The sequence below is a fragment of the Oncorhynchus keta genome, chromosome 29, assembly GCF_023373465.1.
Source record: "Oncorhynchus keta strain PuntledgeMale-10-30-2019 chromosome 29, Oket_V2, whole genome shotgun sequence".
Taxonomy (NCBI): Eukaryota; Metazoa; Chordata; class Actinopteri; order Salmoniformes; family Salmonidae; genus Oncorhynchus; species Oncorhynchus keta.
The window spans coordinates 24,961,896-25,083,806 of NC_068449.1; the positions used below are offsets into that span (position 1 = coordinate 24,961,896).

At 42.4% G+C, this 121,911-nt stretch overlaps 4 protein-coding genes and 1 long non-coding RNA gene across 12 annotated transcripts in view; all 5 read left to right on the plus strand.

The window, feature by feature from the left end:
* Positions 1-33,787, plus strand: part of LOC118362577 (uncharacterized) — a 38,294-nt gene extending 4,507 nt beyond the window's left edge. The window contains exons 2-6 of one of the 5 annotated variants that reach the window (XR_004821239.2): positions 1-92; positions 364-430; positions 14,424-14,490; positions 28,772-28,997; positions 29,084-33,787. The exon at positions 1-92 is cut by the window's left edge and continues 24 nt beyond it. This is a non-coding gene — a long non-coding RNA (uncharacterized LOC118362577). The remainder of the gene's footprint in view (positions 93-363; positions 431-14,423; positions 14,491-28,771; positions 28,998-29,083) is intronic. The other 4 variants (XR_004821241.2, XR_008086241.1, XR_004821238.2 and 1 more) reach the window with 4 other exon arrangements.
* A 14,211-nt stretch (positions 33,788-47,998) lies between these two features.
* Positions 47,999-85,667, plus strand: LOC118362578 (protein kinase C eta type-like). The gene is made up of 14 exons (XM_035743010.2): positions 47,999-48,911; positions 59,526-59,589; positions 66,106-66,259; positions 66,489-66,523; positions 66,931-67,013; positions 67,706-67,835; positions 67,952-68,085; positions 69,475-69,609; positions 69,710-69,883; positions 71,037-71,191; positions 74,459-74,597; positions 75,271-75,459; positions 82,380-82,526; positions 82,851-85,667. The coding sequence occupies exons 1-14, from the start codon at positions 48,561-48,563 to the stop codon at positions 82,995-82,997; spliced, it is 2,037 nt and encodes a 678-aa protein (XP_035598903.1). The 5' UTR covers positions 47,999-48,560; the 3' UTR covers positions 82,998-85,667.
* Positions 85,668-90,225: 4,558 nt separating this feature from the next.
* On the plus strand, positions 90,226-112,422 carry LOC118362580 (hypoxia-inducible factor 1-alpha). 3 transcript variants are annotated; one of them, XM_035743012.2, is made up of 14 exons: positions 90,226-90,606; positions 104,197-104,387; positions 104,700-104,851; positions 104,985-105,069; positions 105,383-105,698; positions 105,972-106,078; positions 106,250-106,397; positions 106,568-106,854; positions 106,948-107,144; positions 107,272-107,412; positions 110,452-110,714; positions 110,825-110,906; positions 111,052-111,157; positions 111,274-112,422. In XM_035743012.2, the coding sequence occupies exons 1-14, from the start codon at positions 90,575-90,577 to the stop codon at positions 111,435-111,437; spliced, it is 2,271 nt and encodes a 756-aa protein (XP_035598905.1). In that variant the 5' UTR covers positions 90,226-90,574; the 3' UTR covers positions 111,438-112,422. The 3 variants fall into 3 exon arrangements, with proteins under 3 accessions (XP_035598905.1, XP_035598904.1, XP_035598906.1); XM_035743011.2 differs by having other exon boundaries at positions 90,227-90,606; positions 104,194-104,387; XM_035743013.2 differs by having other exon boundaries at positions 90,228-90,606; positions 104,194-104,387; positions 107,272-107,394.
* Positions 107,419-110,444, plus strand: LOC118362581 (uncharacterized). Its single transcript, XM_035743014.2, has 2 exons — positions 107,419-109,521; positions 109,625-110,444. Exons 1-2 carry the CDS (start codon positions 109,233-109,235, stop codon positions 109,972-109,974), a joined length of 639 nt encoding a protein of 212 aa, XP_035598907.1. The 5' UTR covers positions 107,419-109,232; the 3' UTR covers positions 109,975-110,444.
* Positions 112,423-114,240: 1,818 nt separating the features above from the next.
* On the plus strand, positions 114,241-121,535 carry snapc1b (small nuclear RNA activating complex, polypeptide 1b). Of its 2 annotated transcripts, none has more exons than XM_035743016.2 (10): positions 114,241-114,521; positions 114,701-114,860; positions 115,079-115,219; positions 115,458-115,565; positions 115,768-115,923; positions 116,035-116,091; positions 116,285-116,347; positions 116,749-116,866; positions 116,978-117,043; positions 120,756-121,535. In XM_035743016.2, the coding sequence occupies exons 1-10, from the start codon at positions 114,391-114,393 to the stop codon at positions 120,794-120,796; spliced, it is 1,041 nt and encodes a 346-aa protein (XP_035598909.1). In that variant the 5' UTR covers positions 114,241-114,390; the 3' UTR covers positions 120,797-121,535. The 2 variants fall into 2 exon arrangements, with proteins under 2 accessions (XP_035598909.1, XP_035598910.1); XM_035743017.2 differs by having other exon boundaries at positions 114,259-114,462.
* Positions 121,536-121,911: the final 376 nt, after the last annotated feature.

The window sequence follows — 121,911 nt, forward strand, 5'->3', positions numbered from 1 at the left end:
CCATCTGTCTTCAATCTGATGAAGGTCATCATGGGCAGTGCCATCCCGGACCTGGCCTAAGCAATGGCCAACACCGGTATAGTGAGCTTCGGGTGAGTAGAACAGATATAAGCATATTTTAAAGTTAAAATATAGAGCTGCCCCCTAACTCCTTCGTTTTGTGCTCACTACTCAGCTCTTTCTCTAGAAGCTCCACGCCTCTACACCTATCTCCTTTAGTAGCGAAATGATAACTGTAGGTTGTTCTAGATGTAGTAATTTGAGCTGCAGGGACCGAGTGGACAGGAGTCAGTATTTTACATCAGTGTGTCACTTTGATGTGAATGTGGTGAATATTGACTCCTGTCCACTCGGTCCCTGCAGTTGCTGCTAGTGTCCAGTCTGGCAGCTTACTCTATACACCTCCTACTGATGCTGTGTGATCTAACAGGTGAGTTGGCATTCAGATCTCCACTCAAACATCAGTTGAATTTCATTAGGCTGCCACTGTGTAATGTCCATTTAGCTCTTTAAAAAATAAAAAAGTTTTATTTTGTATTTTTTTATTTGTATTTCTTATTCACTCTATATACGAACAACAACTTAGATGCACACAAACAATGACTACATCTCATCTGCCCAGTCCTGCATGCTCACCCCCCCATCCCTAGTGCCTACATTGTTTGCCACTTGGCCTTAAATTGTAACCATTTGTATTCCTCGGTCGCCCATGCAATTTCATTATTTCAATACAAAATCATTAGATGTTTTCATTGTGTTAATAATGGAGCTTTGATTTTCAAGTTTAGTACATGTTTTTTCAAGATGAGTGACGAGAAGCGAATCGTCCAGACTATTGGGTATCTCATGACACCCCCATGTGCCATGTCTTGAAATATGCAGACAGATGGAGATTTGTTCTTTACATTGTAAAACTTCTGTCACCCAACTTTCTAGCTCCGCCCACAACTTCCGGAATTTGTAGCATCCCTAGAAAGCATGGATTATTGAGTCATTAGTTTTACACTTAGGACATGACTCTGCCGTTGTGCTGTAGAATTTGTGAGTTTTGTCTCTTGTATAATACATTCTATACTTCAGTTTATACTGTATTTTTGTTAGTTATGCTCCAATCAGTTATTTTTACGTCTGGGTTCCAATAGTTTATTTTTTTTCTTAGAGATTGTCAGTTGGATATGCTCTCTGCAAGGTTGTGTATCTTCCCTATCATATGAACATACTATTCGGACTCAAATAAGATTCCCTCAAGGTTGTTTTGATGTCCAAAAGATTTCAAATCTACATTTCGTGATAAGTTGCATGTATTTGAAACTGTCTACATTGGTCAGTTCAAAATTACTTTTTAATTTTATCAACCAGATAAATGTATTTCCTGTTACCAAGTAATTTACAGTTTCTATGCCTTTAGTTTTCCTTGTGGACCAATTTATTGTTGAGTTCTGAAAAGCTATCCAGCTATCCAATGATTGTTCCATAGGGTTGTGTTTTTAGGGAGTGATATTGGTTCTCGTAGAATACGTTTCATTTTCTTCCATATTGTTATAGTGTTCCTAACTATGAAGTTAATGTTTTTGTCTTTATCCTCTGAAAATAAACACGTAAAAAGATTCTGGAGATGAGCTTCTTCAGTATGTTCCCATTTGGTGCATTTAACTATATATAAAAGCCTTTGTTAGCGAGTTGATACAATTCCAAGTCTGGAAGGTTTAAACCCTCAGAATTAGGAAGATGTGAGAGATGTGTTTTATTTGCCCATTTAAAGTCATATGACCGAGTGTACTTTTTTAAAAGAATGTCTTCGGTGGGGTAATTGGTAATACTGAAAATAAATGCAAAAACCTTGTCAGCCATGCCGTTCTACAGAGGTTTATTCTACCTGTAAGATTCATGGGAAGATTTGAATTGAATTATATCTGCTTTCATATTGTTGAGAAATGGAATATTTATTTATGTTTGTTACTTAAGCATCCTAAGGATTCAATATTTTTGTGGTCAACTTAAAGGATTGCTGGGGATCGTCAGTTATTATTTTTCCTATTGCCATTATTTAGTTTTTTTCCACCTTTTTATTTGATATCCTGAGATGTTTTAAATTATTATGAAAATATTTTCATAAAATGTATTTCAGCTGGAAAGGTGAAAGCTTCCAAAGTTTTGAATAGAAAAGTCCATTCAAGATGGTTGAAAGTCTTTTCAGCATGAACAGCCATTTATTGATAAATCTGTCTTGTTTGTTTGCGTATTGTATTAAACTGTGCATTCGGAAAGTATTCAGACCACTTGACTTCTTACACATTTTGTTACGTTACAGCCTTATTCTAAAATTGGGTCCTCAGATCCTCAAAACGTTCTACAGCTGAAACATCGAGAGCATCCTGACTGGTTGCATCACTGCCTGGTACGGCAATTGCTCGACCTCCGACCGCAAGGCACTACAGAAGGTAGTGCGTACGGCCCAGTTCATCACTGGGGCTAAGCTGCCTGCCATCCAAGACCTCTACACCAGGCGGTGTCAGAGGAAGGCCCTAAAAATTGTCAGACCTCAGCCATCCCAGTCATAGGCTGTTCTCTCTACTACTGCATGGAAAGCGGTACCGGAGTGCCAAGTCTAGGATAAAAAGTATTCTCAACAATTTTTACCCCCAAGCCATAAGACTCGTGAACAGGTAATCAAATGGCTACCTGGATTATTTGCATTGTGTGCCCCCGCCCCCCTAAATAGTGTTTCAATCGGTGACGTCACTTGCTCTGAGACCTTGAAGTAGTGGTTCCCCTTTGCTCTGCAAGGGCCGTGGCTTTTGTGGAGCGATGGGTAACGATGCTTTGTGGGTGACTGTTGTTGATGTGTGCAGAGGGTCCCTGGTTCGCGCCCGGGTATGGGCGAGGGGACGGTCTAAAGTTATACTGTTACATAGTCACTTTAACTATACATTCATGTACATGCTACCTCAATTGACCCGACCAACCAGTACCCCCGCACATTGGCTATCTGCATTGTGTCCCGCCACCGACCACCCGCCAACCCCTCTTTAACCCTACTGCTGCTCTCTGTTTATCATATATGCATAGTCACTTTAACCATTTCTACATGTAGTACATACTACCTCAATCAGCCCAACTAACCGGTGGCTGTAATAGCCTCACTACTGTTTATAGCCTCTACTGTTATTTTTCACTGTCTTTTTACTGTTGTTTTATTTCTTTACTTACCTGTTGTTCACCTAATACCTCTTTTTGCACTGTTGGTTAGAGCCTGTAAGTAAGCATTTCACTGTAAGGTCTGTCTACACCTGTTGTATTCAGCATTTCACTGTAAGGTCTGTCTACACCTGTTGTATTCAGCATTTCACTGTAAGGTCTGTCTACACCTGTTGTATTCAGCATTTCACTGTAAGGTCTGTCTACACCTGTTGTATTTGCTGCACGTTACAAAAACTTTGATTTGAAATTTTTAAAAAGAATAAAATATATATATATAATTACATAAGTGTTCAGACCCTTTGCTGAGACTTGAAATTGTGCTGAGGTACATGGTGTTTCCATTTATCATCCTTGATCTTTCTTCAACTTGATTGGAGTCCACCTGTGGTAAATTCAATTGATTGGACATGATTTGGAAAGGCACACACCTGACAATATAAAAAGGTCCCACAGTTGACAGTGCATGCCAGAGCAAAAATCAAGCCATGCGGTCAAAGTAATTGTCTGTAGAGCTCTGAGACAGGATTGTGTCGAGACACAGATCTGGGGATGGGTACCAAAACATTTCTGCAGCATTGAAAGTCCCCAAGAACACAGTGGCCTAGATTCTTAAATGGAAGAAGTTTGGAACCACCTAGACTCTTCCTAGAGCTGGCCGCCTGGCCAAACTGAGCAATCGGGGGAGAAGGCCCTTGGTCAGGGAGGTGACCAAGCACCTGGTGGTTACTCTGATAGTGTTCCTCTGTGGAGATGAGAGAACCTTCCAGAATGACAACCATCTCTGCAGCACACCACCAATAACGCTTGGAGTTTGCCAAAAGGCACTGTGGCAAAAAAGGGGCTGAGTGATAAATGGCAGATATATGTGAGGGCAGAACTAATGAACGGGCTCTGCCATCGCACTAAAATGGCCACCCTGACCAGAACTACAGATCACAAAATGGTCAACCGCCAAAACTACAATTCCCCAAAGCAAGGGGAACACTCGGATAAAGGGTCAAGACAAACCTGGAAGATAGAGGAAGGGGCTGGGGGATATGTGAATCAAAGAGAAAGTGACTATATATGTATATGTGTGTTGGATTTGCCATGTGTGACCTGGACTGTTTTGGACTTACCCGTTGGCGTTTGGACCTACCGAGAACCCGATTCGTGTACCGAACCCTGCTATCCTTGACCCATTCTTGCGGCCTGGGTGGACCAGGATGGAGAAACCAACACCGGTACTGTCCTGTTTGAAAGAACTCTCATTCTGGTGTGATTTTGGTGACAGTCTCCCTCTTAATTTGTGACAAACTCTCCTAACCTTGAAGAGGTTTGTCACACGTGGTGGAGAATGCAGGCAAAGTGTGGTCTGAAGTGGATAAAAGGACTAACCGTACCACTGGTTAGGTAGGGGTAATTTTTTTTAGTTAAGTTATTACTCCAAAGCGGGGTCAGGTTTTTCTGTGGCTTTGTTTGGTTCGTACATTTTTCTCAGGGAATATGAGTATGGATGGAGCCATACAGGCCCTATTACAGGCAGCGGCAGCCCAACGAGGCAACTGGAGCTCAACAAATAGGTCATCGGGATGCAATGCAAATGTATCAGGACACATGTTACAGGTCCAGCACCGCACCAACCAGCTGCTCAGAGAAGAGCAAGAGCGAAACACCCGGGAGTTAAGAGAAGATCTAAAGAGGCTAGCGGCCAAAATTGGGGCTCAGTTACCAGCTGTAAATACCCAGAGGCTGGCCAATCATTTTCTTCAAAAAATGACAAAGCAGGACGATGTGGAAGCGTACCTCACCATTGAAAGGACAGCAGAGAGGGAGAAGTGGCCAAAACAAGAATGGGCAGGCACAGGCGTATTTCGACCTGGAGTTGAAAGATGCACAGGATTACGATAAAAGGAGAGATTCTAGGAGTGACCGATACCCTGAGGGCACATTGCTTCCACCAGTGGGCCAATAGACCTGACCCCCCGAACAAAGCTGTTCAAGTTGATCCACCTGGCACGGAAATGGTTGCGACCAGAGACCCATCGTAGTCGACTAGTTTTTAGGGAAGTCTACCCCGAGAATTTCCACGATGGGTTGGCCAGAACGAGGTACTTTCCGCCAACCATGGTTGAACAGTATTGTATGGCAGGCACAGGAAGAAAGATCCCCATTCTCCTAACCTGGGCGAACCAGAGGACGGGGTAAGACTGTTCCAGCATTGGGAGGGGGGAGAAAGCAGCGTGGGGCCGTGAGGAAAGAATCAGACTGGGGGCGACACTACGGGGAAAAATCCGGAAACTGGGACTTGGGACCCTGTTTTCTGTTTCAATTGTAATTGATTGGGACATATTGTAGCATACTGCCCTATTAAAGAGCCAATGCAATGTAACCTCGGTGGAAAAAGAAGAAACTGATATATTGTATGCGTGTCCTGTGGTAACCACTGTACTTGAAAGACCAAGAAACTAACATATGTGCATGGTGAAGGTTGAAGGGAAAGAGGTTGCAGCCCTGTTTGATTCCGGCAGTATTTTAACTGGTCGTTGCAAATCTAGTGCCGACTCATAAACTGGATACAAGTCACGATGTCAGTGTTACGTGCATTCATGGGAATAACTGCCCGTACCCCACAGCCTTAATGAGCATACAAACCTAGGACGGGCTGCTGGATTATGAGGTCTGCGTGGGCCCAAAGATGCCATATGATGTAATACTGGGTAGACCTAGCTCATGGGCATATTCTGGGTAGACACCTCAGTGTAGATAAAACCCAAGACCGGATTGTAAGGAAGTTTTACTGGCCAGGAATTCAGGCTGAGGTGGCTCGACATTGTGGAGAGTGCACTGAGTGCCAGTTAACAGCTCCCCGACCAGCTTTTAGAAGCCTGTTTGTGCCACTCCCCATAATCAAAACGCCATTTGAGAGGATATCGATGGACATAGTGGGCCCACTTCCCAAATCCGTCCTTGAGTGGCCCGGACTTGAACTCGATTGAACATCTTTGGAGAGACCTGGAAATATTTGGCAAGCGACACTCCCCATCCAAACTGACAGAGCTTGAGAGGATCTGCAGGAAATAATGGGAGAAATTCCCCAAATACAGGTGTGCCAAGCTTGTAGCGTCATACCCAAGAAGACTCGAGGCTATAATTACTGCCAAAGGTGCTTCAACAAAGCACCGAGTAAAGGGTCTGAATACTTATGTAAATGTAATATTTTTTTTTATTACAAACATCTCTAAAAAAAACTGTTTTGCTTTGTCATTATGGGGTATTGTATGTGGATTGATGAGGAAAAAAATAACAATTTAATAAATTTTAGAACATGGCTGTAATGTAACAATGTTGGAAAAAGTCAATGGGTCTGAATACTTTCTGAATGCACTGTATGTATCAAGTTTGGTAGGACTTTTGCTTATAAGCTTCGTGGTTTAATTTAAACTTGAATAACTGTTTTAAAAGGAAGTTTCTAAATTTGATTTAACTTTTGCGGAGTATGAGATTATCATTCCCCTAATGTACGCCTTAAAGGCATCCCTAATTATATTGGGGGTCTGCTTTATTCTGTCATCTGTCTACATTTGTCATTTATTATTTTGTCCATGTATTTGAATACATTTCGGGTCCAGAAGATGCACTCTGTTCATTCTCCAAATTCTGTAACTAAGAGTATTTTCTATTGGTGTAATTAAGCATGACACCAGAGAATGATCCGATATCACTATATCATGAATGTTTTAAACTAGTAAATTGATGAGTGCATTTTTGGAAATAGAAATGTAGTTGATTCTTGAATAGCTTTTCTTACTTGGAAAGGTGAGGCAGATTTACATAAATACTCATTAGATTTTATTTGCCGTGCTCACTTCCTTAGCCAATATTGGTGTTGAAAGTGATCATTAACATAACACTGTTTAGCATAAACTCATAAAACAGCCAACAGAGTGAATAATGCTTCTGATGAGTTTTGGGTTCCCATCATCTCGCTCCACTTCATAGTTTTTCTTACTTGGAGAAGAAAGGAGTAGACTTTTGTAGTTGGGAATAGTGATCTTTAGGTGTCCTGTAAATTATTTGTAGGGATTACATTTTTCAGCCTCTTTAGAGGCGTCTGTCAATCATTTGTGTGAATTAGGTCACCTGCTAAAATAATAGTTCCTATCTGGATTTTTTTTTTTCAGCTTTACTTAACTAGGCAAGTCAGTTAAGAACAAATTCTTATTTTCAATGATGGCCTAGGAACAGTGGGTTTACTGCCGTTTTCAGGGGCAGAACGACAGATTTTTACCTTGTCAGCTTGGGGATTCGAACTTGCAACCTTTCGGTTACTAGCCCAATGCTCTAACCACTAGTCTTACCCTGCCACCCCATTTGATCTAATATAGCTTGAATTTCGTCTAAAATTGTGGGATATACAATGAAATCAGTGTAAGGTATAATTCAACATCAGAAAAGTAACTTTTACATTATAATCTACAGGATTCTGCTTAATCAGGTAAGAAATAGCCCTAAAACTTGCTATGATTTATTGATTCTGATATTAGTGAAAATCTGTTTATATGCCTAGTACAGTACTACACAGAACACTGTTATGGAATCTATTTAGAATCTACGTTGGAAATAATCTATCATACAAGTAACCCCCTTTCAATTATGTTTATTCTTGTTGGAGTTAATTCACATCCAAAACTTGAGGGAAGGTCAGCTTTGCTTTGCTCGTACATTTTGTTCTCAATGTTGCACCCTTGGATGTAGTTCCACTGTCACATTTTGAAATGAAGTAGCACCATTAAAATGTAACACGTCTCAGATCACTGTGAGGTGGATGTGGGTGGCTCCGTTTACAGTCTCAGTGATGTCACAGCCTCTGAGTATCAGATGGGTCTCGGGTGGGGAGTGGGAGGGGCTAAGCCTGGGCACATTTCCTGTAACTGCTAGTTTGACTAGTGTTTACTGCAGTCAAACTGGGACTCCTGCTGGAAAACAAAGCGCCCTTCACCACTACCACTTCCCTGTGTGGCCATTGGCCTGAGTCCCTGATAACCTTTAACGCCAAGCCACTGTCCCCTCTGGCTCTTTCCATATGGAGCTGGAACACACTAATTGGTCTGATGGTGACCCTCCCAGTCCCACCTTTCATGATAAGAGACCTAATGGCAGCCCCCCTCCTACCTACCTACCTCCCTTCCTCCCTCAGCCCTACTTCTCACACAGATGGGAGCCGAGATGATCTCTCTTGCTCACTCATTAGCAGGAGGGCTGAGTGGGTTATTATTGCCATGCCCTGTGGAATGTTTGTGGTTGTCCCAGCATGGAGCAGTGTGTGAGGGCCTATGCACTGCCATGCCCCCCTGCGTCTGTCCACACGCTTGGCCCCCTTTTTATAAGGGGTGCATTTAGCCCCACTCTGGGTAAACACTTATCTACCCTGCCAAAGGCTGATGGGCCAATTTACCTTAATTACTGCATGGCTTAGGGCTCTCACAGACCCCCGCCCCCTCTCTTGATGAGATGAAAGTGCCTCTGGGCTGTGTTAAATACACCCTCCCACTGTGTCCACAGGGTACACGCATACACAATATACAGTACACAAATTCTCCTTTTTTGTTGATAATGTCCTTATTGCAACCAACTTTTGATTTGATTGATTTTTTAAATCTTATTTTTATGCACAAGGCCTTATGTTTTGATTTGTATATTCTCCACTACGTGTCTGCATTGTGGTGCTTGTGAAATATGTTGTACACTTACAGTAAAAGACTGCATGGCAGCCCAATTCTGATCTTTGTCCACTAATTGATCTTTTGCCCAGTCAGATCAGCACTTTTGCCCATAATTTGGCAAAATATCATAATTGGGCTGCCTGTGTAAAAGTCATTCCATCATGTTTCATCATATGGCCATTGGCAAAGTATGTATGGACATGTGAATCTATTTTTGGCATGATCTAAAAGTAGGCTCACGTCAGGGCCTGTAATCCACAAAGCGTCTGAGTAGAAAATTGGTTTTGCGTGCTGAGAATATTTTACTTCTACTCTTATGGGTACAAATAAAAGCTATGCATGGAGCCTCTTTAGTCAGAGTCCCACCTAGTCGACAAATATTTAGGAGACCTCAAGCTGTTCTAACTAGTTAAGGGATACCAGCAGATGTCTTGATAATAGAAAAGGGCAGCGAGTCAGTGGTTCCTGTGCCAAAGTCTTGCGCAATTTCTTTTTAAAAGAATGTATTGATATTTCTATATGATCAATCCATAAATAATCTAGACCTGCAACCGTATCTCTCGCGCGTTTGACAATGATTTTACATGTGGCCTATTTCACATGATATCTAAAATGAATACAACCACAAGGCTAATAAATAATCACATTTTTCTTTCAATTATTTAATGAACCTATATCACATTGTTTAAAAAAGCCTACATTGGGAATGCATATAAGAATTGGGCAATTAAGGCATTTGATTGTGTTCAATGAACATTATTGAAAGGTCTAAAGTTTTATGCAACATTATGGGCAAGTGACTACCGTGCCAAAGTGATAGTCATTAAACGGTAGTGACGAGTGTGTTGATATAACTGTAATATTATCAAAATTCAGATTTTTAACGACCCTCGGGATTGGTAAAACAAATAAACACTGCTCAAAAAAATAAAAGGGAACACTAAAAGAACACATCCTAGATCTGAATGAATGAAATATTCTTATTAAATACTTTTTTCTTTACATAGTTGAATGTGCTGAGGTCTGGATTTGGAGTCACACTCAAAATTAAAGTGGAAAACCACACTACAGGCGGATCCAACTTTGTAATGTCCTTAAAACAAGTCAAAATGAGGCTCCGTAGTGTGTGTGGCCTCCACGTGCCTGTATGACCTCCATACAACGCATGGGCATGCTCCTGATGAGGTGGCGGATGGTCTCCTGAGGGATCTCCTCCCAGACCTGGACTAAAGCATCCGCCAACTCCTGGACAGTCTGGTGCAATGTGGCGTTGGTGGATGGAGCGAGACATGATGTCCCTCCCAGATGTGCTCAATTGGATTCAGGTCTGGGGAACGGGCGGGCCAGTCCATAGCATCAATGCCTTCCTCTTGCAGGAACTGCTGACACACTCCAGCCACATGAGGTCTAGCATTGTCTGGCATTAGGAGGAACCCAGGGCCAACCGCACCAGCATATGGTCTCAAGGGGTCTGAGGATATCATCTTAGTACCTAATGGCAGTCAGGCTACCTCTGGCGAGCACATGGAGGGCTGTGCGGCCCCCCAAAGAAATGCCACCCCACACCATGACTGACCCACCGCCAAACCGGTCATGCTGGAGGATGTTGCAGGCAGCAGAATGTTCTCCACGGCGTCTCCAGACTGTCACGTCTGTCACATGTGCTCAGTGTGAACCTGGGCGCCAGTGGCGAATTTGCCAATCTTGGTGTTCTCTGGCAAATGCCAAATGTCCTGCATGGGGCTGTAAGCACAACCCCCACCTGTGGATGTCAGGCCCTCATACCACCCTCATGGAGTCTGTTTCTGACCGTTTGAGCAAACACATGCACATTTGTGGCCTGCTGGAGGTCATTTTGCAGGGCTCTGGCAGTGCTCCTCCTGCTCCTCCTTGCACAAAGGCGGAGGTAGCGGTCCTGCTGCTGGGTCGTTGCCCTCCTACGGCCTGATCCACGTCTCCTGATGTACTGGCCTGTCTCCTGGTAGCGCCTCCATGCTCTGGACACTACGCTGACAGACACAGCAAACCTTCTTGCCACAGCTCGCATTGATGTGCCATCCTGGATGAGCTGCACTACCTGAGCCACTTGTGTGGGTTATAGACTCCACTCCGTCTCATGCTACCACTAGAGTGAAAGCACCGCCAGCATTCAAAAGTGACCAAAACATCAGCCAGGAAGCATAGGAACTGAGAAGTGGTCTGTGGTCCCCACCTGCAGAACCACTCCTTTATTGGGGGTGTCTTGCTAATTGCCTATAATTTCCACCTGTTGTCTATTCCATTTGCACAACAGCATGTGAAATTTGTCAATCAGTGTTGCTTCCTAAGTGGACAGTTTGATTTCACAGAAGTGTGATTGACTTGGAGTTACATCGTGTTGTTTAAGTGTTCCCTTAATTTTTTTGAGCAGTGTATATACCTCCTAAGACATTCTAAACTCTCACCATTACAATAACAGGGGAGGTTAGCATTTTGTCTCCAACTTTCTCACTCAACATCATTTACGATTAATTTAGGATTATCCGTAATCATGGTAGCATCCAACTTAATTTAGAAACATTATATTCTTATTTACAATAAAAGTGACTCAAAAATGACACTACATTATTTACCATTTATTTATATTGGGTGCAAAATAATCTGAAACAACCAAAAAACAGCAAATGCATCCAACAGGTTTGTAGAGTCACAAGTTTGATGCAGTCATTGTGTGCTAGGAATATGGAACCAAATACTTAACTGTTGGCTACTTTAATACACTTAAGTGAATTTGTTCCATTAATTTTGGTTCCCTAAAATGGGGGGACTATGTACAGAAAGTGCAGTAGTTTCTAAACGGTTCACCCGATATGGATTAAAATACCCCCTTGTATCATTTCAAATGCTGGATTACAGAGCCAAAGTAGCAACAAAATTGTCGCAAAAATTTAAGAGTAGGCAAAGCGGTAGCGTAGCCTAGTGGTTAGAGCGTTGGACTAGTAACCGGAAGGTTGCGAGTTCAAACCCCCGAGCTGACAATCTGTCGTTCTGCCCCTGAACAGGCAGTTAACCCACTGTTCCCAGGCCGTCATTGAAAATAAGAATATGTTCTTAACTGACTTGCCTGGTTAAATAAAGGTTAAAAAAAATAAAATAAAAGGGACCCTGTCAGGACAAAAAAATCTGTTTTACCATTGCAACATTTAATGTATAGACACATTCACCATTGTCTGAAGCGTGCGATTGAGTTTACAGCTGGCGATGCCTCATCTTGATTGGTTATACCCATAATTTGCAACAATGTCAATGAGCTTCATGTCAATCTTTCCATTGCAGTACCTCAAACCGTCTGTCGTGATTACCAGCGAAGAAACTTTTATGAATTTAATTTATTGCTGGCTCAAGTTTGTCTGGGCATCCAAAAGCCTACTCAGTGCTGGGAGCTTTTTTTTTTAGTCTTAAAACAGGTTTTAACAGGATTCCTAAAACCTTTTCTGAGACGCTTTGTCAATATGGTCTTTGTGTTCCACATGACATACTTCAGATTAAACTCCAGGCTAAGTGTTGTCATGTTCTGTATTTATCATAATGTCTGTGAGCTCTGAGAGAATGTGTGAGCCAGGAATATCACACTGTAGCTATACCACTGGGCAATTATGTCTCAGGAAGGGAGATTACTGGCACCCCATAGTAACTGCTCTAAATAAAGCGGGCCAAAACTGTAACTCCAGTTAATCCAGGCCCAGGGCAGAGACAACAGCTGTAGTCGTTCCACTTCAAAAGAGCACAGCAAAGAGGACAAAAAACATTATTTTGTTGAAATATAATTTGATCAGTGAGAAATTAAGCTAATTGATCGCACACAAATGAGTTATTTATGTTTGACCAAGTAAATATTAGTGCTCCCGAGTAGACCATCACTGTAAATAAGAATTTGTTCTTAACTGACAAAAATATGAAACTGCGGCTTGGAGTATTGTCTAACATTGTCGAAAGACCCATGGGGCGGCACACAATTGGCGCAGCGTGGTCCGGGTTAAGGGAGGGTTTCGCAGGGATGTTCTTGTCCCATCGTGCTCTAGCGACTCCTGTGGCGGGCTGGGTGCAATGCACGCTGACACGGTCGCCATGTGTTCGGTGTTTCCTCCGAAAGGGTTTGTGTGGCTGGCTTCCGGGTTAAGCGGGCGTTGTGTCAAGAAAAAGTTGCGGCTTGGCTGGGTTGTATTTCGGAGGATGCACGGCTCTCGACCTTCGCGCCTCCGGAGTCCGTACGGGAGTTGCAGCGATGAGACAAGATTGTAACTACCAATTGGATACCATGAAAAAGGGGTAAAAAGTAAAGAATGAAATGTAAAAAACTGATACTGTATTCTGTTTGTGTGGGATTTGGGTGGTCCATGAGGGACTTTTGACTATTTATTTGGATTTCTTACATCTTAATCATTGTTAGGTTTGATCCCAATCAGATGTTGTGTACTATATTTATTGAATATTATATGAATCCTATTAATTAAAATGGGCAATTTGGGTGCAATCAATTATCTTAATTTCTCAAAAAGAAATTATATTTAAAAAAAATAATGTTTCAGGAATGCTTATCTTATCTGTTTCTAACTACAGAAGCAATTTCAGAACAATCTGAGATGCTAGGTGTCATAGCTTGCTGAAATGACATTGAACAACTTGTTGGCATGTGATGCTGGGGTTCCCTCACACATCCTGTGAGAAAAACGACACTGTTAAAGGCACAGTCTTTCATCTTTCAACTTCATGTGTATCTGTGTGAGTCCATGATAGGGGCCTAGTAGGTGTGTCAGTCTGTGGGAAGTAGTGTTATTGGAAGAATTTTCTAATGAAAACAATTAGTGGATCAGTTGGGATTAGGGTCTAGGTTAGTTTAAAGGAGATGGGAAGACCAGCCCCAGGACAGTCTGGTTCTGGTCCCAGGCAGCTAGCCCAGGCCCTCCCTCTTTCCCCAACCTAAACCCTAACACTGTTTCCCTTTACCATTGCCACTGACTAACTCTCTCTCTCACTTACCCTGATCCAAACACTTCTCCCCTCACTTCATTTGCTCCATCTGTCCCTTTGCCCCTCTCTCTCCTGCTCTGTCATATTCGGGGTGGCAGTCTGACCCACAGGAAGTGACCTAAAGTCCGGCCTCTGATTGGCTGTCAGAAGAGTTTGGGGGGAGTGAGGGGGCGAAACACCTGGATTAGCGTCAGGGATCATTATGGTTAGCATTCCTTCCCTTTCCATTCTGGCCGCCCTGACGGGGCTTCTGCAGTGGGAACATCTGCATAGTGTCTAACTCAGCACAGCAGGCTTAGCTGGGGGGGGATCCCCAGAGTCTGCTGCCCCACCTCTGTCAGCTTGCTAGAGACGAGGACTAATATTCTAAACCTGTGTCTGACTGTCTGTCTGACCTGTGGTTGGAACAGCATATTTGACTGTATTTGCTTTTGTGTGTGAATAATGTGTTTGCACTCCAATAACTCACTCTTTTTAATGACCGTCTCTGTTGATATTCCTCCCCAGCCATGTCGTCATACATGTTCATCTTGAAAACCGAGCTTCCTGCAGCCATCGCCAGCTTCCTAAGCCGGTACGCATAAGCTTCCAGCATTATCAATTCAAACAAACATCAAATCCTAGTAATCATGCCATTCTTTCCCTATGGTGCATTAATCATATGACCTGACTGACAGGCAAAATGCCATTAGAGCAGATTTGGATCAAACAACAGACATAAGATCAAGAGAATACTAACCACATGGCTACAAAACCTGGAATCAACTACCCATACCTAGCCAGGCATCAGAGATTCCTCTAAGATCACATGAAGAATGTGGAGGAAATATGTCACCAAACCAAAATACACGGCTACACTGTTTAGCAGGGCTTGGAGAAAAGCCTGTGTGGTGTTGTATAACGTGGAGGAAATGTACCTCTGACTGAGAGAGAACCATTCATCAGACCCCATCAGCACCCAGTGTCCTGTCCTTCATTTGGGCCTAGCTGCCTGCGTAAATGTACCTTCCACTCTCCCTACCCCCTGAAAACAGCCCACAGAGAAGTCCAAGGCCAAACTTTTTACTTCTATCATTTTATTATCAGCCACACTGAGCTGAGCAGAGAGCTGTGGCTGGCCCAATCCGCCAACATCTGACTCTTCTCCTTACAGCTGCTTTGTATTAGAGGCTCTCCCTCGCCCCCAAATCTCTCGCACATGTTCCCCGGAATCAGAGCGATACAACGGGATATCAGTTCTGCCATTCTAATTATGGCCCACGCTGAGGGAAACAAAACAGTGCTGATAATGAGTGGCTTTGGGATGTTAACACACTCTTATTGAAGCACATTAAACGCTAAATAATACATTTGATTTATATTAAAAAGCATTCTCTTTGCAGCCTCATTTATCTTTATCCCAGAGTAAAAGAGTTTTGTGGTCTATTTTGGAGCCTTTGGATTATGTCTGTAGTGATTTATGTACTGCCTACAATAAGTCAATGGGTCCTTGTTAAAGCCTACTGACACAGCCAGGTTTCTACAGTGCTACCATTTTACAGTAGTCTCCTAAATATTTTGCTGTGCTGCCTGGAATTTTAATTTGAGAGCCCCAGTGCCCCTACAAGAAAACAAACACCCCGATAATTGTTGTAATGGTTACTTTGCTGTACCGCTGCCTCTGGGTGCCATAGAGAATACACTGAGCATATATTCGGGACCGCCATGCCTGCATCATTACTACAGGAAAATGGCTGGTTTGTAGCCCAAACTGTTGAAATGTTATGACCCATATTACCGGCGGAAACGCATTTTACATTCAGAAACCATGTTGCGGGCCGTTAACCTTGTTCAGTCATGTTACAGCATTAGCTAGCTAGCTAATTACCTGCTAACCACAGATGAACATTATCATATTCTTTGTGGTAACTCCACCAGTAGTGTGCAGACATTTGGTGGCACAGAAATGGAGAGCCTCTTCAGGAGATGAGCTTCAAAAGTAGCTAGGATTCATATAGGCTCAATGAAGGCTACATCTTAATCAATTTTCTGGTGCTCCTTAACCCTGTATTTTGTGATTGCTGGCAATTTTTATCATTAAAGGACCCCCACCAGAGGCAGTTGCCGCCACTATTTTGGCGTAATTTCCTGTCCTGGAGAGAAAATGCACACAGGTTCCACCTCCGAAGAATGACGAAAGCTAACATTACTTGTTTTTTCACGAATTTGGTATGGAAACTTCCACATGGAGTTGGTTAACATAAACAAATAGGGCACTGACAGCTGTTAGTGTAGCTAGCTAGCATGCTAATCTTATCTAGCTAGCTAATGTTATCTGTTATTGGTGTTTTGTTGTATTTTTTTTTTCACTGCAACATATTCAGAAAATTAGCCCGCTGGCTCTATGGCTGGTTCTGGAGCTAGATTTGTCATACGCATTGATGTAGGGAAAACTTTGCCAAAGATGGAAACCACATGCCTATCTTGTACTTCTATTGTTATATCAAAGGTTTTGGCATCTTCCATGAATTGTAGCTGCAAATCCACCATAGATATAGTTACACAAACTCCTGAGTTGTCTCGTTTTCCTGTTTTGAAGGTGAACCTTCGCCCCGTTCTGAGTGCTCTGGAGCAGGTTTTCATCAAGGATCTCTCTACTTTGCTCCCAATCCAACCTGGCAGAGCTTGAGAGGATCTGCAGAGAACAATGGGAGAAACTCTCCAAATACAGGCATGCCAAGCTTGTAGTGTCATACCCAAGAATAAATTCTGTAATCGCTGCCAAAGGTGCTTCAACAAAGTACTGAGTAAAGGGTTTGAATACTTATGTAAATTAAATATTTCATTTTTAAAAATAAATAAATTAGCAAACATTTCTAAAACTGTTTTCCTTTGTCATTATGGTGTATTGTGTGTAGATTGAGGTGGGGGGGGGGCTCAGGCAGCCAAGTGGACACAACTCATCTCAGTTACAATGAGGAATAACTTGGCATTGTTAATGAATCAGAAACAGCTGCAATGCTGGTGGGTGGTAACATTCAAATAAAACCCAGCCCTGAAAATAATTTGTATTATATCCTATCATAGGAAAAGACACCGCATTCACAGTTCGGATGTCACTTCAATCCAAAATACTGTATATAATACTTTGACTAAAACGATGATTTGACTTAACTCGTTGTGCAACATCATGGGTAAGCTCTGGTCTTTCTGCTCAAAGAAGTGGATTTCTACTGGTGTGGGCATTTAATACCTCGTGTGTTTCATTTTGCTCCTACATCTCTGTGCTCCTACTTTTTTCAATTTAGGAGCACATGTAGAACCCTGAGAGCCAGGCAGGGTCATGGACAGCTGGGATATATTTGCGCTGCATTGACCAGATTTATTCTAATCCAACACTTGGAGTCCCGTCCTGCAGCTTGTTATACCATGAAATGTGGCACATTTCATGGGTATTTCAAGTATCCTTTTCCCTCTCCATTGAGTATTCTAACCAGGGTGGATCCATATCCTTGAGATGGCCAGTGGCGATTTGGATATCCCTTTGTCAGTCAGCAGTAGTGTGGGTAGAACCAGCGAAAAGGTTCGGCTCTGAACTGAACAGAAGTATAAAAAAAAACAGAAAGCTACGTTTTAAGTGAGAAGTAGGCATTGGTCTGAAGCTGAAAAAGTAAATTCACATGGTTTTCCAGCATACAGCTTTGACCTACTAGGGAAAGGGGGACCTAGTCAGTTGTACAACTGAATGCATTCAACTGAAATGTCTTCCACATTTAACCAAACTCCTCTGAATCAGAGCGGTGCGGGCTGCCTTAATCTACATCGTCGGTGCCCAGGGAACAGTGGGTTAAATGCCTTGCTCAGGGGCAGAAGGACAGATTTTTACTTTGTCAGCTCAGGGATTCAGCAACATTTCGGTTACTGGCCCAACGTTCCTACCCGCCATGCTACCTGCCGCCCCATAGCTATTTTGGTATTGTTTTTCAAACTATGTTAAGGCAGATTGCTTAGGGTTCAAACCTTCTCAAACAGGAAAAGCTTGGGAGAGCATGGGTGGAATAGGCATTGTGGTGCTCATTGTTACGAATCCCTTTTGGTCCGACAGTCTAGGGGGGATGGTAATGAGACCCGTAGCATAACTCATGCAATTTATAATAGTGACAAAGTGAGAACGAAATAACCACGACAACTGAAATCTACCGTCAAACTCAAGGTTTATTGTAAAACACACGGTAATGGGGGGAGCAGGAAAAGGGGCTGAGCTGGACCCAAGGAAAGAAATAATAAGTATTCAAAACACACCCCTCAGCTAGACTAGCCTACTTTAACAACAACTAACTAACCAAAAATACAGTGGGTGGTCCGCCCAGTTCTAACTAGTGTATTTAAGTCTACCTACGGGTAGTGTATGCCCATGGGCGACTTGTCTTGGTTTCCCCTTTTCCCACCAGCAAACAAACACCATAACCCAAAACAATACTCACAGGTGAGGACAAAGTGCTATGGAGGTGCTCAAACAAAAGAGAGGTTAATACACAAAGAGAGAGTGAAACACAGAGACTTACAGACAAGACATTTACAGAGAGATTCAGCTCTAGAGCAAACAACTGACAGGGTTTTTAAACCAAGGGAAAGGAACTGTGATAGGGTAGGAAACAGGAGGAGGTGTGTCTTCTGATTGATGATTGGATTGGTGACTGATTGGGGAGTGATGATTTTCACCTGTGAGGGGAGAAGGAGAGAAAAGAACACAGGATACACACACACACAGGATACACACACAGGATACTGGTATCCGTAACACTCATGAAATTCCTTTTTTGGCTTCAGACCAATACCTACTTCTCACTTAGTTTTTTTTGTTTTTAATTTCCATGGTTTTTGCAAGGTGATTATGCACATTATACAACAGATGGGTCTAACACTGATTGGTTAAAACCGCATTCTCGCCGGTGTCTATTTCACAAGTTACCATTGGCTAAATACAGTGGGGCAAAAAAGTATTTAGTCAGCCACCAATTGTGCAAGTTCTCCCACTTAAAAAGATGAGAGAGGCCTGTAATTTTCATCATAGGTACACTTCAACTATGACAGACAAAATGAGAATTTTTTTTTTCTCCAGAAAATCACATTGTAGGATTTTTGCATTTATTTGCAAATTATGGTGGAAAATAAGCATTTGGTCACCTACAAACAAGCAAGATTTCTGGCTCTCACAGACCTGTAACTTCTTCTTTAAGAGGATCCTCTGTCCTCCACTCGTTACCTGTATTAATGGCACCTGTTTGAACTTGTTATCAGTGTAAAAGACACCTGTCCACAACCTCAAACAGTCACACTCAACTCCACTATGGCCAAGACCAAAGAGCTGTCAAAGTACACCAGAAACAAAATTGTAGACCTGCACATGGCTGGCAAGACTGAATCTGCAATAGGTAAGCAGCTTGGTTTGAAGAAATCAACTGTGGGAGCAATTATTAGGAAATGGAAGACATACAAGACAACTGATAATCTCCCTCGATCTGGGGCTCCACGCAAGATCTCACCCCGTGGGGTCAAAATGATCACAAGAACGTTGAGCAAAAATCCCAGAACAACACGGGGGGACCTAGTCAATGACCTGCAGAGAGCTGGGACCAAAGTAACAAAGCCTACCATCAGTAACACACTACGCCGCCAGGGACTCAAATCCTGCAGTGCCAGACGTGTCCCCCTGCTTAAGCCAGTACATGTCCAGGCCCGTCTGAAGTTTGCTAGAGAGCATTTGGATGATCCAGAAGAAGATTGGGAGAATGTCATATGGTCAGATGAAACAAAAATAGAACTTTTTGGTAAAAACTCAACTCGTCGTGTTTGGAGGACAAAGAATGCTGAGTTGCATCCAAAGAACACCATACCTACTGTGAAGCATGGGGGTGGAAACATCATGCTTCGGGCTGTTTTTCTGCAAAGGGACCAGGACGACTGATTCGTGTAAAGGAAAGAATGAATGGGGCCATGTATCGTGAGATTTTGAGTAAAAACCTCCTTCCATCAGCAAGGGCATTGAAGATGAAACGTGGCTGGGTCTTTCAGCATGACAATGATCCCAAACACACCACCCGGGCAACGAAGGAGTGGCTTCGTAAGAAGCATTTCAAGGTCCTGGAGTGGCCTAGCCAGTCTCCAGATCTCAACCCCATAGAAAATCTTTGGAGGGAGTTGAAAGTCCGTGTTGCCCAGCAACAGCCCCAAAATATCACTGCTCTTGAGGAGATCTGCATGGAGGAATGGGCCAAAATACCAGCAACAGTGTGTGAAGACTTACAGAAAACGTTTGACCTCTGTCATTGCCAACAAAGAGGCCAGCTGGCCTCATATATAACAAAGTATTGAGAAGCTTTTGTTATTGACCAAATACTTATTTTCCACCATAATTTGCAAATAAATTCATTAAAAGTCCTACAATGTGATTTTCTGGATTTTTTTTCTCTCATTTTGTCTGTCATAGTTGAAGTGTACTTATGATGAAAATTACAGGCCTCTCATCCTTTTAAGTGTGAGAACTTGCACAATTGGTGGCTGACTAAATACTTTTTTGCCCCACTGTATATGATGCTAAAATGCCTATTTACTGTTCCATCTGACTGCACAGTCCACAGTCTCATCAACACAGCCAGGCAATTTATAAACTTGATCTCCACATAAAAATAATCTAAACATTCTCACATTTCTTTTAGACTAACATTTAGTTTTCAACAGCGGAGATTTGTATAAACCTTGCGGTCTGTCTCTCCGACATTTGCAACATTGTTTCAATATTCAAATTCGATCTCCAGCAGTCCCATAGTAATGAACGTGTCGGGAGTCGGGATGAGACAGTCATGCAGGCAGTGTTTCTCAGCCAGTCGAAATCATGAATCAGCTGGCCTAATTTTATTGGTATATACAAAGAAACGTAATTTGAAAAAAGGTCAAATGAAACAAAGTGCAGCTAGTTTGCAGTCTTTCCAGCTTCACTTTGAAGTGGTTGTGTAAGCTGTGTTGTTGGCTAGCTTCTCTGAACAACGGTGTCCTGACGAGACAGCACATTTTCTATGATATAGCCTCATTAGCTATTTTTTTATGGATATATCCAAAGAAATGTCACTAGAAAACAGCCTAAGCAAATGCAGTTACTGTTGTTATTCTGGATGCACTGTTTGACGTGATTTAAGTTAGCCATAGTTGGTTAGCTAGCAAGCGAGGGGTAAGAACGTCGCCAGCCTGTATGGCATTAAAATTAACGACTGGCAATCGATACAGAACAAAAAGACTGAATGACTGGGTCGCATTTCTGGCAACCGAACCGATAAAACGAATGACCAGCTGGCTTGGGTAGCAACCCTAGATTTGTGGTGAGACTATATGTTGTGAAAGGATGAAATAGTATGAATAAATCCATTAAAAAAGTGTTTTTTGTGAAAATATGTAAATCATTATTTGAATAAGTTGTTAAGCCATTGTGTAAAAGTGATAATGCCTCTCGAAGCCGGTGTTTGGAGGATATATTGGCATGGTTTGCCGGCTCTCCACTTCTTGTGCCTAACGACACCCGTGCCAATATATCCTCCAAACACCGGCTTCGAGGGCATTAATCACTTAATTATTATACAACATAATGCAGCATAACACCGGAGTCAAAGTTAAATAAAAGTAAACAATCACAAATAGCAACAGAAATAATGTAGTTAGTATTTATTTAATAATAACAGCTGATTTTCCAGAGGGAAGCAAAATAACAAAAACCTGTTTTAGCCAGTATGGACTAAACTGGAAGAAACACAAATAATCAACATGTACCCATGAACTATTTACATGAAAAATGTACCTTTTTAAAATTGATTTTTAAATTTGACCCCTTTTTCTCCCCAATTTCGTGGTATCTAATTGTTTTTTTTAGTAGCTACTATCTTGTCTCATCGCTACAACTCCCGTAAGGGCTCGGGAGAGACGAAGGTTGAAGGTCATGCATCCTCGGATACCCAACCAAGCCGCACTGCTTCTTAACACAGTGCGCATCCAACCCGGAAGCCAGCCGCACCAATGTGTCGGAGGAAACACCGTACACCTGGCAACCTTGGTTAGCGTGCACTGCACCCAGCCCACCACAGGAGTCGCTGGTGCGCGATGAGACAAGTACATCCCTACCGGCCAAACCCTCCCTAACCCGGACAACGCTAGGCCAATTGTGCGTCGCCCCACGGACCTCCCGGTTGCGGCCGGTTACGATGGCACAGCCGGTTACGATGGCACAGCTGGCGCTGCAGTACAGCGCCCTTAACCACTACGCCAAGGTAAAAATGTACCTTTTTAAAGTTTACTGAAGAAAGGCCTAGTACTATATTACCTGTAAACAAAAGTGAGTTATCACTTAATATAAAATGTACAACTGAATGTACATTCATTCACACAGCTTGACTGCACACAGGATGACGCATAATTTAAGCAAACAGGGAGGTGGTTTGCCGAATCTGGCCCAGGGTACCCCGGGCTAATGCCCACCACGTTATCGGTCGAGAGCGGGGAGGGAAGGCACATAATGCGGTTTTATCAAAAGCAATCACTTTTTCCATGTGAAAACAGGGAATCTTATTCATTACCACACGCTCAATTACATAACTTTTTTGTTGTTGTTTTGAGACAAATTCGCTGTCGGACAGAACGGGGCACCTGGCTCACACCCGGGAATGCAATAAACTTTCAGCCGGGCAAAAAGTGACTTGACACTGTTAATCAGTCAGCACAAATGTGGATAGTAATAATGACAAGAAGGCAGGAGATGGAGCATATGCAGAAGCTGGGATGTATTCTACATGTTTGAAACAGCGATGCTGTCAGTTGAGTCTGGTAAGTTGTCTGATGCTAGCATGTATTTGCACTGAACTTAGGCTCTGTTTACATGAGGTTCAACCTTTGATTATATGCGCTTCATAACTAGCTTACTGTTTCCTAACAAAGCAATCCATTTTCTTGGTTATGGGTTTGTAGCCTAGCTAACGGCAATGTTTGTCCTGTCTGAAATCTGGCTACCTTGTCAGTTTTGCAATGCCCAATGTAGCTAGCTAGTGTGACAGTTTCCCAAAGTTTAGCGTTAGCTTTGATCCTGCTTCGAACTAGAGCCAGATGATAAATCGATTTGCTAATATTATTGGTGATATTAGCCTTTCACAGAAACATTTGCATCGTTCTTTATTCCACAGATAAAGCACTGATATTATATACATAGTATCAACTAAAACACTTTTTAAAAAAACATTTTCAATGGCTGGCTGAAGAGGGCATTTTTCAAACTTCTCATTGAACATCATTCATAAATCACGACGTGAGAGAGAATAGACATGGTGGTTTGACGGTGAGTAGCTTGCCACAGCCAGCAACAACGTATTTAATCAAAATTACACGTTTACCAGCAAGCAGCCCTGTCCTCATCACATGCTCACTTTCGTTAATGTTAGCTGGCAAGCAGTCTGTACTAATGTGCGAACATTGGACTGGCGCCAAAGTGAAAACTGACTCATCCTTTATACAAAAATAACACTGTCACTGTCTGGACCTATTATGTTAGTGGGCTTAGTTAGTTTTCCGAAATATGCAAGCTACAAAAAGCAAGACAGTTGGTGTAGGTCTTCTGCCCATGTGTTTGCATTCATGATGGATGAGATACGATAGTTAGCTAGCTAGATGGCTACACTGAAGAAAAATATAAACGTGTCATGCAACAATTTTAACGAGTTACAGTTCATAAGGAAATCAGTCAATTAGGCCATAATTTCTGGATTTCACATGACTGGGAATAAATATATGCATCTGTTAGTCACAGATGCCTCAAATAAAAAAACTTGGGGCGGGGATCAGAACCAGTCAGTATTTGGTGTGACTACAATTCCCCTCATGCAGCGCAACACGTCTCTTTCACATAGAGTTGATCAGGCTGTTGATTGTGGCCTGGTGAATGTTGTCCCACTCTTCAATGGCTATGCGAAGTTGGTGGATTTTGGCGGGAACTGGAACACTGTGGTGCATGTCGATCCAGAGCATCCCAAACTTGGGTGACATGTCTGGTGAGTATGCAGGCCTTGGAAGAGCTTCCAGGAATAGTGTACAGATCCTTGCAACATGGGCCGTGCATTATCATGTTGAGGTGATGGCTGCTGATGAATGGCACGACAATGGGCCTCGATCTCGTCACGGTATCTCTGTGCATTCAAATCGCAATTGGGTTCGTTGTCTGTAGTTTATGCCTGCCCAGACCATAATCACCGCCTCCATGGGGCACTCTGTTTACAATGTTGACATCAGCAAACCACTTGCCTACATGGCGACATGCTGGTACAGTTGAAACCGGGATTCATCCGTGAAGAGCACGCTTCTCCAGTGTGCCATTGAAGGTGAGCATTTTCCCACTGAAGTCTGTTACGACACTGAACTGCAGTCTGGTCAAGGCTCTGGTCAGGAAGACGAGCATGCAGATTAGCTTCCCTGAGACGGTTTCTGACAGTTTGTGCAGAAATTATTTGGTTGTGCAAACCCACAGTTTCATCAGCTGTCCAGGTGTCTGGCCTCAGATGATCCTGCAAGTGAAGAAGCCGGATGTGGAGGACCGAGGCTGACGTGGTTACACGTGGTATGCGGTTGTGGGGCCGATTGGACGCACTCCCAAATTCCCTAAAACAATGTTGGAGACAATTTTATGGTAGAGAAATGAACATTGAATTCTCTGGCAACAGCTCTGATGGACATTCCTGCAGTCAGTATGCCAATTGCATGCTCCCTCAACATCTGTGGCATTATGTTGTGTGACAAAACTGGACATTTTAGAGTGGCCTTGTATTGTCCCCAGCACAATACCTGTGTAATGATCACAATACCTGTGCTGTTTAATCAGCTTATTAATATACCACACCTGTTGGGTGGAAGGATTATTTTGGCAAATGAGAAATGCTCCCTAACAGGGATTGAAACAAATTTGTGCTCAATGTGAGAGAAATAATATTTTTCTGTGTATGGAACATTTCTGGGATCTTTTGTTTCAGCTCATGGAACACTTTCAATGTTACGTTTTTATATTTTTGTTCGGTGTTAATTAGAACGTGTGACTAAAACCAGTTTGGCAAGCCTTGTCCTGCAGAAGTTGAAATATATAGCCAATACAAAATGTATCGAATGAGTGTAATTTACATTATGGTTTCAGTCAGATTTTTTCCACCACGTAATGAACAGCTAGCGTGTGCTTGTCCTAATAAGCCATCATTCCACGGTTGCCATAGTGTTTCTTTACATGACTTGACTCTTGTAAAGCACTGTAGTGAATCTACTCAATACAATGACATTACAAATGACTGCATTTCACTGCACAGTTTGAACTTCTAAACAGTGCTATTTTGAGACTGTTTAATCAATTCAGGCCTTGTTTATTAGTGTGCTTGTGTTGCTTCAGAACAAACACTTCTGCATTGTTATAAACTGTCATAGATAGACAAATATTTAATAAGTTGTACCTAAGAAGGTAAACTGAACAAGTGTTTTGTATTTACTTTTGAATTTGTAGAGGAGATAGTTGGTGTTGTAAACCACAAATAAAATCTTAATATTAAGTATTAAGAAATCATCATTTAGAGTATCTGTTAGTCCTTTGGCGCACAATTTGTGAGACTTATTTTACACTGCTCCAAAAAATAAAGGGAACACTTAAACAACACAATGTAACTCCAAGTCAATCACACTTCTGTGAAATCAAACTGTCCACTTAGGAAGCAACACTGATTGACAATAAATTTCACATGCTGTTGTGCAAATGGAATAGACAACAGGTGGAAATTATAGGCAATTAGCAAGACACCCCCAATAAAGGAGTGGTTCTGCAGGTGGGGACCACAGACCACTTCTCAGTTCCTATGCTTCCTGGCTGATGTTTTAGTCACTTTTGAATGCTGGCGGTGCTTTCACTCTAGTGGTAGCATGAGAGTCTACAACCCACACAAGTGGCTCAGGTAGTGCAGCTCATCCAGGATGGCACATCAATGCGAGCTGTGGCAAGAAGGTTTGCTGTGTCTGTCAGCGTAGTGTCCAGAGCATGGAGGCGCTACCAGGAGACAGGCCAGTACATCAGGAGACGTGGATCAGGCCGTAGGAGGGCAACGACCGAGCAGCAGGACCGCTACCTCCGCCTTTGTGCAAGGAGGAGCAGGAGGAGCACTGCCAGAGCCCTGCAAAATGACCTCCAGCAGGCCACAAATGTCCATGTGTCTGCTCAAACGGTCAGAAACAGACTCCATGAGGGTGGTAATGAGGGCCCGATGTCCATAGGTGGGGGGACATGGCAGAGTCTGGAGACGCCGTGGAGAACGTTCTGCTGCCTGCAACATCCTCCAGCATGACCGGTTTGGCGGTGGGTCAGTCATGGTGTGGGGTGGCATTTCTTTGGGGGGCCGCACAGCCCTCCATGTGCTCGACAGAGGTAGCCTGACTGCCATTAGGTACCGAGATGAGATCCTTGGACCCCTTGTGAGACCATATGCTGGTGCGGTTGGCCCTGGGTTCCTCCTAATGCTCGACCTCATGTGGCTGGAGTGTGTCAGCAGTTCCAGAAAGAGGAAGGCATTGACGCTATGGACTGGCCCGCCCTTTCCCCAGACCTGAATCCAATTGTGCACATCTGGGACATCATGTCTCGCTCCATCCACCAACGCCACGTTGCACCAACGACGTTGCACCACAGACTGTCCAGGAGTTGGCGGATGCTTTAGTCCAGGTCTGGGAGGAGATCCATCCGCCACCTCATCAGGAGCATGCCCAGGCGTTGTAGGGAGGTCATACAGGCATGTGGATGCCACACACACTACGGAGCCTCATTTTGACTTGTTTTAAGGACATTACATCAACGTTGGATCAGCCTATAGTGTGGTTTTCCACTTTAATTTTGAGTGTGACTCCAAATCCAGACCTCCATGGGTTGATAAATTTGATTTCCACTGATAATTTTTGTGTGATTTTGTTGTCCGCACATTCAACTATGTAAAGAAAAGTTTTTAATAATATTTCATTCATTCAGATCTAGGATGTGTTATTTTTGTGTTCCCTTTATTTTTTTGAGCAGTGTATATATTGTTTTCAACTATAAAAAAAAAAAACACATGCATCGGCATAACGTTATCTGTAAATCGCTGACTTTTGCCTCCCTAAAATCAGTATCGGTCCCAAAAAATCCCACATCGGTTGGGCTCTACTTGGAAGTTATTTAGCTAGCTAGCTATGTTTTGTGGAAGAATGTAGCTATGATATATTAACATTTGAGTTGTGGTACAGTCTTGTAGTCCGGTAGTAAGAATCTCATCTATTGTACCTAGCAATGCAAAATAACGTTAGCAGCATGGCAGTTCCCCAAAGTTTGGTGGTTTTAAACTTAACATAACTAACGTTGGCTAGCTAGCTATGTTTTGTGTAAGAAAGTATGATACTGTATATTGTGGTGCATGAACTGGTCATACGTGTTAGCTTATTTGTTTGTGCTCTGCTTACATGCAAGTGTCTAGGTCAGCAATTACTTGGTGAAATATAGCTAGCTTTGCTCGCTTGTTGTTTAGCTACCTAGCCAACATTATCTCTCATATGGCTGGTATAACTTTACATTAGCTAGCTAGCATGCAAATTTATGTTAGCTATCTAGCTAATCAACACAAAACCACATTCATTAAAGATGTTAGCATTGTCAGAAATGTTACAAAAAGATAGCAGCACATCGTTGGTTCTTGAGAGCGTTACATTTATGAATTTAATCATAACTGTTGACCCTACAAACGTATTCAGTCCGAAGGTGGCAAATCTAATGGTCACTATAGTCTTGTTGTCCGTCGCCTAGATCTTGAGCTAGTTCTGCGCAACAAAATATATATTTTTCCTCATGTTAATGATCCTGTTAAAAATCCTGTATGTGGTTCTCGTTAACAGACGCACGGCTCATGATGAGAGGCAGAGAGTGTGTTGCATACCTCCAATATTGGCTTAGATATGGTAGGGAGATTTTAATTTAACATTGATTGAAGCTCAATGCCAACATATTGTGGTGGCTATCGTCCCCACAAGAATACAGGCTGTGTTTGGCCTGATTGTCCTAGGTTAAGTGAAGGGTGAGATTTAGGTTGAGGCAGGCGTTAGGGTGAGAGATGGGATCAAAGTGGTTGTCTACATGACATCCAGTTAAGGACTGTCCACCCAGTGCAGACAGAGAGATGAGACTTTGGGCCACTATGGTAACCCAGGAGCTGTTAAACTGCCAAACAAGAGTCATTTGGTGTTGATATGGTCAGAGCAGGTGCTGCTGATACTGTGAGCCCCATAAACAGCCCTGGAGCCAGTCCCCCATGACCCCACACTGCGTCCCCTTCCTCCCCTCCCAACACAGCAGCCAGCGCTTCCTTTCCGCCACCCCTCACCCCGACCGACCCTGATCCCAGTGAGCCAGCATGCCTTCCACATGTTTCACTCACCCTTTCGTCCCCCCCTCTCCAACTCCTCCCTCCTGAATAAACTGCCAAGACTGCCTCAGCAAAGGAAAATATTATTCGCCCTTAGAAAAAAGCCAATGAGTGAAATCTTGCCCCATCTGACAGAGCGACAGAACGTTTGCATGTGAATTAGAGCTAAAGCCCTTAAGTTATACCATATTATGAGGCTGTATTTGAGCACGAAATGGAGACTCATTTCCAGGCAGAGAAGAGGGGTCCTGGGACAGAGGGAGACTCCTCATTGTCTTCATCATAAGACTTGTGGAGGGGGAACATTTCTAAAGGTATCAACTTTCATCCATAAAAATAGTTAATATTCTCTTTCCCTTCATCCTCTGTTTGTCTCTGTAGGGTGGCCTGGTATGAAGATGGCAGGATGTTACTGATTCTGATGACTTGTGAGGTTCCTCTGGCTCTACTGACCCAAGATTGGAGAGTGGCACAGTTTGGTCTCATCTGGCACACTTGTCCTTAAATCTATATGATAGACATGTGTATCACCATCTTTGTCCTTCCACCCTCCAGGATTCCGGGCTACACCAGCAGCCTCCTCTTCATGCTCATCTTCTTAGTTGTGGTGAGTTCAGTACAAATCTTATGCCTCTAAAGGTTGACTAGTTTCTCTTCCACCATAATCCACCTGATCTGTTGCTTCTCTCACAGGTTGTGGTCAAGAAATGGGTACATCCCCTGCCCCCTACCAAGCAATGTGAGCAGGTGTAACAACCACATTACAAACGGCCCTAATCACACACACCAAATACTGAAAGTGACCTGTAGGCTGTGAGCTTCACTTCAGGTGGCAGGTAGCCTAGCGGTTAACAGCGTTGGGCCTGTAACCGAAAGGTCGATGGTTTGAATACCCGAGCCGGCAAAATATGGAAAAATCTGCTTCTGAGCAAGGCAGTTAACCCCCAACAAAAACTGTTCCCAGGGCACCGATGACGTGGACGTCGATTTAAGGAAGCCCCCTGCACCTCTCTGATTCAGAGGGATTGGGTTAAATGGGGAAGACACATTTCAGTTCAATGCATTCAGTTCTGCAACTTACTAGGTTTTCCCTTTCATAATTTTTTTTGTATCTAACTGCCACAGTGACTGGTGGACCAAAATGTTAATTTCCCACCCTGGTAACACCTACCCTCGAGTCCTGGTTGTAGGATTAGGCAGGAATCCTGGAGATTGCGTTTCTGAATGGGAGGCTTTGGTGGCTGACTGAGCCATTTATGTATTGACGAATACCAGAGAATGCTGCACTGTGACTGGTGCCAGTCCTGAAGGGGAGGAAGTACTTACGACCCTGCCAGTGCCAGGAGGTGAACTTTGACCTTGTTGGATATAACAGCAGCACTATTGCTTCCTTGTATACAGTCATGGCTGTGGGTCCATTTAAATGGCTGTTGTTTAGTTTCCTCCGTAGTCAAGACTATGGAATTCAATTTACCCCAAAGACACTCGTATTTCCAACCACCCTTTACAACTCCTCTCATTTCTGAAACATTATAAATGAACAAGAGTGAAATTAACATTGGTGCATTTAATTACATTTTTCCAGATATCGAATTCCTTCGGATTTGGAATGTACGCCCAAACTCTCACCCAGTAAGGTATATATATGCATCGGTGCCATTTTATGATGAGTGAGGACAATAGAATAAAAAAAACATTATGAAACCATGGCCTTATTTCTATTACAGCACATTGGATGACTGTCATTCATATTCCATTCACTCTGCTGAATGTAACATCGATATGTTTCGGCTACTACATGATACTCAAATGTTCCCTATACCCATCATGAGGTTGCTACAACCTAGCTTATGAATGAAACTTTACAACATAAGTGCACAGGTCGAGAGAAATTTGAGTAATCAAGGTGACAGACGTTGACGCATTCAATACCGCCTTGCACACTCGTCTGCATCTAGCTGATCTAAGGTGTAATCATTAGTCCTGCAGTTGCAAACAAATTTCTATTGGACAAATTCAAGTATGTTTATCCATGTTTTGTTCTGTTTGCTTCCGTTTAAGAAACATAAGCCCTTGATCACATGCAAACACAGTTCACTTTCATGGCAGCCACATACAAACAGCAATGATCCTTATTGGATCTATGCAGTCTCCTCTCACCTTTTCCCTTTGCTTGTGAACTTCAGTGCACAACACATCAGCTGTCTGTTAACAGGTGAAAAAACCCTTCCAAGCCAAACCTTAATATCATTACCGCTAACAGCTACACACAGCCTACATCGTTGTCATCATATTAGCTAACATCATAATTAACATAGCTACTAGAACTAATGTGTTACTAAACTGCTACAATCACACAGGGCCGTGTACAGCGAGCAGTTCAGCAGTTACACCGGAGGACACTGGTGGTTATACAACCAAAAGCTTACCTTGACTTGGATGAGTTCCAGTGTTGGATAGCCATAGCCAGCTAGCATCCCTCTTGAGCCAGGTATTAGAGTAGGCTAAACTAGCTAGCTGCATCTATGTCTCTTGCTTCACCATTTTTTAAGAAATTAGTTTGTTCAAAACTGTTCAACTATTGTCTTTCTCTGAGTCAACTACACACCACATTTTATGCACTGCAGTGCTAGCTAGCTGTAGCATATGCTTTCAGTACTTTATTTATTCTCTGATCCTTTGATTGGATGGACAACATGTCAGTTCATGCTGCAAGAGCTCGGATGAGTTGGAGGACGTCCTCCGGAAGTTGTCATAATAACTGTGTAACTCTATGGAAGGGGGTGAGAACCACGAGCCTCCTAGGTTTTGTGTTGAAGTCAGTGAACCCAGAGGATTGTGGAAGCTAGCTGTACCTCGGCTACACCATGGTGCTACCCTACAGAGTGCTGTTGAGGCTACTGTAGACCTTCATTGCAAAACAGTGTTTTAATAAATTATTTGGTGACGTGTATAAATGTGATATAGTTGTCAAAAAAGGATGACTTCAATGTTTCACTATTTAACATTTTCTGAAATTTACTGATGAGGATGGTCCTCTCCCTCTTCCGAGGAGCCTCCACTGATGCATTGACTCAACTTGTCTCCATCAACCCTGGATATGTAGTCAGTAAAACAGACTGTATAATATTTGTAAGCTGTAATACGCTTTATTGCAATTAATAGTGCAGTACAATTATTACAGTTGCAGAAGCAGTTTTCTGGATCTTCTGGAGCTTTAGTAAAAGGCACCGTCTGTCTATAGTTCTTAGTCACTGTCAGTGGTGACATTTCCCAATCATTAAGAGTGCAGGATTGTGTAGTGTATGGAATAACATATGCTCCAGAGCTGAGTGCAACCAGCAGCTGCCACTCACGTGTGAATGTGCCTGTACTATTAATCTGTGTGTGTCTGGGGGGGCGTGCAGAATTACATGGCACACATGGTTATACGATTCAGATACCATGATATATTGCTGCCAGAGGAGCCAGTGCAAAAGTGTGTTTTATTTGTGTGCAGTGTGCATGTATTTATAGATATGTCTAAAATACTAAATCGGAGAACTTCTCACCTCAACTTTACAATATCACACACTGCAGTTTTGCTGGTAATGACTACTACTATTATTATTACTCGTACAACTATTACTACTAGACACACACACACACTGCCCCCCCCCCCCTACTTTCCCTGGGTAACCGTATAGGTTTCTACGGTGTTAATGACGGCAGTGTAGGGAATGATGGATGTGTGTTTTGAGTGCTTACATCATCCCCACCATGGCCTTCTCCTTCCTCTGCCACACTGCTGTGGTGCCCATCTACTGTGAGCTGGACCAGTCAGTACCCTGCCTGCCTGACTGACGCAGCCTTTACACATCCTTCTAAACAGTGAGTTTTCTGCCATTGTAATCCTTGGGCTGGCCGTGTGTGTAAAAAAAAATATTTAAAAAATACAAATACAAAAAAAATATATATTTATTATTCATTTTCATGAATGGAAAAACACTTCAAACTTCAAAGACTAATACCAGATATAAAGTATGTTGAAATTATGATGGTACTATTATTTTTAAATGTAATTTTTGAGAACTAGCAATCACCAAAATAAAAACTAGACAGTCAGGGAGAATTAAGTTCCCAAAACAATGATTTAAGCAGTATTGGTTTTGTTATGTTTGAGCAAAAGAACACAGTATATGCCATGGAAAAATCTATTTAATTGCAGGAAATTGGTTTTAAAAATGCAAAATGAAATGGGCAGTGACACACTTCACAGAGAGAGCTGGTTGACACTACAAGCTCTATTAAATCCATGGTGTCTCTACCTCCTCCTAAAATGTTATATTGGACCAGTCCTTCACTTTGCTTTATCTCTCTGACAGGCCACATGGACACAGAGCTGTTGCTAGGCTACGACGTGAACCTTCCGAGTGATGTGTTGGTGATGGAAAAGAGACCATGGTCTCAGCATTGACTCCATTTCAAAATAAATGTTCAATTAAAAACTAAAATGTCTGAGCGTCTGACAATCCTGCTGGCTGTGCTGCTGACTGTGTTTGGGGTTGTGGGTAGGTGTTAAGTCGTTTAACTGATGGGGTCTCCTTTTGGGGGGTATTTATTGTTCCACTAGCATCTACTGGTAATGTTAGGACCTTATTAGCTAAATGGGTTTTGAATGGTTGGTTAATGTTCTTAATGTTTAGGTTCTTTAATCTGTAGTTTGCTTTGGGTGTTAAGTATAGCATGGTGTACCGTGTGTACAAAGTCTCTGGAGTCTGTCGTGGTAAATGCACACTTCCCAAATTCATCCTCATACTGGAGTTGTTTAGCCTCATAAATCATGGAAAAGACAAGATTGCAAGGACCCCCCCCAAAAAAAAAAAGTTACTTTTTTTTAATGGCAATGTTTTCATATCTGCTGGCAATGTAATGATCATGACTAACCTGTGACCGCACTGTATCACTACGATGATGTCATTTCCTTGTGCCCCCAGGCTCTGTTTCTGCTAATCTTCAGCCTGTTTGTGGGACTGCTCAGTCTGTGTCATCGTGGTCACCTGGGCAGAGAACCCCTGAACAGGACCACAGGACCAGACAAGCCATGTACCTGCTCCATGGAGCCTAAAGGGAAAATGCTGCCAGATAAATCATATTTGGCAGCAAACCAGGACGCTATGACCACCAAACAGGCCAGTGGTAGGACCACAAGATCACTGCATCCAGACTCTGAAAGCATAAGACTGCCCAGTTACTGAATGTTGCGCGGATGTATTGAGTGAATATACTATACCTTCCTCTATACCGCACCTCCGGTATCCATAGAAGAAAAGTCATTCAAATGCTTATCAACTATTTCATTATATGATCAATTTATTGTACTGTAAAATGTTAAATAAAAGGGAAACATTGTGATTTGTATAACTGACTTTGGTCTTTTGAGGACTGTTGTGATCTCTTTTACTGTGGAATGATAATCACTCAAGCATGTTGTATGTGCGTGTGTGTGTGTGTGTGTGTGTTTGACTGACAGCCATATTATTGACGTTAGGACAACCTCTGCAGTGTAGGGCTGGGGGTCCTGTCTGTAGCTAATAAAAGCCAAATGCCCAGTACGTTTCCAATCATGATGCTGTTTAGATTCTCTCGGCACCCTCTGGAACCTCTGGTCGCTGAACTGCCGCTTCTAATCTGAGGAATTAGGCTCACTGACTGGTCCCCATTTCCCTCCCAAAGCAGAGCAGGAGACCGCCCTCTCCTCACACCCCCAACCAGGGGTTAGGAGGCTCCCTAATCCAGGAAATCTCCCTGGTCTCCCCCATACCCCGCAGGACGTTCCTCGAACAGGCAGACAGCCTGCTGGCTATGAAAAATAACATGGGAGATCTGCTATCGTCAGGGATGTGAGTCATTGCTGGAGTATTCTGGTAAAGCTTTGCTAGTTTGGCTCTCATATACAGTGCCTTTGGAAAGTATTCAGACCCCTTGACGTTACAGCCTTATACTAAAATGGATTAAATAAAACAATTTCCTCGGCAATCAACACACAATACCCCATAATGAGAAAGCGAAAAAAGGTTTAGGAATTTTAGCTAATGTAACTGAAATACCTTATTTACACAAGTATTCAGACCCTTTGCTATGAGACTCGAAATTGGGCTCAGGTGCATCCTGTTTTCATTGATCATCCTTGATGTTTTTACAACTTGATTGGAGTCCAACTTGATTGGATTTGGAAAGGTACATACCTGGGAAAAGGTACCAAAACATTTCTGCAGCATTGAAGGTCCCCAAGAACACAGTGGTCTCCATCTTTTTTAAAAGTTTTTATTTGATTACTTTTACCCCCTTTTCTCCCTAATTTTGTGGTATCCAATTGGTCAGTCTTGCCCCATCGCTGCAACTCCCGTACGGACTCGGAGAGGCGAAGGTCGAGAGCTGTGCATCCTCCGAAACACAACCCAGCCAAGCCGCACTGCTTGACACAATTTCCGCTTAAACCGGAAGCCAGCTGCACCAATGTGTCAGAGGAAACACTACACCTGGCCACTGTGTCAGCGTGCATTGCTCCCAGCCTGCCACATTTGAAACAAAACAAAAATACAAACCTGTTTTTGCTTTGTCATTATTGGGTATTGTGTATAGATTTTGAGGGGAAAAAAACAATTTAATCAATTTTAGAATAAGGCTGTAACAAAATGTGGAAACGGTCAAGGGGTCTGAATACTTTCCGAATGCACTGTGTGCATAGATGTATACAATAAAGTTTGGACACACCTACTCATTCAAGGGTTTTTCTTTATTTTTACGATTTTCTACCTTGTAGAATAATACTGAAGACGACAACTGAAGACGACAAATGTGAAATAACACATTTGTTAGTAACCAAAAAAGTGTTAAACAAATCAAAATATTTTTGATTCTTCAAAGTAGCCGCCTTTGCACACTCTTGGCATTCTCTCAACCAGCTTCACCTGGAATGCTTTTCCAACAGTCTTGAAGGAGATATATGCTGAACATATGCTGAACACACATGCGGAACATTTGCTGAACACTTGTTGGCTGCTTTTCCTTCACTCTGGTCAGACTCATCCCAAACCATCTCAATTGGTTTGAGGTTGGTTGATTGTGGAGGCCAGGTCATCTGATGCAGGCCATATGATATCTCCAAAACCCACTGCCTGTATAGTGCTGTATAGTATCCACACCCCTCAATGTTTTCTACATTTTGTTGTTACAGCCTGAATTTAAAATTGATTAAATTAAGATTTAGATCCTTACTGTCCCTAGAATTTCTAAGCAAACAGCTGGAGGCAGGGCTTTCTCCTATAGAGCTCCATTTTTATGAAATGGTCTGCCTACCCATGTGAGAGACGCAGACTCGGTCTCAAACTTTAAGTCTTTATTGAAGACTCATCTCTTCAGTAGCTACAATGATTGAGTGTAGTCTGGCCCAGGAGTGTGAAGGTGAACAGAAAGGCACTGGAGCAACGAACTGCCCTTGCTGTCTTTGCCTGGCCGGTAACCCTTTCTCCACTGGGATTCTCTGCCTCTAACCCTATTACAGGGGCTTACTGAGTCACTGGCTTACTGGTGCTCTTCCATGCCGTCCTGAGGAAGGGTGCGTCTCTTGAGTGTGTTGAGTCACTGACGTGATCTTGCTGTCCAGCTTTATAAATCAATTTGATTGATGCATTACTCCATCACTCTCCTTCTCAGTCAAATAGCCCTTACACAGCCTGGAGGTGTATTGGGTCACTGTCCTGTTGAAAAACAAATGATAGTCCCACTAAGCGCAAACCACATGGGATGGTGTATCTCTGCAGAATGCTGTGGTAACCATGCGGATTAAGTGTGCCTTGAATTATAAATACATCACAGACTGTGTCACCAGCAAAGCACACAGACACCTCCATGCTTCACGATGGAACCACACATGCGGAGATCATCCGTTCGCCTACTCTGCATCTCACAAAGACACAGCAGTTGGAACCAAAACTCTCCAATTTGGCCTCAGACCAAAAGGACAGATTCCCACGGGTCTAATGTCCAGTTCTTGTGTTTCTTGGCCAAGCAAGTCTCTTCTTCTTATTGGTGTCCTGTAGTAGTGTTTTTTTTTTCAGCAATTTGACTATGAAGGCCTGATTCACGCAGTCTCCTCTGTACAGTTGATGTTGAAATATCTGTTATCTGAACTCTGAAGCATTTACTTTGGCTGCAATTTCTGAGGCTGGTAACTCTAATGAACTTATCCTCTGCAACAGAGCTAACTCTGGGTCTTCCTTTCCTGTGGTGGTCCACATGAGAGCCAGTTTCATAGCGCTTGATGGCTTTTGCAACTGCACTTGAAGAAATTTTCAAAGTTTTTCATTTTCTGCATTGGCTGACCTTCATGTCTTAAAGTAATGATGGACTGTCATTTATCTTTGCTTATTTGAGCTGTTCTTCACATAATATGGACACAGCTGATTGACTCAAACGCATTAGGGAAAGAAATTCCACAAACTAACTTTTAACAAGACACCTGTTAATTCAAATCCAATAAGAGTACATTAGAGTGTCTAGTTTGAGAAACAGATGCCTCACGTCCTCAACTGGCAGCATCATTAAATAGTACCCGCAAAACACCAGTCTCAATGTCAACAGTGAAGAGGCTACTCCGGGATGCTCGCCTTCTAGGCAGAGTTCCTCTGTCCAGTGTCTGTGATCTTTTGCCCATCATCATTTTTTCTTTTTATTGGCCAGTCTGAGATATGGCTTTTTCTTTGCAACTCTGCCTAGAAGAACAGCATCCTGGAGTTGCCTTTTCACTGTTGACGTTAAGATTGGTGTTTTGAGGTACTATTTAATGAAGCTGCCAGTTGGGGACTTGTGAGGTGTCTGTTTCTCAAACTAGACACACTAATGTACTTGTCCTCTTGCTCAGTTGTGCCTCGGGGCCTCCCACTCCCCTTTCTATTTTGGTTAGAGCCAGTTTGCGCTGTTCTGTGAAGGGAGTAGTACACAGCGTTGTACGAGATCTTCAGTTTCTTGGCAATTTCTCGCATGGAATAGCCTTCCTTTCTCAGAACAAGAATAGACTGACGAGTTTCAGAAGCCAGGACTTTGTTTCTGGCCATTTTGAGCCTGTAATTGAACTTACGAATGCTGATGCTCCAGATACTCAACTAGTCTAAAGAATGACAGTTTTATTGCTTCTTTAATCAGAACAACAGTTTTCATCTGTGCTAACTATTGCAATTATGTTTTCTAATGATCAGTTTGCCTTTTAAAATTCTAAACTTGAATTAGCTAACAATGTGCCATTGGAACACAGGAATGATGGTTGCTGATAATGGGCCTCTGTACGCCTATGTAGATGTTCAATAAAAAATCTGCCGTTTCCAGCTACAATAGTCATTTACAACATTAACAATGTCTACACTGTATTTCTGATCAATTTGATGTTATTTTAATGGACAAAAAATGTCTAAGTGACCCCAAAGTTTTGAATGGTTGTGTGTGTGTGTGTATATATTTTTTAAATGTATTTTACCAGGCAAGTCAGTTAAGAACACATTCTTATTTTCAATGACGGCCTGGGAACAGTGGGTTAACTGCCTGTTCAGGGGCAGAACGACAGATTTGTACCTTGTCAGCTCGGGGGTTTGAACTCGCAACATTACGGTTACTAGTCCAACCACTAGGCTACCCTGCCACCACACACACACACACACACACACACACACACACACACACACACACACACACACACACACACACACACACACACACACACACACACACACACACACACACACACACACACACACACACACACACACACACACACACACACACACACACACACACACACACACACACACACACACACACACACACACACACACACACACACACACACACACACACACACACACACACACACACACACACACACACAACACACACACACACACACACACACACACACACACACACACACACACACACACACACACACACACACACACACACACACACACACACACACACACACACACACACACACACACACACACACACACACACACACACACACACACACACACACACACACACACACACACACACACACACACACACACACACACACACACACACACACACACACACACACACACACACACACACACACACAGGTTGGAGTCATTAAAACTCGCTTTTCAACCACCACAAATTTCTTGTTAACAAACTATAGTTTTGGCAAGTCGGTTAGGACATCTACTTTGTGCATGACACAAGTTATTTTTCCAACAATTGTTTACAGACAGATTATTTCACTTATAATTCACTGTATCACAATTCCAATGGGTCAGAAGTTTACAGTATAAATTCACTGTCCCTTTAAACAGCTTGGAAAATTCCAGAAAATTATGTCATGGCTTTAGAAGCTTCTGATAAGATAATTGACATCATTTGAGTCAATTGGAGGTGTACCTGTGGATGTATTTCAAGGCCTACCTTCAAACTCAGTGCCTCTTTGCTTGACATCATGGGAAAATAAAAATAAATCAGCCAAGACCTCAGAATTTTTTTTGTAGACCTCTACAAGTCTGGTTCCTTGGGAGCAAACGCCTGAAGTACCATGTTCATCTGTACAAACAATAGCATGCAAGTATAAACACCATGGGACCACGCAGCTGTCGTACTGCTCAAGAAGGAGACTCGTTCTGTCTCCTAGAGATGAATGTGCTTTGGTGCGAAAAGTGCAACTCAATCCCAGAACAACAGCAAAAGACCTTGTGAAGATGCTGGAGTAAACAGGTACAAAAGTATCTATATCCACAGTAAAACGAGTCCTATATTAACATAACCTGAAAGGCCGCTCAGCAAGGAAGAAGCCACGGCTCCAAAACCGCCATAAAAAAGCCAGACTACGGTTTGCAACCGGGGGGGACAAAGATCGTACTTTTTGGAGAAATGTCCTCTGGTCTGATGAAACAAAAATAGAACTGTTTGGCCATAATGACCATCGTTATGTTTGGAGGAAAAAGGGGGAGGCTTGCAAGCCGAAGAACATCATCCCGACCTTGAATCACGGGGTGGCAGCATCATATTGTGGGGGTGCTTTTCTCCAGGAGGGACTGGTGCACTTCACCATATAGATGGCATCATGAGGAGAGAAAATTATATGGATATATTGAAGCAACATCTCAAGACATCAGTTAAAGCTTGGTCGCAAATGGGTCTCCCAAATGGACAATGACCCCAAGTGTACTTCCAAGTGTACTTCCCTGACCTCAATCCTATAGAAAATGTGTGGGCAGAGCTGAAAAAGCGTGTGCGAGCAAGGAGGCCTACAAACTTGACTCAGTTACACCAGCTCTGTCAGGAGGAATGGGCCAAAATTCACCCAATTTATTGTGGGAAGCTTGTGGAAGACTACCCTAAACGTTTGACCCAAGTTTTAAACAATTTTAAAGGCAATGCTACCAAATACTAATTGAGTGTATGTAATCTTCTGACCCACTGGGAATGTGATGAAAGGTGAAATAAATAATTCTCTCTATGATTATTCTGACATTTCACATTCTTAATATACAGTGGTGATCCTAACTGGCCTAATACAGGGAATTCTTACTAGGATTAAATGTCAGGAATTGTGAAAAACTGAGTTTAAATCTATTTGGCTGAGGTGTATATAAACTTCTGACTTCAACTGTACCTCCTGCGAGTCCTGCCCATCACCGGCAGCTAAAATTAAATCAAACGCTACAGTACGTCTGCCACTCTACACTCCTTTGCCTCCTCCACTGATGATACTGTCTGCACACACTAGAATATCTAGTGTCCTGCCAAGCATATCTTTGCTCCAGGGGGTACTCTTTGCCTGCTCCAGTCTGTGTGTGCCCCCCTCAAAATACTGCTGACAGATCTTTTTATATATAATTATGATAAAACGTGGGCTTAAATATGTAATTCATATTACATCTGAACATTTTAAAAACAGGAAAATATGAGGGGGCACGTGCCCCCTATGGGAATGACACCTCTGCTCTCATTTTGCCCATAACTACACAGGTGTGACATCCAAACAGAAAAGTAATAATTTGTCTGCTTGTGTGATTTACCTCCGATGATTTAGGTTGCAAAGAGGCTTTTCTGAAAAGCATTTCAGCAAAGACACAGGTTTGTTAACCAGTAACAGATATGGAGTGTTATAGATTATAGCTATCTGTCATCACTGTTGTCGGTTGGTCAGCACACAGGTTTCCACTGAAATGGTGATAATCAGGAACATCACTACACTGATGGCCGTGTCTTATGTTCCCAAGGAAACCAGTATACCGTAAGCTACCAATATTCCTCAATCACTGCACCATCTAGTGTTTGACAACTTAACTCCACATCTCTACCACTGCTTGTTGACATGGCGTGCTTCGTTTACGTAAACTACGGAAGAGAGATGTAACCAAATGCAGAAGTTTTCTCCTTGCTTTTCCCTGAGTTGGAGCTGTATGTTAATGTAGACCAGGGGCATGTGTCCTCAGCAGAGGGAGGGAGTTTATTGTTTTGCCAAACTAGCTCCCACCCTGGGCCTGTGTCCAGCAGAATGACAACACCATCTCCCAGGGAGGAAAGATGGAGTGGGGAGGGGACTCTGGGCTTAAATTAAACCCCCGCTGGCAGCCACAGCTCTCATATTATTCTTAGAGGTGTCGGTTGGATTCTTAAATTGTTTTCTGTTGTTGATCAGGACGCGGGGTACCACCACCAGTTCTTATTCAATGTCCCTACATTGACCCTTCTGTTTGTGTGTGTGCACACACCTTATTAAAATATATTCTCAAGTCTCAGAATTCAGAACTGTTCTGTGTACTCCCGTTCAGTGAATTCCTATTCCCAGAACTGAGTCACGATACAGGGTAAGCCCACAGGGACACAGTATAATGGCCTCTAGTCCTCCCAGTAGGAAGAGACCGGTCCTGGCCAGACAGATGAATGGACAGACAGTCCAAGTTTCCTCAGGTGGTCCTGGTGTAACTGGGTGTGTGGTAGCAGCCAGGATGATCAGTGGTTGGCTCGGAGAGCGTGGCCATGAGAGAGAGCAGAACCTCTTCTTGAGTGCCCCACTTCCTGGTCCTGTGCAACAGATGAGGAGCCATCAGTATAGGCTCAGTACAGGCGCCATCTGGCACTGTAGCAGATCCAAGGCCTGTAAAACATCTGCTTACTGTTTACCATTACAACCTGAACAACCTATTCAAAGTCAGCGCTGAGAGGGAGTCTTGTAATATGTTTTAGTATTAAACTTTTTCCTAGTGGCCATGTGAGATGTTTTTCTTTATTTGAACATTATGGTTGGGGAATGTCGTGCAGACATGAGAGCAGTCGGAATCCACTTGTAAATACTATAATAGATCTGTAATGTTATGTGACAGTGCCAACAGATATGAAGGGTTTTTTCATCGTCACTATGTCAGCCTGCTCCCTCTAACCACTCCTTGCTCCTTTCCATCCCACAGACCACTTCTTTAACCCCAATCGATTTACATGGTCTATCACTAGCCATGCTTTTCACGTCACACTAAGAACATTCCTCACTCTGAGGACTCTTAACACCACAGATGTACCCTCATTCACACCACTCCAGTCATATTAATCACTTCACACATGCACCCGCACACATGTGCACTTCACACACATACAGTATACACACACACACACACACCTATACGCGCACACACACTATAGGGTGAAGAATTAGCACTTTCAGTTAACTGTGTATGTGAGTTCGGCAGCAGGCTCCTGCGGTGTAATTTATGGAAGATTCATGGCCACAGAGCTTTTCAAAACTACCTCTTTGTTAAGTGAGTGACATACGCTGATCACAAAAGCCTACATGGAAGAAGGTAAAGCTGAAAGAAGCCAACATTATTTTCTCACAGTGCAACAGGCAGTGTCTTGTGTAAAGAGCTTGAAAACACACCAATCACACAGCAATCTTCTGCAATTGTCATTTTCTTGTTGTGGTTGAAGGGCTCTGTGTAGTGGTCTTCATCCTTATTATACTGACTAGAATGTAGCAGGACCTTCACCACTAGATCTCAGGGCTCTGCTCGATAGAGTGCACTTCCCCTATTTGTCCTTTCAAGTGCTTTATCAATCACTGAAACAGATAGACAATGCTGAGTTCACCGCTTAACGCCAACCAAATGTCAACAGCATGTCTTTGAAGCCTTGGCAGTAGAATTAAGTTCCATGTTGATCACTTTTCTCTTTCTCACTGCAGTTTTGATTGATACAATAGCAGCAACAATAACGTAGGATAAACTGATTCAAACAATGCAGTCTCCATAGTGACAAACACACAAACTCCTGCTAGGGAATGTGTAGTGCGTACTATAGTTTAAGAAGAAAGAGGTCAAGATAATTCCATAACTCCACAGAAACACGAGAGCAGGAGAGAACAATGATTTGTTTACTACATTTAGAGCAGAGTGTTGGCCTCCAACAGCTCATAGCTGATTTAGACGGGGAGGTGGGGGAGATCGGCTAGGAAGGGGGGCGCAATGGTCAGCAGCACAGTATGGGGATTTAGGGGGGGGTGCACGCCTCTCCCCCCCCGATCCCCTCAGCCCTACGCTGAGCCCTTAATGCGGCAATGACGCCTCGCTGGCGCAGAGGCCACGCTACCCCGCATCTGGAGCCAATTACCCAGGAGGAGCTGTGACATAGAACCCCACTCCCCCGCTCCGCTCTGCTGTCCCACACAGGACGGCCCAGTCTCACATTCACACATTCCTCTGCTTTTCACAACCTCATTCTCTCTCACTCTCGCTTTCTCCTTCCCTCCCTTCCTCTACATCTCTCTGTCTACCAGTCTAGATTTCCATATCCTGTCTTCTCTCACCCCCATAACTTATGTTATTACATCTACTATAGTACTATTCACACACAGTCTGCATGTCTCCCCATATTAAACCTGAAATAGGAAACACAGAACTCGCTCTCTGACCCTACTCCAAAAAGGGTGGAAGGAATGATAAAGTAGGATAGTGAAGCACCCTGATTGGGACAAACTTTCTCTGTCTCTCTCCATCCATTCTAAACCTGCAAATATGAAGGTGTCACGTTTCCCAGTGGCAGAGTGCTGGTATGAAATATGCGCATGTAAATAAAGGAACACTTAGCACCAAATCAGCTTTTACGACTGATTTATGGCATGCTGGTTCTCCCCTCATTTCATCTAAAGGACTGCTTGTTTTATTTTGCAGGTGAAGAAGCAAACTGAGAGGTGCAAAAGCTAGAGGAGGGCAAACATACCTTGACTTAGTTCTGCAAAGTATGTTCTCACAAGAACAAATTATCCCCAAAATAAATGTTACTGTCGTCCAATGTTGAAACCAAGTTGCATTCAACTAAATTAGCTTTTTATAGGGTTTACTTAAACAATAAGGCACGAGGGGGTGTGGTATATGGCCAATATACCACGGCTAAAGGCTGTTCTTATGCACGACACAACGTGGAGTACATGGCCATATACCAAAAACCCTGAGGTGCCTTATTGCTATTATAAACAGATTACAAATGCAATTTGAACAGTAAAAATAAATATTTATTCATACCCATGGTATACAGTCCGATATCCCACTGTTTTTAGACAATCAGCATTCAGGGCTCAAACCACCCAGTTTATAATCTGGTTTATCATATAGCTTTATCTCTGTTTATAGCCCTGTGAGGACAGTGAATAGGAAAGAGTGACACTGATGGTGGATTACATATCAGCTCATTTGGCCTGGTTCTCACACACACTTACACCCCAACACACACTACATACGCCCACACACACATAACATGCGCACACATACATTTGGCGCCACACACACACACACCACATAAGCTACTGCTCCATATACACTGCTATTACAGATCAGTCTATTATCTATCCTGTTTCCTAGTCACTTTACCCCTACCTATATGTACATAGCTACCTCAATTACCTCGTACCCCTGCACATCAACTTGGTACCGGTACTCCCTGTACTGTATATAGCCATGTCAATTTTACTTATTGTTATTCACTGTGTACTTATTCCTCGTACCACTTTCTATTATATTTTAAAAAACTTTAACTCTTAACTCTTAACTGACTTTCCTAGTTAAATAAAGGTTAAATAAAAACACGTAAAAAAAACTCTGCATTGTTGGAAAATGCATTGTTGGAAAATGATCCGTAAGCATTTCACTGTCTCCATCTCTTGTTTACAAAACATGTGACATAACATTTGATTCTGTATTCAGGACTTCAGTTCTCTCTAGTCTTATCAAACATATATATATGCCATTTAGCGGACGCTTTTATCCAAAGCGACTTACAGTCATGTGTGCATACATTCTACGTATGGGTGGTCCCGGGAATCGAACCCACTACCCTGGCGTTACAAGCGCCATGCTCTACCAACTGAGCTACAGAAGGACCATATGAGGGGGCTGATGGGGTATGGTGTTGAGGCAATGCCCCTATATGTGATGGAGGTAATTGGGTTCGGGCTGAGGGGGTTGATGTGGGAGGCATTGTGTTTGTATCCTAGCCCCTTGGGCCTTTCCTTACCGGGGTCAACACTCACATACAGAGGGCTGGGAATGAAGCTCACCATACCTGGCCCATATTACCCATATTCCCTGTTGTCTTGTTTAGCACCAATGCTATGGTTCATTAGCTGCAGCTATAGAGTGTACCTGGGCAGGGAGCCAGAGAATAGAGCTGTCCCGGGTTACAGAAGTGGAAATCTATTGACGGTGAAGGGAAATGTGGAAGCACTACAGGTGGCAGTTACTTTAGTCATTCCAATGAATACCCTACACTGTGATACAGCTGAGTTGTGATAGCTGCTTCTCTGTTAATGTGTACAAGAACGTTAACATGCCGTTTTTGTGTGTTTGTGGAGTACACACCAGAACATGCGTTTGAGTTCACATGTCTGTAGTGTGTGATAACTCTTTATTTGGGCTAGGCAACAGCTGTAGAGAGGATAGTGTAGAAAGGGATGAAAAGTAGGGGGGAGAGAGAGAGACAGGAACAGTTGGGAAAACAGGGAGACTAAACAAATCATCCTCCATGATCGTAAAAATGCCTGCCATGGATGGCACCAGTGAAACAGAGGAAGATGGCTATCAAATCAACACTTGAGTTCAACAGCAGTCTTAGCCTGCCCTCTGCTGGACAGTAAAGGTGTAATGCTCCACAAACCATGCAATGAAAACCAATATTTCATGGAAATAATGAAAGTGAGGAATGGTTACTCACAGACAATGGATGAATTGAATGTGAATACCTGAAATGAACATTTTCACAAGGGATTGTTAAAGACCACCATGATGTATTAGCACATTTTTGTCCCTGAATGCCATTTCAATGAACTATTGAGTGGCGCAGCGGTCTAAGGCACTGCATCTCAGTGCTTAAGGCTTCACTACAGACACCCTAGTTCGAATCCAGGCTGTATCACAACTGACCGTGATTGGGAGTTCTATAGGGTGGTGCACAATTGGCTCAGTGTTTGGCTGGTGTAGGCCGTCATTGTAAATAAGAATATGTTCTTAACTGACTTGCCTGGTTAAATAAAAAAATGAAGACATATCTCTCTCTGTAATGTTTTTATGTCTGACTGAACACACTGACACCTACAATATACAAATACATCTGTATTCAGGTTAGTCATTCTGTGGTGATCATTGTGAAACAGATGAACCCACACTATCCTATCTGTCACTTTTATCTCATCACTCTCCTCTTTTTATAAGGGCAGGTAAAAGCTGTTGTTTATGACAGCCTTTATCCCTGAGATGTGTAAGAGCCATGTTAAAAGCTTTGTCTTTTATGACCACCTCTCTTCCCTGGGATGTGGCCTCTTTATTTGAAGCAGCTGAAAGAGAGAGATGTGGGGCGCTGACATTTGGCAGAGAAGGGTGAGAGGTCATGTCTAACACTAATAACAACCAGACTTTGATCATGACATTTATGGATGGACTAAACTCCCCTAAAGCACACCACATAGAGAGAGATAGACAGAGGGGAGAGAAATAGAGAGAACAAGAGAGAGAAAAGAATGACAGTTTGCACTGAATGTGAAAAAAATGGAGACCCACAGAGAGTGGGGTCAAGGGAGTTTGGAAATGAGGGCAGAGGGAGAGTGAGTGTGTCAGATGAAGATATTCAGAGACAGAGGGTGCAAGTAGGGTTAAGATTGGAGGGGAGTTAGGACCAATACATGAGTTTCAAGGTCATAATTTGTGGTTGCTGGTGACTTTTATAGGTTATAGGTCCTCTGAGGCTCGCAGAAGAAAACTCTCATGCCTTTTCATTATTAGAACTCAGCATAAATCAACTCCACATCTCCCATCCTTTGAACTCACATTAAAAGCCACGTTGTTTCTCCTATGTCTTGCAGCTCATGGCCATGTGCGTTTAGATCTTCACAGCTGTGCCAGGTGAGCTCGGATTTGTCTCACACAAGAACTGTACAAAAGACCTCAGGGATGAACTACTGAGACTAGATAGCTAAATACTCCGAATGGAGCCTGTAAGCTAAGTGTGAAGTTTAATTAGGAATGTGTAGCTCGAGTTATTCACACTCTCTGTTCATCACAAGAGGGTGCTATTTGATTATTTATTTACAGTGCCTTCAGAAAGTATTCCACATTTTATTGTTACAGACTGAATTTAAAATGAATTAAATTGAGATTTTGTGTCACTGGCCTACAGACAATACCCAATAATGTCAAAGTGGAATTATGTTTTTCGAAATTATTACAAATTAATTAAATTAAAAGCTAATGTATGCAATGAGTGTTTAACATGAGTTTTGAAAGACTACCTCATCTCTGTTCGCCAAACATACCATTTCTGTAAGGTCCCTCAGTCAAGCAGTGAATTTCAAACACAGATTCAACCACAAAGACTAGGGAGGTTGATGGGTAAAAATAAAAATAAACAGATAATTGAATATCCGTTTCACCATGAGGCCAATTGCGACTTTAAAATAGCTACAGAGTTTAATGGCTGTGATAAGAGAAAACTGAAAATGGATCAACAACGTCGTTACTCCACAATACTAACCTAAATGACAGAGTGAAAAGAAGGAAGCCTGTACAAAATAAAAATATTGCAAAACAAACATCCTGTTTGCAATACGGCACTAACGCAAAACTGAAGAAAAAAATCTAATAAATTAACTTCATGTCATGAATTCAAAGCGTTATGTTTGGATTTAACGTTACCCAGAAAGACTCGCTGCCAACGATGATTCTAACATGACTCAGGGGTGTGAATACTTATGTAAATTGTATATCTAATTTAATACGTTTGCAAACATTTCTAAAAACATGTTTTCACTTCCTATTATGGGGTATTGTGTCTAGATGGATGGGAGAGAAAAAATTATATATTTAATAAATGTTGAATTCAGGATGTAACAACAAAATGTGGAATAAGTCAATGGGTATGAATACTTTCTGAAGGCACTGTATCTGCTGAGGACAGGTGAGTCATTTTGATACCTGCATGCTTTGAGGCAACCCTAGGGACAGCGGTGCACCATGGTAGTTATAGTCGTAATGTACTTTCTAACAGTATTATATTAATCCTTGACAGTAACCGTGGAGACTACAATCTCTAACACATTGGCAAGACCTTTTACAGTTGCATGCAGGTAGCAATCACATTTGTCAGAACAAAATGTAAACACGTTGAGAAAGAAGAAACTTTACAGGGAAATCATTGTTGCTACTTCTGGTAGGCTACTTCCTTTTTACGGAACTTCTTTGAAGAGCTTATTTGAAGAAGGTCGTTCTTCAGGACGTGCCGAGCTTTCTGTTTTAGTTCACTTCAGCTGGGGTGTTTCGGAAGGCAAGGACACACATTTGACCAGGAAAGTGCTCAGGACCAAGGGTCAAGAGCACTGTGAGAACGCATCACCTGAAGATGGCAAATGACAAGAGCAACGCGTTCGAATCGCTTTAGGACGCAACATTGGACTCCAATTCAGTCAACGATATTGATGTATATTCTTTAGAAATTATATCAGCAAATAAGAATGCTTTGCATGCATGTTAAATCCATATCGTATTTTTAATTTTAGTTAAGTATATTGTTTTTACTTTGAGTTTGTAGACGTTTTTTTTTTCTTTAGAGGAACAATACCATGAAGTTCAACGGGTATCTAAAGATTAGAATTGGTGAGGCGTTGGACCTCAAACCAACTACTTTTTCCCTTCGCCATTCTACAATGTTCAACAAAACAGCTCCCACTTTGGACCCTTACATTGTGATAAAGGTGGACGAGTACAAAATTGGACAGACGCATACAAAGCAGAAAACCAACATGCCAACTTACAACGAAGAGTTCTGCCTCAATGTCAACGACGGCAAGCATATAGAGTTGGCTGTATTTCACGATGCGCCCATAGGGAATGACGATTTTGTTGCTAACTGCACATTTCAATTTGAGGACCTGATGAAAACCTTGAACACAGAAGAGACTTTTGAAGGATGGGTGAGTAGCTAAGTCCTGGGCAGTTGGCACTGTGAGGATGGATAGGGATGTGGTTGACATGCTTGCCTGACTGACACACTTTTATCCTCTTGGCAATTCGGGATAAAAGATTAATTAATATAGTCAGACTGTAAGACACACAGTCATTAAAGGGAGTCGAAATACACTGATCTTGCTTTTTTTTACTCTTTAGTAGTTCCCTTGGAACTTTTGGGGATTTTGCATATACAGCTATTCCTGTAAATAATTGATCCTATGTCACAACATTTCTAAATGGTTTGAAATAAAAATTATTTTCGTGCAGTTCCACATGTGTACTTAGAGGAATAAAAATGAATATATATACAAATTGGCCCGTAACTCCACTTATACAACAAGATAGGCCTAGTGCTACAGTCGTGGCCAAAAGTTTTGAGAATGACATAAATGCTAATTTCCACAAAATTTGCTGCTTTCGGTATCTTTAGATATTTTTGTCAGATGTTACTATGGAATACTGAAGTATAATTACAAGCATTTCATAAGTGTCAAAGGCTTTTACTGACAATTACATGAAGTTGATGCAAAGAGTGAATATTTGCAGCGTTGACCATTCTTTTTCAAGACCTCTGCAATCCGCCCTGGCATGCTGTCAATTAACTTCTGGGCCACATCCTGACTAATGGCTGCCCATTCACACATAATCAATGCTTGGAGTTTGTCAGAATTTGTGGGGTTTTGTTTGTCCACCCGCCTCTTGAGAATTGACCACAAGTTCTCAATGGGATTAAGGTCTGGGGAGTTTCCTGGCCATGGACCCAAAATATCTATGTTTTGTTCCCTGAGCCACTTACAGTGCCTTGCGAAAGTATTCGGCCCCCTTGAACTTTGCGACCTTTTGCCACATTTCAGGCTTCAAACATAAAGATATAAAACTGTATTTTTTTGTGAAGAATCAACAACAAGTGGGACACAATCATGAAGTGGAACAACATTTATTGGATATTTCAAACTTTTTTAACAAATCAAAAACTGAACAATTGGGCGTGCAAAATTATTCAGCCCCTTTACTTTCAGTGCAGCAAACTCTCTCCAGAAGTTCAGTGAGGATCTCTGAATGATCCAATGTTGACCTAAATGACTAATGATGATAAATACAATCCACCTGTGTGTAATCAAGTCTCCGTATAAATGCACCTGCACTGTGATAGTCTCAGAGGTCCGTTAAAAGCATCATGAAGAACAAGGAACACACCAGGCAGGTCCGAGATACTGTTGTGAAGAAGTTTAAAGCCGGATTTGGATACAAAAAGATTTCCCAAGCTTTAAACATCCAAAGGAGCACTGTGCAAGAGATAATATTGAAATGGAAGGAGTATCAGACCACTGCAAATCTACCAAGACCTGGCCGTCCCTCTAAACTTTCAGCTCATACAAGTAGAAGACTGATCAGAGATGCAGCCAAGAGGCCCATGATCACTCTGGATGAACTGCAGAGATCTACAGCTGAGGTGGGAGACTCTGTCCATAGGACATTAATCAGTCGTATATTGCACAAATCTGGCCTTTATGGAAGAGTGGCAAGAAGAAAGCCATTTCTTAAAGATATCCATAAAAAGTGTTGTTTAAAGTTTGCCACAAGCAACCTGGGAGACACACCAAACATGTGGAAGAAGGTGCTCTGGTCAGATTAAACCAAAATTGAACTTTTTGGCAACAATGCAAAACGTTATGTTTGGCGTAAAAGCAACACCGCTCATCACCCTGAACACCCCATCCCCACTGTCAAGCATGGTGGTGGCAGCATCATGGTTTGGGCCTGCTTTTCTTCAGCAGGGACAGGGAAGATGGTTAAAATTGATGGGAAGATGGATGGAGCCAAATACAGGACCATTCTGGAAGAAACCCTGATGGAGTCTGCAAAAGACCTGAGACTGGGACGGAGATTTGTCTTCCAACAAGACAATGATCCAAAACATAAAGCAAAATCTACAATGGAATGGTTCAAAAATAAACATATCCAGGTGTTAGAATGGCCAAGTCAAAGTCCAGACCTGAATCCAATCGAGAATCTGTTGAAAGAACTGAAAACTGCTGTTCACAAATGCTCTCCATCCAACCTGAGCTCGAGCTGTTTTGCAAGGAGGAATGGGAAAAAATGTCAGTCTCTCGATGTGCAAAACTGATAGACATACCCCAAGCGACTTACAGCTGTAATCACAGCAAAAGGTGGCGCTACAAAGTATTAATTTAAGGGGGCTGAATAATTTTGCACGCCCAATTTTTCAGTTTTTGATTTGTTTGAAATATCCAATAAATGTCGTTCCACTTCATGATTGTGTCCCACTTGTTGTTGATTCTTCACAAAAAAATACAGTTTTATATCTTTATGTTTGAAGCCTGAAATGTGGCAAAAGGTCGCAAAGTTCAAGGGGGCCGAATACTTTTGCAAGGCACTGTAGTTAATCACTTTTGCCTTATGGCAAGGTGCTCCATCATGCTGAAAAAGGCATTGTTCGTCACAAAACTGCTCCTGGATGGTTGGGAGAAGTTGCTCTCGGAGGATGTGTTGCTATCATTCTTTATTCATGGCTGCGTTCTTAGGCAAAATTGTGAGTGAGCCCACTCCCTTGGCTGAGAAGCAACCCCACACATAAATGGTCTCAGGATGCTTTACTGTTGGCATGACACAGGACTGAAGGTAGCGCTCACCTTGTCTTCCACGGACATGCTTTTTTCCAAATGCCCCAAACAATCGGAAAGGGGATTCATCAGAGAAAATGACATTACCCCAGTCCTCAGCAGTCCAATCCCTGTACCTTTTGCAGAATATCAGTCTGTCCCTGATGTTTTTCCTGGAGAGAAGTGGCTTCTTTGCTGCCCTTCTTGACACCAGGCCATCCTCAAAGTCTTCGCCTCACTGTGCGTTCAGATGCAATCACACCTGCCTGCTGCCATTCCTGAGCAAGCTCTGTACTGGTGGTGCCCCGATCCCGCAGCTGAATCAACTTTAGGAGACGGTCCTGGCGCTTGCTAGACTTTCTTGGGCGCCCTGAAGCCTTCTTCACAACAATTGAACCGATCTCCTTGAAGTTCTTGATGAGCCGATAAATGGTTGATTTAGGTGCAATCCTACTGGCAGCAATATCCTTGCCTTTGAAGCCCTTTTTGTGCAATGCAATGATGATGGCACGTGTTTCAGTACAGGTAACCATGGTTGACAGAGGAAGAACAATGATTCCAAGCACCACCTTCCTTTTGAAGCTTCTAGTCTGTTATTCAAACTCAATCAGCATGACAGAGTGATCTCCAGCCTTGTCCTCGTCACACCTGTGTTAATGAGAGAATCACTGACATGATGTTAGCTGTTCCTTTTGTGGAAGGGCTGAAATGCAGTGGACATTTTGGGGGGGATTCAGTTAATTTGCATGGCAAACAGGGACTTTGCAATTAATTGCAATTCATCTGATCACTCTTCATAACATTCTGGAGTATATGCAAATTGCCATCATACAAACTGAGGCAGCAGACTGTGAAAATTAATATTTGTCAATGTATTGATACTCAAATTATTATTACATTCTAAAATATGTGAGAATAATGTGGACATTGCCTGACTGTAGTCTATGTGGCTGACGCAGGCCATGGATAGTGGTAGCCTTAACCTCACTATCGCTGTTTTTATAATGAGAAAGTGCCCCAATACCATTTCCCCAAAAAAACAGTTCCCCTATTTATATGGAATGGCAACTTGAAGCCAACATTAGATGTCGTCATAATAACCACACGTGGTTTTACCACAGCAGAGTAGCGCAACAGCCTTCAAATGAACCGGTGGGAAACAAATGAGTGGCCTCATTTCTCACATATAAACGGTAAAAAAAATGAATTCACAGATTAATATAAGCGACCAGTAATTACAATAACTTTTCAAGCACCATATTGAGGAAATGTCTGATTTTCAAGGTAGGCCTATTCCAGTAGCCTACTTGAATTTCTGAGCTCCAAATTCAAGTTAAAGTACAGTAGCTTAGGCTACTTCAAGGTCCTTGCATATTGCAGGTGTAACATGGAAACCAAAATGTATTTGTCATGTTATTTCATAACCAGATCATGTTGTGAAGAAGCCCACTAGACTAAGTCATTTGTTGTCATTATATCCAGAATAATGAAGAGGAATAGCGTTGGATGCAAGCAGTAGACTTGGTGTCCAATCCGAGGCACAAAAACATATGAAGCTGACTGAAAAACATGAACTCATAAGTATAACCTGATGCTTTTTCTTTTAAATCTAAGAAGACACTACTGTTAATCAAGCAGACAACAACAGAGGATCAATGTCAGTTGCTAAGGATATTAGATCCAATGTGGAATAAGGCACAACTGTCTTCCACAGCATATTCTGGACATTCCTCAGAAACACCTTTTTTTTCTCCAGCACTTGGGCTCTTGTTTCATCGCATGCACCATCACAACAGCTGTTCATCACTTGACTCTCAATTGGAAAATTCCTTCCTGGATCAGATGATGATGTGTGCAAATATCATGGCTTAACTAATCAGCTGCACACCAAATGTTCATCCAACAAGTATTTTGCATAATTATTGAAGAACCACGTCAATGACAGTATCAGTTTAGGTTTTAAGTATTAAGGTAAGGTGACTCTTTTGGCTAGAAGCATTCGATTTTGAAATGTATAGGCTACATTATTTTTGATTTGTGTGCCTGTAAACTCTTTGCACCCAATAATAGATGTAAATGTAACATAGTTGCACTGCATTTCTAAGATCTGTCTGAAAGGGAGATCCAGGATTCTTAGGGGTTCAAGTTGAATGTCTTATTTAACTGATTAATGCTTAATATGATGTAACAATTTACATGCCGTAAATGCAAGGACAGAAAAGGTCCTGTTTTATGCCACAAAACACGATTTTTCAAGACACCAACCACGATAAAGGGTTAAAAAAACGTGTGAATTTTATTGACCATGGCTATGATCCCCCTTATATCTTAATGTAATTACATGAAAAAGGTTGGCAGATTATTATCAGTGATTTATCAACAGTTGTAACAAGTTGTTCAGTGTAGGAAATCCTCACTGGTAACCTAGTTTATAGGAAAACCCCATACACATTCCATAATGTACTGTATGTTGATAAACTGATGCCAGGAGCCATGGAACACACGATTCTTGTTGTCGACCTGCATCGTTTACACTCATTTTGCCATTCCTTTTCCAGTCCTTTCTGTACAGGGCAAGTGATATCCAAGGCATGCAGATCCCATAGTCTCCATTTCCCATAAGAATCTTCAGCAGCTCATTATAGGTGGCATCTTGGTGGATACCTCTGTGTATTTAACTTAAGCCTGTTAGAGAGTCAAAGGTGACATCATCAAGAGGTATTTGTATTTATTAGGGATCCCCATCATCTGTTGCCAAGGCAGCAGCTACTCTTCCTGGGGTCCAGACACATTAAGTCACTTACATTACACATAAAACAAAAGATAAAACAGGACAGCATATAACGTTATTACACCACTACATATCTACAATACAACATGTATAATACCACCATAGAACAATATTACAATGTACGTTTGTGTAGAGTGCGTGTTCTAGCGTGTGTGTGAGTATGTGTGTGTCTGTACCTGTGTGTGTGTCTCCTCAGTCCCCGCTGTTCCATAAGATGTTTTTGTCTGTTTTTACATCTGATTCTACTGCTTGCATGAGTTACCTGATGTGGAATAGAGTTCCATGCAGTCATGGCTGTATGTTGTAAAGTGCACCTCCCATAGTCTGTTCTTGACTTGGGGATTGTGAAGAGACCTCTGGTGGCATGTCTTGTGGGGTATGCATGGCTGTCCAAGCTGTGTGCTAGTAGTTTAAACAGACACCTCAGTGCATTCAGCTTGTCAACGCTTCTTACAAAAACAACTAGTGATGAAGTCAAGAGATTGACATGCATATCGTTGTTAGTTCCCCATCTACATTTAAGGGTCATCCGTGCTGCCCTGTTCCGAGCCAATTGCACATGATGACACGACTGAACAGTAGTCCAGGTGTGACACAACTAGGGCCTGTCGTGCCTGCTTTGTTGATAGTGTTGTTAAGAAGGCAGAGCAGCGCTTTATTATGGACAGACTTCTCCCCATCTTAGCTACTGTTGTATCAATATGTTTTGACCATGACAATTTACAATTCAGGATTACTCCAAGCAGTTAAGTCACCTTAACTTGCTAAATTTCCACATTATTCATTACACGATTTTAGTTGAAGTACAGTGTTTCATGGATGATTTGTCCTAAATACAATGCTTTTAGTTTTTGAAATATTTAGGACTAACTTCTTCCTTGCCACCCATTCTGAAACTAATTGCAGCTCTTACGTGTTGCAGTCATTTCAGTCGCTGTAGTAGCTGACGTGTAAAGTGTTGAGTCATCTGCATACATAGACACTGTCTCAAAGCCAGTGGCATGTGGTTAGTAAAGATTGAAAAAAGTAAGGGGCCTAGACAGCTGCCCTGGGGAAATCCTGATTCTAAATGGATTATGTTGGCGAGGTTTCCATTAAAGAACACCCTCTGTGTTCTGTTAGACAAGTAACTCTTCATCCACAATATAGCAGGGGGTGTAAAGCCATAACACACACGTTTTTCCAGCAGCAGACTATGAACGATAATGTCAAAAGCCGCACTGAAGTCTAACAAACAGTCCCCACAATATGTTTATCATCAATTTCTTTCAGCCATTCATCAGTCATTCGTGTAAGTTCTGTACTTGTTGAATGTCCTTCCCTATAAGCATGCTGAAAGTCTGTTGTAAATATGTTTACTGTAAAATAGCAGTGTATCTAGTCAAACACAATTTTTTTCAAAAACTTTACTAAGGGTTGGAAACAGGCTGATTGGTCAGCTGTTAGAGCCAGTAAAGGGGGCTTTACTATTCTAAGGTAGCAGTATGACCTTTGCTTCCCTCCAGGCCTGAGGGCACACACTTTCTAGTAGGCCTTAAATTAACGATATGGCAAATAGGAGTTGCAATATTGTCCGTTATTATCCTCAGTAATTTTGCATCCAAGTTGTCAGACCCCGGTGGCTTGTCATTGTTGATGGATAACAATAATAACCACACATGCCTCTGTCGTGCTAACTATGCCTCCCGGTAGTAGCAGTATGTGAAGTATTGCATTGTAAGGTATGCTGGAAACCACAACTAATCTAATTCCTGTGACTTGCATGTACAAACAAGCTGAAGTGTGATAATACCCTATCTTAGGGCATGTCATATACAGATGTTAATGTGATGGTATCAAGAGCTGGTATTACTCTCCACGTTTGCCTTTTGTTGATGTGTGTTGCTTTCGAGGTTACACCCTCTGTATACCATAGTAGGCTACTACTGGTTTGGAATTTGTCTGTCACTGGAGAGAGAATTTCCCTCTGCAACAGTTTCGCTCATCTGGTTTACTTTCAGGTCCTAGAGGAGTAAACAAAAATGTGATTGGTGTGTAACCTGAAGTTGTACATGTCTGGGACAGGTCGATCTGGTAACGTATGTGCGCCTTAAGACTCAACGCCCTCCAGTGGCTATCTGGCCTTCTTATTATCTCGCATGGTCATGCAATACAGTGGTCTGCCATACTCAAAAACTCATCTGTGTCATGGTGCCCAAAAGCTGTTAACAGACCGCTCACTCCTCTTGAAAAGTAGAGTCTGAGCTATATTTTTTTGTAAAGCTTCCACCAGGAACCAACCATTGAAGGCCAGAGTCAAGTACAGTGGGTGTGTCTGTGAGGTTTGACAGATATGTGTGCATTGCCTGGCTTCACTCTTTTACGAGATGCAGCCTCGAAAATACTCATCTGATAGATCTGAACTGTGAGACCAGGGTGACGTGTTCACTGCCGATATAGCGACGTGACCCGCAGTGTTTGTCATTATACACTGATGAAGACAGCTTGGCTGTCGAAATGTTGGTTAGTAAATGATTGCATCTGAGCTCCTAGAGCGTGCAGCTCTCCTTTTCTTTTTCAAGTGTTCTACTCCGCTAGCCAAAACCTAAACAGGTGTGCGTTTCTTCCAGCTCGAGATCTGAACTGAGACTTGTTTTGCTTCGTTAAATCTCAGATGAAGTGCTTGGGGCCCTATACCTATGACGTGTAGAGTAGGGCACAGGCCTCCACACGCCCACACCACTGTTGTTGAAGGTTTCCCACCGTCTGCTTTATGCTCAAAGGCTCCCAAGTCTTTTCCCATCTCCCTTGTTTTATAGCTTCTCTTGGTTCAGAGCCAAGGACAGCACTTTCTCATCGGTGTTCCTCTCTAATCAGTACAATGTTGCATATTAAACACAAAAATTCAGTGTCTTTGATCTAAGGGCTCACACACGAATACACATACACATGGGTGGATAGGTTTCTTTATCTAAACAAGTAGCAGTATGAGGCCTTAACCTCAAGAGAGCAGCTCAAAATAGAAGCATGCAGTCATATCTGTTGTCTCATGGGCCTGCGGCTCAGCCTTACAGTATGTGCCATCTACCCACTCCTCTCACACCCCACTCACAGCCTTAACACTGGAGGGAAGATTCCACTAAGACCCACAATTTTACACCTGTGATGACTTCATTAGTGTTCTGTGTTGAACCATCCTTCAGGTTCATCTTGACAGTCTTGTCTCTGCTTTTAAGCAGAAGTGGATGGAATAGACTCAGTTTAACTGTAAATGTTTGTCAGGAACTATCGCTCCTCCCCCGGAAAAAAAATGACTTCCCCTTACTGCCGTGTGGTACTCAGTCAGACAAAGTTCCTGCTTTTTAAATTTACTATGGTCGTGTCAGCATCAAAGCCTGATTTTAGTCTGAACTCCTCTGTCTTCATCTGACTCTGGAGTTCTGTTTGCCTCGGTTGATTCCCTGAAGACACAGGTCCAGCGTTCTCAGAGAAAGAGAACAGGACAGTAATGGGTGACAGTAGGCTAATAGTTTGAGGGTGTGTGTGCTCAGCTGTACACAAAGGAAACATGCGTGGAGGGTGATGCCATGTTAAGGAGAGAGGTGGAATTATCATGATCTTACATCTGATGGTGTACTTAGTCTGGGGTTTTACATGTCCTTATGTTTGAGCCTCAGCAGTAGAATGTGTTATGTTAGAGATATGCCCTCCTCATAGCAATAGAGAATGATATAACTGACCAAGAATATTGAATGGAGAGACAGGCTGGTAGAGATGACTGAATCAGGATGGAGATGATCTTGCGGTATCAGCCCAGTCATGTCACTTTTGTCGTGGGTTGTCAAGATTTTCCATTGGGGGGGGTCTGTCTGACTAGAACAGTGTCTGTAGTTTGCTGTAAGTAACCCCAGTTTCAATGAAGTGGTTAGTGCATGGCCTCTGCAGCAGTGGAGCTCTTTTCAGGTTTCTGACTGTGTCTTATGTCTATTGTCTGTCTCTGGCTGTATGTCTTCTTTATGCTAATGCCTATGTCTGTGTGAGATGGATGTTATTTTGAGTGAAGCAGGGTGTCATTTACTGAACCTAGCTAAACAAGCTGGACCGGCTCTCTAGTCTCCCACATTGCTCACATTCTCCCCACATTACATACACACTCAACCATTCACAACACACGCACCTACACGCTACATACCGGTATGTTAAACAAGGATGTAACATCATGTCTACACACATTTACATACCTATAACGCGCTCCCCCTACACCTTGCATAGGGGAGAGTGGGGTAAATTGAGCCATGTTTTACATTGAGTCACTCCGTCAAGGGAAATATAATATTCTTTCTGACAAAGATATTTACACATACTGTATTTCAGGATGTTGTGTATCCCTGGAAATAATCACAATTAATGTAAACAGTACAGTTTTGACAACAAGCTTGTCCAAAAAGAGAGGTATCTTGGCACAATTGAGCGCCGAACAGGGTAAGTTAAGTCACCTACAAATTCCTCTACTGAAGAAATAGTTCCACTACCTTTTTAAAACCATGTCTATCTTTATTTCCCAAACACAATTTAACACAGTCACTAGGCTTATTAACACCTACTGTAACAAACACTTTGTACTTATTTTGTACACTTTTATTGTTACCTCATATCCCAGCGATAATGCCTTGCATTACGCCTGAGAAACAAAAACAAATCTATTTGCTCAACTTGCCATTGGCTCAACTTATCCCAAGGCAAACATTTAACCCACACAACTTCAAGGATGCACCTTCATGCTAGGTTTAGGACCTCATATTGAAGCTTTGAGACCCAGACTGATGTATAACACAATCTTAAAATGATCTACTTTGATTTAGATACCAGCATCATGAAACCTCTAACACAATAAATGAATTTGACTTGGTGAAAAGCTGTTAACTCACTTTTCCCATGTGTTTTTTGTCCTCCGTGAAATGATGGTCTCTTCCTAAATATTTGTGTATGGTTTCCTAGAAAAAAAGAGTGTCTCAACTTACCCCTTTGGCTCAACTTACCCCTATCTCCCCTACAATAAATCTAGGTTATATTGCATTACATATGTTTGTTTGCGAGTTACCTGGTTGGTTGGGAGTCACATGGTTAGCTTTTACTCATTGAGTAGTCTCGTCTAATGTCTAGTCTCCTGTGTTTGTGTGTAGGTGGACCTGGAGCCAGAGGGCAAGGTGTTCATCCTCATAACACTCAATGGCTCCTTCATTGATGGTAAGAATGTTTCATTGTGTATATCATACCAACCATCTATCTATTTCATCCATAGATAGTATTGCCATCTCCCTCCCTCTCTGTTTGTATCTTTTTATTTCTCTTACACTAAGATGGCACACATTCTTTCAAGTCCTTAAATATTCAGGAACACTTTGTTCTGTTCGACATAATGTACAGTAAGTCCCTCCCCCCTCTAAAGTTAATTGTCTGTCTGCTTTAACACAGCCCCTGATGCAGCTGATTACTTACAGGCTGTCAGACACAGATATTCAGCATCACAGAAACCTGTTTGTGTGTGCGTTCATGCATGCGTGTCGTGTGACTGACTTACAGTAAGTCATACTGCAGGCGCTTTGACTGATGGGAATCTTATTGACTTCTTTGTTTCCTTTCCGATAGAACATTGTTACTTTAATCATTCATATTTTATCCTCTGTTCTCTGTCTGACAGACATTCTCCCTCCGGGTCGTTCCATTTAATTTCAGCAAGACATCTCAGACTTTTCCGAAAACGTTTCTGTAGTTAGAAACGATTAGCATTCCTACAATATTATTTTGTTGAAATATAATTTGACCTCTGATCATTTTTTGTTGTTGCCATTTGTAGGATTCATATAATATTCAATAAATATAGTACCTAATATCCGATTTGGACCAAACATTTTTTCTAACAGTAGTAGACACGAGTAATCTAAATAAATTGTCATAAACCACCCACGCACCCCCCCCATCCCACGGCCATCCCAACCCAGCAATGAGTATACAGTATCAGTTCTCTGTGCTTGACAAGTAGTATTGGGCTGCTGCTCAGAGTATTGTTTCTTCATCTTATCTTATGCATTCTCCGTGAAATTGTTGATGTTTTTTTTACTGCTCAGAGAAATTGGTTATTGAAGTTGTTAGCTTTATGTCCCATCCTGATATTACCAGGTTTTGACCACTAGATGGTGCTGTTCCTACTATTAGGTGATTCGTTTTAAAGGGGATTTTTTTTAATGACTTCATCACTGTACCCTACATAAACAATTTTCTGTAAGGTCCCTCAATCGAGCAGTGAATTTCAAACACAGATTAAAATACTAGGGAGGTTTTCCAATGCCTCACAAAGAAGGGCACATATTGGTAGATAGGTACATAAAAAAAGCAGACATTGAATATCCCTTTGAGCATGGTGAAGTTATTAATTACACTTTGGATGGTGTATCAATACACCCAGTCACCACAAAGATAACTCAGTTCCCAGAGAGGAAGGAAACCGCTCAGGGATTTCACCATGAGGCCAATGGTGCCTTTAAAACAGTTACAGAGTTTAGTAAATGTGATAGGAGAAAACTATGGGTATACTTGTAATCGTTAAGGACTGAGGAGTTTTTCAGGACAAAAAAATAAGTGGAATGGAGTCAAGTACAGGCAAAATCCTAGAGGAAAACCTGGTTCAGTGTACTTTCCACCAGACACTGGGAGATGAATTCACCTTTCAGCAGGACAATAACCTAAATCATAAGGCCAAATCTAAACTGCTTACCAAGAAGACAGTGAATGGTTGTTTTTTATTTATTTGACCTTTATTTAACCAGGTAGGCAAGTTGAGAACAAGTTCTCATTTACAATTGCGACCTGGCCAAGATAAAGCAAAGCAGTTCGACAGATACAACGACACAGAGTTACATATGGAGTAAAACAAACATACAGTCAATAATACAGTATAAACAAGTCTATATACAATGTGAGCGAATGAGGTGAGAAGGGAGGTAAAGGCAAAAAAGGCCATGGTGGCAAAGTAAATACAATATAGCAAGTAAAACACTGAAATGGTAGTTTTGCAATGGAAGAATGTGCAAAGTAGAAATATAAATAATGGGGTGCAAAGGAGCAAAATAAATAAATAAACTAAATACAGTTGGGAAAGAGGTAGTTGTTTGGGCTAAATTATAGGTGGGCTATGTACAGGTGCAGTAATCTGTGAGCTGCTCTGACAGTTGGTGTTGTGAGTGGCTGAGTTACAGTTTTAACTTAAATCTGCTTAAAAATCGATGACAAGACCTGAAAATGGTTGTCTAGCAAAGATCAACAACCAATTTGACAGAGCTTGAAGAATTTTGAAAAGAATAATAGGTAAATGTTGCACAATCCAGATGTGGAAAGCTCTTAGAGACTTACAGTACCCAGAAAGACTCACAGCTGTAATCACTGCCAAAGGTGATTCAAACGTATTGATTTAGGGGGTGGAATACTTATCTAATCAAGATATATTACTTTCTTATTTATTTATTAAAATATACAAAAATCTTCCACTTTTTCAGAATTTTGTGTAGATTTTTGGCAATTTAAAACAAATTAAATGCATTTAATCCCACTTTGTAACACAACAAAAGGTGGAAAAAGCCCAAAGTTAGCATTTGAAACAGTGGCCAACAAAACCAAAGCATGGGTTGCTGTCATACCTTGTCAATAGACTGCTTATTGGCAGGGGTTGGATTCAGGGAACCGAAAATCAGATTTTTCTTTTTTTTGGAGGAACAGAACGAAAACTAAGAACGAAAGTGATCTATACTGTTCCGGAACAGGGCCGTTATATTAAAAGCATGGCAACAGGTTAATAACGTCCTTTTTTCCCCTAGTCCCACAAGATAACGCAACAAAGCGCCTATGCAAAGCCTGCCAGCTGAAAATCTTGCCAGAGTGTGAGTGTGTAGGCAACCTGTTCCCTGCCCTCCCTCCAAAGCATGCATAGTCTACTGTAGCTACTGACGTTACAGGCGAGATTCAGAAATTAGGGAGAGAGATTTTTAATTTGAGAACAATGGATTTACTTTTTCATTGCTAGTTAAGTATAATATAACATTTCACATTGGATTTATTAAGTACAAAAAAGTAAAACTTGTTTTTATTTTAATTCTGGTGCCGCTCTGTACACACAAGCTTGTTAGCGAGCTAGCTTGTTAGCTAGCTCTGGTCTAGCTCTCAAACTCTAAGCAACATTATGTGTAATTAAATAGAACTGTGTCATTATCAAGGGCTAGCTCTGGTCCAGCTTTAGTTAAGCCAACTTTCTGAAGTTCAAAGACGTTCCTTCACAGAAGCCGTTCCTCTGTAGGTATAATTCTGTGGGCCTAACTCAGATAATACATGTCATAGCAACAAGATGCCCAGCGCCCTCCTCACCACAGAATTTCAATCGCATGTTGCACCCTACACTACACTTGTCTGTCCAATGCATATACAGTTGAAGTCGGAAGTGTACATACACCTTAGCCAAATACATTTAAACTCAGTTTTTCACAATTCCTGACATTTAATCCTAGTAAAAATTCCCTGCCCTTAGGTCAGTTAGGATCACCACTTTATTTTAAGAATGTGAAATGTCAGAATAATAGTAGAGAATTATTTATTTCAGCTTTTATTTCAGCTTTTATTTCATCATATTCCCAGTGGGTCAGAAGTGTACATACACTCAATTAGTATTTGGTAGCATTGCCTTTAAATTGTTTAACTTGGGTCAAATGTTTCGGGTAGCCTTCCACAAGCTTCCCACAATAAGTTGGGTGAATTTTGTCCCATTCCTCCTGACAGAGCTGGTATAACTGAGTCAGGTTTGTAGGCCTCCTTGCTCACACACGCTTTTTCAGTTCTGCCCACTATTTCTTTTATAGGATTGAGGTCAGGGCTTTGTGATGGCCACTCCAATACATTGACTTTGTTGTCCTTAAGCCATTTTGCCACAACTTTGGAAGTATGCTTGGGGTCATTGTCCATTTGGGAGACCCAATGCCACCAAGCTTTAACTTTCTGACTGATGTCTTGAGATGCTGCTTCAATATATCCACATAATTTTCCTGCCTCATGATGGCATCTACTTTGTGAAGTGCACCAGTCCCTCCTGCAGCAAAGCACCCCCACAACACGATGCTGCCACCCCCGTGTTTCGCGGTTGGGATGGTGTTCTTCGGCTTGCAAGCCTCCCCCTTTTCCCTCCAAACATAACGATGGTCATTATGGCCAAAGTTCTATTTTTGTTTCATCAGACCAGAGGACATTTCTCCAAAAACTACAATCTTTGTCTCCATGTGCAGTTGCAAACCGTAGTCTAGCTTTGTTTATGGCGGTTTTGGAGCCGTGGCTTCTTCCTTGCTGAGCGGCCTTTCAGGTTATATTGATATAGGACTCGTTTTACTGTGGATATTGATACTTTTGTAACCTGTTTCCTCCAGCATCTTCACAAGGTCCTTTGCTGTTGTTCTGGGATTGATTTGCACTTTTCGCACAAAAATAGGTTCATTTCTAGCAGACAGAACACGTCTCCTTCCTGAGCGGTATGACGGCTGCGTGCTCCCATGGTGTTTATACATGCATACTATTGTTTGTACAGATGAACGTGGTACCTTCAGGCGTTTGGAAGTTGCTCCCAAGGATGAACCAGACTTCATTCTGAGGTCTTGGCTGATTTCTTTTGATTTTGCCATGATGTCAAGCATAGAGGCACTGGGTTTGAAGGTAGGCCTTGAAATACATACACAGGTACACCTCCAATTGACTCAAATGAGCCTATCAGAAGCTTCTAAAGCCATGGCATAATTTTCTGGATTTTTCCAAGCTGTTTCATGGCACAGTCAACCTAAGTGTATGTAAACTTCCGACTTCAACTGTACATAGTTTGCCCGCTCCATAGGAAGCTTCTCTATCCATTGAAGCAATTTAATGTTGAGCTAAATGTAAAAAGGAACAGAAAGGAACTATCTAAATTGTTCCTTTTTTTGTGGTTTGAACTGGTTCAGAACTTTATCTTGCTGGTTGGAACAGTGGAACGGAACGAAAAAAAGGATGTTTCTGTTCAGAACGAAACGATTGGAAAATCATTTAAATATTTAAATCATTTAAATGGAACACCACCATCTAGTGGTCAGAACCTTGTAATATCAGGATGTAGGATGGGATATAAACCTAACGACTTCAATTACTAATTTCTCTGAACAAGGGGAAAGAAAATTCACCAAATTCACTGATAATATATTACATAGTATGAAGAAACAATACTCTGAGCCGCAGCTCCATACTACATAGAAAATTGATGCTGTATACTGGTTGTTGGAATGGCATTGGTGAGGGGTGGGGAGAGTCTGTCGCTGGCCTTTGACCATCGTTTTGGATTCCTCAGGTCCTTCTCCTTGTTAGGGAAAAAATGTTTGGTCCAAATCGGGTGTTAGGTCCTTTATTTATAGAATATTATATGAATCCTATCAATTATAATGGCCAATTTGGATGCAATTAATGAGCTTAATTTCTCAAAGATAAAATTATATTTCAACAAAATTATGTTGCAGGAATGCTAATCGTATCTGTTTCTAACACCATAATTGATTTCAGAACAATCTGAAGTGGTGGGTGTCAGTCCTCTTTCTTGTGTTTTTCGAGTAGGAACACCCCCTCTAGCAGTTTGTACAGTACACTGTTATAGTTAATTCACCACTGAAAATCATCAAGACCTTATCTAAACTGCATCTGACCGATACACTGTATAAATCATAACTGCACTGAGCGCTGCACATTTCTCTCACTTTATCATCATATAACTCATAAACATCTGTTTTAAAGATCCCTGATACGTGTGCGGTTGGGATAGGTCGTGAATGCTTTAGAGAAGGTCCATCCATTGAATTACTGTGGTGTTTAGCAAACTCTCACCCTCAAGTTCCCTTTTTATCTGCTGTCACTTCTGACTGGTTTTCAAACGTGTCAAAATTCTACTCTGCTCCAATAAGCATGTAGAATGTGTATGTTTTCCCAGTGAACAAACATAGTGTGTTTGTGTTTAGCTGCTGTGTGTGTTTGTGTTTACCTGCTGTGTTTGTTTGTGACTGCCCAGCATTGCTGTATGTTCTGTCTCATACCCTAACTCTTCTGTGTTGTTCTATTCTGCTGTGTGTTTAGCGTTGCCACAACACTGTTATGGGGGTTATTGTGATGTGGAAGGAAATGCCGGGGTTAAGGTTCAGCACTGTAGGAGGGCTGCTTTTCACCATGAGTAGTGTTGGCAAACTGTGACTTCATACAGGAACTACCAAGACCTGTCCATAACTCACTGATCTGTATTATCCCTTTGGAAACTCCCCTCGCATTACGTCTGCTCAGCTTTAATGATGGTCCACGATAGTGGCTGACTGGATGGTGTCACTTAGGGGTGCGCCAAGTGACATGTTGTCTTATATCCTAGTTCAATAAAGAGAAATAACTCGTTTTTTTTTGCTGTGGCGAGCAAATCAACCAAAAGCAGTCAATATCTGACAGTTGAATGCCGTACTCGCTGTAATACACCACCATCTCTCTCTCTCTCTAAGGTGTTGGGACTCCACATCATGCACGTTTTTGTTGTATACTTGTGGTTTCAGCACCTCACAAATAAAATGTCCGTTTAAAAACGACTCCAGACATACACAAACGCGTACCATCCGTGATATGCTTGTTGTGTACTCATTTCAACATGTCTGTCTGACCTCCATCCCATTGTGCTCTCAGATGACGCCACGGGGAAGGCCAAGGTGTTCAAGCAGTTCAACAGGAAGAGGCAAGGGGCCGTGAAACGCAAGATCCATCAGGTCAACGGACACAAGTTCATGTCCACCTTCCTACGGCAGCCCACCTTCTGCTTCCACTGCAAAGAGTTCATCTGGTAAGGGCGCACACACACACACACACACACACACACACACACACACACACACACACACACACACACACACACACACACACACACACTCCACTGCCCTTACATCAGAGAGTTCATCTCCAACTGTGACTGTATTGTCAATTGTGTATAATAGAAACAGCCCATTACAACCTATTTATTATGTAAACATTATGCCTTGCATGATTTCTGATTGTCAGGTCTTTGGTTACAGGGGTGTGTTTGGGAAGCAGGGCTACCAATGCCAAGGTAATTGACACTGTTTTCTTTGTTGGGTCTTTCTTTCTGCTTTCTGTCTCTCTTTTCTCCTTCACACCATTCTGTGACCACCCGCCCACTCAGACAGGAAGTAAGTGCTACTCCACAGAGACTGAGCTCTCACACCTCTTTTATTATAGAGTTGCTGAACCCAATCTCCATCTCAACTTACGGTGCCTGGCCTCCATCTCACAAACACTCTGTTTAAAGTTCACTTTCATGAAAATAATTTGGCATCGTGCTCTTTCTCTCAAACAATTGATTAGAATCACCAACGTTTCAGCAGGAAGATGCCTTTGTCAGAGTTTCTTTCTCTAAATGAAAGAATCAGCGACCGACATGGTTTGATTGTTTGCTGTTTAGTTTCCATGTTTTCATTCTGTCTGTCTGTTTCCCAGTATGCACGTGTGTGGTTCACAAGCGATGTCATCAGTTGGTTGTCACGGTGTGTCCACGTATGAAGAAGCCTGTCAAGGAGCCGGTGAGACAACATACAGAGACCAGCCATTTTACCTTCATCACCATATCCCTAATCCACTACAGTAATGCTGTAACAGCTCTGTCATGTCGTCATTATGACACCCACACCTGCATGCATTCTCCAAAAGAAACACCCCCTCATCAATGGAATGTGTTCAGACAATGCAAAGACAAAATGTTGTCTTTTTACCTGAAATACACTGTGAAAAATGTCAGGGGATTCCAGAGTCAAAATAGGCTGATCTACAGGTGCATTGTGTTACAGCTGATAGACCTTAGACGTATGATGAACATACATGTATTCAGCAGCTGTGTGTTGATCAGGGACCCTGCCCAGGATGCTGTTTGTGTTGAGCTGTTCAGTGAGGCAGAAAGGTGTGGGCCAACAACATCAAGCTACTGAATATTATCACACATATTCTGCAAGTACACTAAAGACATTTTAGGGAACTTGTCTCAAACTGAGGTTCAATGTATGCTGAACATTCAAGTTTCATGTCCCGGTCTACTACACATATGAACAAACCATACCACTGAAGAAAAATAGGAACTAAACAGATTGACACTTGACTTATTAATATACTGGTATGTGAAGAAAAACATTTATGTTTTGAGAAGTATGATGCCATATGATGGTTTGCTTGAGCAAGCCTAGGTCAATGGGGTGACATACTGATGAAATCTCATTCACAGACCACCAACCAAGGCTTCAGTATCAACGTCCCTCACAAGTTCAACATCCACAACTTTAAGGCTCCCACCTTCTGTGACCACTGTGGTTCTCTACTGTGGGGCCTTGTCAGACAGGGTCTCCACTGCAAGAGTAAGATTCTTTCATTTCTCATACTCTCTCTTTCTCTCTGATGTTTATGGACAGGTAGAAATCTGCACAGCTTATTAACCTGTACTTCCTGTGTATTATGTGTCTGTCCTCTGCAGGCTGTAAGATGAACGTGCACATCCGCTGTAAGGGCAACGTAGCACCCAGCTGTGGGGTCAACAGTGTGGAGCTGGCCAACAAGTTGGCAGAGATGGGCCTGCAGGCCGGGGGGTTCTCCAAACGCAATTCGCTGGTAGGAGAGAGAGGAGAGAGAGATTAAGACATACATACATACATACATACATACATACATACATACATACATACATACATACATACATACATACATACATACATACACACACATACACACACACACACACACACACACACACACACACACACACACACACACACACACACACACACACACACACACACACACACACACACACACACACACACATACACATACACACATACATACATACATACATTTGTTGTGTTACGCCCTGAATTTAAAATGTAATAAGTTATCTGTAAGGTCCCTCAGTCGAGCAGGGAATTTCAAACACAGATTCAACCACAAAGACCAGGGAGGTTTTCCAATGCTTCACAAAGAACGGCACTTATTGTTCGATGGGTCAACAACAACAAAAGAAAGAATGGTAATGTTTTTAATTACGCTTTGGATGGTATATCAATACACCCAGTCATTAGAAAGGTACAGGCGTCCTTCCTAACTCAGTTACTGGAGAGGAAGGAAACCCAGTTAAGGATTTCACGAGGCCAATGGTGACTTTAAAACAGTTACAGAGTTTAGTGGGAGTGATAGAAGGAAACTGAGAATTGATCAACAACATTGTAGTTAGTCCACAATACTAACCCAATTGACAGATGGGAAAGAAGATTGCCTGTATAGAATACAAATATTCCAAAACATGCATCCTGTTTGCTACAAGGCACTAAAGTAATACTGCAAAAAATGTGGCAAAGTAATTCACTTTTTGTCCTGAATACAAAGTGATATGTTTGGGGCAAATCCAATACAACACATTACTTAGTACCACTCTCCATGTTTTCAAGCATACTGAAAATCTATGGCAATACCTGGAAATGGTGGTCTAGCAATGATCAACAACCAATTTGACAGAGCTTGAAGATTGTTTTCTTTTAAAGAACAATGGGCAAATGTTGCACAATCCAGGTGTGGAAAGCTCTTAGAGACTTACCTAGAAAGACTCACAGCTGTAATTGCTGCCAAAAGTACTTCTACACAGTATTGACTCGGGTGTGAATACATATGTCAATTAGATATTTCATTTTCAATAAATGTGCAAACATTTTGGTAATCATGTTTTCACTTTTTCATTATGGGGTATTGTGTGTAGATTGGTGAGAAAAAATTATCAATTTAATCCATTTTCAATTCAGGCTGTAACACAACAAAATAAGTCAAGGTGTATGAATACTTTTCGAAGCCACTGTACGTACATACATACATACATACATACATACATACATACATACATACATACATACATACATACATACATACATACATACATACATACATACATACATACATACATACCAATATGAACATACTCAGTAGTTAAATGCTCATCCTGTTGTTCACCAGTCCACTGGAGTGCAGGGCCAGGAGCGGGCCCTCAGTGTGAGGAGAGAGAGTGAAACCCCTCAGCAGCAGACCAGACATCTGGGCATCTCTGACTTCACCTTCCTTCAGGTGTTGGGGAAGGGTAGCTTCGGCAAGGTGAGACATCCACCATAGAGCAATACCACCATGGACTGTGTGATGGTCTAGAGTTTGGTACCGGTAATTAACATGTGTGTGTGCTGTGTTCCTATTTCAGGTGATGCTGGCTCGGTTGAACAGCGGTGAGCGGGTGTTTGCAGTGAAGGTGCTGAAGAAGGACATAATTCTGCAGGACGATGATGTTGAGTGCACCATGACAGAGAAGAGAGTGCTGTCACTGGCCAGCTCCCACCCATACCTCACTCAGCTCTACTGCTGCTTTCAGACACCGGTAAGAGTCACACACACACCCACGCACACGCACTGGCAAGTCTGTAGCTGTAATGCCTAGAGTGTCCTGTTGAGGGCAGCAGTGCCCTGACATTATCTGAGTGGGAATGCAGCACAGTGTGAATGACCCTCTGCATGACAGAGCTATTCTCCCACCCAGGAGCCTAATCTGCTTTAGCTGTTTGAACCCTCGCTGGCCTACTTCACTTTGGATCAGAATAGAGCAGCGTTGAGTGATGGATCCATGATACAGCCCATTCCCTTCCTCTGTTACTAAAAGTGAACTACCTTTACTCCTTCCTATACCCCTACTCCCTGTTCCTCAGGCTACCACTTCATATCACACCCCTTGTGTTTGATTAGCCCACTATTATCTCATTTTGCCCTGGCTCCTATACACAGCTTTCTTATTCTTAACTGACCCTAGACCCCATCTATCGTAACTTAATAGTTTGCTGTCTTTTTCCTTTGTTTTTAGAGGGGGTAAATTGACTTGCTTCAGGTCTAATTGCGCCTGCACTCTCACAGAGCCTTTCCACACCATTCATAACCATGACTCTAATGCAGTTGTGTTACTAGTTAATATCTTATAAGCTATAACAAATAAAGAGAGTCGCTTATAGTTTATTCGCTGTTAGTCACCACCTCTCGATAAAATCATTTTTTCTGGGTGTGCGCCAGCTTATGTTTTTTATTCGACTTGTTAATATCTTACCAATGACATGAAGTCAATGTAAGGCATGTTTAGGAGATGATCATAGTAAGGTCAATCGAAACTCTATAGACTCTCTACCTAGCTAGTGTTCACAGGGTCTGTTCTACCATGTGCTGGCTAGTCATGTCTGGGACATTTATGACCCAGACAGTACTGCACTTCGTGTTCCACAGGGAAGTGTTTTTTCCTGCTCATGTTCTGGAACATGCGGGTGTCTAACCTGTAATGAGAAAAAAGGATGTATGTATTTGCACAGTGTATTTTCTCATTAGTATCATGGAGTTGTGGCGATGCAGTGATGGCTGCATGAATCTGCTATATGGGCTCATGAAATGTATGAGTATTAGACACCATTACCTCCTTGACAGGAGCTGTTGTGGAGGTAGTGGGGTTTCATTGTTGTGTATTTGAGAAAGGAGCCGTTGTCCCTGTGTTCCAGGACCGCCTGTTCTTTGTGATGGAGTTTGTCAATGGAGGCGACCTCATGTTCCACATCCAGAAGTCCAGAAAGTTTGAGGAGTGCCGCGCTCGCTTCTACACCGCCGAGATCACCTCTGCACTTATGTTCCTGCACAGCAAGGGCATCGTCTACAGGTCTGACACACAATCACATGCTCTTATATAGAGACAGCTAACATTTAGTCGGAGTGATGCCAAGGTGGCCTTTGACTGGTTCTAATCCATCTAGTCTTTTTACGGGGCTGTTGTCAACTTACTGTGATGGCCAACACAAAGGTCTCTGTCAAGCCTCATGTTGATAAAGGTGGCAGCATCATGTGAGCGGCTACGCTAAATGTTGAGTTTATATTTAGATAGGCCTCCGTGTCAGCGCCACATAGCATGACTGCTAGCTTCACGTGACGAGCTAATGTCCTTTCCTGGAAATAGCCTAACCCTAGTACTCCGGGTCTTGCTCTATAACAGTACTAAAGACCTCGTACTGACTTCTCAGCTCATGGCCCCAGATGTAGCCCAAGTGTATTATGTAAAGTAATGTCTTTATCGTGTCTCAACTATCTCTTCCTTGTGCTCTTTCACCCTGAGGTAAAGGGCTAATATTATCAGCCTATCAGGGGCAATAAAATAATAATAATAATAATTGTTTTTGCAAAAGTACTTTAACCTCAATTTTAGTCCATTAATATAGTCTTGAATCGAAGACCAGAGCTAATAGTACCTAATGTCAACATGTTACAGACCACCAGCGTACCCTTTTGGAGAACAAATTAGTTTTAGTGTTTGTCTCGAATGTATTATGATTAGATCGTAATCTCTTTATGTTTGCTGACTGTGCTGTTAGTCATTCTCACGTTTGAAAACCAAAACCGCACACAAACTAACTACCCAGCAAACACATTTGGTTCCTTGGAAGTTGAGGGAACGTACGTTTTTGGTTCTGGGAACTAAGCCATAAGTTTCCTGACCGTTTAAAAAACGTTCAGTTTTACCATTCTGAGAATTTCTGTGAAAATGTTGCTTGTTCTGGGATCATACATACAGGAGATTCTGAGAACGTTTTACTATGGTTCCCTAAATGTTTTCCTGGGAGGTTTTATTAACATCCTGAGAATGGAAATTCTAGATGAACTTTCACTGAATGTTTCAATAGGACTATATAACACTGCTAGCTCAGGTTAACTGTTTTGTACACAAGCACACATAGGACACATGGAAATTAATTAGCTTAGGCAATTATCATGTAGACACATTTTGTTATTGTGGCAAGGCATCAGTGAGATTCTAACCTATGATCTTCTGTTATGCTGAAGTATTGAAATTCCCCCAGGAGAATGTCGTTTCTTAACGTTCTCTGAACTATTTGAGAACATTCACCATATCAAATCAGTTGGAGAACATTCATAAAACATTGCCAAAACTGTAACTAAATGTAACCATGTTTTGAACTTTTAGGAAATTTTATGAAGTACCAAGAAAATTATGTTATTTTGTCAAGTTCCTTAAATGTGCAGAGAATGTTCCAAAGCCAATCAACTGTCCTGCTCCATTCCCAGAAAGTTGTGGGAAGATAAAATAACCATAGGACAACCACGCTCTAAGAAACATATGGTTCTCAGAACATTATGTGCTAGCTGGGTAACCATTAATATGTAAAATGGCCTGTGTGTACATCACTAGCTTCTCCCTTTCCTAGAACTTCCCCCTTACAGTATTCTAGTGAGGAACTTTGTTCCTCTTCGGCTGCAGCTGTTTCCCAATCACCAGTTGTAGATGTGATTCTCAGCAAATCAGCATGACTGTTTGTCCTCAAGGTCATGACCACACCTTCACTATGACCTACATCTCACAGACAAAGGTCTAATGTATATTGTCTATGTTAATTCCCTACACACCCAGCCATGCCTCTCACAGGAAGTGATGAAGAGGAAGTGAGTGGATGAGATAGACTGCAGTTGGCTTGGAGATAAAACACTGAGATAAACCAGAGGACAGGAAGCAGGCAAGGTTTGTGATTAAGTAGAGGGTCACTCTGAGTAGAACAGTGCTTCATTAGACTCAAGCCTAAAAAAAAACACTTGGCTCCCTCACAGCTATCTGTTGTTTCTATGGAAAACGAACTCTTGCAGGGCTGCTTGTCGGTGTTGATGTTGTACTGAAGCTTCATGATGCCCTATGACCCTCAAACTCAACTCTGGACCTCAAAGCCAGTTCCATTGCATCTTTTCATTGTTCCCCTCTAATCAGGGACTGATTTAGACCTCGGACACCAGGTGTGTACAATTCATTATCAGGTAGAACAGAAAACCAGCAGGCTCCGGACCTCGTAGGGTAAGAGTTGCCTACCCCTGCCCTATAACATGTAGTGAAATGTATACTCCTGGGTTGAATTCCCATGACATTAGTGTTTGGTTGAAAAGAGAGCTGCCCTCACTTGGCCTGTGTTGTTTGTTTTGCCATAAGCCAGAGGCACCATGAGGAAGTGAATCAGTATTACACAATGAGTTTACGGTAAGTCAGGACAAACCGGCTTAAACCAACCACACTTCCAGTAGTGTGAGTGCGTGCGTGGCTTAACCTGGCACACTGTCTTTATCTTTCTCTCCCTCTCTCACACACTTAAATGTTTTGTAAGATCATTACCTCACCTTTACCTGCTCACTCAGCTATGCCAGTCGATCACCTTGGTGACATGACATCACTGCTGTGTCACCTGATCTTAGATTAATGCTATTGGCTTGGTTAATCTGTTTTTCAGACTGCCAAGGCTCCAAAGGCCTCAATGGGGGGGGGGCATTATAGACAGAGACAACAACTTAGTGTGACTGGGGATGATTTATTATGTAGGAAACAACTTATTGCTCTGCTCTGCTCCTACCTTATAGTTTCTCCTGATGATAAGTATTGCTAATTCAAAGACTCTAGACAACCTTCAAAGATACTAGAGCGACGAGCACATTCATTTCCATTAATTTCCCATTTTGACAGGTCAATATTGACACTGCAGCACACACCCCAGCCCCATTAGGCTCTGTCATGAATGTGGCAGACTTCTCTCTGCTGCCAGTACTGTAGCTCTCTGTTCAGATCTATTCTCCATGTCTCCTGGTCCTACATGTGGTCACTGTCCTCATGTGGCCTATACTCACTACACTCTTTAAACGCAAATACTTATTTTTAGCAACAACTTTCAACGGGGTTGGCGTGGGACAGTTTGGCAGTCACAAAATGTAATATAGCAGCATTTGCTGACTCGCTGATAATGGGGAACATACTGGAAGTTAAATAGTTGTCCCCAAAAAATGTAAAGTACAGATTTATGGGTTTAGCTATGGCGTCTACAGGTCAGGAGATGTTTGTAATGAGGTATTTGTGTGTGAATGTTTGTGCTGTTGTGTTTTCCAGGGATCTGAAGTTGGACAATGTGCTCCTTGATAAGGACGGGCACTGTAAGCTGGCTGATTTCGGCATGTGCAAGGAGGGCATGTTTGAAGGTGTGGCCACAGGCACCTTCTGCGGGACTCCGGACTACATCGCCCCAGAGGTCAGTTTACCCCCTCCACTCATACACCCCTTCCTCTGAACTAAGATACCATTCTTTACCCCAATGGTAATCATGAAGCATCAGTTTCCCATAAATCTGTCTAAGGTCATTAGAGTTCACATTCTTTATAGGAGCCATCCGAAGTCCCAGCCCCACTACATCACCCCACCACTCTGAATACCAACACTGTGACCACTGGTCCTCTAGACCAGCCTCTCTGGTGGTTAGTAGTTAGGTAACACACCTGTGTTGGATTGGCCACCTACCACCGTTTCAGTTCTGTCAGGAAAGCCCCATCTGCCTCTCACAGGCTCTGTTTGCCAACATTTTAAAAAGTCCCCACCACCAAATGTACCAAGAGAGGGGTCCTTTGTGAATATGAATGTGTGTATTGGAGTGTGCATGGGTTTGTAGGGGAAGCATATAGTTACATTTTTATGACTGAAGCGCACAAGTCTGGATTTATGAAGGGCTTCATTGCCATCCCCAACACTCAGTCCTCAGTGTATCCCAATGAAGAGCAGCTAAACCCAGTAACCGGTCTTGGCTTAGTGGTTTCTGATGTTACCTTCTGTAATACTCCAGTACAAAAACTCCAGGCGATGAAGTACAGTACAGGTTCTTTGCTGTGGTGTGTAATGTGGTTTTATGTGATGTTTTTGTGCGTACCCAGATCCTTCAGGAGATGCAGTACGGGCCGTCTGTGGACTGGTGGTCTCTCGGCGTGCTGCTCTATGAGATGCTGTCTGGCCACGCCCCCTTTGAGGCAGAGAACGAGGACGACCTGTTTGAGTCCATCCTGAATGAGGAGATCAGCTATGCATCCTGGCTGAGTGCTGAGGCAGTCAATATCCTGAAAGCTGTAAGTCTATCCTCAATGCGGAGCTCATCAATCTTTCCTGAATGTCAATAAGAGTCAATGTTGTTCATGCTACAGAGGCCTTTATAGTGTTTATGTCAGAGAATGTACAGGTGACTGCCAAAATAAAGGAAACCCTTGAGTAAGTGAAGGACACAAAGTATATTAAAAGCATGTACTTTCATCCACACAGTTGTGGTTTTCTGAGTTAATTTAATTAGCTCCAGTTGAAGTCGGAAGTTTACATACACTTAGGTTGGAGTCATTAAAACTAGTTTTTCTACCACTCCACACATTTCTTGTTAACAAACTATAGTTTTGGCAAGTCAGTTAGGACATCTACTTTGTGCATGACATTAGTAATTTTTCCAACAATTGTTTACAGACAGATTATTTCACTTCCACAGTATTATACAAAAACACCATTCTGATGAGAAGTAACTTACAAACATATGATGAATATAAAACATCTTACCTATGTTACCAACAAATTCTGATTATTTCCACAACAAGACCTCAACAAGTCTGGTTCATCCTTGGGAGCAATTTCCAAATGCCTGAAGGTACCACGTTCATCTGTACAAACAATAGTACACAATTATAAACACCATGGGACCACGCAGCCATCATACCGCTCAGGAAGGAGATGTGTTCCGTCTCCTAGAGATGAACGTACTTTGGTGCGAAAAGTGCAAATCAATCCCAGAAAAACAGCAAAGGACTATGTGAAGATGCTAGAGGAAACGGGTACAAAAGTATCAATATCAATATCCTATTAAGGCACTTTATGTTGGTGTCATCCCTGCTGCTTATCAAGAGAACACATGGTCATCCCTGCTGCTTATCAAGAGAACACATGGTCATCCCTGCTGCTTATCAAGAGAACACATGGTCATCCCTGCTGCTTATCAAGAGAACACATGGTCATCCCTGCTGCTTATCAAGAGAACACATGGTCATCCCTGCTGCTTATCAAGAGAACACATGGTCATCCCTGCTGCTTATCAAGAGAACACATGGTCATCCCTGCTGCTTATCAAGAGAACACATGGTCATCCCTGCTGCTTATCAAGAGAACACATGGTCATCCCTGCTGCTTATCAAGAGAACACATGGTCATCCCTGCTGCTTTTGATCTGGCCGACTCACTAAACACACATGCATCGTTTGTAAATGATGTCTGAATGTTGGAGTGTACCCCTGACTGTCTGTACATTTTTAAAACAAGAACATGGTGCCGTCTGCTTTGCTCAATATAAGGAATTTGAAATTATTTATACTTTGACTTTGATACTTAAGTATATTTTAGCAATTACATTTACTTTTGATACTGAAGTATATTTAAACCAAATACTTTTAGACTTTTACTCATGTAGTATTTTACTGGGTGACTTTCACTTTTACATGAGTAACTATCTATCAAGGTATCTATACTTTTACCCAAGTATGACAATTGGCTACCTTTTCCACCACTGATAAACCCTCAGGTTAGAGCGATCACACAGGGCAGAGGTTTGGGGATAGTTTTTGGTCAGTGGAGCGCTGTAGCTATGTGTATAACAGATCACATGGGTCTTAGTGTATGACCAGCCTCACACACAGTGCTCCCTCACTCAGCCAGCTGTTGTGTCGGCCCTGTCCTCTTACCTAACTATATTAAGGCACAGTCTGCTGCGCCGCTGCTGCTCTGGCTATAAATACCCCCCGACTCAAACAGAGAGCACACTGTTTGGTGTTTGACAGTTGAGATGCTGAGGTGGACATTGTCCCACCTCATATTTGACTCTCAAATAAGTGCAGGGTAAATGTATTTTGGTGTCTTGTTGCTTTGCATTAGAGGTTTTCTTGGATCCCAAATTTGAGATCCGAACCGAATTGGATCCGTTAAATTCCTTCCCGTCCCGACAGGGGGAAAAAATATCCAATTGGGATCCGAGGTGGGACAGATCTGACCCAAAACATGTCCGAGCTGAGAGAGAATTGCATCCACCAGTCTAAAAAAAAATATGCACCTTTATTGCCGCGCTATCCAGCAAAAACATTGACATGTCTGGTAGTGTACTTTTAATGTGCATTTTCAGTTGTGTCTAAAATAATTGCAGTTTGGTATTTTCACAATTATATCCCTATAGTTAGATGGAGAACATTGAGGTTTTCAGAAATGTTTTCCTTATTTGTGTTGATCAAATATTTGAGAAGGATGATTTTTTTTATGTGATGATCATTGCGTGCCAGACAAAGCAGCGAATAAGTTCACTTTTGCCTGTAACCTAATATTATGTAGGCCTATTCTTTTACTGAGCAACATTACAATCTAGCCTATTTAACTTTTTTGATCAACATTGATTTAGATGAAAGTTAGGCCTGTTTGACCAGTAAGCTTCAAATTCAAAATAAATTTTGAATAGGCAACGAAAGGACAAAGTCTCCCATCTGCATTCCCGTGTAATTTCCAAGAATTAGGATCTGTAGGTCTAGGTTACTATTCCCGCTATGACAACGCTATTTTTGGATTAGAGAGAAGAGTAGAGGATCAAAGGAAATGGGTCAGTCAGTTCATGATGAGCTAGAGAGAATTGCACTCTGTAATTCTGTCCTCCTCAACCGACCACAAAGTTGAAATTGGGCAATCTTATTTGAGATGCCTTGTGAGTTCTGTGTGGTAAGACATATTTTAGTCGGCTATTTCTTTATCTCGAGTCTAACTCAATATATTAGCCTAATATTTTTTTTCTAAATTAAATGTAGATATATCCTTTAGGCCTACAGAATTAGCCTATACAGCCTGAGATTGGTTTGGATGCAGGTTTGATAGAAAAGTCATCCACGCTACGGCTGTGTAGTCCTACCGTCTGGAGAGTTAATAAAATATTAATAATTGAATAGACAAGTTGTCCTGATTTCTTATACCTATCCATGCCATATAAAATCGGCAGCCCTTCAATATTAGGCTACTATGTTTTCTGCAGATAAACCTATGGCGATCAGTCTACCACACACACACACACACACACACAACATGAGCAAATCAAATTTTATTTATCACATGCGCCGAATACAACAGGTGTAGCCCTTACTGTGAAATGCTTACTTACAAGCTTTTAACCAACAGCGCAGTTCAAGAAATAGAGTTTAAAAAATATTTACTAAATAAAGTAAAAATAAAAAGTGACACAGTAGAATTGCATAACAATAACGACACTATATACAGGGGGTACCGGTACCGAGTAAATATGGGGGGGGGGTACAGGTTTGTCAAGGTAATTTGTACGTGTAGGTAGGGGTAAAGTGACTATTCATTGATGATCAACAGTGAGTAGCAGCAGTGTAAAAACAAAGGTGGGGTGGGGGGTGTCAATGTAAATAGTCCGGGTGTCCATTTGATGAATTGTTCAGCAGTCTTATAGCATTGGGGTAGAAGCTGTTAAGGACCTAAACTTGGAGCTCCAGCACCGCTTGCCGTACGGTAGCAGAGAGACTCGGGTGACTGGAGTCTTTGACAATTTTTTGGGCCTTCCTCTGACACCGTCTGGTATAGAGGTCCTGGATGGCAGGAAGCTTGGCCCTAGTGATGTATTGGATCGTACGCACTACCCTCTAGCGCCTAACGTTCAGATACCGAGCAGTTGCCATACCAGGGCGGTGATGCAACCGGTCAGGATGCTCTCGATGGTGCAGCTGTAGAACCTTTTGACGATCTGGGGACCAATGCCAAGTTGTTTCAGTCTTCTGAAGGGGAAAATGTGTTGTCGTGTTCTCTTCATGACTGTATTGGTGTGTTTTGACCATGATAGGTTGTTGTTGATGTGAACACCAAGGAACTTGAAATTCTCGACCCACACCACTTCAGCCCCGTCGATGTTGGGATATGTACGTACGGTCACTGTGGGGACGATGTCCTCAATGCACTTATTGCTGGTGACTGAGGTGGTATACTCCTCAATGTTATTGGATGAATCACGGAACATATTCCAGTCTGTGCTAGAAAAACAGTCCTGTAGCATCCACATCATCGGACCACTTCCGTATTGAGCGAGTCACTGGTGCTTCCTGCTTTAGTTTTTGCTTGTAAGCTGGCATCAGGAGGATAGAGTTATGGTTAGATTTGCTAAATGGAGGGCGAGGGAGAGCTTTGTATGCTTCTCTGAGTGTGGAGTAAAGGGGGTCTAGATTGATTTTTTTTCCCTCTGGTTGCACATGTGACAAGCTGGTCGAAATGAGGTCAAACAGATTTAAGTTTTCCTGCATTCAAGTCCCCGGCCACTAGGAGCACCGCTTCTTGATGTGCGTTTTCATGTTTGTTTATGGCCTTATACAGCTCGTTGAGTGCAGTCTTAGTGCCAGCATCGGTTTGTGATGGTATGTGGATGGCTATGAATAATACAGATGAGAACTCTCTTGGTAGATAGTGTGGTCTACAGTTTATCATTAGGTATTCTACCTCAGGTCAGCAATACCTCAATAAATAGACACACCCCCACCCCTCTTACCAGCTGTAGCTACTCTGCCCTGGCGATACACAGAAAAACCAGCCAGCTCTATATTATCCGTATCGTCATTCAGCCACGACTCTGTGAAACATAAGATATTACCGTTTTTGTCCCTTTGGTAGGTCCTGTTGGTAGGATAGTCTTGACCGTAGATCATCAAGTTTGTTTTCCTGTGATTGCACATTGGCTAATAGAACCGATGGTAATGTCGATTTACTCACTCGCCTTCGAATCCTAACAAGGCACCCCGACCTTCTCCCTCGGTATCTCCACCTTTTCTTCACGCAAATGACAGGGATGTGGACCTGTTCTCCGGAAAGCAGTATATCCTTTGTCGGACTCATTAAAGAAAATCGTTGTCCAGTTTGAGGTGAGTAATCGCTGTTCAGATGTCCAGAAGCTCTTTTTGGTCATAAGAAACGGTAGCAGCAACTTTATGATCATAACATGTTACAAACAACGCAAAAAAACTAACAAAATAGCACAGTTGGTTAGGAGCCCTTAAAATGGCAGACATCCTATCCGGCGCCATTAACTTGGTCAAAAATGTTCTTTATTAAAGACGATCAGAAAGAATGTATCAATACTTTGTATTATAGAATAACTTATTTATTTTAGATGAAAGCCACATCTAGCACATGAATGAGTCACTCGTCTTTGCTGACAAATATCACACTTGACTTGAGTCATTCAACATTAGTTAACAAACTGTTATTTTAAACAAAGACAATACTCAAATAAAATAGCAAGATAGCCTAAACAAATTACTCAGCTAACCTAAATAACTAGTAAATTGAGTAAATAAATTAAATAGCTCAGGTCTTGAAAATATGGGCGACCGTCTTTTCCCCTCTGTCTCCACAATGTGCATAAATGAGGCCCATAAAGAGGATTTCCCTGTCGGTTTTGCCTCCTTGTACTCTTTCATTCATTTTCTTCTTCACATCAATAAAGAATGTCTCAATGTTTCATTAAGTCACTTTATATCGACGGGCTATCACTCTTTCCCTCTGCGTCGTCCTCCTCCTCTCCTACAACAAGTAGCCTATTTTACCCCACGTCACTGACATACAGTGGCTCATTTTCATAAAGTGAATATGATGTTTTGTTGCAAAATAATATTGACACATTTGGTTTGATGAAAGATGTAGTCCTTTGAGAGAATAAAATGTCAATGTGTGAAATTTGTGTTAATGTTGTTTAGGAAGTTAGGAACTCTTCAAATATAATACTGACCTCCGATCCCAGGTCAGTATTTCACATATTTTCACAGAGATCTGAGGTTCATGACCACTGAGCAGGATCCGGCCCAGGATCATAGGGTTAACGACAAAATGTCGGGTCAGATATCGGGTTCGGGTAGATCCATGAAGATAGATCCATACTTTGCATGTCTCTCTATTTGATATAGTTGGCTTTTTCCCTGCATGGTGTCTCTCTGCAGAGTTTAGTTCTTAGGCCTGGCAGAGTGGATGGATCGCACAGCCCCGGTAGAGCTAGTGGAAAATATGATAGACTCAAATAGGATTGCCCAATTTCAACTTTGTGGTCAGTTGAGGAGGACAGAATTACATAGTGCAATTCTCTCTGGCTCATCATGAACTGACTGACCCATTTCCTTTGATCCTCTACTATGCTCTCCTAGCCTCTGCTTGTCTCCTCCTTTCTCTACATCTTCTCTCTTCTCCTCTTTCACTGTGAGCTGCTTTGTTCAGGTGGAAAATAACAAGATGGCACTGGGATGATTAAGATTGTTACTTAGATTAGATATTGCTTTAATTCTGGTCTAGTCTCTGTTCGTTAACTGTGTTTGGGTCTGGTGTGACAAGACCTATTAATGTTAAGGTGGAATGGGGGTGAATCTGGTCTCATTCATCCTGAGGGAGAGAGAGGGCTGCTCATTAGTTTTGGCTGAGTGGGAATGCCACTGCTAGCCCCAAGGTGTGTGTTCAGACTCCTCCGCCAACACAAGGCTTTGTTCGTCTGGAATCGCTCCTTTGGGAAATGTGTTTTTAATGTTGGTTTGTTGTGTTTTCTTTTACTGTTAATTCCCCTCAAATGCTCTTACACTCCAACTTCAGATGTTGGACAGAAGAATGTGATAGGTCCACGTCTTAAGTCCAGGAAATGGTTGCTTGTTTTTTTTGGCTCACATTTAAGATGAATAGAATTTTCAAAACACATTTGTGTCTTGCCAGATGCCAAGATGAGCTGGAAAAGAAGGTGCTACTGGGCCTTTGTGTGTATGTGTGTGTCAGGGAGGTGGATGGGATGTTATTCAGGTTCGAACCAGAGCTGATGCAATTCTCAAAAGTCTAATTATAAGCCACACTCAAATTATATATTGCACCCTTTCATTAACACACATTTATATAATTTTATTGTACTTTTATTCACTTCTCATATGCAGTTATATTTCTGTGCTCTCCTCAGTTCCTGACTAAGAACCCTGCCCGGCGTCTAGGCTGCGTGGCGGCGGAGGGTGGGGAGAACGCTGTGACTAACCACGTCTTCTTCACTGGAATCAACTGGGACAAGCTGAACTGCAGGGAGCAGGAGCCACCCTTCAAACCCCGCATCGTAAGACACTCACACACCTGATACACAAACCCTGCATCGTAAGACACACACACACCTGATGCACCTGACAAATTACACAATGATGTCAATACAAACTGTTTACAGTAGACACTACTGTTGAATTGTAATACCTCCTTCTGTCTTATTGTACCATTTACAATGCACACCCAGTTTCCTCTCTTATTCATTGTATTATGGTAAGTAGTGACCTGGGTTATGAAGGTGGTATCTGTTGGCAGTTACCCCAAATTCTTTATAGAACCTCTCACCCATCTTTTGTGTTATTGTAACATTACCCCCTATGCTGTGTAACCAACACTCCAGAAAACTGCAGAGGACGTGAACAACTTTGACCCAGACTTCACCCAGGAGGAGCCCACCCTGACGCCCATTGAGGATCTCCTTCCCTCTGTCAACCAGGACGAGTTCCACAACTTCTCTTTCACCTCTCCTGAGCTGCTGGACGACTAGGAGGCCCTGTGTGACCCCCCCGCACCTCCAGATGACTGGAGCCATACAGGATCACAATGTGTCTAGCTCTGGCTAGATCACTGGCACAGTTGACTGTTTGGCACTGCCTTAGCCTGTATCTCTAATTTTGAAAGGCAGTTTAGACTCAGCCCTCATCACTGTGGTATATGACTGTCTGGTTCTCTGTATATATTCCCTTCATCTTTGGAAAACATGGGACAGTCTTGACTTGTAACCTTGTGTATTAATGCGTAGTAATGCTCTTACAGTATCTGACTGCAATGCAAAGCAATTTTAATGGCAATTTGTCCCCTGATATGGAATGATGAATTTGCCTACAGGTACTTCAAGATGAATACAAGCACTTTTTGAACTAATGGGAAGTGTGTGTGTCTGTGTGTGTCTTTTATTAATTTGGCATACCTTTTGTTCAATGCTGGGATCATTATTCATCAAAACTGCCTGTGACTCTAGCACAAATGATGGCAGGGTAAAGGGTAACGTAATCAGCACTGCAAAGGTTTCCCAGAACAACTGAGCTGCTCGTTAATACTGGAAGGACTGCAGAGGGGGCTGTGTGAAATAGTTTCTCAGTGACGTAAGTCCTTTACGGAGAACACACACTCAAACACACACTCACTCACTCACTCACTCATTCATTCGAGCAGATACATGTCAGACACTTTCCCCCTAAACTCAAACACAGGGATGTGGTATGTGGAGAGAGAGGAAGGGAGAGAGGGAGACATTGTCTTACCACTTGTTTTGTCTCTGCTTTTTAAGAATACATCTCACCCTGTGCCCTGTCAAAATGGTACATTGCTAAAGCTTTGTTCTCTGCATTTAAGATGGGTTTATGAAAGCATGTTCTTATGAGAATGTTTTTATACCTAATTTTCTGAAGGAATCTTTTGTCATTGGTCAACATTGCGAGATGATGCAACATTTCATCTGAATTGAATGAACTGGTGATTCAGAGTTGTTGTGAAATTTCATAAAGTTTTTCTCTGTGCATCTGCCTGCACATGTCAGCACCTGGTGAAGAGTTGGGCAAATTGAGAAGGTATAGCAGATGTCAGACAATCAAGAAAACCAATTACGAACATGCCAATTGTCCAAACAAAAGCATATTTTTAGGTTTATATGGATTAAGGTATGCTTTAATAACTGCCAATACCTCAATTCTTTCTTTCCATGTTAATCCAGTTCTATGTGATCACAGTCCTTCAACAGTTAAATGAATACCATTTATTCATTTCCCCCCCAGACCCACCCTTTCTCACACACTCACAGAATTTATCTGCAATGAGACATTCCTTGTTTGTGGGCAGACATGCTGGTAGACAGGCTGCAGGCTGCCAACACAGTGAAAGCTGTTTTCAAGGCTGTAAAACCATGAAGGTGATGGAAAATTTTCTCCAGTGCCTTCAGAAAGTATTCATACCCCTATTCATACCCCTTTTTTTGTGTTCTAGCCTGAATTGAAAAATGTGTAAATGTATGTTTTTCCTCACCCATCTACACACAATACGCCATAATGACAGTTGTAGCAATTTAAAAAAAAAAATGAAATACAGAAATATCTAATTTACGTAAGTATACACATCCATAAGTCAATTCTATGTAGAATCACCTTTGGCAGTGATTACAGCTGTGAGTGTTTCTGGGTAAGTCTCCCAAGGGCTTTCCACACGTGGATTGTGCAATATTTGCCTATTTTTATTATTTTCTCATTTCTTCAAGCTCTGATAAATTTGTTGTTGATTATTGCTAGACAACCATTTTATAGTCGTGCCATAGATTTTCAAGTAAATTTAAGTCAAAACTGTAACTCGACCACTGAGGAAGATTCACTTTCTTCTTGGTAAGCAACTCCAGTGTAGATTTGACCTTGTGTTTTAGGTTATTATCCTGCTGAGAGGTGAATTCATCATCCAGTGTGTAAGGGGTGTGGAACTGGTGGCAGAGAAGTCCGACGCAGGAGAGCAGAACTGGGTAATAACCGGAGCAGTTTAATATACAAAACCACCGGCATCCAGAATAACAACGTATGGGTACAAAACCCGTTGCACACCAGACAACAATGTGCACAAGCACTTACAACAAACAATTCCACACAAAGACATGGGGGGAACAGAGGGTTAAATACACAACACGTAATGAGGGAATGAAAACCAGGTGTGTGGGGGGAAAAAAAAAATGATTGGCTAGAAGACTGGTGACGTCGAACACCGCTCGAACAAGGAGAGGAACCGACTTCGGTAGAAGTCGTGCCACAGTGTCTGGGGGAAAGGAGAATGAACCATTTTTTTCTCTAGGATTTTGCCTTTGCTTAGCTCCTTCCCATTTTATTTTTTATACAAAAAAACTCCCCAGTCCTCAAGCATAACATGATACAGCCACCACTATGCTTGAAAATATGGAGAGAGGTACTCAGTAATGTGTTTTATTGGATTTAAGTATGAATTGCTTTGCTGCATTTTTTTGCAGTATTACTTTAGTGTGTTGTTGCAAACAGGATGCATCTTTTGGAATATTTTTATTCTGTACAGGTTTCCTTCTTTTCACTCTGTCAATTAGGTTAGTAATTGTGGAGTAACTACAATATTGCTGACCCATCTTCAGTTTTCTCTTATCACAGCCATTAAACTCTGTAACTGTTTTAAAGTCCCCTTTGGCCTCATGGTGAAATTCCTGAGTGGTTTCCTTCCTCTTCGGCCACTGAGTTAGAAATGACGCCTGTATCTTTGTAGTGACAGGGTGTATTGATACACCAACCAAAGTGTAATTAATAACTACACCATGCTGAAAGGGATATTCAATGTCTGCTTTTTTATTTTTACCCATCTACCAATAAGTGCCCTTCCTTGCGAGGCATTGAGGGACCTTTTAAACCTTCTACACCATGCTCAACTGAGGGACCTTTTGAGGGACCTTTTAAACAATTATCTGTGTGTGGGGTACAGAGATGAGGTTGGCATTCAACATTCATGTTAAACACTATTATTGCATACAGAGTGAGTCCATGCAACTTATTATGTGACTTGTTAAGCAAACTTTTACTCCTGAACTTTTTTTAGGCGACCATAACAAAGGGGTTGAATATTTATTGACTCAAGAAAGTCATGTGTAATTAAATTGTTTTTTAAATGAAAAACATAAATCTACTTTGACATTATGGGGTGGGGTGTTGTGTGTAGTCCAGTCACACAAGAACTCAAAATGTTATCCATTTTAAATTCAGGCTGTAACACAACAAAATGTGGAAAAAGTAAAAGGGTGTGAATACCACCTGCCTAGAGCTAACACTATACATGACCTATTCAAATATATCGACTTTATCCGATTATACTGTCTATGTTGCTTCATGGCTCTCCTGAGAGAGGGAGAACAAAAATACTGAATATCTTACATTCTTACTGTCGTCACAGACGATAAATGCATAAACAGGAAACCACAGAGTGTCACGAATGTCACATCTGATAGCTACAGGAAGGTGAGGTTTCTGTTCGTTGAAAGAGACTTCGATGTTGGCCAAGCATTGTGCTAATAAGCAGCTGGTCCAGGAGATGGAAGATGGGTTTGAAAACCAGCACTTCTCTTGCCTTGAAGGAAATTACATTAGTCAGTAGAAACAATGTGCTGTGTTGAACCTGCTCAGATCTGGATGTTCTTGACCCTATGTTCAGATAGTATGGGAACCTGCCATTTTAGCACTGAGAAAGTCTTCAGACTCCTTACTGGAGTCACTGATCTTTCCTGTGGGTGTTGTGCTGGAAGAAATTATTACAGTAAGTATTAAAAAAAATACCATTGTCTGAAAACAATGACAGAAAATGTCCCTCCCCTAAACAGAGCATAGCCCACTTGGCAAAAACTGTTAGAATCAAGGTTCTTTCCACATAAAAGCATATGGGATGCTGTTGAATCAATGTGGAAAACTGATTGGATTTGCAAAAGTCATGAATTTAAGGAATAAAGGGAATGTTGTTTTTTTCCCCATTTAAAAAAAAAAACTAATTCCAATGACGTGACCATGTTTGTTGATTTCAGGTTTCATTTGTTAGTTGACAACTAACCAAATATAAATCAAAACGAGATGTTGAAATCACGTCTGTGCCCAGTGAGAAGTAATGGACAAGATGGTACAATGAACATTTTGTACATTGTTGTTCCACTTGCATGTGCTACGAAGACACATGGGCATTAGTTGGAAAAGAATGCCTTACACGGCTCTAAATGTAAAGTTGCAGAAAGATTTGTATGAATGAAACGTTCTATCCCATAATATTTCAGTAAAACTCTGCCAGCACTAAACTCACATAATCCCACCTCTATCTTCTTTATTCTATGATTTACTGGAGCATCAATTTAGCTCAAGGTTTAAGTTCAAATACATTGACCTCTGGAGTCACCAGTGCAGCCTACTCATCTGCTTTATTCAGTCCTTGCCAAAGATTGAACCCCTGTGCAATGTGAGTACTGGTGTGGGCATTGAGCTAAACCACTTGCCTCTGCCTCCATTTGTTTACCTCCATATGCCTCTGTCTGGCAGCTTTTCCTGAGGCCTGTTATGGGTGGATAGACATACTGTCCAAACTGCCATTATACACCAGCTCTGGTTGCTGCTGGCAGTGACTCTGCAGTGGCTGATTGGATCTCATTTTACCTCCTCTGTCCTGGCTGATTGATGACCTGGAGGGGACTATTCAAACTGTCTAAAAGCATTATGTCACAGGCCTGGATTTGACATCTACCCCACACAGAAAATGACTTGGTTGAAACATGACAATGTTTATGTTTGGAGCCACTGACAGTATTTGAGCATCAGTATTGCTGAATGTCTCTTGCTAGCAGACTTGTCTGTCATTCTGGTCTTGCGTCACCTAGTTGAGCCAACGTATTCCAGGAAACACATCTGCAGCTTTGCAGGCAGGTCCCCCCCAGCAGGTGAGCACTGACAGCCTACAGCAGGGGTGTCAAAACTCATTCCATGGGGGGCCTAGCGTCGACAGGTTTTAGTTTTTTCCTTTCAATTAAGACCTAGACAACCAGGGGAATTCATCAATCAATTACAAGGGAGGAGCGAAAACCCGCAGACACTCTGCCCTCGTGGAATGAGTTTGGCACTTGCCTACAAGGAAGTGAGAGTCCTGGCGAAGTGGTGCAAGGAAAAAAACCTCTCCCTCACCGTCAACAAAACAAAGGAGCTGATCGTGGACTACAGGAGACAGCAGAGAGAGCACTCCCCCATCCACATTGACAGGGCCACAGTGGAGAGGGTCAAAAGCTTAAACTTTCTCTGATGTTATTTGTCACGTGCTCTGAATACAACAGTAGACTTCACTGTGAAATCATTTCTTAAAAGCCCTTTCCCAATGATGCAGAGTTAAAAAGTAAGAACATTTGCAAATAATTTGTAAATGATAACACAAATAATATTGAGGCTACATACGAGGAGTACCGATAACTAGTCAATGTGCATGGGTACGATGTATTGTAGTTGAGTTAATATGTACATGTAGGTAGGTGTAAAAGTGACTAGGGAATCAGGATAGTATGTAGAGTGTGAAAGTGGTGTGTGTATGTGTGTGTTGGAGTGTCAGTGTAAGGACAGTGCATTCGGAAAGTACCCCTTGACTTTTTCCACATTCCATAAAAATTGCCTTGAGTCTTCTTGGTTATGATGCTACAAGCTTGGGGACTTTCTCCCATTCTTCTCTGCAGATCCTCTCAAGCTCTGTCAGGTTGGATGGGGAGCATAGCTGCACAGCTATCTTCAGGTCTCTGCAGAGATGCTCAATTGGGTTCAAGTCTGGGATCTGGCTGGGCCACTCAAGGACATTCAGAGACTTGTCCCAAAGCCGTTCCTGCGTTGTCTTGGCTGTGTGCTTAGGGTCATTGTTCTGTTGGAAGGTGAACCTTCACCCCAGTCTGAGTGCACTGGAGCAGGTTTCCATCAAGGACCTGTCTGTACTTTACTCCGTTCATCTTTCCCTTGATCCTGACTAGTCGCCCAGTCCCTGCCGTTAAAAAACATCCCGCATGATGGCCAGAGTTCAATCTTGGTTTCATCCGATCACAGCATTTTGTTTCTCATGGTCTGAGAGTCCAAGTGGGCTGTCATGTGCCTTTTACTGAGTGGCTTCCGTCTGGCCACTCTACAATAAAGGCCTGATTGATGGAGTGCCGCAGAGATGGTTGTCCTTCTGGAAGGTTCTCCCATCTCCACAGAGGAACTCTGGAGCTCTGTCAGAATGACCATAGGGTTCTTGGTCACCTCCATGACCAAGGCACTTCTCCCCTGATTGCCTTTCCAAATCATGTCCAATTAATTGAATTTACCACAGGTGGACTTCAATCAAGTTGTCGAAACATCTCAAGGATGATCAATGGAAACAGGATGCACCTGAGCTCAATTTCGAGTCACATAGCAAAGGGTATGAATACTTAAATAAGTTATTTCTGTTTTTTATTTTTATAAATGTGCAGACATTTTTCAATATCCCGCATGTCGTCATTGCGGGATATTGTGTGTAGATTGATGAGGGGAAAAAATGTAATCCATTTTAGAATAAGGCTGTATCTGATAACTTTCTGAATGCACTGTATGCGTGAGTGTGTGGGTAGAGTCCAGTGAGTGTGCAGAGTCGGTATAAGAGAGTCAGTGTAATAAAGCGTCAATGCAATAGTCCAGGTAGATATCCAATATACATACTGTTGCAGGCTACACACCTGTTCTATTAATATACACACCATTTATATATATTTATACCCCGGATTCTGGCATTGCTCGTTCTGATATTGCTCGTTCTGTCTTAATGTCTTGTTATTATTTTTTACACGTTTGAATCATGTGTTTATTGTTATTGTATTACTATAAATCACTGCACTATTGGAGATAGAAACATAAGCATTTCGCTGCGATAACATCTGAAATCTGTGTATGCGATTCTATATGTATAGGCTGGTACTGAACGTATTTTTACATAACGTTTGCAGAGCTTGACTAATGGCACTTTGAATTGAATGATCATGGGCTTCAAAGATATCATATTAATCGTCTCATCAAGCACAGGTAGAGAGAGGTTCACTCTAAACCCTTACCCCTACCCATTTTTATATGTAAACTTCAATTTGATCGGGACGTCCCAAGGACCCCGCATAGCGGGGGCGGGTGGCGATAGCGCGCGCTCCCGAAAAGGCCAAGAAGAAGTGGGAGGGGATAAGCAGCTGATCAGCTAGCTGCTATGCTAACTAGCTACAACATTGTTCCAAGCAACCTCTCCAGCGTGGCACCTCATGCCATTTCGAAGGAATTAAAACACATTCTTCTGCACTCATGTTTTGACTTTCCGCGATGGAGGCTTGACCTCTCTGGAACTGCATTGATCAACGACACTTAAGGAAAACAATTTACGGATTTAATTGTTTTAATAGCTACGTGGATTTTTTTCTCTCATTTCCGTACGGGCCCGACAAACACAGTTTGATAGCAAACGTTAGCTAACGTCACAGTACAGTAGCTACTGATTGTTCGAGTTTGTGCTCAGAGAGTCGGTTGTCCTCATCCTGAAATGGACACAGGAGTTGTCCCCGAAAAGAAAAGGTACGTTAACCTCTAGTTTACTAGCTCGACAATGTTAAAAAAAAAATCTAAATAAATAGTTAGCTTCTGTTATATTTTATTAACGTTAGATTTTGATGCGTTTGCGTAGCTAACGTTACTACAGTAGCTAACTATATAGATAACAAGCTAAAGCTAGCCTAGCCAACTAGCTAGATAGACAACTATACTTAAAAAAAAATATATATATATATATATATATACACATACACACACACACACACACACACACACACACAACGTTAGTTAGCTAGTAACTACCAGCTAGCTTGTTAGTTGTCTGATAGCTAACTAAGCTTCATGATGTTTTAATAAGGGATCGTTAACTTTCTAGGTTCTTCTCTCCCGTAAGGGACAGTGTACAGCCAAGAGGTCGTAAGATGTGGGTATGTGACTCAATCTGTATCGCTGAAGTTCAGCGTTACAGCGCGATTAAACCGTCCAGGCCATTTTTGTTTGAGCTGACATACTGTCGTCCATGTAGTATATGTGGACACTCCTTCAAATTAATGGATTCGGCTATTTCAGCCACATCCGTTGCTGAAAGCTGTATAAAATCGAGCACACAGCCATGCAATCTCCATAGACAAACATTGTCAGTAGAATGGCCCGTATAGAAGTCTTTCAACGTGGCATACTATCATTGTAATCCACCTTTCCACAAGTCAGTTCGTCAAATGTCTGCCCTGCTAGAGCTGCCCTGTTAAACAGTATGTGTGGTTATTGTGAAGTGGAAATGTCTAAGAGCAACAACGGCTCAGCTGTAAGGTCATATGCTACACAAGCTCACAAAATGGGACCGCAGAGCGCATAAAAATGGTCTGTCCTCGATTGCAGCACTCACTACCGATTTCCAAACTGCCTCTGGAGGCAACGTCAGCACAATAACTTTGTCGGGAGCTTCATGAAATGGGTTTCCATGGCTGAGCAGCCGCACACAAACCTAACATCACCATTCGCAATGCCAAGCGTCTGCTGGAGTGGTGTACTCTGGAGCTGTGGAAACGCGTAATATGGAGTGACGAATCACGCTTCACCATCTGGCAGCCCGACGGACCAATCAGGGTTTGGCGGATGCCAGGAGAATGCTACCTGACCCAATGCTTCGTGCAAACTGTAAAGTTTGATGGAGGAACAATGGTCTGGGGTTATTTTTTGTGGTTCGGGCTATGCCCCTTAATTCCAGTGAAGGGAAAATGTAACACTACAGCATACAATAACATTCTAGACAATTCTGTTCTTCCAACTTCGTGTCAACAGTTCAGGGAAGGCCCTTTCCTGTTTCAGCATGACAATGCCCCGGTGCACAAAGCGAGGTCCATACAGAAATGTTTTGTTGAGATCGGTGTGGAAGAACTAGACTGGCCTGCACAGAGCCCTGACCTCAACGCCATCGAACACGTTTGGGATGAATTGTAACGCCGACTGCGAGCCAGGTCTTATCGCCCAACATCAGTGTCCGACCTCACTAATGCTCTTGTCGCTGAGTGGAAGCAAGTCCCTGCAGCAGTGTAACAACATCTAGTGTAAAGCCTTCCGAGAAAAGTGGAGGCTGTTATAGCAGCAAAGGGAGGGACCAACTCCATGATTTTGGAATGGGATGCGAGTACTTTTTGCCATGTAGTGCATGCAGCGTTTACAGTGAATGCGGTCTCTGAACGTGGCAACATTGCCTTTAAATTTCTGTCGCACTATAGCGCTGAACTTCAGCGATACGGATTGAATCGAGCCCTTACCCTGTTGGCTACCTTGACCTTCTTGGTCCTGAGAAGACAAATGTGACATGTTCGACCAAGGTATACACAGGAATGTTGATATGTCGCACCTATCATGTGGATGAATTATATTTGCAAAGGAGGAATGCTCACCAATAGGGGTGTAAACAAATTTGTGCACAATGGTTGAGAGGAATAAGCTTTTTGTGAGTATGGAACATTTCTGGGGTTTATTTCAGCTCATGAAACATGGGACCAACGCATTACATGTTGCGTTTTATGTTTGTTCAGTGTAATTTGGTGTAGTCCAATGACGAGATGGCACCGGAGAACAAGGCTGATGTTTTACGTATTCCGAACCAATTGTTTTTTTTGTTTGTTTCTTTGTTTAACTTTTTTTAATACTTTATACATAATGTTGCTGCTACCATCTCTTATGACCAAAAATATATTTTTTGGCATCAGAACTGCTATTACTCATCACTGACTGTCAGAATCCTTTTTTTCCTTTAACAAGTTTGACGTGCCCGACGTGAATCGTATACTGCTCTCTCGGGAACAGGCCCAGATCCCTGTCATTTGCGTGAAGAGAAGGCAGAGCAAGGGGCCAGAGAGCGGTCGTAGGCGATCGAATAGACTAGAGGTCGACCGATTAATCGGAATGGCCGATTAATTAGGGCCGATTTCAAGTTTTCATAACAATCGGAAATCTGTGTTTTTGGGACAACGATTTGGCCAAATAAAATAAAAATGTAAAACCTTATTTGAACCTTTATTTAACTAGGCAAGTCGGTTACCTTCTTGACGCTACCCATCCCTGTCGCGGGATCATTTTCGTCAGCAACCGCTGAATAGCATAGCGCAACAGTCAAATAATATTACAAAAAAATATTCATGAAATCACAAGTGCAATATTTCAAAACACAGCTTAGCCTTTTGTTAATCCACCTGTCTTCTCAGATTTTGAAATTATGGTTTACAGCGAAAGCAATCCAAGCGTTTGTGAGTTTATCGATAGCATTATGTATACTTAGCATCAGGAAGCTTGGTCACGAAAATCAGAAAAGCAATCAAATTAACCATTTACCTTTGATCTTCGGATGTTTTCACTCACGAGACTCCCAGTTACACAACGAATGTTCCTTTTGTTCCATAAAGAGATTTTTTTTTTATACCCCAAAATACCTCCGTTTGTTTGTCGCATTATGTTCAGAAATCCACAGGAAAGAGTGGTCACGACAACGCAGACAGAAATTCCAAATAGTCTCCATAATGTCCACAAACATGTAAAGTTTTTTTAATAATAATTTCTCAGGTAGTTTTTAAAATATATATTCGATAATATATCAACCCGAGTGTGTAGCTTTTTCCATAACAGTGGGAGGGACAATGGCGGCTTTACTCAGTTGCGCAAAAACTCACTCTGAGGGCCCCCACCTATCCACTTACGCAATGTGATCTTTCATGCTCATTTTTCAAAATAAAGGCCTGAATCTATGTCTAAAGACTGTTGACACCTTAGGGAAGGTGGTTGATATCCATTTAAATGGAGGATAGGCATGCATAGGAACAGAAGGGTTTCAAAATAAGAGACACTTCCTGATTGGATTATCCTCAGGCTTTCGCCTGCAATATCAGTTCTGTTATACTCACAGACAATATTTTGACAATTTTGGAAACTTTAAGCACCAGCTTTCATATGTTCTCATGTTCTGAGCAAGGAATTTTAAACGTTAGCTTTTTTTTACACATTTCACTTATACTTCTCCAACACTTTGTTTTTGCATTATTTCAACCAAATTGAACACGTTTCATTTTTCATTAAAATCGTAATCGGTCAACCTCTAGAGTAAACACCCACTTCCCTCCTTTCTGCTAGCAAATGTGCAATCCTTGGAGAATAAAATCTACAAGTTACGCGGATGATTAAACTACCAACTGGACATTAAAAACTGTAACATCTTATGCTTCATGGAGTCGTGGCTGAACAAGATCAACATACAGCTGGCTGGTTGTGCAATATACCGGCAGGATAGAACAGCGGCGTCTGGTAAGACATGGGGCGGCAGACCTATGTATTTTTGTAAATAACAGCTGATGCACGATATCTAAGGAAGTCTAAAGCTATTGCTAGCCTGAGGTAGAGTATCTCATGATAAGCTGTAGACAACACTACCTACAGAGAGAGTTTTCATCTGTATTCTTCGTAGCTGTTAACATACCACCACAGTCAGAGGCTGGCACTAAGACAGCATTGTATTTCTCCATAAGCAAACAAGAAAATGCTCAGCCAGAGGTGGAGCTCCTAGTAGCCGGGAACTTTAATTAATTAATCATTGCATTTACTTGATAGCTACCTACACAAATAGCTAGCTAGAACAAAGTGTTAATAAGATAAATTCATTTAAAAAGATTAAAAGCAATACAAATAAGTTATCCAGTAGGCATCTACTGAGCGAGCTAAGAGCTGTGTTGTCAGTCATTTCCCAGGGAAACTTAAATTTGTTTTACCAAATTTCTCTCAGCCCTTAAATGTGCAACCAGAGGAAAAATAACTCTGGACCACCTTTACTCCACACACAGAGATGCATACAAAGCACTCCCTCGCCCTCCATTTGGCAAATCTGACCATAATTGTATCCTCCTGATTCCTGCTAACAATCAAAAATTAAAGCAGGAAGCACCAGTGACAAGATAAAAAAAAAAAATATATATAAATTGGTCAGATGAAGCAGATGCTACGCTACAGGACTGTTTTGCTAGCCCAGACTGGAATATGTTTTGTGATTCCTCCGATGGCATTGAGGAGTACACCACATCGGTCACTGACTTTATCAATACGTACATCGAGGACGTCGTCCCCACAGTGACTGTACGTACATACCCCGGGACTCTAACCTGGAAGCGTAAAAGAAATCCCGCTATGTCCTCCAACGAACCATTAAACAGGCAAAGCATCAATACAAGGCTAAGATCGAATCGTACTACACCAGCTCTGATGCTCGTCGGATGTAGCAGGGCTTGCAAACCATTCCAGACTACAAAGGGAAGCACAGCTGAGAGCTGCCCAGTGACACAAGCCTACCAGATGAGAACTTCTATGCTCACTTGAGGCAAATAACACTGAAACATGCATAAGGGCACCAGCTGTTCCGGAAGACTGTGGTCACGCTCTCTGCAGCTGATGTAAGACCTTTTTAAACAGGTCAACATTCACTAGGTGGGCCAGACACATTACCAGGACGTGTACTGCGAGCATGCGCTGACTAACTGGACAGTGTCTTCACTGACGTTTTCAACCTCTCCCTGTCCGAGTCTGTAATACCAACATAGTGCCTTTGCCCAAGAACACTAAGGTAACCTGCCTAAATGACTACCGACCCGTTGCACTCACGTCTGTAGCCATGAAGTGCTTTGAAAGGCTGGTCATGGCTCACATCAACACCATCATCCCAGAAACCCTAGACCCACTCCAATTTGCATACTGCCCTAACAGATCCACAGATGATGCAATCTCTATTGTACTCCACACTGCCCTTTCCCACCTGAACACCTCCTTCTGGATCCTAGACTTTCTGACGGGCTGCCCCAGGTGGTAAGGGTAAGTAACAACACATCTGCCACGCTGATCCTCAACACAGGAGCCCCTCGGGTGCATGCTCACTTCTCTCCTGTACTCCCTGTTCACTCAGGACTGCATGGCCAGGCACGACTCCAACACCATCATTAAGTTTGCAGATGACACAACAGTAGTAGGCCAGATCAACGACGAGACAGCCTATAGGGACTCCCTCAATTTGATCAAGACAAAGGAGATGATTGTGGACTACAGGAAAAGGGCTGCGCACGCCCCCGTTCTCATCGACGGGGCTGTAGTGTAGGAGGTTGAGAGCTTCAAGTTTCTTGTTGTCCAATTCACCAACAAACTAACGTGGTCCAAGCACACCAAGACAGTCGTGAAGAGAGCACCACAAAACCTATTCCCCCTCAGGAGACTGAAAAGATTTGTCATGCGTCCTCAGATCCTCAAAAGGTTCTACAGCTGCACAATCGAGAGCATCCTGACTGGCTGCATCACTGCCTGGTATGGTAACTGCTCGGCCTCCGACCTCAAAACACTACAGAGGGTAGTGTGAACATACCAGACGGTGTTAGAGGAAAACCCTAAAAATTGTCAGACTCCAGCCACCATAGTCATAGACTGTTCTCTCTGCTACTGCATGGTATGCGGTACCAGAGCACCAAGTCTCTAGGTCCAAGAGGCTTCTAAACAGCTTCTACCCCCAAGTCATAAGACTCCTGAACATCCAATCAAATGGCTACCCAGACTATTTGCATTGCCCCCTCTTTTACCCTGCTGCTACTCTATCATCTATCTATAGTCACTTTAATAACTCTACCTGCATGTACATATTACCTCAACGAACCGGTGCCCCCACCCCCGTATAGTCTTGCTATTGTTATTTTACTGTTGCTCTTTAGTTACTTGTTACTTCTATTTCTTATTCTTACTCATATTTTTTAAACTGCATTGTTGGTTAGGGGCTCGTAAGTAAGCACGTGACTACTAATATTTGGTATTTCAACTCTGTTATCTTGTCTGAAATAATATGAACAATGTCATTGTGAAGAGGTTAATCTATTGGAAGATACTGCTGTTAGTGATTTTTCTTTAAAATATTCAAAATTCAATTCGAAGTTGTTCTTTGGCCCATCTATAATTTCAGTGGTTTAGTTGCCATTGGCCCACTTAGAGTGAACCGAGGTAGGCTGGAAAATGGTTTTGTTTGTGTTGAGTATAACATTCTCTGGGTGTAGGTGGGCAGAATTTAGACATGTAGGGAATATATTTATGTATGTTGTGAGGTTTGACTCATACAGGGGGCTAAACGTATTACCTTTTTTTACTGACCATGTAGTTCTTATTTTACTTAGAACTGCTAAAATGAATTCAGGAACATCCGCTCTACTTACACAACACTGCTTTGCCCACAGGTTTTATATAAATGGAAAGCAAAACCATTGCAAAAAGTAGCAAGGTTATTTTAATGTTATGGTACACTGATTTTGTGTGTGGCAGTCTACACTGGTTGTTGTGATCTGATTTCTTAATCACTGAGAGCCTGACGTCAATGGGAGTTCCTGGCACGAAGTGTGTGTGACAATTCACTTGGTGAATTTAATTGGAACTTTCTGTGTACATTGGCCAAATGAAGGGAAAGGCCATTACGCTGAACATACCATCTGTTTTAATATTTTATATATGTGTGTACAAGTTTGTAATATATATATATATACACATACACACACACACACACAAGTAGGCCTATCGGTATTTCATGATCTGTGGTCTTAAATATATTTATCATAGGCATAGGGCTAGCCTACTTCCTGTTCTGTACTAAACCTGTAGCTACAGGGTGGACCTATCATGAGCTTCATTTTATACAAGAGCATAATATAATATAATAATAATAATAATAACAAGAGCATCAACCCATAGCCTTGAGCGATTGTGTCTGAGATTGAGCGATTTGGTTTTGAGATACATGCAGGCTGTAATACAATTTGTAGAAATTAGAAATGAGTAATTTATCACTGGTCAATTGAAAAGAGGTTAGAACAGCTTGTGAACAGTGTTTTGCACAGTGCGCTACTGTCCTCTGGGGTACTTTACAGCCTGAAAGAGGTTATGTAACACAACAGACGAGGCTATGTTTTCCTTCACACTGGACGCTAGTGACAGATCACCCCAAACAGTTCCAAGTAAAAGCAGGTCAGTCCATTTTATTAATTCAGTCAGGGAATGGGGTTACAATAAAATTGATGATGCCTTTCTACAGCACTGAATGTGAGACTTGTCTTTTGACCCATGTCCACCTGTTTGCATGACTGAGCTATCCTCAAGTCTTATATAATATATTTGTTATTATAGAACAGGGCAATTAAGACTAACATTATACAACAGGTTAGGCCTATGCTATATTTTTATTTTACCTTTATTTAACTAGGCAAGACTGTTCAGGGGCTGTTCAGGGGCAGAACGACAGATTTGTACCATGTCAGCTCGGGGGTTTGAACTTGCAACCTTCCGGTTACTAGTCCAACTCTCTAACCACTAGGCTACCCTGCCGCCCCTGCGTAGAGATGTTTTGTAATGGTGGCCTCTCTTCGCCTTTGTTTTCAGCCTATACTTGTGATTGTGATGAAGGATGAGGATCAATGCAGTGCTTTCCCTGCTTTTTAGACAAAGGAAAAAACAGCCTCCCATCTGTACTGTGGATGGGGCAATGCACAATTAAAACTGCAGCAGAAGATTCCTGTATGCTGTACTTGCCTTTGTTTGTACTGCACAGAGTTCACTTTGTAGAATTTGACCTCCAACCTAAACCAGCACCTTTTCAAATAGTTGTCCAGGGAATTCCTGTCTCTGCATAAGCCATAGTTGTCAGTTAAATCTGAATATAATCCTTACAAATACTAAGCACAGAGATCTTTTTCTAAATGCTAGGTTGGATTTTCATGTGGCTGATTTCCACAGGTGAAGACCTAGATACTCAGATTTTTTACATTTTGATCTGCTTCTTAGCAGCAGTGGTTGGTTAGTTGAAAGATATTGCTCTGGGCTGTGGCCAGGCCTATGTAACAGGGGCCCGGAGGGTGAGAAGTGTGTTTATGCTATGCCGAACTGGTTGCGTAACACACCGGATCATCTTTCAAACTCGGACCCCAGAGAGGCAGACAGTAAGGTCCTGATGTAGTCTGGCAGAGCTGACGTAGGCGAGTTCCCCAACTGGCGGCCTGCGGGAAGAATTGGGCCCATGGGTGGTTTTATTTGTCCCTCCCCAAGCTTTCTGAGCAAAAAAATAATATATACATTTGTAATTGTTGGAAATGTAAAAACACCAGGAAATCAGCCCCAAATCATTTTAATTTAAGAAATATGTTCCCAAGTATTCTTACACGAGGGACACTTGATCGTATACAAATGTAGGCACAGGTTTGAAATTGTTTTAGTCAAATATTATAACTGTTTGAGCATCTTGTGGTCAATGTGCAGTCCACTAATTATTTGTAATTATGTTCCATCCGCTCAACAAAAAAATCGTCCAGCGGCTGAATCTTGTTGATTTTATCCCTGGTATAAATATTTGGCCTCCGCTGACTGAGCTCCTGACCTGCACAGTCAGCTTGAGGCACAGACTGACTGACTGCCAGCCTGTCTGTTTGACTTCAAGCTGAGGGAATGCATGAGTTAATCTCATCCAGGGTTTCCATTAGCCAGTAATAGCCAGCTTTTTGTCCTATTTATTAATGAATTAATATTAAATTGGCGCCTACCAATTGTCTGGGAGAAGGAAAAAATGGCATTGTGAAATAATGCTTTTTAGCTTATTCATTGATGGAAATATCAGTCGAGGGGAAATGCATTTGACTGGTCATGCTTATCGGTCTATAGGTTAATTAACTACGTGGAATTAAATTGGTTTGTGTGGACAGTATATTCGTTGTGTATCTTATCACATTGTGCAGCATACCGATACAGAGCCTTTGAGTGGAGACTCTTGTCAGGGAGTGTGAGAGCTGCTGCCATAGCATCTCAACAGCCAATGTATAGGCAATGGCAGGCAGGCTTCGTCAGCACGTCACACCACTTTGCAATGAGCTGGAGGCAGTATGCATTTTGAAGGCATATACTTAATTGTTTGAAACTTGAATATTTTCTTACATATTATGAGGCATGTCTTACCTTGCTTCAAAGTAGCCTAGACAAAATTAGACCATATCCATGGAGGCTATTATTTGATCAACTAACTTTCATTTTACAGTAAGTAGCCAAATGGCACAATCGTAGTCATATTAGTAACCCATGCTAGTTTGTCGCATATTAGATCTCCCTTCTTTCTAAATTTCAAGCAGATATTTTCATCTGCCCTGTACAACTGCTTGCATGTGCAGTGCTCTTTTGATAAGTGTTTTCTTACTAATTGCATTATAGAACAAACATTCACGTGTAGCATACTGCCCTGTGCGCATTGCTGCTCTTATAATGTGAATAAATCATAGTTTAGCAACATTTTAAGCTAAACATTCTGTTCTGTGGCATCACTCATACATTTTTTACTTTTTTGTATTTTTCTGTAGCCTAGACAAACTGACCAATAGAATAGGTCAAATTTTCTACTATGGGACATAGGCTAGTGATTTTGCCATTCGTTACTCGTCTTGAAAAGTAAATGTAGACCGTTTAACATCTTCAAATTGCGCATCAGAATTATTTAAGAAGGACTGCACATTGTTGCTTCCCTTTTTATATGAATTGGCATAATCTAAATGTGACTTCTGTCATTCTGAGCACTGTGGGTGGACTCGGTAAATTCTTCATATGTCTGTTAAAATGCTGCTGGTCAAATTGTCCTTTGTCTCATCATGCACATTATGCAAAACCTGCAGACATTCAGTGAGAACAGAGCTCTACAGTGCAACTATTATATTCACATATGCGCCTAACTATTTTGCTATGTGACCTAGACTTTCAATTTAAGAATCTAGCTTTAATAGCTGACATTTTTTTCATTGCTCCTACATTTTTCAACTTGAAGAATTTGAAATATTTTGGTCACAAAGCAGATCTTCATCTAGGCTACTCATGTAGGACAATATGTAGACCTACATACAGGTGGATCAGCTTCTGTCAATTGTTTAGTAGGGATGTGTTTCTGCACTCTAAAAATGTTGGGAAATGTGCAGGCTAGTAGTGCATTTTTATATAAAAGCAATGTCAATTCAATTATCTGATGCATTTTCTTCATTTTCAGACAGCCTCTAAACATAATTATGTTACTGTAACTTTGTAACAGATCTATTACATTTCAAGTTTCGGAGGGCTTTTATATTGTCTTTATTTTTGTGGGGAATACTGCACACTTTGTTTGATTTACGCTCCTTAATGTAGGGTTATGAGTCCAACTCAGCAGAATCCCCTGGTATGCATTGGTGTCTACAATCTCTACATGCCTCTATACATCCGGACCAGACCGACAATAAGCAAAGCATGTGATCACATTTGGGAGATAAAAATGCAAACTCTGAAGGGGATTGAAATATGTTTTATTGTCTTTGTTTTCAGTGGGCCTTTTTTCAGCATCAATAAAACCTCCTTTCAATTCCCTTTGAGCTTTTCTAAAGTACAGTGCGTACAGAAAGTATTCAGACCCTTGACTTTTTTCACATTTTGTTATTTTACAGCCTTATTCTAAAATTAATTATAGTTTTTAGTACCTCATCACTCTACACACTACCCCATAATGACAAAGCAAAAACAGGTTTTTATACTTTTTTGCAAATGTATTAATTAACTCACATATGTATTCAGACCTTTACTCAGTTGAAGCACCTTTGGCAGTGATTACAGCCTGTTCTTCTTGGGAATGACGCTACGAGCTTGGCACACCTGTATTTGGGGAGTTTCTCCCATTCATCTCTGCAGATGTCAAGTTGGATGGGGAGTGTCGCTGCACAGCTATTTTCAGGTTTCGCTGAGCGCCCTGGAGCAGATTTTCATCAAGGATCTGTTCATCTCTCCCTCGATCCTGTCTATTTTCCCAGTCCCTGCTGCTGAATAACACCCCCACAGCATGATGCTGCCACCACCATGCTTCACTGTATGGATGGTGCCAGGTTTCCTCCAGACGTGAAGCTTGGGTTTCTGGCTAAGAGTTCAATCTTGGCTTCATCAGACCAGAGAATCTTGTTTCTTGTGATTTGAGTGCCCTTTTAAGTGCCTTTTGGAACACACCAAGCGTGCCTTCATACCTTTTACTGAGGATTGGCTTCAGTCTGGCCACTCTACCATTACTGCCTGATTGGTGGAGTGCTGCAGAGATGGTTGTCCTTCTGGAAGGTTCTTCCATCTCCACAGAGGAACTCTGGAGCTCTGTCAGACTAACCATCAGGTTCTTGGTCACCTCTTTGACCATGGCCCTTCTCCCCCGGTTGAGCTGGGTGGCCAGCTTTAGAAAGTCATGGTGGTTCCAAACTTCTTCCATTTACGAATGATGGAGGCTAGAGGCTACTGTGATCTTGGGGCCCTTCAATGTTGTAGACATTTTTTGATACCCTTCCCCAGATCTCTGCCTCAACACAATCCTGTCTCGGAGCTCTGCGGACAATTCCTTTGACGTACTGGCTTGATTTTTGCTCTGACGTGCACTGTCAACTGTGGGACCTTGTATAGATAGGCGTGTGCTTTTTACAAAATCATGTCCAGTCAATTGAATTTACCACAGGTGGACTTATATCAAAAGGTCTGAATACTTATGTGAAGGTATTTCTGTTTTAATAAATTTGCTCAAATTTCCTAACCTGTTTTTGCTTTGTCGTTCAAATTAAATTGTATTGGTCACATACACATGGTTAGCAGATGTTTTTGTGAGTGTAGCGAAATGCTTGTGCTTCTAGTTACGACAGTGCAGTAATATCTAACAATTCCACAAGTACCTACTACACACGTCTAAGGAATGGAATAAGAATATAGACAAATATATGGATGAACAATGTCAGAGCGGCATAGGCTAAGATGCAATAATATAGAATACTCTATATACATATGAGTCTAGTAATGCAACATATGTAAACATTATTAGTGGCGTTATTAAAGTGACTAGTGTTCCATTTATTAAAATGGCCAATGATTTTAAGTCTGTATGTTGGCAGCAGCTTGTAAGTGCTTGTGGTGGCTGTTTAACAGTCTGATGGCCTTGAGATAGTAGCTGTTTTTCAGTCTCTCGGTCCCTGCTTTGATTGCACCTGTACTGACCTCGCCTTCTGGATGATAGTGGGGTGAACAGGCAGTGGCTCGGGTGGTTGTTGTCCTTGATGATCTTTATGGCCTTCCTGAGACATCGGGTGGTGTAGGTGTCCTGTAGGGCAGGTAGTTTGCCCCCGGTGATGCGTTGTGCAGACCGCTCCACCCTCTTGGGAGCCCTGCGGTTGTGGGCGGTGCAGCTAACGTTCCATTATGGGGTATTGTGTGTAGATATTTTTTTATTTTGTAATAAAATGTGTAAGGGGTCTGAATATTTTTGAATGCACTGTATGAAGCCTGTAATTGAGCTCTACACCAGCCTATATGTTTTAACATCCCCTCCCTTAATGGAGAATCACTCTGGCCTATTTTTGTATTCGGACCTCTGATGGACCGATCTTCGAGAATCCGAGGTCTAGCCTGCATTCTTAGGTTTTTTTTCACGTCTCAGAAGAGGCTCATTTGTTCCTGCAATGGTCATTGTTGCATGCAGTGTACACTTTAAAGGAATGGAGTCAAACACTTTTTTGTTTTCATGTGTTTGTTTGTTACCGTTCCATTGATTCCATTCCAGCCCTTACAATGAGCCTGTCCTCCTATAGCTCCTCCCACCTGCTTCCTCTGTAAGTGTATGTGTTCCAAAAGAGCTCTGTCTGTCCCTCCTTGCTGTCTCAGTAGTGGAAGATGGGACTGTTGGCAGCAAATGTTAGGATGATAGGTGGTGCACCAAGCAGGCAGAGTAGAGGGAGTACTACACATTACACACAACCAAGCCCCGTCTCCTTGGCAATCACTCCATGGGTTATCGCTGCGCTTCCAATAAGACGTCAGACTGAGCCGGCGTATGTAAATGAGCCTGCTGTGGTGAGATGGCTGGACTGAGAGCTTGTTGCTGACCCTGCATCCTTCACCTCTGTGTCTGGCCAGTGACTGAGTGAGCAGCTCACAGAGAAGAGCAGGCAAACACAACAACAATGCAAGCCCTGGTGGTGTGTGTTTGGTCTGGACCCAGACTCTAACTTACCTTGATTGTCCTGTCTCCAAAAGCAGGGTGAGCTCGGACCGGAGGAAGGAGAAGTCCCGGGATGCGGCGCGATGCAGGAGGGGGAAGGAATCTGAGGTGTTCTACGAGCTGGCCCAGGAGCTGCCCCTGCCCCACAGTGTCACCTCCAACCTGGACAAGGCCTCCATCATGAGACTGGCCATCAGTTACTTGCACATGAGGAATCTGCTCAGCACAGGTCAGTACCCCAGGGGAAGGAGGGGGAGGATATATATGTTTGTAGTGCCCAAAGTACCTTGGAGGTTAAGTGGTGAGTGTACGAGAGAGAGAGGCTGCTCATCGCTTCACCATTTGTTAGCCAGGGCAGCTCTGGGAGATCGATGAACTTGCAGACAGGAGGATATAGATCCTTTTGTCCTCCTGCCTCTGTGCACTCTTTCTGTGTATGTCCTAGTGCCTTGCCCAACAAGCATGTGCGTTGGCTTGTAATCATATATCCCGGTCACCACACGGTCCCTTCTGCTACCTCCTCCTTATTCTTTCTCTCTAGACGATGAGGAGGAGCAGGAGGAGAGTGAAATGGACTCCCAGCTGAATGGCTCCTATCTGAAGGCTATAGAGGGCTTCCTCATGGTGCTGTCTGAGGACGGGGACATGATCTATCTCTCTGAGAATGTCAACAAGTGCTTGGGTCTGGCACAGGTAGGTTTTCTGCTCCATTAGTCAGAGACCACTGACTAGGACAGACCGATAAAGAATGCAGGTCTTTTTGCTATTCTTCCCTTGGCTTGAACATGTTTGTTCCTAAATGTCTTTCCTCTCTGTCCATGGGCAGATTGACCTGACAGGACTTAGTGTGTTTGAGTACACACACCCCTGTGACCATGAGGAGCTGAGGGAGATGCTGGTACACAGAACAGGTGAGACGCCCCTATGAAAACACAAACTAAGGTTTCTCCTGAAACAACCGTGTTACACACACCACTCTGGGATATCAGAGTAACAAATAGTGCAGCGCTGAAGTTTAGCAGCTCAGAGCAAAACCGAGCCGGAACCGGTTATCATTTCCCCCCACCATCCCTGAGGTCAGTGATTAGTGGGCGACAGTCTTCCCATGGCATTCACTCTGCTTCACTGGTAAACTGCTACATTCCTTTTTGCACATCACACCAACACTAAATGTAATTTTTTATTTCTTCACCTCAGTCTCATCTCTCTCCTCTGTCTGTTCAGGGACCTCTAAAAAGTCCAAGGAAGCAAACACAGAACGCAGCTTCTTCTTGCGGATGAAATGTACCCTCACCAACAGGGGGCGCACTGTCAATGTCAAATCAGCCACCTGGAAGGTTCTTCACTGCTCAGGCCATGTGCGGGTCCATGAATCCCCAGCTGAGCAGAGCCCCGGTGGGCACAAGGAGCCGTCCGTCCCCTACCTGGTGCTGGTCTGTGACCCCATCCCCCACCCCTCCAACATCGAGGCGCCACTGGACACCAAGACTTTCCTCAGCCGCCACACACTGGACATGAAGTTCACCTACTGTGATGAGAGGTGAGACTGAGACCTACGACTCCACTGACTGCAGCACCAACGTAATGTAGTAGAATAATACTGAATCTTGCACAAATCTTTATTCCTTATCAGGGCTATTGCTGTAAGAATATATGTTGCATAAAAATGTTTTCCCTGAAAAGTAAAATGACTTTTATTCGCACACAAATATGTGAGGAAAAGAATAGGTAGCTCCTGAATGTAGTGCCACTGAGCCACCTGGTGTCCAATAAACATTAGGATTAACCTGTCTCCTATCTCTGTGTTGTCAAGGATCACTGAGCTGATGGGCTATGATCCAGAGGACCTGTTAAATCGCTCTGTGTATGAGTACTACCACGCCCTGGACTCAGACCACCTCATGAAGACCCATCACAACTGTAAGTACCCCTACCAAAACATAACCATGCAAAGATATTCCCCCGGAAAGCAGACCGGCTGGAAATGTCCAATGTTGGCAATAGGCTTCGGTACATAATACAATGTTCAAGCTACTTGCTGTCTCTTTTCTCATAGTTTTTTCTCACCCTCTTCTTTCTTCGTCTCTCCAGTGTTTGCGAAGGGCCAGGTGAGCACAGGCCAGTACCGCATGCTGGCTAAAAGAGGAGGCTTTGTGTGGGTGGAGACTCAGGCCACTGTTATCTACAACAACAAGAACTCCCAGCCCCAGTGTGTTGTGTGTGTCAACTATGTGCTCAGGTATAGTTAGTGTGTAGTTTAGTGTGTTTTAAATAGGATAGTTTGAAGGGGGGGGGGGTTAAACTGTCTGGGGGACTGACTCCACTAGGTTTTGACTCAACCAATCAGATGTTCACTTTGTAAGGGGGAGTAATGCATTGATATGTAACTGTTTTTGGCTCCTGCTACAGTGGCATTGAGGAGGAGAAGATGATGCTGTCTCTGGAGCAGACGGAGGATATGAGGCCTGTGAAGAAGGAGCTGGAGGAAGAGGAGAGCTCTGAGCCAGAGGTGTCCCCTGTGCTCCTGAAGGAGGAGAAGAGCCCAGAGCTGGATGTGATCAAGCTGTTCACCCGAGCGGTGGAGACCCAGCCCCTGTCCAGCCTGTATGACCGACTGAAGGAGGAACCAGAGGCCCTCACCCTTCTGGCCCCGGCCGCTGGAGACACCATCATCTCCCTGGACTTCAGCAGCCCCGGTCAGTAAAAATGAACAAGATAATTATTGATAGGACTCACACTTTACTGGTCCCAACACCGACTCTCTGACCCCCTCTTTCCTGTCCCTGCAGACTCTGACATCCTGCAGAAGGAGGTGCCTCTCTACAAGGATGTGATGCTGCCCTCCACCAGTGACAAGCTGGCCCTGCCACTCTCTCTGCTGCCCCCCAGTGATCAGCACCTGGTCCCCAACACCTCAGTGGACACCACTGAGGTGTCCACTGGTCCAGACTCCTCCAGCACCCCAGGCAGCCACAGCTTCACTGAGGTGAGCAGGGATATCTCATCCAGACAGAGACCCTTTGAAACTGCCTATCAGGAAATCAATGGAAAGTTTGTCAAAAATACTTCTGTTCTCAAATACTAGTCTTTAACAAATGTAATGTAATCTGCAGCCTGACAGCCCATTGGACTTCTGTTTCCCAATGGAGTCTGACATCAGTGCTGAGTTTAAACTGGACATGGTGGAAAGACTGTTTGCCATCGATCCAGAGCCAAAGACTCCTTTCACCGTACAGGTACGGTACCTATCTATGGTGAGACATTGTGGGTAGACTAGCTGTATTAATATACATTTAAAAAATCCTCACTATTTGTAAGTTTGCTACAATATCCATGTGTGACGATCAGGAACATTTCACAAGTTTGAGTTACACACTCAGCATTGGAATCAATATGGGCCAGCATCCCTGTGGAATGCTTTTGACACCTTGTGGAGTCCATGCCCTGATGATTTGAGCCTATAAAGGGAGGGGGGGGTCGTCAACTCAGTATAAGGAAGGTGTTCTTAATGTCTTGTACACTCAGTGTATGACTTGAATGTGAGTTTGAAATCTTTGGTCAATCGTATGCATATGGTCGCTTATGGACCATAATGGACTTCACCATCATCTCAGTACAATGGTAGACCCGAAAGAAACACAATCACACCACTCTCACTTGAGTATCTTACCTAGTTATTTTCAGACCTAATTTTGCTCTTTTGTAGCTTTGTCAACTATGTGTGTGTGTGTTTTCTATACCAGTTTACGCCACTCCCCGTAGGCTTTACAGACACTCCCCGTAGGCTTTACAGACACTCCCCGTAGGCTTTACAGACACTCCCCACCCCTTGGCTACAACCCTTTTAATTTAGTTTACTCTGTGGGCACAACCCATGTGGATTCCTAGTCTCTGGCAGCGTTTGGAACTGCTGATCTGCGGTCAAGAATGCAGAGTTCATCTCAGCCTCTGCTGACCTTCGGTCCCTTGACTTTTTGGCCCTGACAGAGACATGGATCACCCCTGAGAACACTTACTCCAGCCGCTCTCCATCTGACTATGTTTTCTCTCCTAGTCCGAGAGCATCTGGTTGTCGTGGTGGTGGAACAGGGCTACTCATTTCTCCTGAAGTGGAGATTTTCTAAATTTCTCTACTCACCTGTCCATCTCCTCATTTGATTTCCATGCTGTCACTCACTTGTCCGCTCAAGCTTAACATTGTCATCTATTGCCCACCAGGTGCTCTTAGAGTTCCTCAATGAGCTTGACACCTTAATAAACTAATTTCCTGACAATGGCTCACCTCTCTTCATACTTACCGACTTCAACCTCTCTACGTCTGCCTTAATTTATTTCCAACCTTGCCTCTTTTGACCTCACCCTTTCCCAGTCCCCTTCCCACTTTCCCAGTCCCCTTCCCACTTTCCCAGTCCCCTTCCCACTTTCCCAGTCCCCCTCCCACTCCCAGTCCCCCTCCCACTCACAAGGAGGTCAAGCGTATTACCTGCATCTTAACTAGAGGCTGTTCACCTACTAATTACACTGCAACCCCCCTCCAGGTCTCTGATCACTACTTTGTTTCATTTTCTGTCTCCCTCTCCTCCAACACTAACCACTCAGCCCCTACCCAGATGGTCATGCGCAGCTGAAATCTTCGCTACTTTCTCCTCTTCTATCCTATCATCTCCCTTCTGCTAAATAATTCTCCCTCCTGATTCTGCCTCTTCGACCCTACTATTCTCCCTTTCCGCAGTCACTCCCCTCCTTAAGAAACCAACACTAAACCCTTCTGACGTCAAACTATGGACCGGTGTTCCTTTATTTGATTTCCATAACACTAGAGCGTGGTGTCTCTGACCAACTCTCTCGCTATCTCAGAACAATCTTCTTGACCCTAACCAAGACTGCTCTTCTCTGCGTCAGTCTCTCCTCACTGCCAAAGCTGACTCTCTCCTCTTCTCATCCTCCTAAATCTATCCTCAGACTTCGACACCGTAAACCATCAGATCCCCCTCTCCACCCTCAGGGCTGGGCGTCTCAGGCTCTGCACACTCTTGGATTGCATCCTACCTGGCAGGCCGCTCTTACCACTGACATGGAGAGGATCAGTGTCTGCTCCACGTACTCTCACTACTGGTGTCCCCCAGGGCTTGGTTCTTGGCCCTCTTCTCTCTATACACCAAGCCACTCTGCTCTGTCATATCCTCACATGGTCTCTCCTATCGTTGCTATTCTAATGACTTTCAAGTACTTTTTTCTTTCCCCCCCTTCTGACACCCAGGTGGCGACACGCATCTCTGCATGTCAGGCCGATAACTCCGCTTGGATGTGGTCCTACCACCTCAAGCTCAACCTCGACAAGACGGAGCTGCTTTTCCTCCCGGGTAAGGCCAAGACCTCGCAATTGCGTTTGAAAACTCCACGGTGTACCCCTTTGAGAGTGCAAGAACGTTCGTGTGACTCTGGACAACACCATGTCGTTTTCAGCAAACATCAAAGCAGTGGTTCACTCCTGCAGGTTCATGCTCTATAACATCCGTGGAGTACGACCCTACCTCTCACCGGAAGTGGCGCGTGTCCAAATCCAGCTACTTGATATCTCCAGTCTGGACAACTGCATCTTACTGTTGGCTTGTGCCGTCAAACCCCTGCAACTTATCCAGAATGCTGCAGCCCGGCTGGTGTTCAACCTTCCCAGGTTATCCCATACTCCTCCAGTCGAAGCTCGCATCAACTACAAGATCATGGTACTTGCATGTCTCTCCATACCTTCAGGCTATGCTGAAACCCTACACCAGGGTTCCTTGACTGGCAGTCTGTGGGCCGAAGTTTTCTGAGCAAAAATACATGTAATTTTTTCACATTTTCATTGTCAGACATTAAATACTTTAAAAACACCTTGAAATCAGCTTCAATTGATTTTTCATTTTGAGAATCTATTCCCAAGTATTCCCACGCATAGTAGAGACACGTGATCGTATACAAATGTATTGAAATGATCATGTTTTAGTCAAATTGTATATCTGTTTGGGATTCTAGCATTCTGTTCTGCCACCTCTGGTCTCTTGGGCCTCTCGCCCCCCTACTAGTGCTGACTTTGCTGATAGCTACTTTATTGAGGAACATCTTACTTAGTATGACTGATATGTGGTCCCACCTAGTTATCTTAAGATGAATGCACTAACTGTAAGTCGCTCTGGATAAGAGCGTCCGCTAAGTGACTAAAATGTCAATGTAAATCAGCTGGTATGAGGAAGAGATATAACTTGAATCAGGGAAGAGATGATCTGATATGTGCTTGTTTCCACCTGTAGGCCATGGAGGACCTGGACCTGGAGATGTTGGCTCCGTACATCCCCATGGATGATGACTTCCAGCTGCGCACCCTGTCCCCAGAAGAGCCTCTGTCTTGTGACGCAGCCCAACCCCTAGAGTGCTCTTCTGTGCACCTCACCCAGGAGGTCCACCGCTACCCTGGCTCCCCCTTCAATGCCCCAGGCAGCCTGGCAGCTTCCCCAGCCCTGGCAGCCCCGGAGCCAGCAGATAGCCCTTGCCCTGCTTCCTTACTCACCAAGACGTAAGCCCCCCTACACACACACAAACAGACACACTCCCTCAAACTGAGCCTCTCCTCAAAACAAAACACTGTGCTGACATGGTGTGTGTGACTGACTTTTTGTGCTCCAGGGTGCCTCAGATGGACAGGTCACTGGGCTCCCAGAATGCACAGCGCAAGAGGAAGATGTCTCTGTCTCAGGCTGTCGGAATAGTAAGTGTGTAGGAAAGTTCTTATCAATTCATTTTGTGTAAAATGTTTTTCATTATGTGTAAAATGTTTTTCATTTAAGGTGAGATATTGTGTTCAAAAACATTTTGGCTCATATTGAGTGCTTATCTGAATCTGTTTTTCCCAGGGGGGATTGCTCCAGGACCGTCCTGGTCCAGGTAAAAAGCTCAAAGTGTCTGAGCTGAGCCATGCTGATGCTCCCTCCAACAGGACCATACTGCTCCTGCCTACAGGTAGTTTGTCCTCGAACACCAAACAGCCGAGGCCTGGTATTATGCCTCTGCATGTTTTACACATCGTTTACATGAAACAATGACACTAATGACCCATATTCTCTTGTTTCTCTTAGACCTGGCAAGCCGTCTGCTTGGCATCTCATCGGAGGGCAGCCGCTCACCCTTCACCCTTCCTCAGCTGACCCGATATGATTGTGAGGTCAACGCCCCCGTGGGGGGTCGCCAGATCCTGCTGCAGGGCGAGGAGCTCCTGAGTGCCCTGGACCAAGTCAACTGAGTCAATGCTTAGCCTGCCCCCTGCTGGACCAGACCAGACACTACAACTTCTCCTCATTCACTCTGTCCCCACCCACTGCCCCTTTATTTGTCTCTCTCTGTATCAGTGATCTTATAGTTTGGCTGCTGTCTGCATCCACCAAGTGATATCTGCAGCGTTAGAGTTAGTGTTGGGGATGTTGTAGTGTTTGCAGGTAGAGGCACCTAATTGTTTCTTTCTCGGGAGTCTCTGACAGCAAACGTATGGCACCTCCATGGATGGCTCTGTTGTATCAGGTCTCCATGAAAACCGGCGGTGCTACTGCCAGCAGTGTATTGTAAGCTTCAGTCGCACAATTTATATTTTCTTAAAAAGAAAAAAAGATTACCAGCAATCTATATTAAGCCTTTTAAAAAGTAGTTTTAATGGAATTTCAACCATTTTATTTTACTTTTTCCTCTGCATTCTTATGTCGTGTATAACAATACTATTTGGTCCAGAAGGTATTTTTGAATGTTATATCCCCATTACTGGTTACCAGTATTTTAGGCAAATGCATTAAATGTGTAGTCATTCAGTACTTGTCACTTTATTACTTTACTACTGTATGTGTGTGTTTGTTACTGTGCATAGACCAGGGGAACATTCAGAGATTGCTTAAATGCCTTGTCATGAATAATAAATACATGTGCGCGGTATAATTAGATCTAAATCCGTTTGTTTTTAAGATTGGAGGATTGGCCCCTCAGTTTGATCATGTAATCAATACATTTTTAGTTGTCAGACCCAAATGGTTTATTTAGATTGAAGTAACATGTACTTCTTTAGCACCATCATATGATCATATTTTACCAGTATAATTCTCATTTATTAGTAGCAAGTGTTATTACTCTTGCATACCTGTTTTCTCAGTTGTCTGTTTTATGGTATTGGTCCACATACTGCAGTTTTGGGTTTCTTTCATGCTTCCTGTTGCTGTCTAACATAAAATTACTCCCAAAAATTATCATAGCCTTGGTTGTTTTTCTACTTAAATATTTCAACTCTTTAATGTGAACATGGAATATTGTGACGTCATTATTGTATTACACAAGCAATGAAAAATATATATTATACTGAGCCTAACAAACGTCTTAATAGTTTATTAGGTGCTTTACATTTGTCCTATTTCACACATGTAAGTGTGAATTGGAAATGACACCCTCAAAGTGGGGTCAGAACCAGGGATCAGCCATTATTGATAGCAGCTCTAGAGCAATTAGGGTTAAGTGTCTTCCTCAAAGGCACATCAACAGATTTTTCACCTCGTCTTCTCAGGGATTTGAACTGGCAACATTCCTGTCCCAACACTCCTATCAGCTAGGCTACCTGCCACCCTGATAAACACTTGAAATATACACTGAACTGCGCCAAGTGGCACAGCGGTCTAAGGCACTGGATCTCAGTGCAAGAGGCGTCACTACAGTCCCTGGTTCGATTCAAGGCTGTATCATCTCAACATGATTGGGAGTCCCATTGGGCTGCGCACAATTGGCCCACCGTTGGCTGGGGTGGGTGTTATTGTAAATAAGAATTTGCAGAGTTAAATTTTAAAATGCAACATGTAAAGTGTTAGTGCCATGTTTCATGAGCTGAAATAAAAGATCCCAGATCTGACACGTGGCATATCAAGACGCTGATTAAAAAGCATGCTTTAAAATGTGCAGATGTCTCAATGCCACAGATGTCTCAAGTTTTGAGGGAGTGTCTCTGAATGTCTTAACACTTTTTTTGGTTACTACATGATTCCATATGTGTTATTTCATAGTTTTGATGTCTTCACTATTATTCTACAATGTAGAAAATAGTAAAAAATAAAAACCCTTGAATGTGTAGGTGTGTCCAAACTTTTGACTGCTACCGTATACAAAGTATGTGGATACCCCTTCAAATGAGTGGATTCAGCTACACCCGTTGTATAAAGTCGAGCAGACAGCCATGCAATCTCCATAGACAAACATTGGCAGTGGAATGGCTTTACTTGAAGAGCTCAGTGACTTTCAACGTAGCTGCAACATCTGGCAGTCCGATGAATGAATCTGGTTTTGGCAAATGCCAGGAGAACGCTACTGGCCCGGATGCATAGTGCCAACTGTAAAGTTGGAGGAATAATGGTCTGGGGCTGTTTTTCATGGTTCGGGCTAGACGATTCTGTGCTTGCAACTTTGTGGCAACAGTTTGGGGAAGGCCCTTTATTGTTTCAGCATGACAATGCCACAGTGCACAAAGCGAGGTCCATACAGAAATGGTTTGTTGAGATTGGTGTGGAAGAACTGGACTGGCCAGCACAGAGTCCTGACCTCAACCCCATCAAACACCAGGCCAAATCGCCCAACATCAGTGCCCGACCTCACTAATACTCTTGTGGCTTAATGGAAGCAAGTCCCTGCAGCAATGTAACAACATCTCATGGAAAGCCTTCCCGAGAAGAGTGGGGGCTGTTATTTTTATTTTTTTACCTTTATTTAACTAGGCAAGTCAGTTAAGAACTAATTCTTATTTTCAATGACGGCCTAGGAACAGTGGGTTAACTGTCTGTTCAGGGGCAGAATGACAGATTTGTACCTTGCCAGCTCGGGGATATGAACTTGCAACCTTCCAACGCTCTAATCACTAGGCTACCCTGCCGCAGCAAAGGGAGGACCAATTCCATATTAATGCCCATGATTTTGGAATTAGATGTTCAACAAGCAGGTGTCCACATACTTTTGGTCATGTAGTATATCTTCCAATGCGTTGTGCTCATACGGCTTAGTGGTTGCGCTCAGACTATTTTGTCCTGACACCCGCACTGTAGCAAAACACATGACGTCATCAGCAATGCGCTTGTGGTCGTTGATGAGTCGAACAAGCTGGTTAATTGCAATGTGTTGGGACAATTTTCCTTGCTTTATTTAACCAAGCAGCCAAACACATTGCGGAAAAGTTGTTGATAATGGATTACTGCAAAGACCGTCTTAAAGCAGACTGTGAGATGTTGCTGAGTAGATTTCAGCAGACAGAATCGGTGCGATACGAGCTATTCTTGACCATATGGAAAGAGATGAAGTTCCAAAGTATTTTCTAGTGAGATTCTCTTTTTTTGTTAGACTAAAATCTACTGCTCCGTCACCTGTAAAATATAGTATATCGTCTGTCTCGGTGAATTTCATTAGCATCACGTGTTTCAACCCAGAGTGCTGCGATGAGTGTAACGTTGTCATGTAAACGGTTCCATATTTGCGTCTCTCTTGTGTCTTTTACAGTGGAAAAATGGAAAACAATCTAAAGAGGCTATTCACTCGTGAAGTCCTGGCTACAGCGTACACATACTTTCTGCCACCTTACACCTTTCAGATTAGAGTTGGGGCCTTGTACCTGCTCTATGGGCTATACCACTGCCAACTGTCCACACCAAAGGAAAAGGTTAGATACTCTGGTTTCACTGAAATACAGATTGCACCACCCACTATATAGCAGAACTACCATTGAATGTTTGAGATACAATTAAAGTCAGTCTTGGATCACATATTCATACACAAACGCATTCAATTAATCTGTATACACTTGCATTTGTGTTCATTCATTATTCACATATAATGCAGGCTTTTTAACATAAGCTGTTATTTGTCTCTTGTCTACAGACAAGGCTAGCCCTGAAGGACTGGGAGGAAGTGAATAAGTTCCAGCAGGATGCAGTTAGTGCCCAGCACTTTGATGTGGTCTACATCATCAGACAGCTCATCTCACAAAAAGCCTTCTACTTCACTGTCATGCCAACGCCAGTAAGATCTCAAGTCTTCTTTAGCTTGCTGTCCACATCAACAAATGGATAGACCCTGTAGAGTTAATACAGAATCATCCTTAGTTGAATGATTGCACATGAGTAAAGGGTTAGATGTGTTTGAAATACTAACAAATGTTTGTGCTACAGCCTCAACAACATTGTTTTATATGAAGGCCGTGAGGAACATTTATTGTTGATTTATTTGAATCCATCTACAATCCATCTACATGATTCAGCTGATTTTCAATGTGAAGAAGAGCAACAAGAACTCAATAACCGTGTGTGAGGATTTCCTTGAGCGAGCGGCCCGGCCACAGGAGCTGGTCAGCATGGACATGCTTGAGGTGAGCTAGTAGAATGGCCATGTACTCCTACACACGCACACAAGCAGCAGGTTGGAATGGTAGACAAGTGCCTGAAGGATACTTTTGTCTTTACTTTCTCAGAGATTATAAACCGGGGTACGTGTAGTTTAAGAGGCATTACTAGTGTCGATGCTGTACTAGGGCCTACATGTTACTGTGTGTATTCTATGGATGAACACAGGAGCTGGCGAACGTACATGAGCACTATGAGCAGGTGAAGGCATCAATTTCAGCCAAGCCAGGCCAGCCAGACCCATCCATCAATCTGATCCACAAGAACTTGGTGCCACGGCTACACAATACTGTCGTGGGATTCTACAACTGGCAGAAGGCTCAGGTTAGAGATCTGTTCATTGTGTGTGTGTGTGTGGGAGAGAGAGAGAGGGAAAGTGTGTGATACACCTACCGTTATGCTAAGATTGTGTGCTTTATGTTAAATTATGTTTAGGGTTCGGAAGATAGAGTAGATGGAGATAGCGGCGAGGGAACTTCAAATAAGCAAGAGGTGAGTTTTAATATACCAAAATAAACAACTATCAGAAGATTTCTTTGTTCAAAATTCACCCCTATGTTGAATTAAGACTGCTTATTATTTGTGTCGTGTCCACAGATTTTCTCCACTGCCCTCAATACATATGTCTTGCAGTAATGACTTTGGCCCTGTGGTCAACATGTCTTCTCTTTTATTCTCTTCCCAGAGTTCCCAGCGAGCTCAGCTTCTTGCATCCATCAAGTCTAAATCATATGGTCAGATAGTGGAGGTTTGTAAAGTTTTTCTTATGTTCAAACTTTTACACGCTTTATTTGAAGTGCATCTTATGAAAGCGTCATAAAGGCTTCATATAGGCTTCATAAACACTACATAAATGCTTCACAAATCATCTATAACCGTATATCATGCTCTATAAAGATTCATAAGATGGCATAACCATCCATTTATTTGTTCACATTTATTAATCCTTTATAGAGCATATACATTTATAGATGATTAGTGACCCATTTATGTAGTGCTTATGAAGCCTATATGAATGCTTTATGAAGCCTTAATAAGATGCACTTCAAATAAAGTGGGACCCAGTTTTTGTCTCATCTCAAGTTAATTGGTTCCGGTTAATTATAATCTCTGTAATGACTGGAATGGTGGTGACGTTTCTCTCCAAAGGCCTCCAAGGCCCGGCGACACCGGCAGGTTGAGAGGGATGAGGTGGTGCTTGCTAAGGAGACGTCGCACCATAAGAGACACAAGTCACTCAAACAAAGGACCAGTCATCTGACCCAAGGCAAGTCCCTATGTACCCCCCTGCCAGTAGGCCTGTTCCTCACATCACCTTAAAATGGCCCTGATCAACTGACAGTCTGTGTGTCCAACTAACAATCTGTATGTCCAATAGGCGCTGCAAGGGAAGAAGCTCTGAAAACCACCAGCCTGTGGTGCATGAGTCAACTTGAAGCTCAAGGTATGTAAGGGCTGTGGCACACGGGGTGAAGGACTCATTCAAGGACTTTTCTTTATTTGTACCATTTTCTACATTGTAGAATAATAGTGAAGACATCAAAACTATGAAATAACACATATGGAATAATGTAGTAACCAAAAAAGTGTTCAACAAATCAAAATATATTTGAGATTCTTCAAAGTAGCCACCCTTTGCATTGATGACAGCTTTGCACACTCTTGGCATTCTCTCAATCAGCTTCACTTAGAATGCTTTTCCAACAGTCTTGAAGAAGTTCCCACATATGCTGAGCACTTGTTGGCTGCTTTTCCTTCACTCTGTGGTCAGACTCATCCCAAACCATCTCAATTGGGTAGAAGTCGGGTGATTGTGGAGGCCAGGTCATCTGATGCAGCACTACTTCTTGGTCAAATAGCGCTTCCACAGCCTAGAGGTGTGTGTTGGGTCATTGTCCTGTTGAAAAATAAATGATTGTCCCACTAAGCCCAAACCAGATGGGATGGTGTATCGCTGCAGAATGCTATGGTAGCCATGCTGGTTAAGTGTGCCTTAAATTCTAAATAAATCACAGACAGGGTCACTAGCAAAGCACCATAACACCACCTCCATGCTTTACGGTGGGAAATACACATGTGTAGATCATCCGTTCACCGACACCGCGTCTTACAAAGACACCGCAGTTGGAACCAAACATCTCCAATTTGGACTCCAGACCAAAGGACACATTTCCACCAGTCTAATGTCCATTGCTCATGTTTCTTGGCCCAAGCAAGTCTCTTCCTATTGGTGTCCATTAGAAGTGGTTTCTTTGCAGCAATTCGACCACGAAGGCCTGATTCACAGTCTCCTGTGAACAGTTGATGTTGAGATGTCTGCTACTTGAACTCTGTGAAGCATTTACAGTGGGGAGAACAAGTATTTGATACACTGCTGATTTTGCAGGTTTTCCTACTTACAAAGCATGTATAGGTCTGTAATTTATCACAGGTACACTTCAACTGTGAGAGATGGAATCTAAACCAAAAATCCAGAAAATCATATTGTATGAATAAGTCATTAATTAGCATTTTATTGCATGACATAAGTATTTGATACATCCGAAAAGCAGAACTTTATATTTGGTACAGAAACCTTTGTTTGCAATTACAGAGATCATACGTTTCCTGTAGTTCTTGACCAGGTTTGCACACACTGCAGCAGGGATTTTGGCCCACTCCTCCATACAGACCTTCTCCAGATGCTTCAGGTTTCGGGGCTGTCGCTGGGCAATACGGACTTTCAGCTCCCTCCAAAGATGTTCTATTGGGTTCAGGTCTGGAGACTGGCTAGGCCACTCCAGGAACTTGAGATGCTTCTTACGGAGCCACTCCTTAGTTGCCCTGGCTGTGTTTTTCGGGTCGTTGTCATGCTGGAAGACCCAGCCATGACCCATCTTCAATGCTCTTACTGAGGGAAGGAGGTTGTTGGCCAAGATCTCGCGATACATGGCCCCATCCATCCTCCCCTCAATATGGTGCAGTCGTCCTGTCACCTTTGCAGAAAAGCTTCCCCAAAGAATGATGTTTCCACCTCCATGCTTCACGGTTGGGATGGTGTTCTTGGGGTTGTACTCATCCTTCTTCCTCCAAACACGGCGAGTGGAGTTTAGACCAAAAAGCTCTATTTGTGGTCTAATCAGACCACATGACCAATTCTCCCATTCCTCCTCTGGATCATCCAGATGGTCAACGGCAAACTTCAGACAGGCCTGGACATGCGCTGGCTTGAGCAGGGGGACCTTTCGTGCGCTGCAGGATTTTAATCCATGACGGCATAGTGTGTTACTAATGGTTTTCTTTGAGACTGTGGTCCCAGCTCTCTTCAGGTCATTGACCAGGTCCTGCCGTGTAGTTCTGGGCTGATCCCTCACCTTCCTCATGATCATTGATGCCCAACAAGGTGAGATCTTGCATGGAGCCCCAGACCGAGGGTGATTGACCGTCATCTTGAACCTCTTCCATTTTCTAATAATTGCGCCAACAGTTGTTGCCTTCTCACCAAGCTGCTTGCCTATTGTCCTGTAGCCCATCCCAGTCTTGTGCAGGTCTACAATTCTATCCCTGATGTCCTTACACAGCTCTCTGGTCTTGGCCATTGTTGAGAGGTTGGAGTCTGTTTGATTGAGTGTGTGGACAGGTGTCTTTTATACAGGTAACGAGTTCAAACAGGTGCAGTTAATACAAGTAATGAGTGGAGAACAGGAGGGCTTCTTAAAGAAAAACTAACAGGTCCGTGAGAGCTGAAATTCTTACTGGTTGGTAGGTGATCAAATACTTATGTCATGCAATAAAATGCAAATTAATTACTTAAAAATCATACAAAAGTGATTTTCTGGATTTTTGTTTTAGATTCCGTCTCTCACATTTGAGGTGTACCTATGATAAAAATGACAGACTTCTACATGCTTTGTAAGTAGGAAACACTGCAGATTTTGCAGGTTATCAAATACTTGTTCTCCCCACTGTATTTGGGCTGCAATTTCTGAGGCTTGTAACTCTAATGAACGTATCCTCTGCAGCAGAGGTAACTCTAGGTCTTCCATTCCTGTGGTGGTCCTCATGAGAGCCAGTTTCATAGCGCTTGATGGCTTTTGCGACTGTAGTTGAAGAAACTTTCAAAGTTCTTGAAATGTTCTGTATTGACTGACATTCATGTCTTAAAGTAATGATGGACTGTCATTTCTCTTTGCTTATTTGAGCTGTTCTTGCCATAATATGGACTTGGTATTTTACCAAATAGGGTTATCTTCTGTATACCACCCCTAACTTGTTATTTAATAGCACAATTGTTTGAGCCAGTCAGCACAACTGATTGGCTCAAACACATTAAGAAGGAAAGAAATTCCACAAATTAACTTTTAAGAAGGCACACCTGTTAATTGAAATGCATTCCAGGTGACTACCTCATGAACCTGGTTGAGATAATTCCAAGAGTGCAAAGCTTTCATCAAGGCAAAGGGTGGCTATTTGAAGAATCTCAAATATAAAATCTATTTGGATTTGTTTAACCTTTTTTTTCATGATTCCATATGTGTTATTTAATAGTTTTGATGTCTTCACTATTATTATACAATGTAGAAAATAGTAAAAATAAAGAAAACCCTTGAATGATTAGGTGTTCTAAAACTTTTGACCGGTAGTGTAGGTTCCGATACGATATGTATTGAAATTCGATGTTCAAAACATATTGGTCACTTGTCTGCTGCAGAGGGACAAGAGACCCATGAGAAAACGAGTTTGATCAGTCATGGAAATAGGTGCTGAAAACAAATTGGCTCCCTATTTAAATATAACATGGAGAACAGGCTATGAAGGAAAAATACTGGAGTTTTGGTGCAGGTACAGCCAACTAGTGCAAAAATAATATTGTGATATTGTCAAAACGATATATTGTGAAAAAATAATGAAGTTCGGAATATTTTATTTATTATTTAAATGTAACCTTTATTTAACTAGGCAAGTCAGTTAAAAACAAATTCTTGTTTACAATGACTGCCTACCGGGGAACAGTGGGTTAACTGCCTTGTTCAGGGGCAGGATGACAGATTTTTACCTTGTCAGCTCAGGTACTCAATCCAGCAATTCCCGATTACTGGCCCAACGCCCAATTACTGCTGCCCCAGGAATAGAAGTGTAATGCTATGAATTTTGCTCTCTGCTTGTCCCATTTTTAGAAACAACGAAAAAGAAAAAGAAAAGGAAATTCAAATGGTGACATCACGAAAGAGGAAAAAGTTTTGCCCGACGAGTTGGGTTGGTTTAGAGTCAGTCAGACATCAATCCCTGTGTACAACCACCATCATCATATTTGGTACAACTGATTTTATCCAGCATACATCTGGTTTCACCATAGGTGTTGTTTAATCGCTCAAAATGCAATGCTTTTAAAGTCTGGCACATAAGGAAGTTAGTCTCTAGGTGTTACCCTTCATTTATGAAGGCTTCGAAGACATGCAAAGATTTTGTTCATGTCGCAGTAAAACATTTTAATTGTATTGTGCTGGTTTCAGTCAATGATATGGATAATTTGTTTCCATCACTGACAATTTTATTAACTACTTGATTCTTGAAAATGTTGAGCAAAAAGTTAAATTACGTCAAAAACCAAGTTCCCTTTCAATTGCCTATGATGTTTTTGATGCTGTTGTTGGAACATCAAATGTTATTACTGTTATGGAGTTATGAGTTCGGAGAACATAATGTTGTCACATATGTATGTCTCTTTATCAAAATGTATTGTTCATGTGCCGAATACAACAGGTGTGGACTTTACAGTGAAATGCTTACTCACAAGCCCATTCCCAACATTGCAGTTAAAAAGTAAGACAAATATTTGAAATAAGGAAATAGTAACACAATAAGAAACAGTAACAAGGCTAGGTACAAGCAGTATGAGTTCTGAGATCTGTTTATATGACGTCACTTTAAAAAAATAAAAATGCATTTTTACAGAATGTTTGTGGTTTCTCCTTTTTATGCTGTCCTGGTTCCTGCATTCCAGTCTTTATTGTCTTGCCCACCATCTTACTTTGCGTTTTTGTATGTTTCCGTGTGCGCGGGTGTGTTTGTGTATCTTTGATTGAATGGGCATCCAGGCAATTTAGCTGGATGGCACTGGCTGTATGACCTCTGAGGTCCGTATGGACTGCTCTCCTCTCTGTTAGTGTGTTTGCACATGATTAACTTCTACTCATGGGTGACTCGTGTCAAGCGGCTGTGTGTGCGTGGTTTTTAGTACTATATTATGTCACAATGAGAATACGAACTACTAATCTAATCCCCAGATCAGATTTACACTTGTTTTATCAATCTCTGCATTACATGCTGATG

What these genes read in the sequence shown, in the direction of transcription:
- snapc1b (XM_035743016.2), top strand. Translation starts at nt 114,391, where the DNA reads ATGGATTACTGCAAAGACCGTCTTAAAGCAGACTGTGAGATGTTGCTG. An exon ending in AAGTTCCAAAGTATTTTCTA is followed by an intron (nt 114,522 to 114,700) that starts GTGAGATTCTCT and finishes TGTCTTTTACAG; the next exon opens with TGGAAAAATGGAAAACAATC. An exon ending in GAGTCAACTTGAAGCTCAAG is followed by an intron (nt 117,044 to 120,755) that starts GTATGTAAGGGC and finishes TCCCATTTTTAG; the next exon opens with AAACAACGAAAAAGAAAAAG.
- LOC118362581 (XM_035743014.2), top strand. Translation starts at nt 109,233, where the DNA reads ATGGAGAGGATCAGTGTCTGCTCCACGTACTCTCACTACTGGTGTCCC. An exon ending in GGAGCTGCTTTTCCTCCCGG is followed by an intron (nt 109,522 to 109,624) that starts GTAAGGCCAAGA and finishes TGTCGTTTTCAG; the next exon opens with CAAACATCAAAGCAGTGGTT.
- LOC118362578 (XM_035743010.2), top strand. Translation starts at nt 48,561, where the DNA reads ATGAAGTTCAACGGGTATCTAAAGATTAGAATTGGTGAGGCGTTGGAC. An exon ending in AGAAGCCTGTCAAGGAGCCG is followed by an intron (nt 67,014 to 67,705) that starts GTGAGACAACAT and finishes TCTCATTCACAG; the next exon opens with ACCACCAACCAAGGCTTCAG. An exon ending in GGAAGGGTAGCTTCGGCAAG is followed by an intron (nt 69,610 to 69,709) that starts GTGAGACATCCA and finishes TTCCTATTTCAG; the next exon opens with GTGATGCTGGCTCGGTTGAA.
- LOC118362580 (XM_035743011.2), top strand. Translation starts at nt 90,575, where the DNA reads ATGGACACAGGAGTTGTCCCCGAAAAGAAAAG. An exon ending in AGTGCTTGGGTCTGGCACAG is followed by an intron (nt 104,852 to 104,984) that starts GTAGGTTTTCTG and finishes GTCCATGGGCAG; the next exon opens with ATTGACCTGACAGGACTTAG. An exon ending in CATGAAGACCCATCACAACT is followed by an intron (nt 106,079 to 106,249) that starts GTAAGTACCCCT and finishes TCGTCTCTCCAG; the next exon opens with TGTTTGCGAAGGGCCAGGTG.